Source organism: Phlebotomus papatasi, chromosome 2, assembly GCF_024763615.1.
Source record: "Phlebotomus papatasi isolate M1 chromosome 2, Ppap_2.1, whole genome shotgun sequence".
Lineage (NCBI taxonomy): Eukaryota > Metazoa > Arthropoda > Insecta > Diptera > Psychodidae > Phlebotomus > Phlebotomus papatasi.
This window is the reverse complement of record NC_077223.1, coordinates 3,722,140-3,866,318: the sequence shown is the minus strand read 5'-3', so window position 1 is coordinate 3,866,318 and position 144,179 is coordinate 3,722,140. Positions and strand designations below refer to the sequence as shown.

The following is a 144,179-nucleotide window of genomic DNA, read 5'->3' as shown; positions in this document are numbered from 1 at the left end:
TAAAATTTCAGCCCAATCGAAAAAGTTTTAGGTTTTGACGGTTACTCAAAATGGCGGACAGAAACGTCAAATCAAGATGGCGGCCACGTCATCTTGTAGATCTCTTGCATCTTGCCCTTAGATGTGAAAATCTTCATCGTCGTTTATTATCAAAAATTATTGATTTTTTAGTATTTATTAAGAAGTGCAAAACTCGCACCTTATTCAAAATGCAAGCCTTTTTGCTTGATATTTTTTTAACATAGTAAAATTCTACAAAATAAATGCTAGTGGCACAAAATCCATTCACCAACAACTAAATACAAATAATTTTACCCATTCACCCCCTCTTTTCATTTTAACAACCCACTTTCAGAGGTAAAGTTGAAAAATAGCGAAAAAAGTGCAAAGTCACCTGCAAAAACGGTAGTAGGACTATCTGTAGTTAGTCAATGGTGTTATGAAAATTGTTTTTTCGACTATGGCACCAATAACATTGGCCCTACGAAGTTCAAATGTTCGAAGTGTAAAATTGTAGCGCTTTGCGAGAGTTATGATTTGCGTCCTTATTCATCAAATTCGGTCAAATAAAACCAGAAATACAGCGGTTTGAATATCGTGAACTTTTTATAAACCTCATAGCCTACACTACAACACTCTAAAATTTAATCAAAATGCACAATATTGTTTTTGAGAAAAATGAGTTTGAATTTTGACGCTATCACAGCGCCGTCTGTGGTGACTTTTTGAACTTCCATTTAAAAGTGCTCAACGAAAACGACACATCAAAATTTAGTCAAAATGTTTATTAGAACCGGAGATAGAGGCCGGTCAATTTTCAAACTTTGACCCCTTTATAGCTCGAGTCAGGGGTTATCGATCGACTTAAGTTCTTTTTGTTTGATAGGTATAATGTGCGACTCTCTATTAAATTTGAAAAATTTAGTAAAAAGCCTTCTCATTAATTTCCATTGAAAAACACCCAGCTATCCCTTATTTGGAAAGCAACATGCAAAATAATCTCGAGTTTGCATCGCAAATTCTGAAAATTCCAATTATTTTGTTTGCTTGTTTATTTTGCAAATTAACCAAAACCAACAAAACAGATGAGATTAAAATTGAGGTTTTACACCATTATCACCTGACGTTCCCCATCTTGAGTGACAACAGACAAATTGAATGAACTAAATTTCACTATATTTCACTCTATATCCTGCCAAAGTAATTCTTCCGAAACGACTAAAAGATAAATCCTTAATGTCTTTGCGATCTTCTTTTAGCTTTTTCCCCCAAATGCGGTAAATGTAAAAGGAAGGTTGTGGGTGATAGAAAACAGTTTTCTGGATCACAAGATTGGCTTTGAAGAGAAAATTTTCTCCAAGGCTTTTCCTCACATCATTTTGCCTTTTCTTCTATCTATAAGCACTTTGTCAAACAAGACTTTTATCGCTTTACCATCCCCCATTCTTATTCCTCAAAGTTCCCCCCTTTGAAAATTGTTTCCTTCATTTTCACTTAAGAATTTTATACTCTGGTCTTTAAGTAGATTGATACAGAACGATATGTGCACTATACCGATGATGGAAAAATGTGGAAATGGAACTAGACAAACAACTCTTTTTAAATAAAGTCTCCTGATATTTTATTTAGAGGCATGATCTATATATTTATTTATTTACAGTCACGTGTGCTAATCCGGGCGCTTCGCTATCTGGATCGTTTATGACTAATCTACGTAAAATAATATTTATATTTTTATTTCCGTAATACAGTCACTACAGTAACATAATATAATTATTCAACTTTGAGAAAAAGAAAAATAATATTTTTATCCATTAAATAAGTGAGTGTAATCGACTCATTTCAATCTTGTGCCAGCTGGATTCTTCACTAAAAAATTTCTAGCAGTGATATTTTCGCTAATGACAGCTAGTTGATTGAAAACATTTATTGTTTTTTCCTTGTGAAAAAAGTATTTTAAATCCAAAGGTTTAATTAAAAGTGAATTAGCGAAAAGGCGACCCAGTTAGTGCATGCTGACTTATTTCAGTATTATCATTATTTTATACATTTTCTTTAATATTTTTGATAATTTTTTTTATATTATGTTTCTGAATGAAACAGTGAATAATTTTATGGATTTAGGAGAAGTAAAAACGAATTTCATCAGTCCAAAAACAAGCGTTTAAGTAGCACTCTTCGGAAAACGACCCAGTTACCCAACTTTACTATAAATGAAAAATTGCCTTTGAAACTGTGTGGCTAAAACTTTTATGGCTTTTACACACTACAGAATTGTATGTCCATATTTCACAATTTTTCCAACACAAACGTAGGTAATTTGCTTTAATATGAACATTATTTTATTTAGTGTGCAGAGGCCTTTAAACGCAAAAAAATAGGATAGCTATGCGAAACGGTTGAAAATGAAAGGAACATGACTATTGACTACATGAAATTACAATGCTATTTCGCGCGATTTTTTTTTCTGGAATGGAAGAAGCATCCATACTACGGGAAAGTGCTTTTGAGGGTCTACAATGGATTTCGCAGATTCTTCCAATACGAGAATTGACATTTTAAAAATGATTACTTTGTAATATAATATCTCTATACAATTAATAATAATATTCTGTATTACGTAGGAATTATGCTTTATAGGAATTTTTCAAGGTCAAATGTCAAAAGGCTCTAGAAAAAGTATTTCGCAACCGAATACTATCATGCTTTGGGTTTGTTGGAAAGGTCTTGGAACTTCTGACAAGCCTGAAGCAATTTCAATCGAGAATGATCCGAAATGTGAATCCATAAATAATTTTTATCCGAAAAATATTATCATTAGGGGGACTGGGGCAAAATTTGTCAAAACAAAAATTTCAATATTCACTATTTTCTAAAATAAAAGAGACTGAGGCTTGAAATTTTTCTTATAGATAGCCTTCATGAACCTTCTTAAACTTACAAAGTTTCAAGGGATTCGAGGAAGGACTATGTAAAATAAAAAATAACGAAATTTTGAGCCCCATTTTTAGAACATTTGGCTTACAGAAAATATCAATACTGATTAGCTCAATTTAGGCACATTAAATAATTAGGAATTAAATATGCATTGTGACAAGTTTTACCCTAGTCTCCCCTACTCCTAAGCCATTTTGAGCGATGTGTTGAGTGATTTTTGAATCGGTTCAAATCGGTTAAAAATCGGTAAATGGTAAATGATATGAAAACACTTTTCAGGTATAGCATTTAAGTTATGAGTTCGAGCATTCCACAAAGCATGATGCTTTGCCAGCCCATTCGATGAATAAAAACAAGACTTACAAGATATTACAAGAATCTATGGTAACGGCAAACAAAAATCTTGTTACTTTGCCATGTTGGGCAACAAGATTTTGCAAGACTTTTGCGAAAGATATTTTTTGAGAAAATGCACACTTTCAATGTACCCGGTATACTCTATTTTACGGGGATCTCGGTGGCGCAATAGGCAAGACCGTTGACTCTTGGGCGGATCGATCCCCGATTTGACTCACAGTCTTGTGAGTTCGAGTCCCGCCCGATGCAAAGATCTGAATGTCTAGAAAAATACATTTTTACCCCTATTGTCACTTTGGCCAAAACCTTATTTGAGAACTTGTTAATTCAAGAAACGTTATTCAACTTTTGAAGAATCAGACATTATGAAATACGTTTAATTCTAGGATAAAGTGATATTAATTTGGAATTAGTGTTACAAGTTGGACAATTCGCTGGTACAAGTTGGACATGGCTTTTTTCTTGATAAATACAGTACAAAATTTGTTTTTAAGCACTAGGAACCAAATTATAAAACTAAAGCATTAAAAATATACAAATAAAAATGAAGTATACTAAATTTATCAAGACAAAAAGCCCTGTCCAAATTGTACCATTGTCCAACTTGCACCACTTTACCCTAAATTATTATTAGAGAGTCAGAGTTAAATTAGACAATGGAATGTTATAATTTGCCTTACTGAACTTGTCTTACTGAAAAATGTAACTCAGAATTGAACAAAGATGGTTTTTTTATCACAGGCCTAAATAGAGGCCTGTAGGAGAATTCTATAAAAATATGACAATGTCATATGACAAATTTGTGTGCTAAATTCGGGAACAGGACAACATTAAAGTCGAGTGAGCATCGAATGATCGTTGCAAGGATTTCTATGAAGCTCTTCATCTACTATGAATCTAATTTTCGATTAATTTTTACTACTATACCACATAAAAATTTGTAGATTAGTCATATGACATTGTCATACTGTTCTAGAATTCACTATAGAACGATACTGAGGGGTAGTTATCATTGAATCGCACTTGCACAAAGGTCAATGAAGCTTTCAGTAATTAACATGAATGGTATTTTCGAATTCTTTTCCTGATTCTACCATAAAAAAAAAATTAAATTTGTCATATGACATTGTCATACTCTTACAGAATCCACTTACTGGATACATACAATTTTATGGCGTGTTTTTTTTTCATTATTTTAATGTGAAAGTCCTAGAATTACTTGAAATTGCTGAGTAACTAGCCTTTCCCATATAAAATATGTCTTTGCGGTAGCTCTTCAACGTTATTTTTCGAACAAAATAGTTACATCATCGATGTTATTGAAGAAAAAGGTTTATTTCTGATTCAGAAGGCTTTAAAAAATACAATCATAACACTTATAAGCTTTTAAATCTCATCTTGAGCTTTTCTTATCAATAAAAAAAAACCATGAAGAGAAAATATCCATTGGCATCTCTTGGGCATTTGTGATTTATGTCCATTGATACAGAAGATGGTCTAAAGAAAAAAAAACTGTCAAGTTGATCAACAATAATGTGTCTTGTATAATATGTACAAATATTTGAGAAATGTGAGAAAAGACGATATAATAGAAAAAAAATTTCTCGAAATTCACACCTTCGATAGCAATTTGCCACAAAAAAAAATTATAAGAAAACTTTGAGGGGTGTTTATTTAATGTGTGGCAAATTGAACAGTTTTACGGCAATTTTCCACAGAATGACAAAGCTGAAAAGGAAATTGAATGAGAGGCCATGGTGATGAGAAAAGCCCAATTGAATTTGTCCAAGAGATAGAATTCAATATTTGTCCTAACAGAGACTGAGATGGAATAGGATTAAAGAGGTGGTATCGTAAAAAAGACCACATGAACAAATGATCCTCAGTGCGTGTGTTTTATTAAAGCTCCTGCCTTTTCTTCATGCAATTTTTTCTCGTTCAAATTTTCCCTTTTTTTCATGCTAAACTTTCTTTTTTTTTCTCTTTTGAGCAAATATTGAGATAGAAAAAAATATTGCGTTGAGGAAAAAAATATAAATATTGTTCTCTCTAAAGCTCACATCTGTCATTCCATACACACAATGTGTATTCATGGCGTAACAGTGAGCCAGGAAAAGGGGTTCTCTTTGGGGGGAAATATAAGTTCAACTGAGCTGTGAATATGCAGAGTTGAATAATTCAGATGTTCACCTGTTGAAATTGTAGGTTATAGCGTAATAAGGATACAAAGAATGGGAGAAAAAACTCTGACAAGGTCATACAAACTTTGCAAAATGTTTAAACTCGGAAATTCGATTATGTGTTCTAAGATTCGATTGAAAGGCCTTTCAAACCAAGCCAAACTTCTCTAAATTGGTTAAGAAATATACTTCTAAGAACTGTTTGAGATTTGACCTTGAAAGACCTTAAAGAACTAAATCAAGGATATTGACATTGACGTATATGGACGCATAGTTCACCCGAACAACCTGTAAAACTTCTGGATAATCTTATAAAACTTGTAAAATATTCTGAATAAGAACTTTTCTCTTACAGAATATTTACACAGGAAGCGAATACACTGGATCTCAATGAGAGCTATCTAAAATGCTGCTCTTCACTGCTATTCTGTCCTTACTAATTTAGCAATTTATTGATAAAAATGTTCTCTTTAGTTAATTGTTTAAGGTTTTCTCTCCCGAAGTATACGTTTAAGTGTCAATCTCTTCGTAAGGATCGAATTGATGAAACTTTGTAAGCATCATTGGATGAAACACTTTACTTATGTATCGTAGAAGTGATACTTTAAAGCAGAGGTGAGCAAGAACCGTTTGAAACCGAATAAACATCAAAATAAGTTTGCCAAAGCAGTATTTTGACTATTGATGTACAATTTTCATTACATGCTTTAATTACAAAAATCCTTTTAGGCCATGATCGTCTTGCAAGAATCTATGGTGAACCCTTTCTGTATGGGTGTGTTTATAATGGATTAAGTAAGTGCTAAAACCAATAACACCGGAGGTAGCATACACAGTATACTTCAGCTACTTTACCATGATCTATTATTATTTGATCAAATTATTATTTGAATTATTGAAATATACAAAAATTTTTTTTTTTTTAAATATAGTCAGTGACAGAATGTATATTCTAATGACATTAAATAAACATTTATCTATTTATCTATCTTCATTGTAAATTTTACATAAAGATGTAATCGTGTGTACTGATACACATTTGTGTAATTTGTACACATTTCTGTAATTTGCACACATTTTGTCTGGAAACTGTGTAATTTTACACGAAATATGTAAGAAAATGTACACAACTGGGTAATCATTCACAGTTGGTTACAAAGTTTACCATTACATCAAATTTAAATTACACATTATCAGATTATGCGTTTTGCTGAAATGCATATTTGAGCAACTTTACAAGAATAATCGTGGTAAAAGGCAAACCAACGATTATTCATGTAATTTTTTTTATTGTGTAGACACCGAACTATCATCGCATATCGTTCAAGCTTCTGCAATAATGAAGGAGATTGGAAGAAGCGTGGATGAGGAAGGTCGAGCTTAGTCGTTCAGCTAAATTATCGGTTTCCAAAGCTGTGTTTATTCCTATTCTCACATATTGCCGGCTTCAGACTGGAGGTTTAGCCCAGTTCCCGAAGGTCTCAAAAATCTTAATAACAAGCAATTTTATTGATTTTTAAAAATCTGATAAATCATTTGCCCTTTAATATTCAATCCTAAAAACAACAATTTCCTAAAAAAAAAAAATATGCTTGATGAGGAATTAGAGGAGTTAAGCCAGATAGCTAAGCCTTAGGTCGGAACCCAAATCTCATGACTCATGAGATTTAAGTATTGACCGAAAGTGCAAGATCGCGAGTAGGTACAATCTGCCGAGATGAGGTACATCCGGACGGTTTAAGGAATCACGCGTCGAGATCGAATGAGGAACGTAGCCATTAGTGGGGACCTAAGAGTCGAGGAGTTGCTTCTTCGAGTTGATAAATCACAACTTTGATGGTATGGGCATGTTTAGCGCATAAATAGAAAAATTTCTCTGAAAAGTCATGCAAGCCATTGTGTGGAGAACTCGACCTCGAGGAGGACCTAAGACAACATTGGTAAAAATAAAAGGATCAAATTGATCAAAATTTCAATTATAGAATTCAAACGAGAAGCGTCACGTAATTAATTATTTTTATGAACATGGGTCTCAGTTATCTCCTCAATAACATAAAGGTTTTATCCCATTCCTTTCAAAGGGATCAGAAGAATATGCAAAAATTTAAACTGCCCCGTCGTTAAACTGCCCCACCCTCCCCTAACACGATTGTTTGGACCCGAAAATCGGTGACATCAAATTTTCTATTCGTTTTATCCTGGAGGTTGAAAGCGTCCCTAAGGCGGAGATGATCGTGTAAAGGAAAGTAGGATCACAGGGTTCATAAGAGTAGGGGAGACTGGGGCAAAAAGTCACAAATCGAAAAATTCAAAATTAGGTAAAAAAGATAGCGGCTCAAATTTTTTCTATAGATAGTCTCCACAGACCTTCAATGTCGTAAGTTTCTTAGAATTTGAACAAGGAATTTAGAAAATAAAAAATATCGAAATTTTTAGCCCTATTTTTGAAATATTTTCCTTGCAGAAGATAACAATTATTGCCTATTTATTTTATAAAATTGATGCACTGGTGAATATTTTCTAAATAATTTGGATTCTTCGAATACGAATCCGCTATCTATTTTAGAATTTCACAAAAGTTCTTTTGTCCAGAAATCCCTTTATTAAAAATGGCCACTAGGGCAAAAAGTAACAAAATTTATAGAGCAAAAAGTAATAAAAAGCGAAGCAATTTCTGATGTCTCACGGCAAAAAGAAACGTCATTACCATATCGTCGGTTGCGTCTACTTCTGTCGTATCTGCATTTATTTTGTGTCAGCATTTCACGCAAGAGGGAATGTCTGTATTGTAGCTTGCACTAAATGCAGATGCAATACAAATGCAGATACGACAGAGGTAGACGCAACCGAAGATATCTCGCCGCTTGTTGTTTGCATTGATCAAACGATTTGCAGTCTTTTGTGTGTGTGTGTGTTTTTTTTTCTAAAATAGCTTGAAAAGCGCTTTTCTCATTTTCTCACTTTTCTCGCAGAGAAAACGGTGTTTTACAAAGGTGTAGATAAATCAATTTTCTTTGAAAATATGTTCTCTAGGTATTTTTTTTTTAATTTTACGGAAGCCCATAATGAAGCGAATCAAAATATGATAATACGCAATGTCTGTTACTATTTGCCCCAGCATTTTTGAGAATAGTCACAAAATTACCTTTTAGAAATCGGCTCGATAAACGTATTTCCTTACAAAATAGAGGAAAATAAAAAAAATAAAAAATAAAATATCCGTTTTGTGACTTTTTGCCCCAGTCTCCCCTACTCAAACCCAATTAACAAGAACTCGAGCATTTGGTATTGGAAAATTTTCCTTTCCTACTCTGTATTGGTTAAATAAAGAAAATGAATATATTTTTTCTAAGAATCTTCGGCCCTTATTGAAAGATAATACAACGGTCATAAAGTCTTCTATTGCAGAGTATAAGTAATTATTTATTTGAGCGTGGCTCTTGTTCCATGAGTCCCTTCACTAATATCGTATTATTACTTTGAAAAGTGCGTGATATCTAGACAAAAATTTACCCATGGCATTTCCTCAACTCTGTTTACCCAGTTGGGGCATCCTCCATTGTGTACAACCACTCTACTATGGCACTTTTTTTTTGGATGGGTAAGGGGGGCGAGTCGGGGGTGGGTGATTTCCCGTGAGGGGATGCAAAAGTGGAAAAACTACTGCGCCATCAACTAGTTGGTGACTTTCCGGTGGATGGATGGTCGAATTGATATAGGAGTGCGAATGAAGACCTCTCTTCCGATGTAATTTGACGGGGAATGTGAAAGCCAAACGAGGACTTGGCAGTATACTTATAGGCTATCCCAACCCAGGAAAAAGAGATGTTAAGAGTCTCAGAAGAATTAAAGCTGCGGCACTCGTGGCTTTTATTACTTTCCCTATACACGCATTCACATTTTCTGGGATAAAAATATGGTGAAACTTTCTATAGTCATCCCTCCCAAAAGAAAGCTCAATGCCACAAAATGGGAATTTTGCTCTCCCTTTCTCCCCATGTATCTAAAAGAAGAAGATACATCAAATATTCATCCTACAAGATGAGGGTTATTCAGTAAATTTGCTAAGAATAAAATAAATATTATATAATTCTGAGAAGAATACAGAATGTAGAGTGTAATATAGGGTGAAAAAGTCAAAGACACCAAAAATCGATTTTGAATTTGATTGAAAATTAATCTGATATTTTCTCTTCATGTATCCCAACGGGCAAAATATCAAACATCTTCATAGAGAGTTCATCAAAATGTACACAAATGTAACAAGCTCGTTTGAATTTTGATGAGCATATTTTGCAAATTACACAATTTTCCCACTTTTCCAATGACTTTTGGCATCCATCCACCCTCCACCAGAAATTTGGATGAATTTGGAATTTCTTAGATGTTAATGAAATATATGATACATGAGGTTATTTTCACTTTGGGTATCACCTTTGATCCCAAATCAACCTAATTAGGGAACTAACCCAACTTTTGCATCAAATTTGTTAAAGTTACCACCTGAAAAGGGGTAATTCACCTACGTAGAATTCTCTACCTTAACGTATGATGAATGATTTTCTACCTAAACTCAACTCTTTCCATCTAATGAATATTTCCTGGAGTGTGGGAGAGATACAAAAGGCTAAAGAGCTTCAAGGAATAGAAGAGATATTAATGAGGTGTTATTTTTCCCTCACAAACTCACATATTTGTCTTTCAGACAAAACTTCAGCAATGTTCATCATGTGAACAATTTCCGTACATTCATTAATTCATTTTAAATTATTATAATTGTTTTAATTACTGTCTCAAACAGAGAGGAAATTAATTACAAATAATGCAAATTCACTAAATATCTCGTGTGAGGAGAACTTCTTGAAGTGTTAATACAAACAGGATTTTAATAATAAATTTATATACAAAAACATTTTCAACTGATTTTCATCAAATTTATTTCGAGGATTATAGGGGGAAAACACTGAGATAGGGTACTTAATGGATTTACAAATATTAAAGCTTCCATCCTACAGCACAAAAACGAGTAATATTTTCATAAGGTAATTCGGAATAATTTCTAATGCGGAATTTTGAAATTTCTTTACTCTTTTCTGTAATGAGCTGGACACACCTACGGTTTAAGCCGGGAGACGGATTAACGTAAATATAATCAAAATTAGACTACATTGCTATCGGTTTCCCACTAAACCGTTTCTCGGCTTAAACCGTAATGCCTTAGACACACTTACGACTTAAGCCGAGACTTAGTGGAAAATGATGGAAATGGAGTTTAATCATTATTTCTAATATAATTACGCTAAGCCGTTTCTCGGCTAATCCTCAGGTCTGTCAAGGCTCCAAGTCTATCTAGGGCATAAGGGCTCAAATAGACTTAGGCTGATCCTCGAGAATATTAAAGTTCCAAAATTTGGCAGTAAAGGTAAAGGGACTTTACGCAAAGAACCTCTAATTGATAATACTAAAGACTTAGTATATAACAGTTTGGGACAAATATTTACTGCCAAGTTTTACAAGCTAAATATTCTCGAGGATCATCTTGAATCTAATGGGGCTCTAATGCCCCAGACACACTTACGACTTAAGCTGAGAGACTACTTAGTGGAAAATGATGGAAATGTAGTTTAATCATTATTTCTAATATAATTACGCTAAACTGTTTCTTGGCAAATCCTCAGGTCTGTCAAGGCTCCAAGTCTATCTAGGGCATAAGGGCTCAAATAGACTTAACCTGATCCTCGAGAATATTTAGGTTCCAAAATTAGGCAGTAAAGGTATAAAGGGAATTTCCGCAAAGGACCACTAATTGATAATCCTAAAAATTCAGTATTTGACAGTTTGGGACAAATCTTTACTGCCAAGTTTTACAAGCTAAATATTCTCGAGGATCATCCTGAATCTAATGGGGCCCTAATGCCCTATACACACTTACGACTTAACCCAAGAGACGGATTAGTTAGAATCGATGGAAAAATAAGCCATCTCTCGGCTTAAGTCGTAAGTGTGTCTAGGGCATAAAGGTCAACATAGGCTCTTCTTCAGTTGGATCTTCGAAGGTCGGCTGTCATACAAAATGCCATACGAGAATACTCAAAGGCACTGTTTAAATTCATCCGGACCGTCTAATAGAAGATGACACCTGCATTGGACCGAGGTTATCCACACAGTAAAAAAAAATAACACTATTTATAGCAGGGGGGTGACATTAGCTATGAAAATTGCAACCGGTTTTAGTGTATTTTTTCGCTGTTTTCGTACATATTTCACGAGATATCTTCAAAACTACGTAAGTTGCCAATTTAGGGTTTTCGGTTGCCTCTTCGTTATTAAATTGGCTTTTATTTTGTATTAGTATTTTTTGCTAATTCATTCTACAATGACAGAAAACAGCTAATAAACTCAAAAGTTTTTTCGGCTCACTAGAAACATATGGGAAACATAGGAAATGTCAGTGTGCAGTGTAATCGTTCACACCACTTTTATAGTGTTAAATTTGGAAAAAATGTGTAATTTTAAAGTGTTTAATTTAAAGTTGTTAAATGTCAAGTTGTTGAATTTGGAGTTGTTGAATTTCTGTGCGTAAACTCAAAAATTGTTGAATTTTCATTTCGTTTATTTTAGTTATTTTTTTGCCTTTTTAGACATTTGTAGTAATGTTTTTTCCTGTACTGGGGATCCTCCCTAATGCGAGATAATTACATCTGATGCTCGAATCTTCACGATATACTTATTATGCATATAAATATTTGATGTTCTATATGACTTTTGCCCAATGAAAAGCATCTCGGCTGAAGTATATGTCTTAAATGGAAATACAAAAATTTTTACCCAACTTTTGTTTAAAAATTCAACAACTTTGGTTGAAATACACAAGGCTTCACACTATAATAGTGTGAAAAATTATGATCAAACTATAATAGTGTTAATTTTTGATCATGTGACAAAAAAATACTATAAAGTTGTGTATTTTTTCAGTTTGAGTATTGTTTATCATTATATTATTATTTATCATTATATTTTATTATTTATTATTTATTTTTATTTATTTATCGTCTCTCTCATAGGTCATAGTGATTTATAATAATATGTGAATACAAAAACAAGATTGAAGAATCAATTGGCCAGACCATGTGCGAGTAATCTAATCTAATCTAACCATACTTCAAAGAAAATTCTAATTTATACTGACTGATAAATTTTACTACCTGGTTGTCCTGGATGAAAAACTAACCGATAACGACCATGGCGTCATTCGCGATCTTGAAATCAGTACCGTAGATGCGGGTGACATAGTCCTCCGCGGATGACTTTGCCCCCTACTGTTCATAAAATTTTCTTGAATTCTATCATGGTAGATCGGATCGATAAATACCATCTTAAGAGCTAAAATTAAAGAAAAGCTTACGAACAGGAGGGGGTCAAAGTCATCCACAGAAAAAGTCACCCGCATCTACGGTAATTTAGACAGGAAAGAGTTTAATTTTGATTTAATATTAAAAAAAAAAAATAAAAACTAAAGGAAATGATGCAGGATGGATGGTGGACTCTTCTGTTAAAGCCAGTGGATTTCAAGTCACCTCACTGAAAAATACACTTCTTAAATCTTGTATAGAGCTTTCGTTCCCGGTTCTGGACCTTGTTCAGTGGTCGACTAAACCGAAAGCTCTGGGCAAGATTGAAGAAGTGTTTTTCTCTGTGAGGTGACTTTAAATCCACTGATCATCACCAGAGAGTCCCCAGTCTATACGTATTACGCCAGTCCTTCGTCCAATTGATACAGAAATCGGAAGGGGGGTCTCGAAGACCCCAAATCACTATCTCAAACCGTTCAACCTGTAGATCTCATAACTTGCTGACGAGTAGGACAACATTATGATTTTTTGCCAGATAGGGATGCAAGAGACACTATTGGTAACATATAGTAAAGTTCAAGCAATAACAATATTCAACAGCACTAAACAACGTTAAAATTAAAATGTTAAGACAAAGAAGATAGTAAATTTTCTACATAAAATGCAAATTTATTTCTCTTAGTGCATTATACACGATTTAATGTGAAATTTTAACAACACCCATAAAACCATAAACCCACATTTCCAACCCCATCAGAAGGCATGATAATTCTCATTGCAGAGGCACTCAGAGATGCCTGAAAGGTGAATAAAAGCAAGTGTGGTTGCGGCAAAAGTGGCCACTCCAATGAAAAACCACAGGAGAAATTTTGTTGAAGCAGGACCATCCTTACCGTCCTGACTACTATGCCCACTATGCCCACCGACACTAGCTGCGAACATTCCTTTATAATCATTCTCATTGATCTCTATACATTGCTCATCTGTGATACAGGGATTAGATCCAAATCTTGTCATACATGTACAAAGGACAGGTCCATTACGTGCTAGTTGCCAAAATTCCAAAGGTACCAGGGAATTAATCATTTTTGTAGCCCGACGTACTATTTCGAAATCAAGCTCAATCCCACTTCTTCTCAGCAACCAAATACCCTCGGAAACTGAGCCATTTTTATAATCGAAACAATTCCAAAGAATAAGAATTTTGTCAAAATCCGGAGTCATGATGTACAATGAAGTAAAAGAAGCTACGCAATTAGACGGCCACGTAGTGATTTCTGCAGTGAAGATACTATTAAATACTGCACTCTGTTTCTTAATAAGAAACTGTTCCATCCAACAAGCCTCGTCATTTGAACAATTAACAGGTAAAATATTTAAAAGTGAATGTTCATCAAACATTTCAAAATGAAATTCTATGCAATTCAAAATCAAATATGGGGACGAATGAAAGATATTAAAACGTGGATTTGTCAATTGAAAATGTCGAATTGGAATCCAAGTGGTCCCATTCAATGTCTCCGGACTGATCATATCACTCGACGTATTTTCAGAAATTAAATCTGTGCATGTTCCACTAAAAATACTACTGGCACGTATGAATGGAGAATAAATTAAGAAAAGCATTCCTAAATATTTCCACATCATATCTTCAACCAGAGCGAAATTTCAAAGTTCCACCGGAAATTCAATCCTAGAACGTAACCAGGAAACAATGTACTTTTAGACTAATACCTTACAACACTATCCATTGAGCTTTTATATTGAATTCCACTTTAATCGAAACTTCTCTATCCGCAATTTTGTCTCTTTCATTGAAGATATTCTATAACATTATTAATTTTTCCTTTCAACATTATAACTATATCCTTTTCCTATATTGTTTCCTCTCTCTTAACCACATTAAATGTAATTTATATTGACAATGAAAACCACCAACAATAGCTCCTAATGGACAATGAGAAGTTCAATTATTGATTGTCAGTATAAATTTGTGGTGTTGAAAACTATAGTAAAATTGTCACTGCAATAAACCAACAACAATTCAACATACTAGTAGTGTTATACCGAACTTTTATCTTTAATACAGAAGTGATCGGAAACGGAGTGAAAAAAATGTGATAAAAAGTATGGTTAAACTTTAAAAATCCATGTGCCGTCAAAATATGGGAAAGATTTCAAAGTATATCTCACGGTGATCCCATGTCCTTGCTGTCTATTATAATCTCCACAATTGTGTCTAGGCTAAAATTGAAAGCCTAGTGGGCGCAAACACATGTAGAATTTGATTTTCCAATAGTGTCATGGATAAAAGGTAAATGGAATTCTATTTGCACAAAAAGTCGTTGATGTTCGAAAAATTCAAACTCAGTTTCGAATTTTTATTGTAAATTTTCGCACAAGATCGGGAATTTTCGCAAAAGAGTTGCTTTTATCATGGAGTGATTAAATAATGGAACAGAACGTCGTCACTTTGTGTTTTTACTCACAACAAAGTGTAGAACAGCACATTTTGACACTTGAGGACTTTGAAATTCGAACAAAATGTACCTCAGCCACCTTGCGGAATTATCAAGAAGTAAGAATGTCTCTTTTTTTTGGCTTTTCAAATAGATCTTCGAATTTTTCGAACTTTTCTTGTGAATGGCAAGAATTATCAATCGAAAGTAAGCAAATTTGAGCAAGGGTAAAGTATGGTGAATTTTTAAATGCGAACTGGACATTTTACATCGAAATATCCTCGTTTAAATGCAGCCTAAAAATGACTATCATCAAAAACCTACATAATCAGTTTACTTTGTTCAGTCTACTAATCAGGCAGTGAGTGATATCAACGACAGAACTGTAATAATCCTTTGCAGTATTAGAGAAAATTAATAATAATCATGTCTGAAAAACACGCAATTATCAAACTTAGTAGCGTCTAAAGCTTTTCAAGCATCATCAAATGTCAAAAAGAACTCTCATATATTATCCATCTCTTAAAAACACTAAAATTTACGACACATCTGCAACAGAGAATAGTCCCTGTGAAAATACATTGCGCCAGTTCATCATCATTGATTACATTTGCAAAAAAAAATCATGGAAATCATGCTACTGATGGGTAGTAAGGGACACCCGCCAATCAATAAATATGCAAATTCATCACCCACAATTCTCTTTAAATCCTTGTGCTCTGCGTCACCTGTGTCACAAGCGTAATTGACTTCATGAATTTCTGTCTCATTTGGTATAATTGTTTTGACCATAAAATCAGTTAATGCACGAATATTCGTACATTTCAGACAACTTCGCAAATTAGCTAAAAAGGGAGGATCCATAATAAACTATACACGACGTATTGTAAATGCCAAACGGTGTAAGAGATATAAATTTCCGGTCTTGAATGGCTACCTATCGACGTACCATAGACTGTTTCAGATATAAGCAAGGCGAATGTTTTGTTAAAACGTCCCTATGACTGAAAACTCGACTTTTCGGAAGTTTCAAGGTCAAAGTTCAAGGTCAAGTGCAGTCAATCGGTCAAGAGGTAGAGTACTCGATCTTTAGCAAAGTGTCCCGGGTTCAAATACCATTTAGGTCAGTAGGAACTTTTCTGTCACTAAGGGGTTTGAATTGCATCGAGTGAGCTTCACTGCACTTGATTCCACAGGGCATACAATTAAACAATGCCATTCCTGCATAATGGCCTCTACACACTAGAGAAAATTATGTCCATATTGAAGCAAATTCTCTACGCTTGTGTAGGGAAAACTCTTTAATATGGACATAAATTTCTGTAGTATGTAGAGGCCATAAAATATAATAATAATGGACATCCCAAAAATCTTACTTGAGAGAATACCTAGTTCCTCTACATAGAAAAAAAATATTATGAAAAGCTCGTAAATTTTATAACACATAAAAAAGTTCGTAAAAGTTTAAACTTTTTGCAAAAACATTGTTCAAACGATCACTTAACGAGCATTCTTCGTTCATTTACAAACAATTATTCATACATTTTGTTTATTTGGCAAAACTTAACGAGCAAATGACAAAATTTTACGAACATTTAGCTTTTTGTTTATGAACATTTAAGCACAAATGGCTTCAAATATGAGACCAAGATCGAAATTTGAAACTGTCAAAAATTTATCATAATGTGTCTCGGCTAAAAATCAAAAATCAAGATCATCCACACTTAGCGATACATCGGTCGCGTCGTCCCTGTCAAAACATTTGTTGATTTTTGTGATCTCGTCATTTGTATCATCAAAGAAAGCAAGAAAATTGATTATTCTGAGGGATTTCTAAAATTAAGTTAACGAATAATCAATTATGGAAAATCGGGCTGAGAAGAAAAAGGGTAGGAAAGGAGGAAGATTGATAAAAAAAAAACGGTCCTAAGAGCCCTAACCCCACATTTTGGAATACATTTCAAGTCCAACCGGAGAAGACAGAAAGAAAATACGTGACTCCAACGTAAATTTAAGACAAAGGACCAGTTACGTAGACTTTTGCACTAACAAGAGATCAACAATGAAGCCTAGTGCTTCTGACTTCGAAACTAAGTGGACAGGACTTCGAAATTTGCTCAATTAAGCAGGTCCCTCTCAAAAATCTGTTGACAAATAAAGTACAAACTTTTACGATCATGTTTGTCGGTATAAGATTTACGAACATTTCGCGAGTCGCTAGTGGGATTTTTTCTAAATATTTCTTCTGTGTATGGAACGTTGTGCCACCATTATTATTAACGTCGTAGTTCAGTCACTATAAAGGCTTTATTTTCCAACTGATTTGGTGAAGGACTAGAGAGTGTAAAGTATACTAAAATTTTCCCTTTTCGTATTTGGGATACAATCAAAAAAAATAATGGCATAGAAAAACTCATGTTAGTTTGAGCACAAAGCTATGGGGGAAAGTTGGGCACCTTTGAATTAGGGTACCTTTAAAATCGGGCTTTTTCCCTATTTTTAAAGGAATTGAGGCTTATCACAATGTAATTTAGTTTTACAATATGCTTTATCGAGCTTAATTTTATCAAGATAAAGTTACCGCTTAAAGCAGTTTGCTATCTCTTTTAGAATGTTTTCAAAACATCCATTTAGAATTATCACAAAATAAAAATAAGTTTCCGTCGGAAGTTAATAAGGAGCTACATCTACAAAATTTAAAAACTCATAAAACACCTAAGTAATAGCAATTGGAAAAGTTAAATTTTTCTTTTATAAAATACCATCTTTCGACGGAATAAATAAATTGACAAGATATAGGTATATAAGATACTTTTTCATTCATTTCTGAAATGAAAATCAGTAGGGTGAAAGTAATCTTTAGATACTTTAAAAAAATTCAATACAAATTCATTTAATATCACAAGGGCACAACTTCTATGGCATAAGATATTGACTAAAAAGCGCAATTTAATCTTGAATAAATCATATTAGGGAGTGGTCATATCAAGGATAAGTCCTACAAGGGACTTTTCAACCTTATTCATCAGAATAAATTAAATGACCAAGAGAAGTAATATCTTTCACGAAGAACCCAACCTTGTCATCTCGCAACCTCAAGCAAGAACAGAAAAAAAAATGAAACCAGAAAGTGTTTGAAAAATGCCAAGAATCATAATCAAATTCATCTTCAAAGCCATGATTTTATCCTCACCACACCGTCTATATAAATTATCTCCACGGAAAAATTAAACCAAAAAGTACCCTCCTATTGCTCTTTTCTTTTTCTCTTTCCACACCACTCAACACGAATATTTGAAATGCTTATAAAAGAATCGAGAATAGCACTTAGGTTTCATCTTCAGAAATTTTCATCATATTTATTTTAGCGGAAAAATTGTATTTTCCAACTTTTACCTCTATTATATACTTCTCATATAGTATTTTATATGACAATTTTAAATCCATTTTCTTCTCATATACTTTGCATTTTTCAATTTCATTGACTTTCAAAAAATTCGCACAAGTATCCACCTGCGTATGGGAGAGTGGGACAGATCAGACACCTGAAAGGTTTTTTAATATACATTTGCCCAATTTTTAATAACTTATCTAAGCCCAGATAGTTTTTCTTGGATGTTGGCTTATATATTTCACAAATTTCTATTTTCGAAAGTCATGCATCCCTGAAACTGTTCCATCCTCCCCTACTTCATACACCTTGCTAAATATTTTTAATATCTTAGAACCTCTACATATTTCAATTATAATTCTCTGCATAACAGCATAACCACTAAGAATAGTTGTTTGCATTATGTTCTTATAAAATTTAAAGCACCCCGAGGCGCATTCCTTCTCAGAATTTTCTACTAGATAATTTGTACTGGAATTTCTTAACAAAAAAAAAAAACAGAAGAAAAGTCAATAAAGTTAAAATCTTAAACAAATTTCCCCAAAAAAAAGTTCCCAATTAAATATCCCTTATTTCAAAACACAATTGAAAAAAAGCATTGAACTTTGAACACGTAAAAGCACAAAGATTGTGCGAAAAAAAGAATCTGGATTGTTTAAAAAGCATCAACTACAATCTCGTTGTTTACTTTTAATTCCAACAACCATATAACATGCTATAAAAATTCAATTTTCTCAAAATACCATTTACCATATATTTTATCAGATTACATATTCAAAAATAAATAAAAGCTCCCAAAATCTTTTTTTCTCGCACAGAGGGATTGAAAATGTAAATGGATTGTAACTTTGTGAAATCAATTTTTATACTCAAATTGAAAATTATTCAATAAGCGAAATTTGTGTGCATAAGCTATCACTGACTGAGAGAAATATGAATATTTATGTAATTACTTACTAAAAATGCTCTAATTAATTTTACTAGATCAAATTTGTGATAAAATATTAATTTTTGTGTGGAAGAGCGGGTCAACTTTAACCAGGAAGTCACATAAGACATAGGGGATCAATTTTAAAATAAAAATAAAAATATATTCGGTTTTGTTTTCAAAACCGAATATATACAAAAAAACATCTGACGCGAAACAGTTGCAATGTCCGAAATATTCGAACACAAACAAACAGAACTTTCGAAGAGAAATTTTATGATCTAAAGATAAGCAAAAATTCACCGGGCTAAACCTCACTGGATAAGTTTTATTTCGAAAAAGAAATTTCATTTCGAATCAAAGCCCTCCCATTTAGTTGCTCCCCAAGGAGTATTCTAAATATAAGGGTCAATTTCGAAATACATCTCACCACGCTGTGTACTGGTGAATCTAGGAAAATATCCCCTAATGGTTCGTTCCTGAGATAAATTTCCCCAAGTGTGCCTAGACTAAAATAGAATGCCTGGTAGTCTTGTTATTTAATTTCGAAACGTTTGAAGCTTTAGTCACTTGGTGCTTGAAATTTTTTTTTAATATTATATATTAGACTTTTTTGAATTCTTTTTTCAGGGGTATTGCATTTTCGTGAAATTTTGTTTAGCAAGCAGGGTCCTCTTCTGCTCTGTATCGGAAATGTATCTGAACCGTGATTGCATGACATTTCATACGACTTTATGGATCTTCTAAGTCCTTATAAAACGAAATTATCAAGAATTAGGAAAGAAATGAAAACTCAAAAAACAAAAGCTATTCATTTTAAATCGATTGGATGTCAAAATATTCGAACATAAACAACCGAAGCTTTCGAAAAGGGAAATTTTGTGCTCCGAAAGATCGATTTTTTGTGTTCGAGTAGTTACATTTAAAATTTTTAAAAATAATGAAGTTATAAAGATGAGACCTTGAGATTAAAATTCATCTTCTGTGTCCAATTGAACCTACCCTAGGATCTTTTGGCAGTAACTTTGGGAGCTACAAGTTTGAATTAATAATTATTTATCCTCAATGTCAAACTACAAAAAAAAAACTATAAGAATAATCCAGCTGTGTAGACTTCATGTATTGAATGTACTTCCTACAAACGTCAAAATCTTCAACTGAATTTGTGATGGGTTTCTTGGTGGATCTTTGTAACACATAATGCATAATTTTCACAAGTTTAAGAGGGGAATAATAACTTGACAATGCTATCGAATTTATAGTATCATTAAATCGAAATACGACAGATGAAATAAGTTTTGGTACTATGGAAGAGACAATATGGCTGTCGATAAAATATCTCCACCAAATACTAAAACTTCAGCTATCATATGAATTTCTCGTAATCGACAATCGATACTATCATTAAGAAGGAGCTTTTACAAAGGACATTCTCTATGCCGAAATATATAGAAAATTAAACAATGGCCAAAAAGTTCAATGAGGAATTGTTATTTCGAAAGATAGTTTTCGAAAATACCCATGTTTAAATGTTCCCTAAATTTAAGTTTGAACTGGAAAAAACAATATATTCTCATAACTTTCCCAATAACAGAAATACATAAAAACTTTCGAGGAATATTAAATAAAAATCACTAATTCATACACTTGATACATCAAGTTACTCCTTTATAGAATGCATTTGAAAAGAAATGGTTGAACTTTGTTACTTGCTTCAATCACTATCGCAATTGACTGCACTTGTCGACACAAAGTCATATACCATTTGATACATTTCTGCAATATTTCCCATTTTATATACCATCTTTCACTTTTTTGCTCTACCTTCTCCCTAAGGATGAAAAACAGTGAACTAAAAATTCCATTCGATATTAAAAATACTAAAAGAATATTTTCCTGGATATCGATCTTTGAATATACCAAGTTCCGTCCAAACAAGCAAAAAAAGCACCATGAACTATCAGTAAATTTAATTGATAGAGGAAAATTTAATTTTCTACCTTGAGAAGGGTTCTAAATTCAATTTTTCATCTCAGATAAATTCACTTCTACAGATAGATGGAGAAAGTTTTATCAAAATAGGTCAAAATAACCATCAGGTTGGAGATAAAAGAATGAATTTTCCGCACAGCATGATGTAAATTCATCCATTTGTCGGAAAGAAAATTGAAAAACATTACTAAGAACACCATACTAGATTCATTTACACAATATGTTGGAATGCACCAATCAAAAAATTTCAAAATTTGTGAAAGCATTACATTAAGCGATGTAAAATTATTATTTGTAATTGCGTAGAGTAAATTAAGCTAATTGAAAACCTGCTCCAAATGGAAATTTTTCGCTACTCCAAATGGAAACGTCATTGTTTTCACGATAAATACAGTACTAAATTATTATATTTATATATTTTCTATACCACAGTTTCATTATCTAGTTAATTTTGCTCCAAATAAAGTGAAAATCCATTCATATTCACAAATTTTAATATGTTAATTTCTCAGAAAAATTAAAAGTGTACCTTTTCACCATCGAATTTTTCATCGATCGACCATTTTTTCCAATGAAAAACACAATGAGGTGACTGTTGTTTATTCGTTTTGTTTAACATTTATGTAATATTTCTGGCTAATTTTAGTTAAATTAAGTGGTAATCTTTATTGAAAACGGTACGTGAAGTTTTCCAATGAAATAATTGCCTATTTCTTGAACAAAACGGGTTTTTTCTGAAGTGTCTGCAAATGCTTCAATAGGAAACCCCGGAAATATAATTTTTTTGAGAGATTTTCTTTTTGTTTTAGATGGGAAAGATGAAAAGACCAGGAATAAGAACAAATCCTGCACTCAGGAGTAACTCAACAAGGTTTTGGAAGCCTTTCGCGGTTTCACTTACACTGTTTGTCTCCAATTAGAAACTTTCCTTGTCTCCATTTGGATTAATATGTTTCCAATAGAAGTATTTTATGCTCGCGTATTTTCCTTGTATTTAAGAAGTTTTCAAATTATATCTAAAGAATTTTCACTAAACAGTAACATTCTAGAAGAGTCAAGGAGCAAATTTATGTAATTCTATTCAGAAAAAATATGAACATAATGTGTTGAATTTTCTGTCAAAGTTAAAGCGTCTGGAAATGGTTTTGAATTTGACTTTTACCCTATTTCTAAAAAAAAATAGAAGAATAAGGGGAAAATATGAAGTGTTCGAAGCCAAAGTTTTTGCGATGCCTGAAAGCCTTTTCAGAATAATTTTCTAATTTGTGAATCAAGTTAATACACTGAGAGAAATAAGAAAAAGTTAAAATAACATTCCGGAAATGTTGATTTTACCCTACAGTATTGATCCAAAATCTGTGTAAATATTACCCTTTTTAGGTGTATTATGGGTTAAAGTTACCCTTTTACATGTTAATTTTACACTTAAAAAGGTGTAAAATTAACATTAAAAAATGTTGATATATTTTTACACCTAAAAAGTGCTAAATTTATGAGGAAAGAATGTTAATCGCACCCTCTTTTTTTTCTCAGAGTAGGTAGGCAATCTGTACCCAAAAATCATGCGAAAAGATAATTCACAGAAAACTCTATCTCATGAATTTGAGCATTCAGCAACTTTGGACTCTTTGTCAACTAATAAACAATTTACTTTATCTATAGGGATCAAGTTCAACAGAAATTTGATACGAAGAGTTTACTCTTTAACGGTCTTTGATCTTTGGACTGGAAGTAATGAGGGTCAAAGTATAGGAAATTGGGGTACCACAGCTCAGGGGTAGTTCTGTACACTGCATTTCTGTCATCTAGAAAAGGATGCTGTAGAGAAAAATGATAGTACTTCTAAACAAAAACGCAAGTACAGGTATAAGGTAAAGTGCCCTCGAGTTGACCGGTTCCTCGACTCGACCGGTGGTCAATATTTGAATGTTTTAATGGTGAATTTCTATAAAATTGTCACTGATTCGTATTTATTTATGAAATAATTCACCTATTATTGTTAGATCGTACACCAAATATTAGTGCAAATATAAATAAATTGAATAAATAACTCTACCGGTCGACTTGAGGGCTCTTTACCTTATAGTATCGAAACTTGATCAAAGTTATGAAACTCTTTGTTGAAAACTTCAATATTTGTTCGTTTTTTTTATATTTTCCCAACACATTTCATAATGAACATTTAAAAAAAAAAATTATTTACAAACAATTTTAATCTGATACACCAAATTTCTCGACACAGTTTGGTTATTTCTCAATTTAAAAGGCTAAATGGGGTTGAAAGGGCTGAAGGTTGTGCACAAAAAAAATCAGTTATATTTTTAAGATGAGCAAGTCAAGTAGATGGAAAAAATGTTGTATACTTTCCATGAAAAGTACTTCATTATCCTTTATCCCCATACATCCCTCACTTCGTCCTCCAAAAGCATATTTCTAAAGCTCATGGGAATATATACGATTGAAAGAAAATAGCATAGAACACATTATAATGAGGAAAAAATGTTGGGTTTCAAAGCGCTCCAATTTCTAAGAATAAAACAGAAAGGTATGAAAATTCAAAGAAAAATCAGGAAAATTATGACGGAAATGCTTTAGAATTTCACATTCAAAAAAAAAAAAGAAAAAAAAAGAAAAACAAATCTCACAATATAATTGTCATCTCATTAAATTCACTGGCTTTATTTAGAAATTCATCTCATCAGATGTTTTTCTTTCTATCCATAAAAGACAAGTGCGAGAAAAAAAAGCATAGAACGAAAATCATCCAACTTGTTTACGTGTCTCTCTTTTTCTTCAAGGAAAAGTCTACCTGCAATCTAGGTCAAAGACAAAATGGGGTAAATTGGTAATTTTCACTCGTTATACTGCATGTCTCTCTGGTGTATTTCTCACCATGGAAATTCAACAGAGTATTTTGTGAAAATTGCAATCTTCACACTTTTTATAACCAACATAAAAGAAAATTAATAAGTCTTCTTATTATACCTTAATAGACCATCTTACAATATTATTCATATGACACCCCCATATATATTTACGTCCTACAGAAACTATTGATTTTCCCTTTATTCTTCTCTCACTACATATTCAACATATAGAGTACAAGTTAAAATTAATTCAATCACCGTTTTTATTAGTTCATCTTCTAAAAATTTATCATACAGAGTTCAACATATGTATAATAAAATTATATGGTAGATTCTCTTAACGAAGCTCAAAAGCTTTGTTAGCTTCTGACACAATACACTTCGGGGGAGAAGTAGTCAAATTAAAATTGAAATTGAGAATAAAATATGCTGAAATCTCTGAAATGAAATACTTAACCCTTTAAGGACGATTGGAACACCGGTGTCCCATAAAGAAAATAATTTTTCCTGACCACCTAAAGTTATTTTTTTCTTATGTCTGTACAGAATTGTAAAGTAGAAGGTTGAAGGAATCTATAATATTGTTGGATAATGAGCTGGCGTGATGGATATTCTGTGGGGACACTTCCGGTAATCGCCAGTGGAAATTTATTTCACCTCAAGAAGAAAACCAAATTTTCTGTCTTGCCCAGAGCTTTCGGTCCGGAAGAAGGTCCACATCCGGACCTCTGTCGGAGGACTGTTATCATTCGGTAAAGCCAGTGAAAAGTCTTTCCTTATTCAGCTCAAAAACCAACACTACGCATCCTTTGCAACACTCGATTCTGATGTGTTCCATAGTTATTAGTTCAAATATTGATAAAGATCTTGAATTTACGAAAAATTTCAACACACTTCCCCTCTACCCTTCATGCAAAGTTACAGAATAACTTTTCTAGCAGTCGTGATGGGAAGCTCGTGAACCTTTTACTAGTGAATCATGTGAAGCGTTCAGAGAGTTAGAGAATTCCTACCCAGGACATACTCTATTACTCGAAAACTAAAATTAGCCAGGATACATTTGGGAACCATTTGCATATCTAACGGCTTTATTACACTTGCACATTAAAATTTTATTGTGATTCACATTAATTGTCGCTTATGAGCGTTCAAATATGATTTGTGTTTTAGAGTGACTTAATATTTGGGGTTTTTCTATTTATTGATAAAGAAGTGGACTTGACCTGCAAAAATAAATTTAAATTTACCTAAATCATAAATATTTTTCACATTAAAAAATTAAAGAAAAAATCGCATTAATTTTTCGCATTAATGCTATAAATCAATTTATATCAAATTTTGCGGGACAAGTCTACCTTTTTATCAACAAACAGATAAAATTTTGAATATAAAATGATTCAAACACAAACACATAAATTACACATTTTGACTCTCACATGCAAGTGTGATATAACACAGTAAAGCTATGTAGGGCTGCTACACGAATTGTCGCAAAAGAACCTTTTGCACCGAATTGATATCTGAGATGAGAAATTTTGAAAAGAATAGTGACTGACAATGAAAAATGGGTCTATAAAAGAACAACGGTTAGAAAAATCGTAGTCCAAGTGTTATGAGCCGGTCCAAAAGATCGCCAAGCCCGGACTTATGTCCAAAAATGTGTTGCAGTGAATTTGGTGGGATTGAAAGGGAATCATCCACTATGAGCTGCTTCCAAATGGCCCAAAAGCACAATACAGATATCTATTGCCAACAACTGACCAGATTGGATCAGACGATCGATCAGAAGCGCTCAGAATTGACCAATAGGAAGGGTGTTCTGTTCCAGCAATACAACGCCAGGCCGCAGAAACAATTAACGACGCGCTAGAAGCTTGATAGCTTGGATCGAAGGGTCTATCGCACCTGCCGTATACAGGGAGTTCCGCTTTGACAGAAATTTTCAGGACCGAAAAAACGTCCGTGAATTCACTCCAATGACACAGAAAATTTGCATACTTACTGGAGATATATTTGTAATAAGATACGGAAACGCTGTAATGTAGGGTAAAGTGGTACAAGTTGGACAGTGGTACAAGTTGGACAATGGTACAATTTGGACAGAGCTTTTTGTCTTTATAAATTTAGTACTTCATTTTTATTTGTATATTTTTAATGCTTTAGTATTATAATTTGGTTCCTTGTGCTTAAAAACAAATTTCGTACTGTATTTATCAAGAAAAAAGCCATGTCCAACTTGTACCAGCGAATTGTCTAACTTGTAACACTAATTCTAAATTATATCACTTTACCCTATGGAAAATATTTTCGGATCCAATTTTTCGGCCTATTTTCAGCGCCAACAGTTCATAATAGCTCCAGCACACCTTTTAGATCGATCGAATTTCATGAAATCAAATTCGTGTCCCTTTCGTTTTTATAAAGTTTGTATAAATCTATCCCACTCTTTCGGTCTCAAATTTGGATTAAACTAAATTTAATTTGGTGTGATATTCAAAAGAATAAGAAGAGTGCGAAAGAGTAGGACAATCATATACAAAACTTTTAAGAAAGAAAGAGATGAGAATTTTGATTTTATGAAGTTTTCCTGATCTAAAAGGTGTATACCGGTGTGTATTTTTCACAAAACTTAAAATTCATAATAATTCTATGCCAAAGCATTACTTAGGGATTAAAGAGCAAGCGCAACTTAAATCTAGAAATTATATAAATAGATTTTTCTCAGCAGAATTCGAGCAATAAAAAATCAATCCATTACACATCGAAGAAATAATAAATATTTATTACCAATTGAACTTCACATTCTCTGAACCATATTATAATAAATTTTCAATGAGACTTTATATACCCTTATTTTTCCATTAAAAAATGTGCTCTTGGTATATATCAGAATTTCTCGGGGGATACTGCACAATAGGGGTTTTGTTTAAAATAAATTTGAAAAACAATGTATCAGACATTAAGTCAGTATGTTAATAATATCCTGAATTGTTTCTCATTTGAACACAAAGTTATTGTTCTGAACATTGTATTCAAGTTCAAATGGGAGGAAAACCAATATAATTGTAAGAGGATATCTTGTAAAATGTGAAATGTTCTCCTATTTTCCCACCAGCAAAACTCAATACAACCCCACAAAAGCAAAATCTCAAGTTAGTTCAAGTACTTTACATACAAAACACCAATGAAAAATCAATACACTCAATTTAGGTGTATTGTCCGTAAAGTTCACAAGTTCTCTAAATTATATTAATTTAATTTATATCATCATCCCAAAATATCTTCAAAATAAGTCCTTTTGCTTTGAGTTTGAAAACTGTCTGCGAATATCGATTACAAGGACTCTTTAAACATTCAAGAAACTTTACTTCTTGAAAAGTTGACCACAATGCATTTTAGATAATGTACAATAAATTAACCACTTAATATACAATAAATTGAACCATGTTGAAGAAGAAAGACTTCATCTTGTATATCGTTCATCGTTCGTTCATTTAAGATTTTATTATACGATTAATAAACAATATAAAACCTTTCAGTCAGCATCAGATTTTAAAGTCTCCCACGTAAAAACCTTCTGTGTTTGTCATTTGCACACACATAAATTTAATTCACGTAACTTAACATAACAATATCCTGAAATGTATATCAATTAATAGTGGATAAATTTAATTAAAGCGCTACTTGCAGTCACCACAATATATCCCATATAAAACAATTCAAACATTTTAATTAATCCTTGGTATATTCAATGCTTTTGTCATCGTCAGTCAAGTAATTCTGTGGCACAACTCTGTTACATATTTCTGGTTTATCAATTATTTCTGTGATAAACTCATACTTGGTGCTCCAATTTGTACAAGTTTCGCATGTAAATAACTTTATATTTTCAAATTACTCTCTTTTAAAGATCCGCTGATAAAATGCAATAGTTAGAATCAGTTGCATCGGGTAACACTAGTTTCCACTTAACCTTTATGCGGAGATAATAGTGTTGCTCTCATGAATTATAGATTTAACATTAAAACCCTATTTTTTCGAGTCAAAGACATATTACACTTTTAATAAATTATAAACATGATCCAAATAAAAAGAATCTTACCTAATTTTCCATTGAAATAAGCCCTAACTTATGAAATAATCTCTCATAGCTTTAAATTACAATTTTCTGGATTTGATCAAAGAAAGTGACACAAATATAAAAGCCCTACTTTTAAGCATTAAAAGAGAATTCAAAGAAATAAAATATTCAATGAAATTCTAACAAATACCGAATTTTTGCAGGGGTGATGGAGCAAAAGTCTTCTTCTCGTGCGGAAATTAAATTTTCATATCTTCACTCAAACCCAACAATTTCCAAATGCTACACAGCAGCATACATTCACATGCTTTCTATATAGTCCTACATTATAAACATTTTCTGTGTTGTCCATAGCAGCTAAATTGTACAAATAAAAATAACAATAAATTTGTGTATGGTGTGAGTGATAAAAGATATTGCATTTTCATGGTAAAAAAATATTGTAAAATATTCCACAACAAAATATTCGTTAAAATTATCATGAGAGATCTGAGGGAAAAACAAGCATTTTATTCACGATTTTTATGGATTCTTCGTGGGGGAAAAATCAATCAAAATATGTATATATAGTGTCCAAAAAGTAAATACAATTGCAATTGACAACACCAACAATACTGTGCAGTAATAACATTTAAATGAAAGTTACAACAACGTTCAAGTACAAGCAAATGTACTTAGAACAGTTACATTAACATATTTATCTTGACTTCTATAGGACCTGACATAGTTAACAAGTGCTGTGCCATTAAGCTTCAATGGTTCCACCAGCAATGGACTATATTCATCAATGAACCAGAAGTATTTCGGGGCTTCTGGGTCCCGTTTCAACGCTGAAGTATCAGATCATTAAAGTATTTTAAGTTTTTTTAAACAGTCTTTCTTTTATGTGGAAATCGTTCCTCATTGGAAGGTCAAGGTAGCTTCAAGAAATCTTATTAGGGGCGTGGTCAAAATTTTTATGCGCAAGACATTTGTAGCCACGCCCAAAATGGATTTATGTGATATGCTTGGACGATACTACACCATCCCATTATTACACTTTGAAAATTCAAAAGCTTTTAACCTTATCTTGTCAAAAATTTCAAAAGAGACGTTACTTAAAATTCATCTTTATAAAGTTACTCTTATGCATGAAGTTTAATAATTTATTCCTGCAAAATATATCATTAAAACAAAGTGTATTAAACCTTTGAATCCTTTGAATAGTCACGTTTTTAGACATATTGAGGTTATTTTTTCAGTTCTATATGTCTGAAAGAAGGTTCAAACAAATATGTCTGGTAAAGTTGAACGTTTGTCTCGCAGAAAATAATAATGGCAACATGTGTGGGTGATAGAAATATTGTCAAGGGAAAAAAAAAGAGGATGTTACCACAAATTATCTTCATTTCTTCCACATAATTCACCTGCTCAGTTGAATGTCTCCTGATTGTCCTTCCACTCCATTGAGAATTATTACTAAATATCTCACAGAGGGACAAAATAGGAGTACGTGTGAAGAGAAAAAAATTGTGAAAGATTGTGACATCTTTATTATTGAGACAATATATTAAGAAATGTTACTGAGAAGAAAAGAAAATACACAAAAAAATAGAAGTAAAATTTTTCCAGCTACTAACAATCCCAAGAGAAAATTATTTTCATCATCGCACTTAGAAAATTTTCATTTTGACCCATCAATTGTCATTCTGATCCTCACTATTTTCAAATACAATACCTCCAACTCTGATTTGCTGTCACAGTCACAATGAGCACATAAAGATACAGAATGATACAGAATCTGTCTCGCATTAAATACTTGCATAAATATTTAATCTTAAAGTGGAATTTTCGAGATATTTCAAGTACAGATACTTTGGTATTCAAGTGAAATGCTCTCTACAATTTACTAGGTTAATTTCCAACATTTGTGTACGTCAACTCTTTATCTACTATTATAACTACATATTATTCCACGAAATCTTTGGAAGAGAACAAAACATTATGTGCCAAAATATAGAAGCATATATTCAATTTCGAAATTATACAAATTCTCTACTAAAACCTCAATTAAATTCTGCTGAAATTTGCCAAATTATTTTAAATCAGTTGTATAAGGGCTTAGGGTAAGTGTGCCAAATTCCGGCCAGCTTGCAATTTCGGCCACCTTTTTTGTTCCTTGAATTTCCATGAATTTTTAGATTTTACGTAATCTAGATATTATACAATGCAAAAGAATAACAAAAAATCTAGCTTCGACAAACGAGACAAGGTGAAAAGGTTTTTGGACTAATTCCCGAATGACAAGGAACTATGAGAATGAAGGTGGCCGAAATAGGGCACCACAGCTGTGTTTATATTTTTATTAATTTTAAAATGTTTTAAGAATGATTTTAGAGTAAATAAAGACGGTAAACTCTGTACAAGGTTCCAAGCAACACTCTTTCAGAAGAAAGAATTAAAAAAATTAATTTGAATTTAAAATATTGCATTTCAAACTTAAGACTATGACGCTTGCATGCAACTATGCCGAAATTTGGCACACTTACCCTATGTATATACAATATACTGAACATAGTAGAAAATAATCCTTTAAAAACAACGCAAGCTTGTCAATAATTTAAAGTATCCTCTGAATTTAAATAATGTATCAATATATTTAGGGAAAAGTGGAACAGTTTCGGATACAAATTTATATTCTGTAACAATAATTACTCTTTAGAGTGGTAGGCAATTTCATCTGAATAACAGAATTGTCTAAAAGTAGGGGAAGACTTTCAGACTTCGCACACTCTGTGGCTTCCAACACTTCATAGTTTTCCCATATATCTTTAATGAATCTAAGAAAAATAAGTCACATTCATTAAAGGAATATGGGGAAAATATGAAGCATTCGAAGCCAGAGTGGTTCCGTTCAGTAATAACCTTTCGAAGAGACAAAGCCACTCCAAAGCCAAGCCAAACCTATTCGAAAATCTAACGGAATCCTAAAGTGCAAGTTCACGTACTCGCCGTTTTAGCGCTGATTATTCTGCCATTTCGAATTTCGATATTCTTGACTCTTCAATCGTCAACAATGCTAACAATAGTGTGTAAACTTTTGCTACAAAAAGTGAATTTTTGTGTAGTTTTGTGGTAATTCAGGATGGCAGAACATTTGAATTGCAATTTTATTAATATAAACGTTCTTTTCATGAACTTGCTTAATTTTTTGTAACTCGTCGGTTTAAACGTTCGAACTTCCAATAAGTTTTTAGGTAAGTTCTCTCTGATATACCTTCGAATCGGTAAAGGAAAAACCTCAACCGGAGAGAGCTCTCAAATCGGGAAGGTTATTGCTGAACGAGAGGAGTGTGTGCGAAGCCTGAAAGCCTTTCCCCACCCCATAGTGAATAAATTTCAGCCAAATATGGAGCAGCCTCCGAGAAAGACCATTTAACCTTTATTTCGAACTTCGAGTAAAAGAATGGTTTTACATTTTTTTTAAAGAATTTATATCACTTTAATACATAAAAGGGGTGACAAAGCGTCCCAAGCTTTGTGAAGTGCTCGAACTTAGACGCTATCTTATCATTCACAAGTAGATCTTGAAAAATTCGAAGATCGGAAAGTGTTCGGTCAGTTATACTTGATGGAAATTTAATAACGACGAAATACAATAACGACGATCATGGTGTTCACTTTCTCTGGGTTATGTGAAGTAGTAGCAAAAAATCCCTTTGACCCGATTTATCTCAAGTACCACCTCCGAATTCATAACCGCGATTGATATAAATAATTTTTTAATAAAAATTAGGTATAGGTTATGAACCGGTTCATTACCGGTTCAGAACCGATTGGAACCGGTACAGTCTTATCGGAAATCTTAAGATTATTCCAACGACCCCAAATATGATACATTCGGCTGATAAATGCACTCTCTAGAGCCTTTTTAACCTCTGACCTTGAAAACCCGTATTAGGAGTGATTCAGCCGTATTTTCGTATAAAGACGAAATGCACGCCTAGATAATCCCTAAAACATATCGTTGGTTGGATCAGCAACTGTGCTAACCGCTTGCTTTGTGTCTACATTTGTTTCAAACGCAGAGCAGCGGTGCGTCGTTTACAACGAATGCAGACATAACGCAAATGCAGTTAGCAAAGTTACTGATCCAACCGACAGTAGAAAAGCACGAAAGAAAAGACCGAGAAAAGCATGAAAGATGAAAACTGTTCCTTCCCGAAACTGCCCCACTCCCCCTAGTTTTTTAAACTCTTGAAATTTTCAATTTGCGCAATCCAGGGACTTGTTGTAGTGTTACGAATAATTACCAACAAATATGTTTTTTATTCGTACAATCTACAACTTAATTTTTATTATAAAAAAATGTGATGACTAAATAGATATTTCAAAGAAAAACATTCAATAACAAGTCGCATAAAAATGATAAGAATAATCAAAAATGGGAAGCGAAAGAAATAAAAACAGGAACTTATTAAGTCAGACAATTTTTAATTATATTTCTATCCTTGATAAATAAATTGGTATCGTTCTTTCGGCAAAATTGTTTACAAAGTATCAAATATTCAGCAGACATTGACAAAATATCCAAATATATTGAGAAATATAGTCACTTGAAACTTTTCCCCACTTTTCCCAATAACACAAAGTACTGCGCTTCACATTTTCTGAGGGCAACTTTAAACTTTATATCTTACATTTCCCTTGCAATATGCTAAAACTTCACTCTTTATTGACATTCTGAATTTGCCCTTTTGTCATATATATGAAATTGACAAGAAAATAGGGTGGATTTCCTACCACAATATATTATTTACCATTGAAAAAGAGCACAATAAAAAGATGTGGCTTTTCCCTAAGAAGGGCAATATTAATATTAGATTCTATCCAGGAAATATTCGTTTGAACTGAGATTTTATTTATTTTATTGTCAGATTAGATCTAATGTGTTACTGAACAAATAAAGCTTCTTTTTTTTCATATAATGCCCCAGGCACAACAACTTTTGTTTCGTAAACATGTTTTTGACATTTCAGTAATGCCAAGCGCACAATAATTTTTGTTTGTAAACATGTTTTCAAAATTTCCCATGAGAATGAGCGAGATGACTAGATCTAGATCTCACTCATTCTCATTGAAATGTCAAAAACATGTTTACTAAACAAAAGTTATTGTGCGTTGGGCATAATGCCCAAGGCACAATAATTTTTGTTTGTAAACATGTTTTTAAAATTTCCTATGAGAGAAAGCGAGATAACTAGATTTCTGTTTCATTCACTCTCATTGAAATGTCAAAAACATGTTTACAAAACAAAAGTTATTGTGCGTTGGGCATAAGAGAGAGTGAGATCTGCATCTTGTCATCTCGCTCGCTCGCTTGCGTAGGCAAATTCGAAAACATGTTTACAAACAAAATTTATTGTGCGTTGGGCATAATGCGGTACGTACAATTTGCTGTTATTAAAATGTTTTTCACTGTTCAGTTTTTGAGATTTCAGAGAAAGATGAACGAAAAGCAAATCTAGTCATCTCACTCACTCTTACAGATAGATGTTTCATTCTCAGCTAAAATTCGAAAATTCGACAATCGGTTTCGAAAATCAAAGGAAAATCTCATTTCGTCCTCAAGGTGATCTAAGTACTCCCTGTTCGAATTTCAAAGTGTCTCGGATGTCTCGGATATCAACGTATATCTTTTTCGCTTTATTGTTTGGAAAATCAAAAGCAATAAGTCTCATATCATTGTAATTTCCCTCATAATTATCATTAATAGGGTAAGTGTACCAAATTCCGGCCAGCTTGCAATTTCGGCCACTATATATTTGTTCCTCAAATTTCCATAAATTTTTAGATTTTGCATACTCTAGACATTATACAATGAAAAAAAAAATAACAAAAAATGTTGCTTCGACGAACTATATGATGTGAAAAAAGGGGATCTAAGTGGCGCAATAGGCAAGACTGTTGGCTCTTGGGCGGTGAGATCTCTGACACGAAGATATATAAATATAATAATTTAGTACTGTATTTATCGTGAAAACAATGACCTTTCCATTTGGAGTAGCGAAAAATCTCCACTTGGAGCAGATTTTGAATTAGCTTAATTTACCCTATTCAATTTTGAAAAAAGAAATTAAACATAAAAGCAAATGAATGTTCTTTGTAATATCGTAGAATAAAGCCTTTTCCTTTGAAAACAAGATTTGATATTTTAAAAAGAGTGAATGAGACCTAGGTCTAGTCATCTCGCTCACTCTCGTAGGTAATTTCGCAAACTTGTTTATAAACAAAAATTATTGTGAGCTGGGCATAAGTTTAATACGTAAATATGTATTCATAATTGCTTATAAGAGAGGGCAGGACAACTAAATTTCACACACTGTCGATAAACATGAGATTTGACATTTCAGTGACAGTATAAATGAAATGATTTATTCATCTCACTCACTCACATAGGTAATTTCGAAACATGTGTACAAAACAAGTTATTGCAAGTTGGGCATTATGTCTAATAACTTTTGTTTTGTGAACATGTTTTCGAGATCGCCTATAACATCCAACGCATCTTAAATCTTGTTTTGTAAACGTATTTTTGACAATTCAGTGAGAATAAAAGAGATCTTAATTTTGACATCTAGCTCACTCTCATAGGCAATTTCAATAAAATGTTTACAAAACAGAAGTCATCGTGCACTGGGCATTATGTTCGATGCACAATGACTTTTGTTTAGTAAACACGTTTTTGACATTTCAATGAAAGTGAATGAGATCTAGATCTAGTCATCTATCTCACTCTTCTAGAAAACTTCGAAAACATGTTTACAAATAAAAGTTATTATGCGTTGGCCATTATGACTAGCGCACAATAACTTTTACTTGTAAACATGTTTTCAAAATTTTCCATGAGAATGAGCGGGATGACTAGATTTAGATCACACTCACTCTCATTGAAATGTCAAAAACATGTTTACTAAACAAAAGTTATTGTGCGTTGGGCATTATGCTCAACGCACAATAACTTTTGTTTTGTAAATTACACACATTACACAGCATTACACATTACACAACGTTACACAGAATACTTTTGTTTTGTAAACAAGTTTTGGAAACAGAAGGAGTGAAAGAGACAACTAACAATTTTTCTCATTTTCCTGAAATACGAAAAAAAATTTACGAAACAAAATGCTTGTGCGCCGCCCGTTAATTCTAAAAACAATAAAGACAATTCTAAAAACAAGAGCTTGAATGTAATAAAATTCGTTTTTGTTTGTGTCTCGGCTATATCCATAGAAAAACCCCAGGAATCTTTGCTAATGCTCTCAAAACGATTTGTTATTGAAATCTAATCCTTCCGATACAATTTTATGCACATTGAATTACCATTGGTATTTCTTTTTGAAGATTTTCCTACACTCTTAAAAAAAATCGTTTACGTAATTTCTTTCCGAAAAAAAACAAAAAAGCCAAGAATTTTGCCTTGACTTTACACATCTGGGAAAAATCAATATAAAGAGGCAGAAGGCAGACACGAAAAATCCTCGACACTGAAACTCGCCTCAATTTCCCCCGAAAACCACCTTGGAAACCTTCGTTCATCCATTAAAATCAATTCTAATTACTTTTTGTCTGGGCAAGAATAAAAACGGCACAAAAGACTATCTCCAGAGTGGTAAGGTATTATATTGTCTGCATTTGATGTTGCATGATGGTACAAATAAATTATTTATCCATTTGGAATATTTAATGTTACTTCATGTTATTTAATGTTGGAAAAAAAACTTAATGTAAAAATGAAAATGTATCGAGAGTGAAAAATTGTGCAAAGATTTTCAACCTGTTACATTTTTTCTCTCTCTCTGTCTCATGGAAAAATCCATTAAAAATTCATTGAAACCATTTTCATGTCAGCTAACGTACAAGTGAAAAATTCCACAGAGACAATATATATTTTTACCACCAAGCTGCCCCCCCCCCTCAACTTTCTGAAAATGGGGTAAAAATGTAAATTAGCCAGAAAGGCATTTAGAACGAGATCGATTGTGTCTGTCGCCAGTATTTCCCTTATTTGTCAATGTTACTGTTGAAATTCCCTTTAATTTTCAATATTATTTGCCAAATAGGGTGTGAATACACATTTTCACGTACACATTCTCTTTACACAAGAATTTTTACACAAAACAAAAACCAACCCTTGCAAATATATATATTAAGAGAGAGAAAACATCAATTTGAGGATAAAACATTGCCGGGAAAACCTCTTCTCCAAATTAGTTCAATATCAACTCCATTCTCTCCTCATCATTCACATTCAATCACATCAGAAAACAGAGACTCTCTGTGTACGTGTTGGAAAATTAAAGAGTTTTCCTTTTTCTCATCCAATCTCATTTTCACAGTAACATACACACCCCAAAAACACCCAAAGTGAAAAGTGAAAAATTCCACAGAAACTTATAAACCTATATACACAAACAGTGAATTTATTATTGGTGTTGAGTTTAACATCGATAGTGACTGTTTTGTAAATAAAACACTTTGGTATTTTGGGTGGAAGGAGGGAAAATCGCGGAAAATTGAGTGGAAATAAAAAAGAAAAGGGGTCGGTCAACTCAAGAAAATTTGCACAATTTCAAAATTTTAGAAAAACATCATTTTGCTTATAATTATCCAATACAATAAACAATATCACAGACACAAACCTAAAATTCTCCTTTTATGGTTTAGACGAGTTTTTGTCAGTAATATAGGGTAAATTAAGCTAATTCAAAACCTTCTCCAAATGGAAATTTTTCGCTACTCCAAATGGAAACGTCATTGTTTTCACGATAAATACAGTACTAAATTATTATAGGGGAAACTGGGGCACCACAAAACAGGGGTTACCACCAAACACTAATTTTTATTTCTAAACTACTTGGACTATCTCGATCATTCCTTCAGTGGACAAGCATCCCTATAATGCCTATAAATTCCTATCGGTCTTATTCTCTGATACCCAATATCCGATTAAAAAATCGCAGTGTTTGGTGGTGCCCCAGTTTCCCCTATTTATATATTTTCTATACCACATTTTAATTATTTAGTTAATTTTGCTCCAAATAAAGCGAAAATCCATTCATATTCACAAATTTTAATTTGTTAATTTCTTAATTAAGTGTACCTTTTCACCATCGAATTTTTCATAGATCGACCATGTTTTCCAATGCAAAACACAATGAGACAGTTGTTTATTCGTTTTGTTTATTATTTATGCCATATTTCTGGCTAATTTTAGTTAAATTAAGTGCTAATCTTTATTGTTGACGGTACGTGAAGTTTCGAAATGAAACAATTACCTATTTCGTGAACAAAGTTTTTCTGAAGTGTCTGCAAATGCTTCAATAGGAAACCCCGGAAATATGATTTTTTGGAGAGATTTCTTTTATTGTTTTAGATGTGAAAGGTGAAAAGACCAGGAATAAGAACAAATCCTGCACTCAGGAGCAACTCAACAAGGTTTTGGAAGCCTTTCGTCGCGGTTTCAGTTAATCCAGAGCTCCGAACAACAAAATCAGAAGTGGGATTGTTTCGTGTCTAACGGTCATGCTTTTTCGAGATCTGGCGGACAAATTTTTGGTCAAGATCTAGCGGACAAGGGCATAGTTCGAGATCTGGCGGACAGGGATTTGTTCCCGATCTGGCGAACAAGAACATCGTTTGAGATCTCACGAAAAAGGATATCGTTCGAGATCTGGCGGACAGGGATTTGTTCAAGATCTGATGGACAAGGATATCATTTGAGATCTGACGGACATAGTTGTTCGAGATCTGGAGATATGATCGTTTGAAATCTCTATCCATAAATGTGATTATAGCACCTCATATCTGAACCAAAGGTAATCCATAAAGATAGGCAGGGTTTAAATATGATACCCAAGAGCCAAAAATAAGGAAAATTAATCACTTTACTGTTCTCAAATGCTTTTGCATAATCGACTTTCCTTTGTGTTGGTTCCTATGTCGACTATTTAATGGTTTTAGAACACGGTGAAGACTGAGGCAAACAGTCGAGACAAGAACCAACACAAAGAAAAGTCGATAACACAGAAGGACTTAAGTAACATTCTAAGAAAAGCATGTTCATTTTTCATTGGAATAGCACCATAATTCAATATAAAACTTTGAGTACTCCTCTTTTATCATTATTACCCCCCAAGAAGTGATTTAAAATTTTCTAATGACATTAACAAAGTCGCTTAACCTTGTAGTATTCTTTGGGGAACATTTCTTTTTTCTAGAAAACTTCCAATTTAATTATGAAAATCTACATCAACTTTGAAAAAACACAAAAAAAATCCGCAATAATCTGACTTTCATAGCAATTGCTAACAACTAAAAGTTAACGCTTTCAGCACGATTTGACCGGTGATAATGTGATCCAAATGGAAAAGATTTTTTCTAATGATCCATTAATTAAGAAAGTTTAAGATTTTGTCGGGAAAATGTTGGAAAATAAAGGGAAAAATCTATTTTTAATTTTCAGTTCAAAAGAGCTCTGAATAGTAAACTAATTGTTTAAGAATGATAAAAGTACGAAAGTCAATCATTTTAATTTTCTTAGTTTTTGAATTTAATCATTTGGAAATAGTAGTTTTATTTCTGTTGTAAATTTAATTAAAATATTGGGAAAAAAAACTGATCATTGTTTTGTTTAATTGGTTAATAAATTGTACAAAATCCTTCCAAACAATATTTTTTTATATTGCAAACATATTTTCTATAAATGTGAGCGAGATGTCTATCACGTTTTTTCAAAACACAATTATTAAGTGAACGGTATAAATTATGAAATAAATTAAAAAAAAAAATAAAATTCAATTAGAATTATAACAAAAAATACATTAAATGTAATTATGACACAAATTTTAGTAAAGACAACATCTCAACTAAAAACGTAATGGGTTAAATCTCTTGTATTGGAATCAAACACCCTGAAGGCGGCTAGAAATTTAGTGGCAATAAAATTTGACGTAAGTTTCTTGGAAACTCATAATCATCAAATTCAGAAAAAAACTGAAGAAACTTTGTCATACACTCGAAGAATCATTAAATATGGAACGTATCCTGCTCCAAGTGCTAAATTTTTCTTCGTGAAAAAAAATCAAGGGTTGAAAAAATGACAGACGATGTATGCGTGATTTATGATTAATTAAGATTAAGATTTAAGGAGTCATACTTCGTAGAATTATGGAAAACTTAAGTTTCGTGTTTTTGACGTCACGCTGTTTGTCCGTCGGTCCGTCTATCCGGCCGTTATCACGGCTAGGGGCCAAACAGCTGCAGATAGAGACATGGGACATTCGGGCGACCCCCTCATTTACTTCACATGATTACATTCATGATTACCTAGGCGGACATATGCGAAAATACCGTTGAATCATTCCTAAGAACGGGTTTTTCAGGTCAAAATTCAAATGACTACAAAGTGTATTTCTCAATCGAATAGGGTAATTTTTAGCCTCGTTGTTAATTTTACACCTTTTTAAGGGTAAAATTAACATGAAAAAGGGTAACTTTAACCCCCAATACACCTAAAAAGGGTAATATTTACACCGATTTTGGATCAATACTGCAGGGTAAAATTAACATTTCCGGAATGTTATTTGAACTTTTTCGGATTTCTCTCACTGTTGGAATCTTGTAGATAGTTTATTGTCTTTATTTTCTCTAAAATAATTCTTAATACATTTTAAAATGAATAAAAATATAGACATAGCTCTAGTGTCATATTTCGGACACCTTGTTTCTCATAGTTCCTTGCCCTTCCGGATTTTTTCCAAACCAAAGTATTTTTTTTTCACAGCGATATTCTTTTGATATCTTTTACATTGTATAACCTCTAGAATATGCAAAAACTTAAAGTTCATGGAAATTTGAAGAACAAAAAAAGTGGCCGAAATTTCAAAATGACCGAAATTCGGTACACTTGTCCAATGTGCATTATTTTACATGAATTCCGTTAATTTTTAAAAATATTCACATTTGAGGAGTGACAAATGTCATTTAGGTAACTTGGGCACCACCGGCCGATTTTTTAATTAGTTGTTAGACTTCAGAAGACCAGTAGAGGAATTCCGTAATATCGGAGAGATCAGTATATAATACACAATGGCTTTTGCTATGATACTTGATACCATGTTTTTAACATTTCATGTACAAAACACAGAGAACTCTCGCTTATGCATGAGAGCGGGGCCGAAATGTCACATGGCTCACATGGATTAAGAGATTGATGAACATCAAATCTTTTGAAATCCAACAATTTTTTTTGTTTACTTAGTAAATTTGCGAAGTTAATCCTGACCTGACTGATGCGATATTATCCCTGAATATGTATACGTTCCTAAAAAATCATAGTGAGCAAGAATCATAGTACGTTAGAACACATTTGCTTTAACTAAACTATCCAAAACGTGACACTTGTCAAGAAAATTTTGAAAATTCAATGTTTCACGGATGTTTTGAATATTTCACGGATTCTTTTATGTCATCCGGATAAAGAGTCCACGGATAAGCGAGTTTACCCTTAATCGCACATATTTCAAATCTAACTATGTTACAGTGCCTAATCTCTAGTCTAATCTAATAGGCACTCAATGGGTCAAGTGGTACAGCACTCGCTCTATGATAGTGTCCCGGGTTCGAATCCCTATTAGGTCACCAGAAATTTTTCTGGCGTTAAAGGTGTTCGGATTGCATCCAGTGAGCTTCAGTGCACTTGATTCCACGGGCATGGGACTGACAATCTCATCCCGTACAAGAAAAAATAATAATGCATGTCTAGAAATCCCCTTGTGGGAAGGCCTAGTTCCTTCATGGAATGTTGTGCCAGCATTATTATTATTAATATAAATCTCTAATCCGGATCGCCGTAATCCGGAAGAGTTATCGACGGTTATATTTAAAATTATTAGGAGGCCATGTATGCATGTGTGTTCAGCAATGAAAATGAACTACAGTTGACTCTCGCTAATTCGGCTCTTTTAAGATCAGTATACTCTTTAATTCTGGCAGCAGTTACCTATATTTGAAAAAAAGTTTGTTGACATTTTTCAAGTCTGATCTTGGTTATCGAATGAAGGAAATATGCTTAAATTTGCATTTGTTTGCCTTACTTTTACGAAGTGATTTTGCATTATTAAGGGATTTTTATGATATTTGCAACAAATATGAGTCTGTAAGTGTAAACTTAATGAGTGTGCAGATAAATAAAAAAAATCGTTGCATTTCAAAAATATTGTAGCCCGAATTTCTCACTAATTCGGGTGACAATTCGGTCCCAAATGCCCGAATTTGTGAGAGTCTACTGTATCCTGTGAAGTTTTTGTTTAATAACTGATATATAATAGCATAAAATTCTCTAATTATGTCTTTTTAAGCTTCTTTAAAACTTTTATTCTAATTCTAGAAATAAATCTTGTATTATATTTTCGAGACGTTGAACAAATTCAAAAAATCCATCCGGATTACGAAGTGGACGTCTGTCATAATGTCTCACAATCATCCGGATAACGAAGCGGGCGCTGTATTTGAAAACCTCTCCCGATTATTCCCGAAGGTACCCGATTTATGACATCTGTCACATTAATATACAAATTCCGTCACAACAATTTTCATCATGTGACTCCCTCTATCCCCTCTTTCTCAACCTAATCTTATATTTTCAATATTGTGAATGAAATTGCGTCGATGGCTTTATCAGTAATTCACCAAACTGAAGCGAATGATTGCGGAGTGGCTTGAAGAAAACCATGAAAAAAGCCCGATAAGAGAAATTTTTGCAGGGGAAAAAAACGTCTGATAAATTCGCATATTGGATGTGTAATGGTAAAATGCTGTGTTTTTTTGTGGAATTTCAGGAATAGGTTCTCTGGCATTTAGAATAATTAGCCCCTAGGACAAAGAGGTCATCTAGGATTGAAGAGTTCGCACTTCCTGATTACGCTGAAGTGGGAGTATGTCGCCCTGCAATTGCGTCGCTTTCCGCCCTGACAATTGCCCCATCGTGAGGTCAAATGGTTAATGCTCGAGGAGGCATCCACAGGGTCAAGAGGTTGGATAGAAATTACAAGAGGAAAATGATTGGTACTTACTTGAGTGGAGAGGGAAGTCCAGTCACAGTTGAACAATTAATAACTTCACAATATTGTTCACTAGTCACCTTTCTGATGGTTATAATCTTTAGTATCTCTCTCACACACACGATGGAAAATCTAATGAGGGGGCTTCAGCAAAAAAGACGTCTCCGGAAAGATAAACTTTCAGTGTCTCCACCACAAAAATTTGATCAAGTAAAAAAAATCACCGCACTCTCCACGACGTAGCTTTTTCAATTGCAAATATTTCTGCAATGTCCACAGATGTGACCAATTCTACACGGTAAATGGATGATGCTCCACTTGGGGCAACTGTCGATGCAGCAATGTGAAGCGCAATGATTGATTTTCCTGAGGAAAATCGCAGAGAAAAATCGTCGAGGCACCACACAAGAGAAAATAATCTGAATTCACCACTTCGGAGGGCTTTCCACCACTGTCACAGCATCGGATTGACCGAAAAAGCACGAACACACCCGAATACACAAGAGACATCTACCGGAAAAGTGGTGGAAATGCAAATCAAAATAGAAATTGAGACAGAGGAGAAGAGCTCGGCAAAGTGCTTGAATTTTGTTTCAGTGATTGCTATTTTGGGAAAAAATCCTAGTTTATTGTATCTCTGAAAATGTTACTCAAATGGTTTCATTCATTGTTGCAAAAAACATGGTAGGTGTTGTTTGGTGTATTTAGTGAAAAATATTTGTAGGGGAAAGTACTCTAAGTTGGACCAGAAAAATGACATTCAAACATTAACATTTTTCCTCGGAAAATTGACAATGAATATTTATTTTCTCTGCACCGACAAAATCTCCAGTTCTTCAAGATCCCACGCTTACCTCATTTAGGATTCAAACGTTCTTAGTTTCTTCTTAAAAAGAAAATAAAAATATTATGTCGATTTGGTCCAATGCATGGCGCAATTTTTGCCTTCGAATGCGACGGTACATGCCTTTGAATCTTAAATTTTCCTGAAAAATTTTGCTGATGAAACAGTAAACGAGCTATTATGGACTAGCTGGAGGTCTAAATCAGAGGTGTGCAAGAAACCGTTGAAACCGAATTAACGTCAAAATAAGTTTGTTATAGTAGCGTTTTGACCATTGACGTACATGTTTCATTTGACGTTAATTCGGTTTCAACGGTTTCTTGCACACCTCTGGTCTAAATCATTCACTGAAACTACGTGAAAAACGCTAACAAAAAGAATCTTTTTCATTTTTTTCTGAACTACTGCTTTTTTCTTTCCAAAAATTGATTGAAACGCCATATTAATGATATGACATGATTGAAAAAGAGCCGATCGAGCGAGAGTCTACTGTAAAATAAAAGAAAAATTTTGAAAATCGTGTCTAATTATGTAATATACAGTAGACTCTCTCAAATTCGGGCATTTGAGACTAAAATGTCACCCGAATTAGAGAGAAATTCGGGCGGCAAGCTTTCTGAAATGCAGCGAATTTTTATTCCTGCTTACACATATTGAGTTTACATGCTCAATTATATTGTAAATATCATGAAAGTCCCTTAATAATGCAAAATCATATCAAAACTATGACAAATCATGCCAAATTTGAGCACATTTGCTCGATTTTATAATCATAATCAAACTTGAATAACGTCATTTTTTTTCCTTTTCGAAATTTAACTGCTGTCCGAATTAAAAAGTAGCCCGATATTAAGAGCCGAGAGAAAGTCTAGTCCTACTGTATCACCAATCAAGTGTGCTGTCTATTCCTTATACTGGAAGATATCATGGTGAGCAATGAAATAACTCTAAATACACACTGATTTAAATATTTTTAAATATTCAAGAAATGATCATGATTACATAAGAAATGATCATGAAGCTGCAAAATTTGGTATTATTGCCACGATACATGAATAGTTCAACCTTCAATTAATTATATGATGCATTAAGTAACTGGCTATGACGAATTTATGTGCTTTTTATCCTGTGATTAAACTATTCGGAAATGTTAAGGTGACGATAGAGGATACTTTACCAAACCGTGCGGGTTACGAACGAATCTTCATCAGAAATTTCTTGCAGTACCAGGCTTATAAGTGGCTAATTATAATGTGGAGTGAATATTTGCGTTAATCGAATGTAAATGTAAAGTTTGAGAATAAAAAAGCATACTTTTATGCCTATGCCTTCCCAAAAATCATCTTGCACTTGTTATCCTAGCTATCTTCTCTGCCCACTAATTATCCGGAATCATCCGGCCTTATCAGACAGCATGAATAGATGCTAACTTCATTTTGTCTTTCAGGCTTCATCTTGGAAGATTCAAGCAAATATTCTGCAAGATCATTTTCCTTTTCCATTTCAAAGAATTGTTTTGTTACAATTATATTGTTGATATCGTGATGTTTTAGCCGTGTCATCAGTGTGAGAGTCTTGTTGTCTCCCATTTCATCCTCGGTCCCCTTACATTTGGGTAAGACTGTCGCAAGACGGTCTTCACAAAAATCACATGTACAGCAACAATAAAGAGGTATTATTTATTTAAAAGTGCTATAGTGTCTTCGGTAATAGTCTTACAAACATCTCTTGAAAGTTTGAACTCGCATTTTGACTCTTCGTTTAGTTGCTATCTCCAGTTTTGTATGACAGGACAGAGAACAAGCAAAAAAAAATATTTGTGTAAACTCATTTCCAATTTCCATAAAAATACCGATTTACAGTTATCTAACTAAAATAAATTCATTTTTTGCTGAAAGATACGTCGTTCTACTTTGTGTATTTTATTTTAAAAAAAATGAAAAAATAAAAATGTGAATTTTAGGAGCAAAAAGAGTTTCAAAAAAATTTTATGTTTTCTCACCTAGCGACTAAACTAAAAGAGATAATAAAGAGTGGATGGTATTTTTGACTTTATTGGATCATAATTATCCTAAAAAACACTTCCTTACAACTTTTTTTTCGCGTATTAAAGAAAACACTGTTAGAAGGTTAAAAACTCTTACCACACATAAAGCAAAACAAACTAAACTGTGAGGTTTCGAATAATCATATGAATATGGCATATCAAATGGCGGTATGAACATTCGAAGGCATGTAATTTTAAAATTCGAAGCTTGCGTATGGGTGGCTTTGTAAATTTTCCACCACCCACGCATATAGGTTCCTTCTTGAGGAAAACTATCTGAACGATGTATACAATATTTCTGAGACAGAAATAATTTTAAATTGGGAAAAACATATAGGGGAAAGTACTCTCCCTTCGAACGTTCATACCTTTGAATAATGTGAATTTTCTTTAAGTTTTTCTAAGATACTTAAACATTTCTATTAAATATTAGTTAGCTTATTATCAATTATTGATTATTATGTAACGATCATGTGGAAATCTCTTAGGAAAAGTAAAAGAAATTTACTTTATTCGAAGGCATGAACGTTCGAAGGGAGAGTAGTAATCCGTGGTTGAGTCCATTTTTAATATTTCTTTAAAAAAAAGCATAAAAACGAATCACTGGGCCCTCAATTTGTGGAGGGAACTAGTCATTTATAATGATCTAACTAATATTTAATAGAATTAAAAAAAAAAGTCAAAGAAATTCACAATATTCGAAGGCATGCACATTCGAAGGGAGAGTACTTTCCCCTAATTCTTTTTTAGAAAATAGTATTTTCTAAAAAAGAATTACAAATATTTTTATATAATCGATTTATTCCTATTTTTTCTCTTATTTCTAGACTAGAATTAATAGGCAGAAGCACATGAGCGATGTATGACAATGCCACAAAAGGAAAGCTTCATGAAATTATTCCCTCTTGATTGATTACAATAGCAATTCTTCCCAATAACAACGCAGCGAGCTACGTGAAGTGTCATTTGTTTAGTGAATATCCTGTAATTTTTTCTTCATTTTCCACCCAGGGAAATCCCTTTTTTAAACTTTGATGATTGTATCTCGATTGTGGGGATATTACTCCTTGAATCCTGAACTTCCTGACCACAAGAGGCACTGAATTTCGCTGAGGTAATATTAAATAAAAATTGTGACGTGTTTTTGTTGATTTTTCATGTTTTCTTTAATCCCCAGGACTCTCCGGATCTCCAGGAAGATCAGCAATCTCAGTTAACCAGGAGCAATGGATGAATTTGTAATTTCCGAGTATATTGTGCAGCCAGAGGCACAAACTAGCGAGAGAGAAAGCATTGCTGAGTATCCGGATGAATTCCTCTGGCCAGGTTCTTCTGAACATCTCAATGGTGAGTATCCCGTTGACGAGGCTGATCTGGAACCCGAAAATTCTGAAGAAGAATTGCTCACGGGCAACACTGGCGACGATGATCAAGATGTGGAGTTTCCGGAACGCACCAATTCGGACGAGGAAATGGTCACAGAGATCACAGGCGACACCGGAGATGATGATCAAGATCTCCTGACACCTTCGCACGAGATCCAGGCCTCCGAATACTACAATCAGGATCCTCAGTCTAAATCCAGTGCCCCGCGAGAGAAGCGACAGAGAGTTAAAACTGGCATAATCTACGAGTGTGACGTCTGCGAGAAGAAGTTCCAGTACGAATCCAGTCTTCAGATTCACAAAAGATTCCACTCAGGCGAGAAGCTGTCCCAATGCAATGAATGTGGGAAGCGCTTTGCCACTCAATATGCCCTGAAACGTCACTCCCGGACTCACGCACAGACTCAGGCAAGTGTCTGTGAGTCCTGCAATGCCTCCTTCATGGACCCAGGAGATTTTGCCAGGCATACTCGGTTCCACGAAACCGGAGAGGCACCGTACACGTGCAAAAACTGCGGAGACACCTTCGACACGTACAGTGCCATCAAGGCTCATCGGTCCAGGAAACACAGATCCCAGTGGCAATGCAAACACTGCTGGGAATCCTTCCCCACCGAGAAACTCTACCGTGAACATCGAGTGACGCATGAGACTTACAGCTGCAGCCAGTGCAACATGAAGTTCATGACGCAGGAGATGCTAGAGATGCACGAGGAGGAGGCCGGAGAACACAGACCACCGCCCAATCTTCTTCAGGTTAGTTCAAGCTCAAAGTACCAAAAACTAACTTTCCAGATTGAATTATTTCACTTTTTCTGGAACATTTTTTTTGTATGTCCACCGTCGTCTTAACTTTATAAAGCCCTCTGATAGAAGAAGAGGATCTTTTCTATGAATCAGAGTAGATCGAGTTCCCGGTTCTCCGAAATATTAAACGGATTCTCCGGATTCCTTTAAAAAAAATGTATGGGTTCCCTAAAAAAATGTATAGGTTCCTCAGGTTCCTTAAAAAATATATAGGTTCCTCAGGTTCCTTAAAAAATATGTGGGTTTCCTGAATTCACCATGAAGTCCCTGAGAAAATATATAGGTTCCTCAGGTTCTGTAAAAAATGTATGGGTTCCCTGGGTTTCTTAAAAAATCTATAAGTTCCCTAAAAAGTGTATAGATTCTCCAGGTTCCTTAAAAAATGTGTGGGTTTCCTAGATTCACCATGAGGTCCCTGAAAAAATGTATAGGTTCCCTAAAAAGGGTATGGGTTCTCCAGGTTTCTTAAAAAATGTATGGGTTTCCTGGATTCACCACGAAGTCCCTGAAAAAATGTATAGGTTCCCTAAAAAGTGTATGGGTTCTCCAGGTTCCTTAAAAATGTGTGGAATTCCTGGATTCACCATGAGGTCCCTGAAAAAACGTATGGATTCCCTGGGTTTCATAAAAGAAATGTATGGGTTCCCGGGGTTCCCTAAAAAGTGTATAGTTCTCCAGGTTCCTTAAAAAATGTGTGATTTTCCTGGATTCACCATGAGACCCCTAAAAGTGTTCGGGATGCCTAGGTCCTTTTTAAAAAATGTGTGGGTTTCCTGTATTCACATCGAAGACCTTGAAAAAAATGCATAGGTTCCTCAGGTTCCCTAAAAATGTATCGGTTTCCTGGCTTTCTTAAAAATTGTGTGGCTTTCCTGGATTAACCTCGAAGTCCTTGAAAAAATGTATAAGTTCCTCAGCTTCCGTAAAACTGTATCGGTTTCCTGGCTTTCTTAAAAATTGTGTAGGTTCCCTGGATTCCCTAAAAAGTGTATGATTCCGCAGGTTTACTAAAACAATGTATTCCTTTTCTAGGTTCCCTGGATTTCTTAAAAAATGTATAGATTCCCTAAAAAGTGTATAGGTTATCCAGGTTCCTTAAAAAATGTGAGAATTTTCTGGATTCACCATGAGATTCTTGAAACTGTTCGGGATCCTCAGGTTCCTTAAAAAAAATGTGTGGGTTTCCTGGATTCACCATGAGGTCCCTGAAAAAAATGTATAGGTTCCCCAGGTTCCACAAAAAATATATGGATTCCCTGGGTTTCTTAAAAATTGTAAGGGTACCCTGGATTCCCTAAAAAGTGTATGGGTTCTCCAGGTTCCTTAAAAAAATGTGAAGGTTTCTTGGATTCACCATGATGTCCCTGATAAAATATATAGGTTCCCCAGGTTCCCTAAAAAATATAAGTCTTTTCTGGGTGCTCCAAGTTTCTTAAAAAATGTTTGGATTCCCTGGGTTCCATAAAAGTGTTTAGATTCTTCAGGTTCCTTAAAAAATGTATGGATTTCCTGGATTCACCATGAGGTCTGTGAAAGTGTTTGGGGTACCCAGATTCCTTAAAAAATGTATGGGTTTCCTGGATTGATCATGAGGTTCCTGAAAAAAATATAGCTTCCCCAGGGTTCTTAAAAATTGTGAGGATTCCCTGGGTTCCCTAAAAAATGTGTGGGTTCCTTGGGTTTTTCAAACCGTGTTTGAGGTCCCCGGGTTCGACTTCTCAATTGACCCTAGCCTTAGCTTCAGTTTCAGCAGTAACTGCCAGTTCCTCACTAACTCTCCAGCTTCGTTTGGTTCATTATTCATGCCATTTTGTAGATGTTATTTGTTTAATAGTTTTGTGTATTGTAGAAAGTCAGTCTTTCGAATGAATTTCATTACACACGCCTGCCTTAATTTTGGTAGATCAATATTAATACAGCCGCTACTAATTGTTCTACATTTTGTGCTCAGTCTTGAGATGTTTGTTTAAATAGATCAATTGTTTTGAGTATTTTGAGTCATAAATGTCGCATTGGAAATTGAAATCGAAGCTGCATATAACTTCCACCACGTTTTTTCCGATGAGGAATATTACGAACGTTGAAAACGAAGAAAGCTCTGGTCATCCATAAATCTGTACACACGACGGTTTTCTGTGCGAATAAACCGCTCTTTTGTGATACTTTTCCTCATCTGTGGAGATACTCCAAAAGGAAACTCGATATTGTTAAATGCGGTCTTTGCTCCTGCCACGGCTGGCGATCATTTTCGTTACCTGCAATGCCGTGTGTTGACTTGCGTACCGAGATACTGAAAACATTAAACTCCTTCAAAAATTTGATTCTCATGAACTAGATCCTGAACTGCACGCGTCTTCTTTGTTGAAACCATATATTTTGTTTTTTCGGAGTTCACCTTTAAACCTAGTTCAACTGCCGAGTTCTCCATAGTTTCGAAGGTTGACAGGAGTTCTCTGGAACTTCTCGCTATGATGTCCACATCATCCGCGAATGCAAGGCATCATTTTCGTTATCTGCAATGCCGTAGTCCTGAGACACCCTATGTAAACCGTTCTCAGGGTTCTCACAATTAAGTCAGACCGTTTCTAACATTTTCCGACATCCGAACAACAGCGAACGAAGGCCAACAGTTGTTTTGTAACACAAAGTAAAAGCAGCTCTGCTGCCAGAGAATAGGCAGGTTTCGGACCCTAATCAATCAGGATTATCAATATACCGGCCGAATAACTCTGACCCATCATGTCCGAGCTATGGACTGTGGTTAGGTTAAAGGCAAAGCTATCAATTCAGGATCTAATCTAGCTCATTCAGGATCTTGCCTGGGATCGTCTTAAAATTGACCCTGAACATCTTCCTGAAGTGGCGGAGGATCGGCAAACATAGGTTGCTAACCTGAGTGTCCTAGTCTTGTAACAGATGAAATACATTGTAAACGTCCTGTTGCAGGGTTTGTTCATATTGAATGAAGTTTAGAAGATAAAGGGATGGAAAAGCGTTCTACGACTCTTTAACGCTCCCTTTCACTATACGGTTTTCTACAAGTCAATTAGTAACTATAAGATGACGGTGGACACAAAATTATATTGCCTTTATAATCCTGTATTACTTTCTCCATAAATTTAACTGCAAAATTTTTGAAGAAAAGTCAATTAGCTGATAACTGACATGTCTCTGTATAGGTACAGTCGAACAGCGCAGTAGATGCTGCGATGCTTGAATGCGATCTCTGCTCTAAGAGCTTTACTCGCCGAGATTCTCTTCTCGAGCATCGACGTTTGCACACGGGAGTGGGCCTGGTCTCTTGTGATCATTGCCCTATGAAATTCACCTCCCACGCTAGACTCAGAAAGCACATGGCAAGGCACAGTTTACAGAGGAACTTTCAGTGTTCTCAGTGTGAAAAAGCTTTTGCCACTGAGCGCTATTTGAAAATCCACCAGCTAACGCATACCGGAGATCAATTGCCGTTCAAGTGTGAGATGTGTGGGAAGGAATTTCTGCGGAGCAATGCCCTTCGGAATCATATGTTCAGTCATTTGAAGAGATTCCCTTGTGGCAAATGTCAGCTGATTTTTCCTTCTGACAGACAACTTAAGAAACACCGGAAAACGCATAAGTTGATCTGTAGTAGATGTGGAATGAATTTTGAGACACTTGAACTGTTGCAAATGCATTATATTGAGTATCATCCGAACTGTCCGGAAGCTATGGGAGAAGTCCCTGGGGAGGAGAAGCAGCATGAATTAGATCCACTTTATGGGGAACCGTCAGATTTTGAAAAGAAGTACGAAGGATTATTGCTGTATCGATGTGAGATCTGTGACAAGACCTTCATGGAAAATAGATACCTTAGGGATCATATGTTCAGTCATATGAAGAGATTCCCATGTAATCGCTGCAATGAAGTCTTTTCTTCAGAACGGCTACTTAAAAAGCATCGGAAAACGCATAAATTTATCTGTCGAGAATGTAAGGTTAGGTGCGAGAGCGCTGAGGGCTTCAGACAGCACTATCGAGACCTCCATCCGGACTGTGAGGTTCCGGAAGTGGAACAGACGGTGGAGAAGAAAGATCTTAACACTTCAGTAGAAGAGAATCCTGACTACGAGGGTTCAGAAGTGGAAGAGACAGTAGAAAGGAAAGTTAAAACAGAGTACACCTCAGTAGAACAGACGCCAGTAGACGAGAATCCACTTGATATAAAGGCTCTGGTATTCAAGGAGCCAAAAGAGCCAAGAATCTTAAGATGTGAAACTTGTGGCAAGGAATTTTCACGCTTAAGTTACCTCAAAATGCATATAAATACTCATACTAAAAGTTTCCCCTGCTCGAAATGCTTCATGGTCTTTACTTCAGAGAGACGCCTTAAAAGGCATCGAAAAAGTCATATACTTTTTTGCAAAATTTGCAATACGAGATTTGATTCAGGAGAACTCCTCCATGAACACTACAAGGAAGAACATCCAGATCGAAAATTGCCAAAAATTCCAAAGGTTGAGGTTGAGGAACCCGTTGAACAAGTCAAGGAATCCTTTCCGTGTCAATATTGCGATGAACAGTTTCCCGAAAGAAGTTTACGGGATAATCATGTGGAAGCTCATCTAGCCAATAAATTCCGTTGCTCAATGTGTCCGGAATTCTTCGATAAGGAGAAACAACTGCGGAAGCACATTAAGGCACACAGAAAGACATGTAGGTTCTGTACTAGAAAATTCAAGACGCCAGAACGTCTTCAGGATCACTACAAAGAACTTCATTCAGATCAACTTCATTTACTAGAAGTTAATCCCAATTCCCAAGAAACTCAACATAATGCCGTGGAAGTTCAGACAAATGCGCCCATAGAGGAAGTGTTTACGCAAGAACCACAAATTGAGGAACGTTATCCCATTGAAGAGATTTTTACAGTTGAGGATTCATTGGATGGAGTTATCCCAGAAGTTGTAATATTGGAAGATGATTGAATCATAAAAAAAAAAAATTTACTACCGATATTCACTGTTAAAAAAAAAAACTTCAACCAATAGAAATAAAGTTATCAATATGCCGAAGCTCTCTCGTATGCTATTGGTTGATATGTTAATGTCCTCCTCCTTTTACTAATTGACAGCATGCAGAATATTTCAATTTTATTTCGCATTGAATGTAGCCAAAATAGGATAGTAAATTGACAAAAACGCATCTCTTTTGCCTATTCATTTAAATATAATGTCAAGACAATTGTAATGAGTTTAAATATGTGAAATAAACATTAATATATGAAATACAAAGTGTCTACATTTCTGGATTTTACCTGCTCCGCCATCTTCAGCACTGAACTGTATCTGCGTAAAATTTGTCCATTACATGCTAGCGAAAGGACCAAAAAATGATAAGGCTACTTCTGATAGAATTCAACTTCATCTTCAACACAAACTTAACTAAAGAACAAAAAGAATTGCTGGTGAATTTTATAATGAAAATAGGAAGACGAACACTTCCTCCGGTTGCGTCAGGGTTGTTTATCTTCTCAGGACAAGAACAAGCGTCGAAAGCTTTGGCAACTACGTGTTTTTCTTGTCCTGAGAAGATAAACAACCCTGACGCAACCGGAGGAAGTGTTCGTCTTCCTATTTTCATTACCATTTCTCACGTCAGTACCTATACAATTGGTGAATTTTATTACTAAAACTGCAAAGTTCTTGTGAATACTTTTCACAATGTGAGCGTCAATATGGCTACTAACGTGAAGTTAGTTGCGCTTCACTCGTGAGCTTTTCGCCGCGTCAAAAAGAGAAGTTCGCCGTCATAAAAGCGCCAAAATAAAACGTTCCCTCTAATAACTCAAAAATTTAAAATGTACTTTGAATTTTAAACCTTTCTTGAATATATTATTCGTGCTAAATCAACATAAACTTTAAATTTTTCGCTTCGATTTTCAATTAATAACGACAGCGATTCATGGCATTACACCCCAATGGCCCGAATCAACATTAAATCGCAGAGTTGGGATATGCTACCACCTAGCCTCTGGCGAAGTGTTTTTTTTATATGGGGCTGTTTGAAGACAACTCACAAATTTATCAAAAACTCAACTTACACTTCTCAGATCGCATTTAAACAGATGTATTGTATTATTTATCCGTCTTTACAAAGCCCAGAGTCTTGTACAGTCTCAAGACCTGACCCCTTCCACCCCTTCTGATTATCACTTGTTCCGATCGATGGTGCATAGCGTGCATAGCCTTCATAGCACTCTTGAGGTACACTTGGTCAATTTCGAAAAAGTCCGAAGTTGCGAAAATGGTTTCGGTCCAAAGACACTTTATTTTATCGATATGGTGTCCATGTATTACCAGAGAGACAACAAAAATGCATGGCTAGCGATAGCCGATGGTTTGAATAAACCATTTTTTGTATTTCTCTAGAACAAAAATAATTAATAAATTACTTGAGGGCCTAGTAAAATACTGAATGGTATATTGTGATCTCGAAATACATTAAATAATTTGTCATTAGGGGAGACTGGGGCAAAAAGTCACAAAATGGATATTTTATTTTTTTACAAGCTACTCGAGCGCTTCAAAAATTTCTAATTAGCGCAGTTTTATAGGAAATTTATTGCACTACAACTTTTTGAAAGTAATTTTCCTCTATTTTGTAAGGAAATACGTTTATTGAGCCGATTTCTGAAAGGTAATTTTGTGAACATTCTCAAAAATGCTGGGGCAAATAGTACCAGATATTGGGTATTGTCATACTTTGATTCGCTTCATTACAGGCTTCCGTAAATTTGAAAAAATAGCGAGAGGACATATTTCCATAGAAAATTTATTCACCTTTGTAAAACACCGTTTTCTCTGCAAGAAAAATGAGAAAACGAGAAAAGCGCTTTTCAAGCTATTTAAAAAAAAACACAAAAAAAGACTGCAAATCGTTTGACCAATGCAAACAACAAGCGGCGAGATATGGTAATGACGTTTCTTTTCGCCGTAAAACATCAGAAATTGCTTCGCTTTTTTGTTACTTTTTGCTCTATACTCTATCTATACCTTTTGTTACTTTTTACCCCAAGTGGCCATTTTTAATAAAAGGATTTCTGGAGAAAAGTACCTTTGTGAAATTATAAAATAGATAGCGGATTCGTATTCAAAGAATATCCAAATTATTTAGTTTAGAAGATATTCACCAGTGCATCAATTTTGGAAAATAAGTAGGTATTAAATTTTATCTTCTGCAAGGAAAATATTTCAAAAATAGGGCTAAAGTTTTCAATATTTTTTATTTTCTAAATTCCTTGTTCGAATTCTAAGAAACTTACGACATTGAAGAAGATCTATGGAGGCTATTTATAGAAAAAAATTTGAGCCGCTATCTTTTTTACCTTGGAAGATATTGAATTTTGAATTTTTCGATTTGTGACTTTTCCCAAGCCTTTTGACTCTATCCCAAGCAAATCTAAATTGAAATTCTTGTGACATATACAAGAAAAACAAGAAGACGAGTGCGAAAGAGGGGTATAAGGAATGTGCAATAAGTTTGAGAGGGAAAGAGATAAAAATGTTGATTTCACGAATTTTTCTTGATCCAGAAAGGTGTCGGGGCTATAAACTTTAATTTAAATTAAGATCTTTATGCCTTCGCCATGGCTTTAAGATAAGGAAAATTTCTTGAAATCGAAATTTTCATTTATTTCTTTTCTCTCACTTTTTCGAAGGTTTCTTCTTTGGAATATCACATAAGATCAATTAAACACATAAAGAAATATTTTGTAAAATTGTTCGTTTCGTAAAAGTTTGTGAATTCCTACTGTGAACTTACGAAATGCTCGTAAACCATATAACCCAGTAAAATATGTTTGTGAGTGTTTGTATATTTTTCACAGATATTGTTCGTAACGTGATCACTCAACGAGCAGTTTTTGTTCTTTTACAAACATTTCTTCGTAAATATTCGTTTACACACAAAAAATGTTCGTAAAAATTTGTCATTTATTTGTAAATTTTTGTCACATAAACTATTGTTGATCTTTTTACAAAGTTTGTGAAAAATTACAAACTTTTTCGAACTTTTTAGTAGGTTATATGATTTACAAGCATTTCGTATTCCCAATAGAAATTCATAAACATTTACGAACAATTTCACGAAATATTTTTTTCTGTGTAATTTATGAAGGAATAAGTGATGTGACTTTTGATTCCATAAATTTTTCTTCATCTAAATGTCAGAATTAAAACAAATTGCCCCTGTCTGCCAATATTTCCCTCAGCATTGTAGAGAAGTCACACAAAGTTAGGGGGAAGTGGGCACCCTTGAGCTGAGCTGGGGCAGTTTTGAAATTGGGATATCTCACCTATTTTTAAGTAAAATTGAGCCTTATCAAGATTTAACCCTTTAAGGCCTTTAAGGACGATAGGGACACAGGTGTCCAAAAAACAAAATTTTTCCTACGGCCTTCTACGGTTGTGTTTTGCTTTAGGAAGTCAGAAAGAGAGATTTTTTCTAACCCCCGATTTTTGACCTCGTCCTTAAAGGGTTAAATGTAGCTGAATTTAAATTCTGAAATAAAGGTCCGCAACGAATAATAAAAATACTACGTGACAGTTTATAGATTAGGGTTTTTAAAAAATCCATCACTAAATGCCAGACCAACGCGTTTTTGTTCTTAAAAAATATTTAAAAAATAAAAAAATAATTTGGTTCGAGAATTGGTCAGAAAATTGATTTAACTTCGTCAACTACACTGAGAAAAAAAGAGGGTGCGATCCCCATGGTATCTATGAATCCTATGAATGCTTATGGGTTTTATCCACTGGAGTCTTAAAATTAATGAAAAAAATCACAGTGTTTACAACTACCCCAGTTTACTACTGCCCCAGTTCCCCCTACCCTATTTTAAAGCCATCTCACTTCAAAGGTGTCCTATTTGTCGCTAATTTTGAAAAAAAAAAATCAAAAACTGTATTTTGATTCGAGATTAGAGGAAAATCAAGAAAATGTTATTTGGAAAAGTTCTAGAATTGTGGATTTTCTACAAGAAATCCTTTTTTGTTACATTGTGTCTATTTTTCAAAAGAAAAATTAGCATAATGAAAGCGCCAGCGTTGTTGAAAGTCACTTAATTTTGGAGATGTTTATATTCCCTTCATGATGACTTGTAAGATGAAATTAAAACCGGTTCATATTAAGATTGGAGGCAAATCTTCAAAAATTAAAAATTGACGTCAGTGTGAGCATAATTCCCAATCAAATCGGTCGTTATTCTGTGCGTAGCCGGATCTTGCTGAAAATGAACAATAATGCTGTGGAAATGGAAGATCATCGGAAGATCAATAGGCATCAGCGAGAAGATGCTGAAAGGTTTTTGGAGGATTTCAGTTATTTGTTTAAGTGGAATAGTGGGGAATCCTTCATTGATCTCGGATGTGGTCCTGGTGATGTGACTCTCGACATAATTTGGCCACTTCTTCCGCGGGAAAGCCATCGACTGGTTTGCCTAGACATCTGTCCGGATCAACTTGATCGATGTCGAGAGGAAATGGCGGGAAAAGAAGTCAGCTTTGCCCAAGTTGATCTGGGAAAGCGACAGGATCTCAGTGAATTGGGAAAGTTTGATCATGCAATTTCTCTAATGTGTTTGCACTGGATCCGTGATCAGAGGATCGCGTTGGAAAATATCCATGATCTTTTGCGATCTCAAGGGGATTTCTTCTTCAGCTTCGTGGCTGATTGCCCGAATAGGAAGATCGACGCTGTTCTGGTTGAGAGTGAAAAGTGGAAAGGACTTTTCAATGGAATTCCTTGTTTTTGTGACATGTACTGGCGATCGGAAGATCCTGGGGAATTGTTCAAGGACCTTTTGAGTGAAATTGGATTCGGGGAAATTGTTGTAGAAACGCGAAAAGTTGTCTATCAATGGAAGACTTCGGAGGAATTCATCAGTTACTACAGAACATTCAGCAGGCTCCTGAAGTTTGTCCCTTCGCATCTAATTCCTGAATTCCTCAGTGATCAAGTAGATCTAGCAACAAAGTACAATCTCCTGGCATCACAACGCAATCCCGAAGATCCTGTCGATCCGTACGTCATTGTCGTAGGTTTTGCAAGAAAAATTTAATAAAAAAACACCTTGGTAAAAGCCTTCAAAAATCTTTTATTCAGTTATTTTCAAATAGTTTTCCTTTTAATTACTTATAAAGTTTTTTTTTTATTAATTTTACATTCAATGTTTGATGGTTTTGTCCTGCTAAAAAATAAATGCCTCGCAAATTGGAAAAAACAGAGAATTTTCAACGGAAGTGCATGCGTATTTTTCCAGCGAATTTTCTTCAATTTGTGCATTTTATTCACAAAACATCCTGAGCCACAAAAGCATCTTCTTTCTATTTTAGTGTTCTTTTTGTCAAAAATCATTCTCACAGTTTTATTTTTTATTTTTAATTTATTTTGTTTTGGCAAAGCACAAAATGGGAATGAGTATCTTCAAAAATTCTCAACTATTTTCATCAAAAGTTGTTTGTTTAAAAAAAAACACAGTTGTTCCCCAGAATTGTTTTCCCATATGTTTTTTTTTGTCTATTTCTATTTATTCTTGAAATATCTTTTTTTATGAAAATGTTCGATAAAGAATACTTATTATATCTTGTGGGATTAAAATTCCTTTGCTTTGTGTCATTTTTCTTCTAAGAGATCCATCGCGAACCGTTAAGAATTTTATGTAGAAAAAAAATTCTATCACAACATAAAAATGTCCACCTAAATGTCCGCCTCAAGTTGCCACAGATGAGTCTCAAGCCAGGAATATTGCATTTTTTTTAGTGTTGCTTCTTCGAGATGAAAAATTCTATAATTTACCACCGAAATTTATTTCTAACACATGCATCCACCTTCCGAATCGTGCTGATCGCCATTGCATGAGGGCTGCGTCTGAAGATCCACAGCTGTTTTTTTTTTGTTTTGGACACGCAGATACGCATTTTCCAGAATTAAGGAAAATTCTTTTGGTTAAAAGATCTAACGGGACTTATGGTTTCATTTTTTTGCGATCTTTCAAAAGCTACTTGAACGATCTTCTTTGGAACAGTCTGCTTGGATTTGTTGGGTTTGTCACTTGTTTGTTAAAAGTTTGTCAGTTGACTACAAATCTTTTCTTGCAAAGTGGACCACTACAAAGATTATCATTAAGTTCAACATCACAGTGCTTACGACCTTCAAAATAAGCTCCGCCCACAAAATTGATCTAGCCACGCCCTGTAGGGGGATTCTGTGACAGTATGACAAAGTCATAGTTAAATTCGGAAGAATTAATCCAAAATTCGATTCATATCAGTTACTAAGAGCTTCATAGAGCTTTTTCCAATGGCCATTCGATGCTTACTGGGCTTTAATGCTGTCCTAGAGGGAAATTCTTTAACGCTCTGGCAATGCTATATGACAAATTCGGTTCGAATCTTAGAAGAGCTTTTTCGAAAATGCGAGTCTGTACCCGTGACAGTGCCATTTCAGCTCACGTGGCATTGTCAGAAGTCACATATTTGAGATTTCTGGGATTTCAAATGACAATGAATTTTGTTAAACAAATCAACCAACATAAAATCTTCAAGGGATTTCATTAAAAATTCAATGAATTGCATTTTCGAACTCACATGATACAACAAAAAAAGCTCGAATGGCATTGTCAGGTTTCGAACTCACGCGTGACGCCACGGAAATTACAGAATTCCCCTACAGGAGAGATTTTTCGAAAATCTGATTCTGTAGCTGTGACATTGCCATTCTAGTTCAGCCGTCATTGTCAAAAGTCACATATCTGAGATTACTGGAAATTCAGAGGATAATAAATTCTATTAAACAAATCAACCCAAACGGGACTGTATTTGCATAATATCATTAAATTGAAAAATTTCATTAAGAAAAAACAATGAATTGCATTTTCGAACTCATATGATATGAGAAAAAAAGCTCGATTGGCATTGTCAAGTTTCGAACTCCCGTCCCGTGTGACAATTGCATTGACATACAATTTTTATTTGACATTTTTTCGGTTTCAAACGGTTATTGCTCACCTCTGTCAAAAGGACAGAAAATTCTCATGACATTTTTTTTCAAAATCCACGAATTTCACTACTGAAAGAAAAAATGAGGAGCTCAGAGTAAAAAAACACTATTTTAATAGGGAAATGCATACGACTTACGAGTTTTTTTGCTCCGAGCGCCTCAAATAAGCTTCCCAGAACTTAAACGCAAGTTTTCTTCTAGCATTTTGTAGTAGACTCTCGCTTATCCGCGAGAGCGGGATCAAATCTGGATTATGACCCTTTTTGACCCATTCAGATTTTGGCTCTTACTTTGATACATTCAGGATTTTGACCCTTTCGGGATTTCGATCCATTCGAGTTTTTTGGCTTCTTGAAATTTTGATCTATTCCGGATGACGACCCCATTTGAGATTTCAACCCCTTCGGGATTGTGTATCAGAAGGCACTCAGAGCAATGTGATATAGAGCAGGTTTACCTCAGTGGGAGTTAAGATAGAACAGGAGAATGGGGAGTGCATAATGGGCCCAAATAAGTGGCCCGGGTGCAGCGGTTCCGAAAATCTTGATCCGTTCGAGATTTTATCCCTTTCGGGAGTTCTATCCATTCGGAATCTAGACCCCCTCGAGATCTTGGCTACTTGGGATTCGGACCCATTTGGTATTTAGGCTCCTCGAGACTTTCACCCATTCTGGATTATAAATCCTTTAGAGATTTCAACCTTTTCAAGATTTCGATGCATTCGGGATCTAGACCCATTCAAAATTATTGCTCCCCGGGTTTTTGACTCTTTAAGATTTTGACTCTGTGGTTACTGTAGTCCATTAAAGATTTTGGTTTTTCAGGATTCGGACCTATTCGAGTTTTGCGATCCTGGAGACTCTAACCAATTCTGGATTATGACCCTTTTGATATTTAGACCTTTTCGGATTTTGATTCTCACAACGGAATTCGGTTTTTCCGACTTCGACCCATTCGGAATTTTGCATCTTTTAGGATTTAAGCTATTCGGGATTGTGGCTCCCCAATTCCTTGATCTATTCTGGATTATGACCCTTCTGAGATTTATACCTTTTCGAGGTCTAGGTCCTTTGGGTCCTTCGGGTTCTTGACCCTTTCCAGACTACGACTCATATTTTCCGCCTCTCGCTTCAAGCAAGGCCTTGTAACGGCGGCTTAGTTCTGTTATCCACCGTGTGGGGGATTAACTGACAGGAGACACTGTCAGTCAGTCGGTAACATGGCCTGGAAGAGTTCGGACGGGGGCACAGAGCTAGGTCACTGCTGGGCAATTGGACACGATAAGTCTTGGTCTCTCTAAGGAATCTTTCAGGGCGAAAAGCCCGGCTGCACCAGAAAATTTGGCTTTTCGGCCTTCTAGTATTCCGAATTATGGTTTTCGGTCTTTCGACTTTCGAAAGTTTGGTTAGAGATATAGTGTGCCCACATAGCTAGGGGAGATTATTTGCCGAGCTTTCTGAAACCGTTTTCCGAAAGCTCCGGAAACCATTTTTGAAAGCTTCGATAACCAAAAAATTGCTATCTGGACACAAACCATATTCAGCACAAGTGGTGAAGAAAAATTAGTATATATATTATATTATATATATATTATGTCTGTGCTTTTTCGAAATAGAATTAATCAGCTGATGTCTCTGCCAGTGCACATAAACTTAATTTGCAGGCTTTGGGACAAAGGAATGTTCATGGACGTCATGTCCACTGTAATTTGGAATTGTGGTATTGTGCACTAATGCTTGTATTTTATCAACAAGCATTATGGCTATAGAACTCCTTTAATATTTCGTGGAACAGTTCAATACAGATCAGAACAACGAAAGTGTTATAAAGTTTATCTTTTTTCGATTCTTCGGAGTTAAAGTTTTTTAAGCTGAAATAAAACCCAAGTGTTACTCGCATGAATTATAGCCTAAATTGTAAATTACACATAATACACTATCTATGTCAGTTAGGTTCGCAACTCTGACCTGAAATTTTTAAGGTTGATGGTTTTTTCCGTTCTATTGATGGACCAAAACGATTACGCAAGTAAAAGACCCCACTAAGTTCATGTTTTCACCACAGCAGTGCTAAAATCGAAAAATTGGTTTTCGAAATTTCGATTTTGCGTTAACCAGAAAAACTTGTGGGCGTGGCTTATTTCATGGGGCCATAAAAAGAAAACAAAATGAAATATGTCGCTCAAAATGAACCCATAAGTCACTCTATTTACTCGATAAATACTCCAAGGAAAATTTAACGAAAAATTTTAATTCAATTTAAAAAAAAAAGGTTTCTTTTTCACATTTAGCAGAATTTGCGGAACAGTCTGTACTTAATAAATAATTTCAGTTTGCTTCAAAGAAAAGTCTTAAGGGGACATTAAAAAATATAAATAACATATTCACCGTGCAAACTTAAACAATTTACTTCCAAAAAAAAAAAATCATTGAAAAAAATGCTCACTGGAAAATAAAAAAAAGAACTGGAGCTACATTATTTTTTATCTTAAATTATTGCAAGATTAACTTAATTTAAAAAAAGGGTGAGGAAATGTGTAAAATTTGGAAGTGAACTTAAATTAAGAAAATATTTATAATACATTTTGTTTTAAATTATAAATAATTTAATTAGCTGTTTAGTGTTACCGTTTTTTTTTGTGCTGAATTTTCAATATAAATTAAAAATACAGGATTTTTTTTTCTAAACAATGAAGAAATTATCTTATTTCGCGTTCGCTTAGTAAGTAAATAGACTTTTTTTTAATAATAAAATATTTCTCCTTCGTGGTAAATCGTTTCCGTAATTTTCTTTTGATTTACAACAAATATAAAAAATATATAATATATATATAGAAAAGAAAGGCACTCAACAGGCGCAGCCACCCTCTGGATCTTTTTGTTCATTTGGTGAATCCTTGAGAACGACTTCTTGCACTGTTTTTGTTTTCGATGTTGTAACAAAAGAAAAGGTTAAAAAGAATAAAGTTAAGGAAAATATTGCAACTCAAAAGAAAAATAAAATAAAATATTCAAAAAACTTAGGAAAAAAGCACGAAAGATCCCTGAAAAGAGAAAAAAAATTGTGTTTTGCCTTTTTTTTGGGCTAAAAGGATACTGTCTTCTGGTGGTCTGTTCTCGGTGGAGTCCATTCCGGGCAGAGCAGCAGCTACTCGCCGGAAGAGCTGCTTGACATTGTAGCCCGCTTTGGCGCTCGTTTCGATGAACATCACGTTGAGTTCCTTCGCCTTGCGATCACCTTCCTCCGTGGACACTTGCCTCTTATCCGACAAATCCGTCTTGTTACCTACCAACATGATTATGACGTCACTACCACGCTCCGTTCGCACGTCATCAATCCATTTTGAAGTCTGGTGAAAGGAGTTTGCATCTGCAACGGAGACGGCAAATCCAATCTTTACATTTCAGGGGACTTGCGTTTGATCCTTGACTGAATTTCATCCAGTCAAAAAACTTTCTATACAAAACTTTAAAAAAAAATATTGCTACAATTCTGGAGATTGGATAGAAGCTACTATCTCTTTGCAACCACCCAGGTCCAAAAAAAAACACCAGAATTCCTTTTGTAAACTTTTATTTAACTTTACTAAATTTTACTTTAAATCCCAGAGGGCCAGAAAAATCCCGGGGATCGGATGAGCCACTTTAGATACCCCACGAGATCGCATACGGACATACCGGGGCAGACCACCCATAAAACTCTTATGGTTTCAATTGTATATGCGTTGCTCGCAAGAATTATAACACAAAAGCGAAAAATCTCTTTCTTGCAGAAAATCGCAATAATAATCAAGAAAAAAAAATATAGCAAAAATACCAATATAGAAAGGTGAAACTATAAAGTAATATTAATATTAATAAGTTCGACGGAAAGAAAAATTATTACAATATTTTGGCTTTTTGAAATTTTGTATGAGTTGCCAGAAATGTGGGCACATAGCATTCGATTGTTGCAAAGACCACGAATGGATGCGTCATGTGAATACACGCACAAAGCAAATGCAGTTAGTACAGTTGCTGCTCCAACCAACGATAAATATCTTTTTAAGAGAAAAATTGTTATTTTATCACCAAGAAAAGATGATAATCCGACAGAGCAATGTCAGTATTTTTACACTATTAAAGCATCCCAACCAAATTTCCGAAGCTTCTGATGGATTATCAAAATTCTGTGTGGTTTGCGTTATCATGATGGAACATAATTCCCTTCCTATTGGCTAATTCTAACCGCTTCTGGTCGGCAACTTCCCCTAAGGGTCTAGATCTAGATGGAGGGTACCCTAGATAATTTCCTTCCAATCCCATCAAAACCCTATCTAAATATTCCTATCCTTCCTATACACAAATTCTGAGGTCAAATTCTCGAACGTAATCAGTCAAAACTGGTTACTGTTTACTGTCTATTTCGTTTGTCAATTGCCTGGTTAATCGGAAATTTAGCCATGGCCAAAACCAATTATCTCATACAACACCCCATTTTATATTAACCCGAGACACTCTCTTTCCGTGCAGAAGTAAATCTTGAAAAATCCGAAAATCTATTTGAAGATCCAAACAAGAGACTTTCTTACTTCTTAATACTTTCGCAAGGTGACTGAGGTACATCCTGTTCGATTTTCGAAGTATCAAAATTTGTCGGTCTTCACATTGTTATGAGGAAAAAAACGGAACAACGACGTTTACTATTCTGGCCCCAGTGTTTAATCACTCCATGGTAACTGAGTAACTCTTTTGCCAGCTTTTTAGTGTGATATTTGGTAAATTTTCCCTACCTTGTTCGAAAATTTAGTATGAAAATTCGAAATTGAATTTGAATTCTTCGAACTTCAACGACTTTTTGTGCAAAGATTTTCATTTACCTTTTATCCAAGACACTATTGGAGAATCAAAATCTACTTCTGTTTGGGCTTAATATGGGGAAATTTATGAAGCATCACACTAGCAAAAGGCTTACTTTCAGTGATTATGGAGTGATTAAATAATGTGACAGCAGCAGTAAACATATTGTTGCTTTGTGTTTTCTTCTCAGAACAAAGTGAAGACCAACACATATTGACTACTAATTATCAATAAGTAAAAATGGCCTTAAACAGAAGTAGATTTTGATTCTCCAATAGTGTCTTGGATAAAAGGTAAATGAAACTCTATTTACACAAAAAGTCGTTGATGTTCGAAGAATTCAAATTCAATTTCAAATTTTCATACTAAATTTTCGAGCAAGGTGGGAGAAATTTATCTATTATTACACTAAAAAGTTTGCAAAAAAGTTACTCAGTGATTATGGAGTGATTAAATAATGAGACAGAAACAATAAATGTTGTTGCTTTGTGTTTCTCCTCACAAATATATGACGACTTGTTGAATATGAGTTGAAAATTTTCTAACAAATTTGTTGAGAAATTTCTCAATGAAAATGGCAAATAAATCTGGAATTTTACATATTTTTTCACGGTGTTTAAAATTTTTAGATATTAACTCTATCTGAGTCGTAATGTAGTAGTTCTGATGGCTGAAAAAGAAAATCTTTTATCTAAATATCTTTTTAGCACTTTACTGTTCTCAGGTGTTCCTACACTATCGACTGTTTTTATGTTGGTTATTACTATTATTACTCGTATCGAGATATTGTATTACAATGTAAACATTTGCGCCACTGCGATCCCCTGTGCTGGTTCCTGTCTCAACTGTTTTCCGCAGTCATTATCATATTTCAAAACTTGAGCTGAAATGTTGTGTTTCTAGCTTCATAAAAATTTGTCTCAATTGTTTAAGATCTCAATTGATTTTTTAATAGTTTACTGGTATTTTGCAATTATTGTTGAGTTTATTTAAATTATTTGACTTGAAATAAAGTAGAGCAATAAAGCTCATAATACTCTGCTATCATAATTGCTAAATGAGCTTAATTGCAGAATTATACAATCTCCCAGTAATAAATTAGAGAAAGATAAAGCAAAAACCATTCGAAAGAAATGGAGAACAATGATAAAAATACATTTGTTAAGTATCTTAATATACTTTTTGGAAATTTTTGATTTTTATGTCGTTTTAAATTGACATAATTTTTCTATGGGGCCATTTCATTCGTGGCTTTGGACTAATATTCGATTGTAGCAAATTTTAGTGTAGGTCAAGAATAGTACTTTTAACTTTTTAATAACAATGTACAACAATGTACAATAATAAGCTTCTGTATAAAAATAAACACAAATTACGATTGCAGCAATCCTCAAATGATTCTTCAAACTTTTTCAAGTTTCTGGGGAAAAGTTGCGGAAGTCCAGTCGAATTTCGAATTCAATGAGTAAGATTAACATGTCTTTAAGTTCGAAATAATTAAGATTATCCCTATTCACATATTTGTGCGAAAATTGTCCAGTGTTTATAAAAAAAAGCGAAAATGCTAGTCAGAAAAAAAACGTGAATAGGAAATTAATTTAGCTGAAATCTGTTAAAAGCTTGAAAATTCGAAATTGAGAACAGTTAATAGCGACCTCTTGCGGGAAAAAATGTCTCCACAGCAAAAAATTTTGCTAGTGGACCCTTTTCACTGAGAAAAATTTCAGACTTTTTCTCAATTCACACAAAAGCTCATAAAAAGCCCAAACAAAAAGAATAGGTGTGATTATGAAGGAATCACACCTAAAAAAAAGCTTTGTAAAATCACTGCTAAAGGATATCTTCAATCTTTGGTATGCAAATTGAAGCAGGGAAAGAGATAATGAGAAGAAATTGTAACTATTATGGGCCATTTCCATTGAGAAAAATTTCAGATTTTTGTAATTCTCAATTCACACAAAAGCTCGCAATAAAGCCCAGTTTTAAATCCGCACATTTCGTTGACATTTGGTGGTTTTGATTCAGCTTCTTGCTAAAAATGAGTGGAAATAACCGAAACCTTCATGAAATCCCTGCTAAAGGATATCTTTAGTCGATTGTTTAAAACTCGATAGATGGCACTATATTCTCAATGGGAACAGCATGGAAAACTGTTCCCAATTTTTATTTTTAAGCTTTTATACGAAAAAGTTCAACCAAATTGAACTTTTTCTCATAAAAACACTCATTTTAACCGCTCGAACTCCGCGAGAGAGCAGTTTTTTTTTCATATGGAGTTGAAAATTTTCTAACAAATTTGTTGAGAAATTGCTCAATGAAAATGGTCCATTTACTACTTTAAAACAGCAACGATACTTTTTTGACGTACTTCTGACACTGTGTCCGTTTTAACCGTAAATCAAAGTTCAGGGCATACACACAGGGATATTTTCTCACTGAAAACACTATTTTTCCCACCAAGGAACCCACAATTTCTTGAATTTAATCTAAAAACACCTTCATTGTAAAATGAAAACAAGTTTTTTATGGGAATTCGTTCAGTTGACAACTCAACTGGCATTCAAATGTCATAAGAAAACTCGTAGGATGGTGCTCTACACGGTAGGAACAGTGTGGAAAACTGTTCCCAATTTTCATTATTAATCTTTTATTCGAAAAAGTTCAGCCAAAATTGAACTTTTTCCCATAAAAGCACCTTTCTTCATATGGAGTTGAAAATTTTCCAACAATTTTGTTGAGAAATTTCTTTATGGAAATGGCCTATAATGGAAAATATTTAGCAATTTTTTGTCAATATTTTGTTAATCCTAAAATAATGGTTTTGACCAAACTAACGGATAATGGACCTATTCCAATGAAAAATGAACTTTTTAGCATTTTACTGTTCTCAAGTGTTTCTGTATTATCGACTTTTCTTCGTGTTGGTTCCTGTCTGGAGTTTTTTTTCTCTAGTTCGCGCAGTGTTTTAAAACCACCAAACAGTCAAGACATGCAGAAGCACTTGAGAACAGTAATGTTCTATTAAAAAAAGCATGTTCTTATTGGAATAGCACCATAATTCAATCAATAACATTGAGTACTCCACTTTTATCATTATCACTTCCAAGAAATCATTTAAAATTTTCTAATGTTATTATCAAAATCGCTTCATCTTGTAGCATTCTTCTGCCACTCCAATGAAAAATGGACATGCTTGTTTTTAGCACAACTGTTCTCAAGTGATTCTGCATTATCGACTTTTCTTCGTGTTGGTTCCCGTCTCGACTGTTTTCTCAAGTTCTCGCAGTGTTTTAAAACCATCCAATGGTGTCTTAAGACCACTAAACAGTCGAGACAGGAACCATTACAATGAAAAGTCGATAATGCAGACGCACTTGAGAACAGTAAAGCTCTAAAAAAAACATGTTCAGTTTTCATTGGAATAGCACCATTACCCTTGCATCTGTAAAGAATTTCACCGATAATCTAGCTAGCTTGAACCTCAAAATTTAAACTCATCCACAACTTCTGAGATATTTTCTCCGTGAGAATAATAAACATTTTTACGATTTAAACATCTGCTCAAAATTTTTCAAATGAACCTTGGCATTGTCCTTTTTACGCTCCAACAGAATTTACGATAGAATTCTATGTAAATTTTTTTCAATGACTGCCAATCTACAAACCAATTTCATTTCAACAGCACAAAAAAAATCTCATTGGAGATAAAAGTGTAATAAAAGTTTTGTACTTTCTCGAATTTTCAGTGGGAGATTTTCTCCCTGCCGCCCCCTCCCACACTGTAAAAATTTTTATAGAGAGCAAAGTGCATTTTTTGAACTTACTTGTAATATCATAAACGACGACAGCGACTGTTGAGTCTCGAATGTATGATGGGATTAGAGATCTAAATCTTTCCTGTCCAGCAGTATCCCAAAGCTGAAGTCTCACAGTTCGATCCTCTAAGTACATTGTCTTGGACAGAAAGTCAATTCCAATTGTTGCCTGGGAATTGAGAGGAAAAGAAGATTTTTCACTGAAATTTCTTCATGCACTTTTGACCCATTTTTTGAAGTAGCAAAAGCTCCTTTCCATCGTAAAAATTGTCTCTCCAACAACTAAATTTACGATGCAACCTCCATCATCTCGACACGAAAAAGGATGCCTTCACAGAGATGAAATTGAATTATTGAAGAATCACGAGGGAAAAAAATCAATAGGAGGCCGTGTCTTTCTCATGATTCTTAGTACTTTCTTTAGTTAATTCAATAAATAGGAAGTCTTTTCCTATTTAATTTCCTTATAACTCCAGTTTATATGCTAAAGAATATTCTAGATTTCTATTTAAAATGAAATACAAAGAGAAAATTTGATTCAAATATGGCCGAAAGTCTCACATCGGAATCCCTGTTCTTAGCTGCGACTGTTCCCATTTTCGCCGAAACTGTTTCCAATTTCGCCGCAACTGTTCTTATTTTCGCCGCTGAATGGGATCGTAGCACTACACTGACATAAATTCTTTTTGAAATTGTTGTCAATATCGCGGATATCTAATCTTTCTTATTAATAAGTAAATTATGTTCAAAAAATAAGTTCTGAAAGGCTTGTGCTTACAAGGATCATTTACAAATAACCTCCGAAGTGCGAGAAAATTGAATTGCATTGAATGTTGAGGACAAAATATACGTCCAACAATTACAATAACGTAAAACAAAATAAATAAAATTAGTTAGCAATTGAAAAGATTAAAATATTACTATCATTTTTCTGGAGAATACTAACATTTTTGGGGCAGAAGAAAAAATCGGTTTTTCCCAAAGTTTTCGGCTCTTGCTCCAAGCCTTCCTCAGTGACTCGAACTGGAATGACCACGCTTTATTCTTAAAATTTTCATTAATAAGTGTTACTCAAATTTATTGGAAATTATTGTAAATGACTCAAAGAATAGAAATTGCTTTTACCCACCCCAACCACTGAGAAAGGCTTGGAGCGAGAGCCGAAAGCTTGAGAAAAAACCGATTTTTTCTTAACTGCCCCCTTCCCCGATCCTTGCCACAATTGATAATATACTTAAATTACTCGTCGAAAAACTCCAGCAATAGATCATTTGGCATAGAAACGTATTTAGAATCATTAGAAACGTTTCTAAAAATCCGCAAAAACGGTTTAAAAAAAACGGAAGCGCTTTTAAGAACGCAAGAACCTCGTCTTTGAAACCAAGAAATAGTTCTGAAAGTGCGCATAAACCTGAATATAGAATCGCAAGAAAAAGTTAGAAGTAGAAACGGTAAAAGTATCCATATTCATCTTTGAACAGAATCTGTTATTAATTTTTCCTCGTACGAATTATACCTCTCATTTCCATTTGTATTTTGGAGATGAAAAGGTTGTGCAAAATAAAGATTAGTCAATTATCTCGTGAATAAAGAAGTGATATCAGGAAAACGGCTCCTTTTTCGCCGGATAAAGATTAATTCTCAGTCTTTACATTCAGGTATCTGGTTTGGATATTCTCTGGAAAGTATCACAGGACGCTTTAATTAACATAGATTAATTCTAAACAGGTAATTCATAACCATCGACTGTTCCCATTTTCGCCGAAACTGTTTCCAATTTCGCCGCAATTGTTCCTCTTTTTGACGCAGAATGCTATCATAATGTCACACTGACATAAATTACCTTATTTACTGCTCGAACTCCACGGAGAGAGCAGAATAATTCCTTGATTTTTTCACCCCACTCCCTACCCCAAAATTTCCACCTTCGACCCCCCCCCACCCAGCCCACGGAGACCACTTTTCTAACAAATCTTTGCGTTTCAGACGATTTTTGAGAAATGTCGTCACGCTGTTTGTCAGCCTGCCCGTCCGGCTGTCGCTAACTGTAGATGCCAAACGGTAAGAGATAGCGACTTGGAACCTTCGGGGACACAACCATAAATCGACCCAAGGATTGTTAACATGCCCCTCATTTTTCCCCCACCTGTCCCCTTCCCCTCCAAAACCATGATTGTTTAGATTGCTTGAGAACGCGTCGTGGGATTTCTTTCATTTTTAAATATGTTTTAGAGAATACCCAGGCAGACAATTGGCCATGTGTGAAAATTGCGTTGAATCATTCCTAATAACGGTTTTTCAAGGTCAAAGATTGAAAAAGACACTAGAGAGCGCATTTATCAGGCGAATGGGGTCATGTTTGGGCTCGTTGGAAAGGTCTTGGAATATCCGAGAAAACTAAACCCGTTCCAATCGGTTTTAAATCGGTAATGAACCTGTTCATAATCGATAACTAATTTTATAACCGATAGTTATGAAACCAAAAGTAATTTTGTGTCCGAAAATCAATTTTATTATTCTTAAAATTATTTTGTGGGATTTCTCCAGTGATTTATAAATCGGTTTAAATCGGTTGAGAACCGGTAAACGGTAAAAATGATGCGAAAATATTTTAGAAGGATAGCATCTAAGTCACGAGTTCGAGCACATTGCAAGGCCTGGGACGTTTTGCCTTCCCTTTTTTAGAGAAATAGATGTCAAAAATTGACCTGCTGATCTTTATTTTTCTTTGTTTTCTATGTAGTGTAGACAACGTAGAGTTCAGAATTCTTAACCCATTCAGTCAATGTACCAGAAATACTTGAGATATAATGTTCATATTTTGGGATTAGTTTCCTATAGATTAATAGATGATTTTTTTTAAAAGAAATTTTTTTTATCTATTATGGGGGCGCGGGGAACCCCCGTCAAACACACGTCTTAACGGTCACTGAATTTAAATTCTGTGCATTAATTCATTACAAACTCTATTGATTTAGATAGAGTAACTATCTAAGAACACAAATTGGCACCTAGAATTCAAATCAGGAAAGAGAAAAGAGGCCAATTTTAACAAATTCGACCGGATGTCGAATTTTTCGTCCGCCATTTTGAGCAAAAATTTTGCATGACCTTGCGCGAAGCAAGAAAACAATAACAAAATGTGTTTTTATTTCTGCCGGACTATTTTTCTCAAGTAATTGAAGAACTAAAGTTACTAAAAATCCATTTCCGACAGTAATTCTGATAAAAATTGTCCAGGAATAAATAATCTAAAATCATTCAATTTGCGTATGATGTATAAAACCATGGTAAGGAATGAGTTAATATAACTTAAACTGTAGCTCTTAAAAAAATTTTTTTGTTTTTGTTCAGAAAGAAAAATCCGAAATATCTTTCCTAAACTCTGAAGGAGTCATGTTTGGACTATTTGGATGTAATTTTGCGAATTTCACGTTTTCCGAAAATTTCGTAATATTGTTGATTCGTTTGACCATTTTTTGCGGGATAATAGCCAACTTTCAAGCTCGTCGACACATTGAGAACAATTTCCGTTAAAAAAAACGATTTTTTGACAGAATTTTGACGTTTGCTCCTGCAGCACTGACAATAATTTCTATTTTAGCGTAGACAATTTCTTCTAATGAGTTAGAGGCCTTTGGATATAATATATAACAACGTAAGGTTGTCAAAAAACGACCATTGAATAGGTAATTTTGTTTTTATTCCGTCCACTTCATTCTTTTAGCTGAGATTTTTCATTTTCAAATATATTTTTGCTGAAAATAAGGCCGGATTTTTCGTCTAAACACGTGTTATCCTTAAAAAAAAACCTTTGAAGGAATTCAAATGGTTTTTTTTTTAAAGACAAATACTAAAAAGTCTCCGGAGGGTTCAAGTTTTAATGGATTTGGATAGAAATGGATTCATTTGAAAGGTCTTCGAATCCTGAATAATTTGTATTTCATACCAACGGGTTGGGAACTCGTAAATTGAGACAATTCACAGCAAACCAATTTTTTTTATGAATGTAAGAATAACATTAAAGCTGACTAAAAATTGTCTGGCTATGTTTTCCTTGAATTTTCTATTTTATTGTAATTTCAAAAGTAAGAATAATTATTTTCTTATTATTTTTCTTATGGATTACCGGTTTAGTCGAACTAAAAGGGTTAAATTTTCGTAACTATGTTCCCTTATTATAATGGAAACAGTTTGAATTAAATTTATTTTGAGAACAGTTTTATTTTGAGATTATTGAGCGTATAAACGGGCACATATTCTTGGGCATTTTTTACCGAATTTAAAACAATTTGTAGCAGCGAAAAAAAAAAAGGATTTTAGTTAATAATTAATGAGTTTGTTTTGAGTGTTTACTCACCTGATACGTGTTATCGAAACTGTCGTACATGAATCGTGTAATTAGAGACGTTTTTCCAACTGAAAGAAAAGCGAGAAAATAAGGTAATTTTCCGCGGGGACAGCCAGTGACTTCAAACACCCGGAAACCACCTTCCGTGGGTGTGAATTGTGGAATTTAGAGCATAATTGCGGGGGCGCTCATGAGGCCGCGACCTCAGCAACAATTTCCCATTCAACTTTTCCCATCAATTCTATGCCAAATTCCAAGAAACCCCCTCGGTTTTATGGGTATTTCTGCATGTTGGGGCTGAGGGGCAGGTGGAGGTGTAGGAAAGGCCTCCGGAGAAAGCCATCGGGAGTGTGGGAATGAGGTGTTTGACATGAAAGACAACACGTCACTAGAATCTATTCAACAGTGTAGAAAATCAGCCGGTTTTGGCCACTCCCCGGTTTTTGTGCTGACCACCCACCAAAGCTCCTCATCCCCAACAGTTTTTTCCACCCAGATATTGCCCAAAACTCACCGCTCTGCTCGCCCAGGAAGACCAATTTGAACTTCCTCAGCGGATTCCCAAAGTCGCCGGATGTTGTCATTGTAGCAATCTAGCGTGAAAGTTTTGATTGTAAATGCACTTGAAAAGGGTATTTGAGGTGATGGGGATTAACAATGCACTGTCCCAATTGATTCTGGATAACTTCTAAGCCACTTGCGGGGGTTAAAATGCACTTTTTACCGAGTCAAAATACCAAGAGACACCAATTTTTTGCGTGAATCACCGCAGACACATCAATGGCGAATTTTGACACGCGAACGTCCGGCAGAGCCACCTCGCAGAAAAATAACTAAACTGCAACCCAGTGGACCAACCACACCTGGCAATATCCATTTCAAGTCTAATAAGAAAAGAATTAACCCATTCAGTCAATGTACCAGAAATACTTGAGATTGAATGTTCATATTTTGGGAATAATTTCCTACATATTACATTAATAGATGAATTTTTTGAAAGAAAATCTTTTTATCTATTGTGGGGGCGCGGGGAGCTCTTGTTAAACACACGTCTTAACGGTCACTGTATTTAAATTCTTTGCATTAATTCATGACAAATTCTATTACCTTTTTAGATAAAGTATAGGGGAAACTGGGGTACCACCAAACACTTTTGAAAGATGCGATTTTGACTGAATTTCCCAAGAAAACTGTGAATTTTAGAAAAATATTGCTTACCCCATGTTATAGTCTTAGGTATAGGCTGCATATTAATGTATGCAAGGATGATGTGAAGCACTTCAATTTTCCGTAAAAAAGAAAATTGTATCTCCATGCATTTTTCGCTTTTTTCCAACCACCCGGGGTACCAATAAACACTTTCTGGGGCACCAAAAAACATCTCATTTTCTCACCTATTGAAGTTATTTTGGGGGTTCACCACAACTCTTAACTATAAAGAAGGTATTGAAAATTTAAACAATTCTCAAAAAAGCACTGCAAAATTTAGAATGAGTGACCAAAATAGCAAAAAACTAAAGAACTGCACACCGAACATATTTTTCAATGGATTTTTCATCATTTTGACAACATTCGACTTCTGACTGGAAAGCAGCGCCACTAAAATCGTGGCAAACATTTTACCTAAAGTTCAAATTTTACGCGCTCTTCTGATTACTTGTGATAAAATCGAGAAATAATTCGTCAATCCTTGATTAAAATCATTTAAGAATCATTTAATGCAAAATTGTGTTCTTGAAACTATATTTCTCTTGCATCTTGAATGAAAATCCCATGAATGGATATAAATTTCAGAAATCGAACAAAGAGGGAGATGAAGAGTAAGAAAGATAAGAAGAAAAATTTTGCTATTCAAGCTACGCTCGCGACATCTGCAATTGTGAGAAATTTGCCTATTTGTTGGTGCCCCAAACTCTGTTTTGTGATGGGTTTTATATTCTTTTAAAATAATGTGAACATTAATTTCTTTAGTAGGTACATAAATATTATCACAAAACATGTAGGAAAGTACTGGTGTAGTGAAATTTTACTTAAATTGTTTTATTTTCATTTTCCATGTAGATATACAAATGACTAAAATTATTAAAATCTCACAATTTTACGAAAAAATATTTTTATTTCTAAAGTATGTGAACTATGTTTAAAATTCTTTTGCTGGACAAGCATCCCTATAGTATCTATGGTTTCATATAGGTCTTGACCTCTGAGGTGTAATATCTATTTAAAAAATTGCAGTGTTTGGTGGTACGCCTGTTTGGTGGTGCCCCAGTTTCCCCTAACTATCCAAGAAAAGAAATTGGTAACTAGAATTCAAATCAGGAAAAAGGAAAGAGGCCAATTTTAACAAATTCGAAAGCAAAACAAATTGAGCAAAAATTTTGCATGACCTTCCGCGAAGGAAGAAAGCAATAACAAAATGTATTTTCATCTCTGTCAGACTATTTTTCCAAGTAATTGAAGAACTAAAGTTACTAAAAATCCTTTTCCGACAGCAATTCGGACATAAAATTGCCCAGGAATAAATCATCTAAAATCACTCAATTTGCCTATAATGTATAATACCATGGTAAGGAATGGATTAAGTAAACTGATTGGTATTTTGTTTATCATTTCGACAGTTAAATCAGCATTTGATGTGACTTCATTTTCGCAATTTTAAGATATTATATACAGTAGACTTTCTTAAATTCGGGCATTTGGGACCGAAATGTCACCCGAATTTGAGAGAAATTCGGGCATCAAATTGTTTGAAATACAACGATTTTTTGTTTACCTGCATACTCATATTAAGCTTACATGCTCATATTAATTGTAAATTTTATGAAAACCCCTTAATAATGAAAAATCACACCACAACTGAGACAAAGCATGGCAAATTTGAGCATATTTGCTTCATTCGATACAGTAGACTCTTCGATATCCAGCACTTCGATATCCGGGTGACAGCTGCCAAACACTGGCGGTTGATATATTCAAAATTATTTTCACTAAACATGAAGTTTGTCCAGAGTGAATTAAAGTATTATTAACATTGTATCGAAGTTTTTAATACATAATTGTGATAAAAAATGAAACATAAGCACACCATGAAGAAAATTCTCTTTTTCTTTGTCAGACAGAAAATAAATTCACACTGCACAAAATAGAAAAACCGTTGATCATTCAAAAAACCTAAATGTCATTTTGTCCCCCAGTCAGCCGGATATCGAAGAGTCTACTGTAATCATGCGGAACTTGAAAAATGTCAACAAACTTTTTTCAAAATTAACTGCTGCCCGAATTAAAAAGTAGCCCGATCTTAAAAGAGTCGAATAAGCGAGAGTCTACTGTACAGTAGAGTCTTCCAAATTCTAACGCTTGGGAGGTATTTTTTTGAGAATTCTCCCAAATTCGAGCGATGCATTCAAAACTAACGGAATTTGTGTGATATTAAATTGTACTTTGAATAAAATGCCCGTATTTTCTCATGAGCTTTCGTCGTTATGAACTTCCTTTTCTCTTTGTTCTCTCATAATGTATATGTAAATATTCAGGAAGCAGCACATAAATATGATTTTAATTCATCCAGAGCACGATTTTTTTTTAAAACATAACCCCAATAACCCCCCCCCCCCCAATTGCCATTTTGAATTCAACCGTTATTAGAATTTGAGAGATTCACCTTATCCCTTTTGGGATCGCGGGCTTATGACATCTAGGTTAGCAGCCCATGGCTGTCAGTTCTCCGCCTCTTCAGAAAGATGTTCGAGTGTTCGATCCCAAGGCACTCCAAGGCAAGATCTTGAATTTGATTCAGCCACCTTGTTCCTAGGCTTCCTAGGTCTTCCCAGAGGTCAACGCCACCTCACAATGGCTTGCATAACTTTTCTGGGCTATCTTTACTAATCTTTCGATCTGTCTAAGATCTAATTGGATAGGAAAATGCATTAAAAATATGGCAAATGAAACCTTAGATGATAAGAGATCTCGCATATTATTCAATCTAAGTCTATAGAAAAGGGGATTTAAACAATAAGTCCACAAAAACATTATTTTAAAACAATTCAATAAATAATTCTACAGTAGAGTTCCTCAAATTTGAACATTTGGGGTGCATAGATGATATTTCTCACTCCTAAAATTTGAACAATATTAGGTGAGATTCTTAACAATCTCACCTACTATAATCCTAACAAAATATAATCCTCCGATCGCGCACAAACTTGGCCAAAATGTGTTTCGCCACTGATCACGAATATTTTCAAACACGTAACGGAATTCTTGTAAAATTCGTGTTTCATTACATTAAGGAAAATAAAAATAACTTTAGAGAATTTTATCAATTTAATTTGTTGTTAAATAGGCGGACTTTTTTAAGGAAATTAATATAATACGACAATATTGAGGAAACACCAGAGAAAAATTGTTCTAATTCTAATTCAGCCTCCATGCAAAAATTTCTTTTACATAACTTTATATTTTACATTTTGAATGTAAACGTCGCGTCATTCAAATTTGAGGAACTCGACTGTATTATTATTGTATTATTGAATGGATTGAATCGATTGAATCATAAGGATTCAAATGCGAATACTTAAGCCTTACATGTCATTGGTATTAGTTTCAGTACCGGTCATTTTTCAGTAAGCACAGTAAGTTGTAGAATGACCACCGGGATATTTGTTTTTATTGACAGCGGGAATATAGGATTTTCGTAAAAAATTTTCAAATTGCATTTCCTATTCTATTAGCTTGTGATTTAGTTGTGTGACCACGTAAGACTGTTCAGGAAGCTATGGCGGATGACATCAAACCAAAGGAAGATGAGAGAAAAGAAGAGAAGTCGGAGAAATCTGCTGAAGAAGAAGAGCCTCCTCTGGATTTAGTTAGTGCCAAGGAAGAGTACTTTGGATTGCTGAGAACTTGGGTTAATCAGGCCAATCAGAGTCACAATGCCATGACTTACTTCCCCTACTACCTCATGTCCAACTACCCGCAGCTGTTTCAGGCACAGACGTCTCCAGCTGCTTCCCAGGGTCCCAATAGGAATCTTTTTGGAGGCAATCCGGACTTCTATGACAGTCCAGCGAGGAATGAGGAGAGAATTAATCAAACTGGGGGATATGAATTTATTATAGCGCCCCTGTGGAAGAGATTCTGTGCAGAAGTTGTGGATTTCATGATTGTACTTCTGATAAAATTGCTCATCACCTTTGGGATTGTTGATCTCCTGGACATTGACCTGTAGGAATCTTATTGGTAAGTTCTCAGTCAAATATTGAGAGTGTCTTTCCGAATTCCAGGAAGATCGACTTTGACTTTGACACTATCCGGAACTCCATTGAGGACGACTATTCGCAGCTGCTTTCCTTCACGTCTGAACTGGTTTTCCTGGAGATCATCACGAAGCTGGCTGTGTGCATTTACGAGGCTGCCTGGACGGCTCAAGGGCATGGAATTCTTGGAGGAGCAACCCCGGGGAAGATTATCTTTGGCCTGAGAATCCTTCATGTTGACGCAGTTGTTCCCCTTGAAGCTCTCCCGCAGCCAGGTCCAGGTCTCAATTACGGCAATCCCATGAAGGCTCTGCTCTACCCAGCCACAAATCCGGGCTTCAAGCGTGCCCTGTTCCGTGCTGTTGCCAAGAATGCCATGATGGCTCTGCTCTTTCCAATGTGCTTCATCATGTTCTTCTTCAGGAACAATCGCACCGGCTACGATGTCCTCACCAAGACCATTGTCGTGGAGGAGAATCCGACACCGGTATTCCGGAGACGCTAACCCCATTCAGCCACTTTCGCAACTCCCGTGATTGATGATCCTCTATTAATCTGCAATTTTCCCACTTTTTTTTTTTTAAAACCACCCGCATTTGAGGCACTTTCTCCCGGGCTCGCACCTTTCACGGGAGCGAATTGCAGATGGTTGGTTTTTTTGTGATTGCAGAGGAAATGCCACAGTCTCTGCACAAATTGTCCAGTCACGTGAAATAAATTTGGTTTATCCGTAAAATAATTTTGTTTTAATTTAAAAAAATTAATTAGGAAAATTTTAATTGCATTTGAACTTAAGATGGGGATTCTCTTAATTAAAGATTTTACTAATTTTAATTTAAGATGAAGAGTTTAAAAGTAAGAGATGCTTAAGATTTGTTCAAAGAGAATACCCAAGAAGCATTACCGATTAATTTACAAAAGAATATATTACTTGTGTAACATTATTCTTAAAAAAATATACACGTTCTAAAATAATTACAAGGTCGTACCCAAGTAGCAACGAACAATTAGAGGCACGACATTAGGTCATAAAAACGTTGTTTGAACGTCTTAGTTGCTACGTCAGCAGAATGACTAAAATTTAACTAGTTTAACTGCATTCAAAATAAATGATATAAACACAAATCATATTCAAAATTCAACGGTTTTAGTGTTAAAATCTTCCAAAAAGAACAAATATTTAGATATAATTCATTATTCATCAAATATTGGAATAAAAATCCATAATTTTAATCAATTTATTTTTAGTGTCCAAATTTAGAAATTGTCCAAAATTATGAGCCTTTCCCCTAATGTATAATAGTAAGTTTATTGCAGGAGTGCCAACGTCACGGCGACCATTCATAAAATTATTGACAAACATCAATTGAATGGGCATGGAAATTTGATTCCTGAATAGACGGACGGCTTTCAAGCTTTGCACACACTCTGGCTTCGAACATTTAATATTTTTCCATAGGGTGGAGTCTACACTTGTGGATGTTACACACTTATGGACAGCTCGTAGACTCTATTTTTTACATAAAATAAATGCTGGAAAATTACAATATTAACATTATTTTATGGCTTATCTTCAAATACAACTTGAAAACTAATTTCCTTTAATATTTAACCACAATTCTAATTGTTATAAGAAAAATATTTTGCTGATGCGATAATTGATTAAAAATACATGAAATTGTTAAGATATTTGCTAACGCACTTGCAAATTTTAATGTCAAAATTTCATATATTTTATCGAAAATATTTAATGTTATGCTTCTGATACTCTTTCATTAGTTACTAATTTTCCTTTTATTATTTTATATTTATATATTTTGGTATAGAAATATTAAATTAGGAGATGTCCATAAGCGTAAATTTATTTGAGGAGATTATACACTTATGGACGTGATATTTTACGAGTGGCGCCCTCACAAAACTTTATGATTGGAGCATTGTCAATCGTTGTGATAAGTTTTTTCCATGGAGTTGAAGAGGATTTCTGGCAAACAATATCAAGTAAAATTTAAGGTAAATGTTTGATATCAAGTGGAAAAGTGTTGTGTATAATCCTATTTAAAGATTTTCTGAAAATTGTAGATTTTAAACTCAATGTTTGTATATTCTTCTACATAACCTAACTTTTGACTTCAAGAACAATGACACCTCCTAAAAGTGCAAAGAAAACAACAAAAAACAGCAGCTATATTCCTGCCAGAGCGTTACGAAGACCTTAAAGGTCATTATTGAAAATGGAATGAACTTGACGAAGGATTCTCAGCACATTTCTGTACCACACTACACAGAAAGTCTCCGGAAAGTCTCCGAATAAGGTATCTGGTCATGGAGGATATTATAGTGTTTTGAAAAAGAAAACGCGAGCGGAAATTGTGAGGTGGATTTTCTATTCTGCTAAGTGTAGCTTTCCCATAACTAAAGATGATACTAGCCACAGTAGACAAAATCATTTCAGTGACGCAATTCCAAATAGGATTTTAAGAACGCAACACCATCAAATCAGTCGTTCTACAGATTTTATAGGAGGCATCGGGAAGTTGTTCAAAGATCAAACAAGTGAGACAAGAAAATTGAGGAAGATGAAATAGACAGAAGACGAATAAATGAAGAAAAGTAGATCAAGAAAGAAGAAAACTTAAAAAAAAATAAGAAGATAAAAAGAAAAGAGGTGCAAAAGAAAATTAACTGTTCAAAAAAATTTAAAGAAAAAAATGAATAAAAGTTGATGAACTTGCTTAAAATTATAGTACTTTACTTACATTCCCTTTCACTAAATTTTTTATTATCTATTTGGAATTCTAACACTTTTTAACTTGTGTCCATAAGTGTATACATGAGCATCCATAAGTGTGTAAAAGTGTCCACAAGTGGAGAATTTGATATGATCAGAAGATCCAAATTATTTTGGGGGATTGGGGGAATATTTTAATTAATTCGCTGGAGGTTATCGAAAGGAGCTATATTAAAGAACTTGCACTTAAAATTTCATTTTATTTAGTCAAAAAGAAAACGAATTACAAACCGTTATACCCTTAATCTGTCCATATGTGTAGACTCGACCCTATATATTTTTTTTCCATTTTATTTCCATCTCGATTGCAAACGAAAAACCGTTCAGACATTTCAATAGCCTTTTCTATTTATCCAAAATTATCTCAATCGATAGAGAAACACACTCTACCAGGGCTTTTTAACATTTGACCTTCAAAAATTGTTAAAAAGGGATTATTCAAGGGCATTGACGATGAACTAAATGTTCGAATGGATAACTTTTAAAAACCAAAAACGTATTTTTCTTTGGGCTTTTTTAGTTAATTCCCAAAGAATCAAAACCTCCAGGAATTGAGATATCTTTCAAGCAAATTTTAAAAGCAACTCTTTGTTTACTGCTTTATGGAAAACACAGGAAAAGCAAAACTTTTCATAATTATTTTTATGAGATGCGGGTGCGAACCCCAATTACATTTCCCACATATTTTGTAAAAATGAGTAAAATCCCGCGATTTGCAGTCATTTTCTTCGCGATCATCCCACAAAATGCAGTTCAAATTGAAAGTTCTCGTAGTCTCTTCCCTTTTTGTGCTGGCACTTGGTCAGGAAGTGAGATCTCGTGCTGATTATTCCAAAGACATTAAACTGGATAATCCTGTGGGTTTCAGTGAAAAGGCGGGAAAAGCTCAAAGAGCTCGTCAGGGACGATTCTTTGGCCTCCTGAGTCTCTTGGCGGGACTTTCTCTTTCTGACGAATTCCTCTTTGACTCCGACACATGGGCAGATCATCACAAAGGAGGAGTGAATATCAATACGAAACTCCAGACATCTCCATATGGATTTGGTGAGGGAGATTTTAATGCCTCAGACTGGTTTAGTTTGAATTTTTCAATACATTTTCGCATGCGAATTATTTTCAGGATGGCCATATGGACCGAGATATGTTCCTGTCTTGATTCCTGCTTCGTATTTGAGCTCTCTGAAGTATAGTCCTGACCAGAAGCTTCCAGAAAGCTCAAATCAACAAATAGTGAACATCGATTCCCCGGTGAAGAAAGAGAGTTATAAAGAAGTGACTTCAGGACAGATTTCTGGGCAGAAAAATAGTGCAAGTGCTGAGAGATTTACAAGAGAAGCTGCAGAACTTCAGAACAGAACAGATATGGATGCTAGTGGAATGGAAACTAATGCAACAGTTGAGGAAATTCTTGAGAAGGTAATTCTTGGAAAAAGTGGATTCAGCGATAAATTCATCATCAACTACTTTCTTCCTTACAGCCCATGAATCAGTCAGAGAACCTTGTGATGGAGAATGAGGGAATGACGGAAAATGAGGGAATGATGGAAATTGGGGGAATGATGGAAAATGTAACCCAACCCATTCCCACAGAATCCACAGGAATGTCCCAGAGTCACGAACAGACGACTCCAGTGAGTTTTGAGGTGGGAATGATGCCAGAAATTGAGCACCTTGCTGAAAATCTCACGATCAACGAACTGGAAAAGCCATCTAGTTGGATCCCATCGGGAAATTCATCTTACTACAGGAAGTACCCAACATCTATCAATATCGATGATATCCGCTTTACGACTTTGTACCCACCTCTGGGAACTCCACCTCCAGATCATGAAGATTTCCAAGCCAGTCCTGAAGATGAAAGTCATTTTCGGAGAGCACCTGATACATTCCAGCCAGTTATTCAGGTGCCCATCTTTTGGAGAAGTCGTTGATGAAGTTGTATTTTAAGAAGAGTTTAAAATAAACGAAATAAACGAGAAAAATTCAAGAAATTATAAAGCATTTCAAAGGCTGTTCTGTGATTAAGCTTATCTCTAAATTTTCTCTAGAGGTCGGATTAGAAGGCTAAGACGGCGGAGGACTCAAAAAAATGGGAATATCGTATTAGCCTTTTTGAAGGGGAAAGTGCTGTACTTTCAAACAACGAGGCTTCGGGAAACTCAATTTTTTCAAGTTCCTAATAAATTTGAGCCATGGCCCTTTTCAAGAAATTTGAGGAATATAACCAACTAATAAAATATATATTTCTAGAGCGTACGGTCTATTTGACACATGTTAACCCAGTTAAAGGCCGTAACCCACCAATCCTAATCCTTTATTCCTTTGACACGCCCAATTCCTTCCATCCTTATGGGTGCTGAAAGGTTGCTTTGGGGCTCTCAATGTTAGGTTCTCCTCAGTCTTCAGAGAGTGAGAATCAGTCGCCATGGACGGTTCATTTTATTGAAGTGAAAAATGGACGGCACCTTCAGTTCTCCAATTTCCCTCTGTCTTAATTTTATTTAGGCGAGCCACATCAGAGCTTTACAAAGTCCCAAAAGCCAAAATCCTGAATAGGCCGAAATCCCGAGAGCCAAAAACTCGAATTCTTAAAATTATGGGAAAGTACTCACCCTTCGAACGTTCATGCCTTCGAATAATGTGAATTTTCTTTTAGTTTTCTTAAGAGACTTACACATTTCTATTAAATATTAGTTACCTTATCATCAGTTGTTGATAATTCCGTGATAATTTAGTGTAAATCTTTTACGAAAAACAAAAGAAATTCAGATTATTCGAAGGCATGAACGTTCGAAGGGGGAGCACTTTCCCTTATCATATGCTACTCCCATGATTGCACCCGCGCTTGCTGGAGGCAAAGAGAAATTTTCTGTGTCTTGGGAAATTATTCTGCACATTAAAACGTGTCCACGATAAAAATGTTCCAAATGATTTGATATTTTTATGACAGATGTCACTAGTTTCGTATTTTCGTTGTATGTAAACATTGTAATACGTGTTTTTACCTTTCTTTTGGTGAAACTCTCATCAAATTGTATTCATTTTTCACTCCGATACGAAATAATAATAGAAAAGATAAGGGAACTGATCGTACACGTGTCTAAAAAATCCTGGAATCAATTACGCGGACCTTGAAAAACTCACAAACACCTCACGCCAAACCGTCCGGAGGGTGATTTTTCGATTCCTCGACAGAAAAACCACTGCCCAGAAACCTACGTTATGTACCCAAGAAGATGAATCCGCCAAATACTCCAAATCTCCCTCCAGTTGAATAACATATTGGGCTATTATCAAATACGATCTGAAGAAGAAGGCTAAACGCGTCGAGAACATCGAGGACTTGAAGAAAAAATGAAAAGAAACAACCAAGAACCGCGGTGATGATCTTGTACAGACCTTGATGGGGGGACTAAAGAACCAGATTCGAGATTTCGCCAATCAAATACTTAAATAAAAAACTAATATATCTAATAAATCTACAATGAATTAAAGCTTCAAAAAATATTTTCCTTTTTTTTTAATATTATGTAGACTCCATTGTAAAGCATTATTCTTGGGAAAAATTTTATCGTGGACACGCTTTATCCTCAATATAATTTCATCCCTTTCAGGACTTTGGATGCCTCCATAAGACACACATAAGAAAATGACTTGTCCGAAGCTTCCGTTATCGCGAGATACTGCACATTTTATTAATTATTAATTATTTTATTGTAAATTGGACTTCCAGGAAAGTACATCCACAAGGAAAACTTTCCAAATTTCCTATAAGTTGTCTAATTTTTTTTAGGAAACTTATAAGTTACAAACTTAAACTTACAATTTTCCATGTTCTCAGGTACGTAGCCAAATTTTTGAAAAGGACTAAATAAAGTTGATAATCTTTGGCTTATTATTCTTTTCGTCAAGATTATAAAATTGGGAGACAAAGTGTATTGAAGTCAGTGAATTGTTTGTATTTTTAAATTAGCTTGCATTTTATATTAATTTTTTAAATCTAAATTGTGAGGAAATTCAGACAAATATTTTTTTTCTTGAGATAGAATTTAAAAACAAAGAAACATGGAACAAAATGTTAAATTTACCATGACTGTGCTTGAATCGTTTTGATAAAACTGTTTCATTTACTTCAAAATTTTATGAGTGAGGTCTGATTTGCATTTTATTTTTTCTTGTTTTTTTTACAATAAAAGTTAATGATATGGAACAGTTACCTTGCAGTCATTGATCCAAAATCGGTGTAAATATTACCCTTTTGGTGTATTTGGGATTAAAAGTATCATTTTTCATGTTAATTTTACCCATAAAAATGTGTAAAATTAACATTAAAAAATGTTGATATATTTTTACACCGAAAAAGTGTTAAAGTTCTTAGGAAAAAAAAATGTTAATCGCACCCTCTTTTTTTCTAAGTGTAAGGAAAATCTGCAAAGCCTGACTGTGTTATCATACTTGCACATTAAAATTTTAATATGATTCACATTAATTGTCGCTGGTAAGAGTCCAAATGTGTAATTTGTGTGTTTGAATCATTTTATATTCAAAATTTGATCTATTTGTTGATAAAAAGGTAGACTTGGCCCGCAAAATTTGATATAAATTGATTTATAGCATTAATGCGAAAAATTAGTGCGATTTTCCCTTTAATTTTTTAATGTGAAAAATATTTATGCTTTAGGTAAATTTAAACTTATTTTTGCAGACCAAGTCCACTTCTTTATCAATAAATAGAAAAACCCCAAATATTCAGTGACTCAAAGACACAAATAACATATTTGGACGCTCACAAGTGACAATTAATGTGAATCACATTAAAATTTTAATGTGCATGTGTGATAACGCCCTGAAGCTATGGTTGTCTAATGAGAGTTATCCGGGAGCAACCCCCTGGCAAGTTGCCTGAAATTTGAAGCCACTTTCTTATACTTCGATTTAATTTATATGGGATTTTTTTTTGCACTCGCTACCGTTATGCTAAATATTTAAAAAGTGAGAAGTTTTTCTGTATTACAAGATACCTTTCCGTATGGAGAGATAAATATACCAAATTTTTGTTTAAATAAATTTTTTCCTCTGAGCACTGTGAGCTGAGTCCGAGATCAATTTAGGAATTGGCTTCAAATAGCTCCATATAAAAAGGCCAACGTGCCAGGGGGTTGTCCGGGAGACTATCCTGCGCCCTTCATCTCTCTTCTGTGGCATGGATTCAGATGACAAGAACTAGACCATGCCGCCGTCTCTCACCGTTTAGCCTAATGCAGAAGGTTGATGGGCCAAACATTTCAAAATATTTTCCCAACAAAATTTCTCGCACTTTCTCGTGTTTTCCTCATTCTTTTCTTGCGTAGGTGGAGGAAATGACGATGAAGATGACTCTTCGTCAAATGGATCATCATTTGAATTCCCTTCTTCGTCACTCTTCAGTGGCACCAGGAAAAAAATCATCAACTAAGATGAATATTACATGGTGGAAAAAAATTAAAATTTATTTATATACCGTGAGTGTGGAAATAATTCTTGTCTTAAAGACGCAGCAAAAAAATAAAGAGAGTGGCGTTTAGACACTTCAGGGATTTTCTCAGAGTGGTGAAGCATTTTTGGGAGCTCCTCTCCGATGCGAGGTAAAGGAAAAAAAAAGGGGAGACAGCTGCCACGAAACGCCCCCAATTTTTCTGCGATTTCAGAAGAAAATCAAGAACCAGAGATTCTCCGTAAAAGTGCGACGATTGAGGGAAAAGTTAAATGACACTGTGATCTATTTTGGGCTTGGGATGGTACAAAAAAAAATTAGAATGAAGTATGGCCTAAAGGAATAAAACACTCAAGAGACATATTTTTTCCTATTTTTAATAATTTCTTTATTTTCTTTCCTTTCTTTTCTCCCACATCCATCCCTCTTGGTTCGGGAATCATATTACAAATTCTCTTTCTCTCTTACTATTCTGGATTATTTCTTATCAATAGGATTTTTTTTTAATATTTCATAGTTTTCTAAAAATTTTATTCTGTTTTTTTTTCTCTTTTGAAATATATATATATATATTAAGTAACTATCGAGTTCTAACGTCTCTTCAATACAGAGATTTCTTCTCAATCTTAAATGATATGATTGTTTTTTTTTATTTGCCTTCTTTCTATTAAATAAATTATTAACTTAACAAATTATAATATCTCTAGAGAATATTTTATCATTGTTTATTGTAATTTTTTTTCTTAGACTGTTTTACTCTTCATGCATCTCCCTTAATTTCTCACTTAAGACTAAATTTGTCTCAATATTTCTGCAACAAATTGTACGATCCTCTTTTCTCCAATTACTCTTTTTTTTTTTAAATTTAAGTACAGAAAAAAAAATCAAAAAGAGGTCCTTGTCTTCCATCAGGACGGATAATATTGTCCGGAAACTTTTATTTTTTTGCAATTCTCTCAAAATGTCTCTGAAGAATTTACATACTGAAAAAAATATTATTTAAAAATAGTAAAAAGAAGTGTTAGAAATTGTCTCTCAAGATCAGTCATTGCCTTGTACACTGATCAGCAAAAATTGAGCATTGCATCAGTGCCAAGTGGAGGAAAAAGTAGGATTTTCTTTTCATACAAATAAATAATCTAGAAAGACGTTTGACTAGATTTACAAAAAAAAACTAAGGATTGAAAAATTAATTTAAAGATGTTCACTGTGATAATTTGCAATTGAGAACCTCACTAAAAGCTCTTGTTTAAAATTCTCAAAGATGAATTCTGTTTTTGGGATTCGCATAATTCTGATTTAAAAAACTTTGATTTTTTTTAAAATTAAATGATACTTGAAACATCAATGAAACATTGCGCTGCAATTGAGTGATTAGAAAATTATCCAAAGGAAATTTTTATATTTGACTGAATTATTCATTAACAATTGGGATAAATTGTTCGTTCCCAGACGAATATAAAATGAAATACCAATAAAAATTCAAGATATCATAAATAAATTGAAAAATAAAAAAATGTTTCATGTTTCAACTATTTTTTTAAAATATTCGGAATATTTCTTTACGTTGGTGATATTCAGAATATAAAGTATTTGCAAAATATTCGCGGTATTCGAAATTATTGCAAAATATTTTTAGTAATTTCCTATTGTTCGTGAATTATTCGCAATATCTCCAAATCATTTCTACTAGAGGAAAGTACTCTACTTTCGAACGTTCATGCTTTCAAATAATGTGAATTTTTTCTATTTTTCCAAAGAGACTTACACATTTTTATTAAATATTAGTTAGCTTATCGTGAATTATTGATAAATTACGTGATAATTATGTATAACTCTCTTAGGGAAAATAAGATAATCACATTATTCGAAGGCATGAACGTTCAAAAGTAGAATACTTTCCTCTAGTAGAAATGATTTGGAGATATTGCGAATCATACACGAACAATGGGAAATTAATAAAAATATTTTGCAATAATTTCGAATATCGTGAATATTTTGCAAATACTTTATATTCTGAATATCTCCAATTCTGAATTCCCCTACTCGAACAAAATATTCGTAATATTTGCAAACTTTACAAAATTATTAAGAATATTCGCTGTATTTTAAATATTCTGAATATATTTTCAAATCATTCGCGAAATTCATGGTAGGGGGAAATGGGGCACTTTCGAATTGATGCAGCTTAAACTAGAGCATTTTGCTCCTATTTTTTTTAATGAAACTAAACCTTAACGTGATATAATTTAGCTCCAAAAATCAATTTCGAAGCTAAATTACCTCATGAAAAGGCTCAATTCCATTTAGAAGTATGTGAAGAAGACCCAATTTAAGAGGCGCCCCATTTCAAAAGTGTCCCACAATACCCTATTAGCAGTATTCGAAAATATTCCTAACCATTCCGATAATTACAAATCATTTGTAATATTCGTGAAATTAGAAAGATTCCCGAAATTCCGAAAATATTCGCAATATTTGCAAAATATTAAGAATAAATTTAATATTCAATATTAGAATATTCAAATATTATTTGCAATAATCGAAAATTATTAGCTATATTCACAATATTCGCTAAATTTCAGATATTTGCATTATTCTGAAATCATTCAAAATATTTTCAAAATTATTCCAAAATTTTCGTGATACATCTAATATTCCCAAAGTTCCCAAATGTTTTGAGATATTCACATAGGGAGGAGTGGGGCATCTTTAAATTGGGGCAGCTTTGAAATTGGGCTTTTTTCTCCTATTTTCAAATGAAACTGAGCCTTATCATTATGCAATTTAGCTTCGCAATTGGTTTGTTGAGCTAAATTATATCATAATAAGGTCTAGTTCCATTTGAAAATAGGAGAAAAAAGCTCAATTTCAAAGCTGCCCCAATTCAAAGGTGCCCCACTTCCCCCTAATATTCAAGAAATTAGAAAAATCTGAAAAATACTTCTGAAATTCGCTTAATTTATTCCGGATATACCAATAAATTTTTTTTAAATAAAAATTCAAAGCGAAGTCGCACATTTCAGAAATTGGATTGCTTCGTTATTAACACTAAACCTACCAAGACCCGATCAAATTGACCGGTTTAAAATTAACACATATTTAAACGGTAAAAATTCCCTATCAACTTCATGAATTTCTTAAAATATGCATGTAATATATTTTCCAGTGTCTAAATTTTAATTATTTGCTATTTTCCAAGACAAATTTGTTGAGTATCCCATCCTACCGCAAATTGACCGAAAAACGACCACAAAAGCTCGGTAGGTTTAGTGTTAACTTCTATTCGGAGAATTTTTAAAAGTCTGTTTAATTCTTAGAATTCTTTTTAGCAATTTCAAAATAATTGTTTTAGGAACATGACGGAAACTACCCATAAAACACAAAAATAAAAACTTTAAGAAACTGGTTTGGCCATAATAAAAAGAAAAGGCGAATAATAAAATTGATTTTAAAAAGAAAAAGTCGAAATCACGCAATTAGGACTTTAGGGCAAGATGGGGTAATTCGGAAAATCATGTCTATTTTGGAATTTTTAGATTTTCTCACTGTTTCGGATAATCAAAGAGAAAAAGAAAACCAAGAAGTAGTACAAGGCTTTTCATTCAAGAGTACTTTTTCGTTGTTTTTCCTTTTGGCATCTAAAACTGTAAGGATATCTCAAAGTTCCAAATTAGACATTATTCCAAATTACCCCATCTTACCTTACGTGATAATTTTGTATATATTAAAAAAAGGATTAGAAACGATTTTACAGAGAAAACCCCCCATGTTGGGTCCTTAAAAAATCTCTCATTTTGTTTTTAGAATTTTTTTTGGTAAATCATTTAACTTTTGGCCATCAAAATATTCCATTTTATGTAAATAAATAATTTTAAATTAATCAAAAGTAATTTAAAACTTATTCTTGCAATCCCAAGATGGTTTATAACCTTTTAATTTCGAATTTACTTCGAATAGGGTAAGTGTACCAAATTTCGACCAGCTTGCAATTTCGGCCACTGCTTTTGTTCCTCAAATTTCCATCTATTTTTAATTTTTGCATATTCTAGAGATTATACAATGCTAAAAATGACAAAAAATGTCGCTTCGACGAACGAGATGATGTGAAAAAGACTTTGGAAGGGTTCTGGAAGGGCAATGAACTAAGACAATCAAGCTGTCCGAAATAAGCCACCAAAGTTATGTCTACATTTTTATTCATTTTAAAATGTATTAAGAATTATTTAGAGAAAATAAAGACGATAAACTATCTACAAGATTCCAAGGAACACTTCTTAAAAAGAAGTAACTAACAAATGCAATTTGTATTAAAAATATTACATTTCAAACTTTACATTTTGGCGCTTGCATAAAACTATTCCAAAATTTGGTACACTTACGCCAATTCACTTTTTTTATATGTTAAAAATTTGTTAATTCCTCTAGAAAATTAAATGAGTGTATTTGGTAAATGTTTTAATCCCATTGCGTCTCTTTATTGGCTGGAGCTTTTGATTTTCCCTCAAAGCTTCAGCCAATCAGAGAACGCGCTGGACTGCAAATATTTTACGGGATTAAATATTTAATTACACGTGGATAATGCTTAAGTGTCAAATTTAAATATGAAATTTACTCTGAAAAGAATTTGTCAAACGGAAAAATGAACCTTGTTCAAAATTTGTAGAAAATAATATTATTTACCAATTTGACAAAACGTTTTCATATTCATCTAGAAGAACAACCTTTTGACAAACTTTTCTTGTTAATATGACAAGACCTTTTTCAGAGTAGATACTCTGACAAAAATATCTTGTTAAACGGACAAATGGATCTTGTTCACAATTTGTCAAAAGGATGTTATTTACTAATTTGACAAAACATTTTCTCACATTTTATATGGGAAACATCCTTTTGACAAACTTTTAACAAAATCCAGTTAGACGCTCCATATTCCGTATGGAAAAACATTCTTTTGACAAACTTTTAACAAAATCCAGTTAGACGCTCCATATTCCGTATGGAAAAACATCCTTTTGACAAACTTTTAACAAAATTCAGTTAGACGCTCCATATTCCGTATGGAAAAACATCCTTTTGACAAACTTTTATTGTTACTTTGACAAGACTTTTTTCAGAGTAAATACTCTGATAAAAATATCTTGTTAAATGAACAAATAGATTTTGTAAAAAATTTGCCAAAATGTTATTTATTGATTTAACAAAACATTTTCTCACATTTTATATGGGAAACATCCTTTTGACAAACTTGTTTTGTTAATTTGACGAAACTTATTTTTCAGAGTAGCCATAATTTCGAAGTTTGGTAAGTCAATTTTGACACAGTTAACGTGAAGTTTGCTGCATATCTCCTTTAAGTTTAAAAAAAAACCGGATTGGAAACGGAAGGGATCTTAAAAATTTTCTCACAGAATCCAGGGGAAATCTTTGATTTTTCACATTTTTGAAAGTATCAGACATTTGAGAAAAAATTCAGAGCCATTAGAGCTTCATGATTTCCTGAAAATTAAAAAAAAAATAATCCAGAAAATATTATTTACTCAATTACAAAAAAAATCACAGTGATCACCTCAAAGGTGTGCCTGCAAAAGTTACTTACTTTCTCATTTTGGTTGGTTTCTTTTGGGAAAGATTTTCTTTAAAGAACCAATGTCAAAAAAAATCTGCAAACAAATAACGTAAAAAAGTTCCTTTAAAAAAAAAAACATCTTATAAAAAGTCGTTCTCATTCTGGATCTCTTTCGAGTCATTTTTGCAAAATAAATCTTGTGTGTCTTTGAAAAAAAAATATGATAGAATTTCTATATCACTAACAATTATTTTTTTTTTGTGTTATTCACCTTCATCTCTTCTCATTCCCTATCGCCTAAGATTTTTTTTATTCTTTATCATGGTATGTTCCTTAAAATCTAAAGAGAGAGAATTAAACTAAGAAGATTCTCTTGGTAATAAATTACATGTTTCTCTTTACTAATTTAAAATAGTAACTAAAAATATTTTATAGCATTATTATTTGTTTTTTTTTTTGTTTTTCTTTTAAAAATCTTCAATATTCCTCTATTCTTGCTTTTTCTCCCTTTTTTCTCTTTTCAAAATATAGTTTTATTATTTTTTTGTTTTAATTGTTGGCAGAGTCTGCATGAGTCACCGAACCCTCCCACAAAGGTCAGAGGGTGACCCATCTTCAAGTGCTTTTTTGGTAAATTTCATTATTATTGAGCGGCGCCAAGAGTTTTGGGGCCAGAAATCATTGAAGTCGTGCCTCCTGCAGGGACGTCTGCCCGGCTCCCTGATACGGCGCCAATCCTGGGAATCCACCAGCGGCTGCGGCGGCTGCAGCCGCTCCAGATTGTGGCAATGTGGCATAAGTGTAGGGCATATACCCAGCAGCAGCTGCATTAGCTACAAAAAAACACACCACCATCAGCATCCAATTGAACTCCCCCCAAACGCAATCCCTTCCTCATCATCTTACCTGCTGCAGCTCCAGAGTACGGATATGTCTCAAATCCCGTGTACTGACTCGGATAGGGTGCAGCGGCAGCAGCAGCAACCGCATTCTTCATTTGTAAAAAAATAAAAAAAAGAACAAGAAAAAAAAACAATAATTCATAGAATATAAATTATTAATAGAATATTTTCAGTGAATTTTAAGGTCACAATTTCCTCTTCTACAGCAATCAGAACAGCTCTATATATTTTTTTGTTGTTAAATGTTGACGACACAATCTCAACTTTTTAAACTTTCGAAGAAATTTAAATAAATTATTCATTTGACTGAGTTTTCCACATGTATCAAAATGTTTAAAGTGGTGCTCAAGTCGCAATATAATAAATAGCTTTTGCCACCTTTCTCAAAATAACTTCAAGTCTTTTTTTTTTAGGTGCTACACGGAAGATTTTCTTCCCCCGAAAATAAATATTATAATTCACTAAGAATTTGGACAACACATTCCTTCAGTATTATTTGGAACGGGTTGACAAAATTAGAAAAGAAAATATTGCTCAAATATTTATGCTATCTGCTTTATCTTGATACGCGCATATCTGTTTTTTTTTCTAACATTATTGTTACACAATAGAACTGCTTTCATTTTAATGTTAAAAGAAGAAGAAAAGCAAGATTAAACTAAAAGATTCCTAACGTTCAGAAACAATCGTTCGAATTTTCGAAGAAATTTGAATATGGAAGTTGAAAATTCATCCAAAAAGGACAATGAGCAACATGTATCATTGTATAGGTAGGGGAGACTGGGGTAAAAAGTCACAAATTGAAAATTTGAAAATTCAATATCTTCCAAAAAGAGATAGCGGCTTAAAATTTTTTCCACAGATGGCCTCCATAGACCTACTTCAAAGTCGTAAGTTTCTTAGAATTCGAACAAAAAAAAAAAAACCTTGGTATTGTTGTTAAAAACCTTGGTATTGTTTTTAACAACACTTTATCTTGGTCTGATCATGCAACCTCAATTTGTCGAAAAATCAATTACTCCCTATACACCCTCCGACGTTACCGGGACATCACACCCTATGACACACGCCTACTCCTCTCACGAGCGCTACTTTTACCCATATTTTCTTATGGAGCTGAGCTCTTTTTCCTTGCAGATAGTGATACGATCAACAGGTTAAAAGTTGCTTTCAACAACTGCGTAAGGTATATCTGCTCGCTTGGTCCCCGTGATCACATTACTCCTCATAGGGACGTGTTTGTTGGTTGCGATTTACCGTCCTTCCTTCAAATGCGTGCCCTTCTCTTTCTGCATCGCCTGGTGACAACTGGATCACCTGGTTACCTGGCTTCCCTCTTGACGAGGGGGGGTTCTGCTAGGGTTCAGGGATATTTGGTACCTAGGGCGGAGCAAGATCTTTTTTACCGCACTCTTTTTGTAAAAGGAGTTGCATTATATAACTCCCTTCCCCGTGAGGCACGTAGCTCTCAACGGGCGATTCAGAAACATTTCCAAACTGGGCTTAACTGATTAATTTATATTCTTTTTTTGCTTTCTTTTTTCTCTTTTTCATATTATTTATTGTTTTCTTTCCTTTTTCCTTTTTTCTGTTTCTTTTCATTTTTCAAATTCTTTTTTCTCGCCACGCAATTGTAAGAGGGTTGTACCCTATTTGTTGTGGATTTTTTGAAATAAATTAAAAAATTAAATTAAAAATAAATTAAACAAGGAATAATAAAAAATATTGAAATTTTTAGCCCTATTTTTGAAATGTTTTCCTTGCAACAGATATGAATTTTTATCTACTTATTTTCCAAAATTGATGCACTGGTAAGTATTATCTAAATGATTTGGACTCTTTGAATACGAAACCACTATCTATTTTAGACTTTTACAAAGGTTCTTTTCTCCAGAAATCCTTTTATTAAAAATGACCACTTGGGGTAAAAAGTAACAAAAGGTATGGAGCAAAAAGTAACAAAGACAAACATTTGCATTGGTCAAACGATTAGCAGTCTCTTGTGTGTTTTTTTCTAAAATAGCTTGAAAAGCGCTTTTCTCGTTCATATAGAGAAAACTGTGTTTTAAAAAGGTGGAGAGGAATAAATTTCCTATGAAAATCACCTAGCTATTTTTTTTAAATTTATGGTACTATTTCCCCAAGCATTTTTGAGAATGGTCACAAAATTACCTTTTAGAAAACAGTTCGATAAATGTATTTCCTTACAAAATGGAGGAATATGACTTTCACAAAGTTGTAGAGCAGTAAATTTCCTATAAAACTGCACTAATTAGAAATTTTTGGGGCGCTAGGGTAGCTTGTAAAAAAATAAAATATCCGTTTTGTTACTTTTTGCCCCAGTCTCCCCTATTTGTAAAGGTAACAAAGTTTGCTGCGAAGCGAAGTTCTAAAGCATGTGGAAAAGTTCGAAAGCATAAAAACTAATTTTCGTAGAAGAAAAATTATCTCTTATAATTTCTCAAAAAATATCCTCTACAATTCTCACAAGTTCTCCAGAAAAAACAAGATGAGAGTTTTTTCAGAGAAATAAGGAAAAATCAGGTAACATACAGTTGTCATAAAATCAAACAGGAATCCGTCAATGAGTTCAAAACTAAAAGTTGTAAGAGAATCTGCTCGTCTGAGGAATTTGATGATCATAATTGCAATATTTAGAATAAAAAAAAAACAAAGAAATGTAGATGGCAAATAAGAAGAAAATACTTTAAATAATTGATTGACACTACTGTACAAATAAAATTGATATTAATTTTTAAGTGTGAAAAAAAATTAAATATTTTTATTTCTATTAGAAATATTTTTAATCTAGTACTTAAAATTAATTAACGTGCTCCAATAATGCAAATTATGCGAGAAAAAAATGCGTCCCAAACATCCTCTTTTGTGTCCCATACTGCCCCACATCGGGAAGGTTTGGGACAAAGCGTCAAGTTAAATGTTTTATCTTCTCCAAGAAAACTAATTTGTTTTCCAAGTTCTATCGAGTACTTTTTATAAAGTCAATACCCATAAGTATCCTATAGACCGCATAAAATTGTAATACACTATCGTGATTTTTTGGAATACTGTCTCAAAGTCAAAACATGAAAGTGTCCCAAACCTCCCCCGTCTCCCCTATTATATTGACTGCATATTCTCGAAATGGACATAAAAGCATATGACTTTACAATGCATAACATACGTATGAGGACATTGAAACATTATGGCTCAAAGTCAAAACTTTAAACCTTATATCTCACTCAGAGATTTATCAACTAAATTTAAGTAAGCTCTCGAAAAATCCTAAAAAATGGCGATATAGATTGGTTCACAAGTCGAACGTAAGGGGCACTCCAGGTCAGCAGAGTTTCGAAATAATAAGACAAGTGTTAATTTTAGAAACTATTCAACCGATTTTAATGGTCTTAGATTCGCGAATGGCGTGTACTGGACAAACCGCGAACTTTCGTTGCTGGAAGAATATGTACCGTAGATGCGGATGACTTTGTCCTCCGTGGGTTACTTTGACCCTTTCCTGTTCGTAAGTCTTTCTTTAATTCTAACACTTAATGCTGGTCTTTATCGATCCGATCTACCATGTCTAATCGGTGAGGATAATTCTTAAACATTAGAATTAAAGAAAAGCTTGCGAACAGTACGAGGTCAAAGCAGGACAAAGTCACCTGCATCTGCAGTATGCATGTTCTCTGAGATCTTATAACTTCTTTTGAAGGCTAGAAGTTTTGTCAATAAGAAGTAGATATGAGCTAGGTTTTGTTTTTTAATCCCTGTATAGAGAGTTCCGCTTTAAAAGGAATTCTCGGGACGGAAAAAAGGACGTGAATTCACTCCAGTGACACAGAAAAATTACATACCCACAGGAGAGGTCTTTGGAATAAGTTAAGGAAACGCTGTGTTGTATGCAAATATTTTCGGCTCCGAGTTTTCAGCCTATTTCATATGAACGCCAACGATTCATATGAAATGTATTTCAAAAATAGTTTGCAAATAATTTAATTTAATTTCGAAAAATAATACGTATTTTTAATATTGAATTATTTACCGACTATTTCCCTGTAGGAAGAGTGAAGTTCCACTAAAATTTTACAGCTTGAAATTGACGTTTATTTGATGACAAACAAATTTCAATTAATAAGTTTAGAATTAACCCCCTATCAGGTAAAAAGCCATCCCGAAAATCAGATTTACTTCCAATACAGTAGACTCTCGCAAATTCGGCTCTTTTAAGATCGGGCTACTTTTTAATTCGGGCAGCAGTTACATTTGAAAAAAGTTTGTTGTCATTTTTCAAGTTTGATTATGATTATCAAATGAATCAAATATGCTCAAATTTGGCATGGTTTGTCTTAGTTTTGATGTGATTTTGCATTATTGAGGGATTTTCATGCAATTTACGATATATATCAGTGTGTAAACTCAATATCTATATGCACATGTCGCCCGAATTTCTGTCTAATTCGACTGACATTTCGGTCCCATATGCCCGAATTTGAGAGAGTCTACTGTACAAAGATTTTAAGTATTCAAAATTGTTTTATGCATTTATTAGATTTATTAAATTGAAAAGGTAAGTGAAAGGCATAGTTTTTTATGTTTCTTTTTGACATATCTACAAAAATCAGATTCGAAAAAAATGGCGTCACGCACTGTGTTCTTCCTTTTGACAGGTGTCAGAACAGTGAAACGGTTTCAGGCATTGACTTGAGCTCCCACTATTTACACTGAGTGAGAGAAATCCGAAAATATTAAAATAACATTCCGGAAATGTTTATTTTACCCTGCATTATGAATTAGAAATCGGTGTAAATATTATGCTTTTTAGTTGCATTATGGGTTAAAGTTACCCTTTTTCATGTTAATTTTACCCATAAAAAGGTGTAAAATTAACATTAAAAAATGTTGATATATTTTTACACCTAAAGTGTTAATTTTATGAGGACAAAAAGTTAATCGCCCCCCCCCCGTTTTTCCTCAGTGTAGGACAGCTTTTAGGCTATAAGTCACAGTGACCTTGAGTTATTTTTTTTAATAGTTTTTCATGATTAAACAGATTTTTAGAACTTATTCCTTGACCGATTTCGGAAAATTTGGATTCGTTGAAAAGGTCTTGGATCCCGGACAAGTTTAAAGTACTGAAAATAGAAGAAATGACTTTTATTTCATTACTTACTTGGTATTCGTAGAACTGACTAGTAGCTGCTGCAATTGCGGCCGCATGAGACAACTGTGTTGCCGGAAGTGGCATCAAGCCTGTTGTCGTGGCACTCGTTCCCAAATACGGTGTCCCATAGACATAGGATGGTGGAACCCTGTTGAAGAAATCGGGCAACATATTAGCACATCAATATCTAGGATTTAACCCTCATTTTGGCGCACATTGAGAGCAAAATTCTCAAAAAAAAATAGGATAAGAAAGAAAGAAAAAACAAAATTAATAAGACGATTAAAGACTCTGTCTTCTGTAATCATTTTTTTTAATTGTATTAAACTCCATTATCCACTCAAAAGATTTTTGGTAAGATATCAAAGAAAAAGAAGAAAAAATCCAAAAAAAGTGTCAATTAAAAACTTCTACGAAATCCACAAAAATCTCTCAAATGCCACGTTAATTGTCGTGTATGTTGTGTTACAAAAAGAAAAACTTTGAAAAACTATATGGAATAATCTTTTAATCTTTTTTTTTCTTTTGTAGGTGGGAAAATTAGGGTGAATTTTCATGGTGAAGAAATTTGTCATTTTCAATCGATTTTCGAATTATCTTCTTTTGCCGCGTGGACTCTCGCACCAAATGGAAAATGCGAGGAAAATTACTGACACGAAATTACTATTTTTTTTTTCATTTACTCTATATACGTGGCTTCGATTCACCGGCTGTAATTGCTGCAGGAAAAGGTGGTCAGAAAAACATTGATAATCAACAGGATGATCATGAAAAATATTGCACAAGAAAAAAAAGGTCAATTGCGTAACTTTTCAATAGGGGAATCGGATCAATTAGCTAATTCCCCATTAGAATCTCCATTTCACTATGATTAACCCTAGGATTTAATCATAAATTTATTAATTAGTTTTTAATGGTTAATATTGGGAAATATCACCCTGTAAAGTGGCATTTTTCGAATAGTTGCCGCATTGAACCATTTATTATTCATAGAGTAATGAAGCTCACGTTCTAGTGAACATTTTAGCACTTAGATTTCCAACTATGATAATTTCTTTGTCTCCTATCCATTTTTCATATTCAATCCACCCACACTCCGCCCATTCAATTGGGAAAATTGATTCGGAAGGCGGTATATTTACTGATAAACTAGTAAGATTTTTTTTTACGAAAGAAAAACCTGCCCTAGAGAAAATATCCCCGTCCAATTGCTTTTTAATGACATCCCATCATCGATAAATTAGGTCATTTTGTGTCAAAAAAAAAATTCATCATTTCCCGTCGTTCATTTAAATAATACCACAAATAAGTTAAAAAAAAATAGGCCGGCTATTGGGAAATACATAAAAGAGATAAACACCCAATTTGATGGACTTTGAGACTTGTGCGCACTTTTCCCCATTGCGTCATGGGATCATCAGGCAATTTGGACGTTTTCCAGGCGACACTTTTCGAAATCACGAGCTTTTTTCCCTCAATTATTGTATAGATTGTATAATTTCAGTTGACACTTATATTAATTAGTTTTGGGAGAATCGGCCAAAAGTATATAAATAGGATATAAATATAAATCTTACACTATGTGCTAAACAACAAATTTTGAAAGAATTTGATAAATTGTGTACTAAATTAGAAGCTAACCAACTGAAATTGAAAAAATATATAGTTAGCCTAGACACATACCAGATGGTCGTAAAAATCGCTATAAGTTTAGTTTAGAGCGCTGTTGTTCATCGATGTTTTCTTTTATTAATTCATTAAAGAAAAAATATTGGGAGCAATTTTCGCCAAAGAAAAGCCGTCCGAGGTAATGTCCACTTATAGGGGGGTCATCGAAAACCGGAAGTTGATATCTCTTAGCGTTTGACCTCTAGCTCGGGAACAAACTTAAGGTCAAGTGAAAAATATAATTTCCGAAAATAAATATTGAAAAATCGGTACTTAACCGATTCATTACCGATGAAGACCGATGCAGCCGGGTTCAAAATTTCAATACTTTTCCAAAAAATCCAAATTAATCAAATCGGTTAAAAAATGAACCCTACAAGATGATTGACCTTTGATCATCAATATTTCGAAATGGCGAATTTTCCGGTCATAGGTAAGTTTGGACGAAATGTTCGCCTGGACTAGCTCTAAAACATATCCGAATATCATTGAAAAAACTTGGTCCAATTTTGAGAAAAACAAAAATTAACATGTTTCTCGAGCGGATTGATAACGGGGTGGGGGGAAAAGAAAAAATGTCTGGAGATTTTGTTTTTTTATTGGGGGTCACCGAAGACCGCAAGTTGATATCTTTTACCGTTTAAGCTTCAGAGCGGTAACAAGTTAGAAAAACGCTCTTTGAGTTCAAGCAGTAAAATGGCTTTTTGAAGGAAATTGTCTGTAATGCTATAAATAGAAACGTCAAAATTCTGTCAAAAATGCAATTTTTCACGAAGATTGCTCCCATAGTGTAGAGACCTGGAGGAGAATTCTGTAACGCTCTGGCAATGCCTATGACAAATTGGGTTTGAATCTTAGGAGAGCTTTTTCGAAAATGCGATTCTGCAGCCGTGGTATTGCCATTTCAGCTCATGTGGCATTGTCAGAAGTCACATATTTGAGATTTCTGACAATTCAAATGACAATGAATTTTGTTAAACCAGTCAACGAAGACGTATTGTATTTTCATCAAATCATCAAGTAAAGAGATTTCATTAAAAATCCAAAGAATTGCATTTTCGACCTCACATGATATGACAAAAAAAAAGCTCGAATGGCATTGTCAGGTTTCGAACTCACGCGTGACAATGCCACGAAAATTACAGAATTCCCCTACTGAAGTCATTTATTATGAATTGTATTACTCCAAAAGATCATTTTTTTAATAAGACAGTACACTGAAGAGAAATTCGAAAAAGTCAAAATAACATTCCGGAAATGTTAATTTTACCCTGCAGTATTGATCCGAAATCGGTGTAAATATTACCCTTTTTTAGGTGTATTATGGGTTAAAGTTAACCTTTTTCATGCTGATTTTACCCTGAAAAGGTGTAAAATTAACATTAAAAAATGTTGATTTATTTTTACACCCGAAAAGTGTTAAAGTTATGACGAAAAAAGTTAATCGTAGTCTCTTTTTTTCTCAGTGTAGCACAGATCGCTGACTTTTCTGGTATTATGTCTTAGCTGATCTTCAAAATTTTATCACAGTTTTTTTCATGATTTCAAAATTTTATTTTTTTTCGTACTTAACAACGCCACTTATTTTAATATCTTTCTTTTCTTAAGGTGGGTTCGCATATCTAGCATATTAACTGGTTTATACTAACAAAAACAGAGGCTAGAATGCTTTTTTAATCTTCTTGAATTTTAGTACATGGTTTAATTTTTATCAATTTTATTTTATTTTGACACAAAATTTCTCAATATTGACATAAAAATTTTGTTTTCTACAATTTGACAAAGTAATATCATCTCTTTAGCGATTTTAGTGCATGATGTCGAAGAGGAGAGTTGAAAAGATAAATTTACTGGAAGAATTTATCCATTCATGAATAATTCTGTGATCATTTAATTCTGTAATCATTCATGACCTAAATTCTGTACTAAAAGTCAGACATCTCAACAATAAAAACCGTCAGAAGATTGAACGGCAGATTTATATAAATTTGTATTATTTTCTAATTTTTTAATTGATGGTAAAATTAAATTAAGAGTAGTTAGTGTCCTAAGAAATTAGGTTATCGGTATCAGAACGATTGTAATTGTTATTAAACATTTAGTTTCCTAAAACACTTAAATCTCATCAAGTTTTCCGATTGAACAAAGAGCTTTTCTGGACCGTTCTCGTTCTAACCAATCGGAGACAATTGATGCGACTGTATTATTTTATGAGGATAAATATTTAAGGTAAAGTGCCCTCGAGTCGACCGGTTCCTCGACTCGACCAGTAGTGGGTCAATTTTTAAAGGTTTGGAATAATTGACCTATAAATGTTATATCATACGCCAAATGTTAGTGCAAATATAAATAAATTGAATAAATAACTCTACCGGTCGAATAGAAGAACCGGGCGAATTGAGGAACCGGTCGACCTGAGGGCACTTTTCCTTAATTATGATGAATTATGGTGCTATTCTAATGAAAAATACAGGAGAACTCTTTCTCCTAAACATTTCTTTAGCTCATGACTGTTCTCAAGTGCTTCTGCATTATCGACTTTTCTGTCGACCTGTTTCGACTATTTCTTTCAGTTCTCGTTGTGTTCTAAAACCATCAAACAGTCGTAATGAGAAGCAATAAAAAGGAAAGTCGATAATGCAGAGGCACTCGAGAACAGTAAAGTGCTAGAAAACGTTTACTTTTCATTGGAATACCACCAATAAGTATATTATCCCTAAACAATATTTCATAGGTGAGTAAGAATCGTTTCAAACCGAACAAACGTCAAATGAAAATTGTACGTCAATGGTTAAAACGCACCTGGACAAAATTATTTTGACGTTTATTCGGTTTAGAACGGTTCTTGCTCACCTCTGAAATATTTTAACCCCATTATGTTCCCTGATTGGCTAATGCTTTAGAAGCTTTGAAAGCTTTTAAGCTCTAGCCAATCAGAGGGCAAGATAAACCGAACTTTAAATCTTTTGCTTTCTTTTTCAATAGGTCCCAGTTTTAAGCAAAAACTATTAAATTTATTTAAATCAGCAGCTGTTTCGGACATTATTAACTTAATGTCTTGGGAGCGAATCATCAATTCAAATATTTAAATTCCTGGTACATCATCACGTCTCCTCTAAAGAGATTTTAATTCCAAACACCTGTTTTAAATGTTAATAATCTATGCTCTGTTTAATAACCAAGAGACATGTACTAAATCACAAAAGGTCACAGTGTATAAAATAAAATGCAAAATTTAAAATAATTTTCATTGAAATATTTCATGATCAAAGAAAAAGTTATTTAACTCTCTTGGAAGTTTGTGCAGGAATTGCACGTGCTTTTTGGGGATGTTTTGGTGTGAGAAGCCCTTCACGTGGTCCAACTGAGCGCCAATCGCTAAAAGTGCCCTGAGATTTGCTCCAATCGCAAAAATTCTGCGGGAAAGCGCATGTCCGGAAGGGAGGAGCACTTGTGACCACTCAGAAAGCTCTCTGTGGATATTAAGTATATATTTGCACAGAGAGTGGAGCTTTTTTTTCTCTTCTGCCAAACTACGTCTTAAGGCAGAATATAATTTTGTTCTTAACCAAAAATACAGAGAGCAAGTGCAAAAAGATTATTTTTCTGCCTCGATGGCTTTATGCCATCGAATTCAGAGTATCTTTTGCGGTGAATTTGTGGTGTCTCACACACGATCAGGCATCGAGACGACGATTTTGGCGCTAATTTTAGCTTCTTGGCGACCGCATTGAAGAGAGAAAATCTAATTTGGGCGACACGACATCCACTTTTTCTCGTCACATCGTGCCTCTTCACAATTTCCCTCCCATTTTAAATGATTTTTCTTCCTCAACCGAGAGAAATTAGTCAACACAGAGGAATTATAGCAGAGATTTCTTTAATGAAAATATTAAAAAAAAAATATTGTGCTTATAAAATTGCTACTTGGCTTTTTCATAAATTGACCAATCAATCAATAAATTATCCATCCATGTTTTTCTTTTTTTTTTACCGAGGACACTAATGAATTATTAATTCATTGCACAGAGGGAAAATGTAATGAATGGCTTTCCTCAAATGTTTGTCCACACGTCGATTTGTGACAGCAAAATTTCATTGTACCGAAAGCTAAATAAGTATATTCTTTTATATGAATTTGTATAACTAAGAGTGCAAGGAACTTATCACAGGTAGTCCTATTTATGAAAAATCTATCTAATCTTATGAAAAGCTCTAAGAATAATTTTATTATCGAAATTTGTAAGGATAATTTCGAATTTTCGCATTTATCAATCGTTTTGGTTTTTTGGAAACCTTAAATTAAAAAAGGAAAAACTTTAAAATTAATTTAGTACAAATTTTAGCCAGCTATTCAGAACAACAAAGAGATAATCTAGTGATCTTAAACTTTTTAGAACATTGGGGGTTCGTGAAACGAACCGATTTTAAAAATTCGATTAAATTCGATAAAAAACGATTTTTAAAATACTGTTTTTCGCGTTTTTTCAATCTTTTGACCCATATAAAAGTTCAAACGGTAAGAGATATAAACTTCCGGTCTTCGATGACCCCAACTCAAATGACATTATCTCAAAGCTAATCTCTTGGTTCTCCCCCTATGCCTTTCTCATCCACCAAAAATAGATCAAAAATGAGGTTTTTCTAATTTTGCAAAAAAATTTGCATATGTTTTGGAGGTAGTCCAGCTGAATATTTCGTCCTTCGACACCGATCACCGGAAAAATCACCATCTTGAATTATTGAAGGTCAAAAGGTCTAATTTTCAATCGATTTGGTCAATTATTTAATTAAAGGGTTATTGAGTTTTTAAAAACATCTTGAACAATTTTCAACTTCAAAATGGTTTTATGGTAATTTATAGACAAACCAATCGAAATTAATCTTATATAAGGGGAAGTGGAAATTCAGCTGAAAATACAAATATTTTCAGCTAAATTGAAATCAGTTAGCAATTGATGCTCGCTGGATATATCTGACTTTTTAAATATTTTTAAAAATAAATGAAAATTAATACAGGGGTTTTTCAAGACCAATTTTTCATCTGGATAAAAGATGTAAAATAAAGTCTGATTTTCGAAAGGAAAATATAGAAAGACATTCTGAACGGTAACAACTGGGCTTTCTCCAAAAGAAAAGACATTCGATGATCGGTTTCAAAAATCAAAGTAAAGGCATTTTTACTTCTCGTTTGGTCTGCATGGTGGTTGAATTACTTTCTGTTCGAATTACGAATTTTATATGTTTGAATTTCGAAGTTTCTCTGGTGTCAACATGTGCCAGTCTTCATTTTATTGCGAGCAAAATCAAAAGAACGATGCTCTTAATATTTATGTTCTATTAAATCCATTTAAAATCACTGATCAATAGCTTCTTATCGTGGTTTTTTTCATAAATTTGTTACAAAATTCAAAATTGAATTTGAATTTTCTGAGCATCATCGACATTTTGTGTAAATAAAATTCCATTTACTTTTTAGATATTATATTATAATATATAAAATTTAAGAGAATCAAAACTCCAACTGTGACTGAATGAACTGACTGAGCTCAAACAGAAGTAGATTTTGATTCTCCAATTGGGTCTTGGATAAAAGGTAAATGGAACTTTATTTGCACAAAAAGTCGTTGAAGTTCGAACAACTAAATTTTCGAGCAAGGTGGGGAAAATTTATCAAATATCACACTAAAAAGCTGGCAAAAGAGTTACTCAGTGATTATGGAATGATTAAATATTGGGGCAAGAACAGTAAACGTCGTTGTTTTGTTTTTTTTCCTCACAACAATGTGAAGACCGCCACATTTTGACACTTGAGCACTTAGAAATTCGAACAGGATGTACCTCAGCCACCTTGCGGAATTATAAAGAAGTAAGAAAGTTTCTTTTTTGGATCTTCAAATAAATTTTCTAATTCTTCAAGATCTACTTCTGAACGGAAGGACTAATTCTTTTAACAACTTCTTTGTGTGACACTCTATAAATTTGTCCAATAGGTCGAATCTAAGAGGGAATTTAGTTTGAAATTCGAGATTGAGTTTCAATTTTTCTAACATGAATGACAGCTATTAATCCTTTAAACCTTTAACGACGAGGCACTTTTTACGGACTGAAAATCAACAATAAAAATTGAACTGAGAAACATAATCAATGATAAGTGTTACATCTAACCTTGGAAAGTCCAAAAGAGTCTGATTCGGTCTATTTTGTGCTTCTATGAACGATAGGGACAAAAATAGCCCAAAAATTTAAGTAATTTTTCTGACAATACCAATGAATAATATTTTTCGCTTTAATGAAAAATATTACGTATGAGTATTGTAGTTTTTATTGCCAAATGGGGTTTGCTAAAAAAATTAGAAGTATAAAAAATAAATAAAATCAATAATGAATTTAAGAATTTAAAAATTCGCCATTTTTCAGCTTAAATATTTACTATATAGCAAATAGCTAGAGGCTTGCAAAAAATATTCTAGATTCCTTCAACCTTCTACTTTACTATTATGTACAGACATAAGAAAAAAAATAACTTTAGGTAGTCAGAAAAAAAAATTTCTTTATGGGACACCGGTGTTCCAATCGTCCTTAAAGGGTTAATCGAGATACTTTTGGATAATTGAACTCAGACTGTGTGCACACACACCAGTTAAGTGTGCTCACAGCTGGAGATTGATTCTCTAAAAGTGTCTCAACCAAGCCCCCTCGTAAACAAGAATAAAATGGAACATTTTTTGATATCGCTGTCTCCCAAACAAACCGATTTCGGACGTACTTGGGAGAAATAAAATAAGCCAATCACAGCGCGAGTTCTCTGTCCACATTCACCTAATTTGACCCTGGAGTTATAATTCTCTCAGAGAGACCCCCGACTCGAATGAGTTATAATAAAACTTACTGTTTTCCGAAATAACACCTCAACCATATTTTCACTAATGCTAAAACTAATTAGTAACTATCACCTAATACACTGTTTATGGAAAATAATTTGTCCGAACACATTGAAAATCGACTGAGAATTGGAGCTCTCTCTTTCGAGAAAATTCTTTTTGCGAGAGAGCCCTATAAATAATGTCACTTGACATGTCGGAAAAACATCCTAGGACAAATCCTTCGTCTTACCAGACTATTGCTATATTTTCGTGGGAATTAAATATTTCATACTAATATGAAAATGGCACTATTTTGGGCAACTTACAATTTGGAGCACTGACAAGGGAGGTTCTCACTCGATATCGAGTTCATTCATGAAACTTTGCATATTACCTAATTTGGGCATGCCAAATTCAATGGTGATAGTCAAAAACTTCGATAGGCCTCGATACCCTCGCTACAGGGGGTGGGGTTGGGGTACAAAATTCATAATTTTGGCTCTAGCCGCCAGAGGGTTGGAAATAGCGACTTCGGGTCTTCGGGTGACCCCCCCATAAGTTAACCTTGGGAATCTAAATATGACCTTCATTTTCCCCCCACCCCTCCCCTTCTCTTAAAAAAACGTGTTTTTTTTGGATATTTCGAAAACTAATGATCCGATAGTTTTCATTGTCGGATATGTTTTAGATGTTGTCCAGATGGATATTTCGTCCATACATACCAATGACCTTGAAACATTCCTTCATATCATTTTTCAAAGTCAAATGTATTACGCTTTAAATATTCATTTTTTTTCAATCAATTTTATCAAAGTATGATTTTTTATTAACGCTTATTTATTTAATAATGAATATAAACCTATTTAAACCGCTTTAATGCCATTGACATGTTTTTGACATTTATATGTACTTCAATTACAAATATCATTTTAAAAATACTCCATGTCTACCAAATTCTAATTTTGGGCATTGACTTTTTTCCTAAATTAAGACATTAAGGTAATGAAATTTTCATTAAATTTGTGAAATTTATGAAATTTTATGAAAGTTATGAACATTTTCTGGATTATGTTTTAACGATTGCTGATTATTAATTTAAAATTTATATTAAAGATTATAATATGTGAATGAAATGAAATGGCACATATCATCCAATACGACAATAATGTATTGAATTTCAAGTATATAAAGACCTACATGCAATCATTAACACAAAATGCTATTTTCTGATAGGCTTAACTTTTAAAAATAAGTATTTTGAACTCATACTAGACATCTTAAGAAAATCTACACAGATCAATCACAAAACCGGGAAAAAGTATATTTAAAACATGTACAGTTCAAGCATAAAACGACTAACCCCGTCCTACAAATAGATAAAATATAAAATTAAACGGTAAGTGTACTTAAAATCATGCACAGCTGAATCATAAAACGGTAAATGCGCTTAAAATCACACACAGTTCAATTTAAAAACGATTAACCCTTTAAGGACGATTGGAACACCGTTTTCCCATAAAGAAAATAATTTTTTCTGACCACCTAAAGTTATTTATCCTTATGTTTGTACGTAATTGCAAAGTAGAAGGTTGAAGGAATCTAGGATATTTTTTGGAAGTCTCCAGGTATTTCCTACATATGAAATTTTTAAGCTAAAAATTGACGAATTTTTATACTTCCAATTTTTTTTAAACAAAACCGTTCTGGGAAAAAAAACTACAAGACTCAAACATAATATTTTTCATTAAATTGAAAATTTTATCATTCATTAGTATTGACAGAAAAAATACTTGAATTTTTTGGCTATTTATGTCCCTATCGTTCGTAAAGGCAAGAAATTAATCAAATCCCACTCTGTTGGCATTTCGAAGTCAAGATATAAGACCTTTTACTGCCTTTGGTCGGTGGTTTTATTCATATTGCTGATTTTCGGTCCGCGCAAACTGTCTCGTCGTTAAAGAGTTAAGATTGCGCTTAAAATCACGCACAGATGAATCATAAAACGAAAAATCCGCTTAAAAACACGCACAGTGTGACGATAAAACGATTAACAATTCAATCATAAAACGGTAAGAACGCTTAAAATCACGCACTTTCCAGTCATAAAACGGAAAATGTGACTAAAATCACGCACAGATGAATCATAAAACGGAAAATGCGCTTAAAATCACGCACAGCTGAATCATAAAAAGGTAAATGTTGCTAAAATCACGCACAGTTCAATCATTAAACTGCAAATGCGCTAAAAATCACGCACAGCTGAATCATAAAACCATTAAGAATCCGCTTAAAACCACGCACAATTCAATCATAAAACGATAAATGTGCTTAAAATCACGCACATCTGAATCATAAAACGGTAAATGCGCTTAAAATTACGCACATCAGAATCATAAAACAGTAAATTCGCTAAAATTACGTACATCTGAATCATAAAACGGTAAATTCGCTTAAAATCGCGCACAACTGAATCATAAGACGGTAAATGACCTTAAAATCACGCACAGCAGAATCATAAAACGGCAAATGCGATTAAAATCAAGCACAGCTGAATCATAAAACGGTATGTGCGCTTAAAATCACGCACAATTCAATCATAAAACGGTAAATGCGCTTAAAATCACGCACAGATGAATCATAAAACGGTAAATGCGCTTAAAATCACGCACAGTTCAATCATAAAACGGTAAATGCGCTTAAAATCACGCACAGTTTAATGATAAAAAGATTAAGATATCGCTTAAATTCACGCACAATTCAATCATAAAACGACAAGTATACTTACAATCACGCACAGATGAATCACAAAACGGTAAATGCGCTTAAAATCAAGCACAGTTCAATCATAAAACGGAAAATGCGCTTAAAATCACGCACAGCTGAATCATAAAACGGTATATGCGCTTAAATTCACGCACAATTCAATCAGAAGACGGTAAATGCGCATAAAATCATTCACAGCTGAATCATAAAACAGTAAATGCAGGCCTAAGCGTTTTATGATTCAGCTGTGCGTGATTTTAAGCGCATTTACCGTTTTATGATTCAGCTGTGCATGATTGTAAGCATACTTGTAGTTTTATGATTAAATTGTGCGTGAATTTAAGCGATATCTTAATCGTTTTATCATTAAACTGTGCGTGATTTTAAGCACATTTACCGTTTTATCATTAAACTGTGCGTGATTTTAAGCGCATTTACCGTTTTATGATTCAGCTGTGCGTGATTTTAAGCGCATTTACCGTTTCGTGATTGAATTGTGCGTGATTTTAAGCGCATTTACCGTTTTATGATTCAGCTGTGCGTGATTTTAAGCGCATTTACCGTTTTATGATTCAAGTGTGCGTGATTTTAAGCGCATTTACCGTTTTATGATTCAGCTGTGCGTGATTTTAAGCGCACATACCGTTTTATGATTCAACTGTGCGTGATTTTAAGCGCATTTACTGTTTTATGATTCATCTGTGCGTCATTTTAAGCGCATTTTCCGTTTTATGATTCATCTGTGCGTGATTTTAGTCACATTTTCCGTTTTATGACTGGAAAGTGCGTGATTTTAAGCGTTCTTACCGTTTTATTATTGAATTGTTAATCGTTTTATCATCACACTTTGCGTGTTTTTAAGCGGATTTTCCGTTTTATGATTCATCTGTGCGTTATTTTAAGCGCAATCTTAACCCTTTAACGACAAGACAGTTTGCGCGGACCGAAAATCAGCAATATGAATAAAACCACCGACCAAAGGCAGTAAAAGGTCTTATATCTTGACTTCGAAATGCCAACAGAGTGGGATTTGATTAATTTCTTGCCTTTACGAACGATAGGGACATAAATAGCCAAAAAATTCAAGTATTTTTTCTGTCAATACTAATGAATGATAAAATTTTCAATTTAATGAAAAATATTATGTTTGAGTCTTGTATTTTTTTTCCCAGAACGGTTTTGTTTAAAAAAAATTGGAAGTATAAAAATTCGTCAATTTTTAGCTTAAAAATTTCCTATGTAGGAAATACCTGGAAACTTCCAAAAAATATCCTAGATTCCTTCAACCTTCTACTTTGCAATTACGTACAAATATAAGGAAAAATAACTTTAGGTGGTCAGAAAAAATTATTTTCTTTATGGGAAAACGGTATTACAATCGTCCTTAAAAGGTTAATCGTTTTTAAATTGAACTGTGTGTGATTTTAAGCGCATTTACCGTTTAATGAATGATCTGTGCGTGAATTTAGGCGCATAATTAACCGTTTTATGATTCAGCTGTGCATGATTTTAAGTACACTTACCGTTTAATTTTATATTTTATCTATTTGTAGGACGGGGTTAGTCGTTTTATGCTTGAACTGTACATGTTTTAAATATACTTTTGATTGATCTGTGTAGATTTTCTTAAGATGTCTAGTATGAGTTCAAAATACTTATTTTTAAAAGTTAAGCCTATCAGAAAATAGCATTTTGTGTTAATGATTGCATGTAGGTCTTTATATACTTGAAATTCAATACATTATTGTCGTATTGGATGATATGTGCCATTTCATTTCATTCACATATTATAATCCTTAATATAAATTTTAAATTAATAATCAGCAATCGTTAAAACATAATCCAGAAAATGTTCATAACTTTCATAAAATTTCATAAATTTCACAAATTTAATGAAAATTTCATTACCTTAATGTCTTAATTTAGGAAAAAAGTCAATGCCCAATATTAGAATTTGGTAGACATGGAGTATTTTTAAAATGATATTTGTAATTGAAGTACATATAAATGTCAAAAACATGTCAATGGCATTAAAGCGGTTTAAATAGGTTTATATTCATTATTAAATAAATAAGCGTTAATAAAAAATCATACTTTGATAAAATTGATTGAAAAAAAAATGAATATTTAAAGCGTAATACATTTGACTTTGAAAAATGATATGAAGGAATGTTTCAAGGTCATTGGTATGTATGGACGAAATATCCATCTGGACAACATCTAAAACATATCCGACAATGAAAACTATCGGATCATTAGTTTTCGAAATATCCAAAAAAAAACACGTTTTTTTAAGAGAAGGGGAGGGGTGGGGGGAAAATGAAGGTCATATTTAGATTCCCAAGGTTAACTTATGGGGGGGGGGGTCACCCGAAGACCCGAAGTCGCTATTTCCAACCCTCTGGCGGCTAGAGACAAAATTATGAATTTTGTACCCCAACCCCACCCCCTGTAGCGGGGGTATCGAGGCCTATCGAAGTTTTTGACTATCACCATTGAATTTGGCATGCCCAAATAAGGTAATATGCAAAGTTTCATGAATGAACTCGATATCGAGTGAGAACCTCCCTTGTGAGTTTATCCATTTTTATCTCGCCTTACTTCTTCATATTGCTATTTATTTTATTCAACAATATTATATCATTTAGTTCTTTTTAGTTTTTAGACACATTTCACAAAATAATTTGGTATTTCAATAGATTTTATAACGTGTTGGGTGCGAATAAGACATGTCTTTAAAATTCAGTGGACATGTCCTATGAAAATCCTAACTGCAGAACTGTTGTTATGGGGGAGTCAAATTGAGAAAATTGAGAGATTCGCGAGAGAATTTTTGCACTCTCTTTGATTTTTTAATTTATTTTAAGAAATAACACCTCAACCAAATTAACACAATAGATCTAAAATTGCATTAACTTTGACCTGAGTTAATTTTCCAGTAATAATTTTGAGCGAATCACATATTTCCCGTGAAGGTCTCTCCCCCACCCACTTTCTCTCTTTCGACTCTCTTGAAATGTCATTTCGGGCATTATTTACAGATTGGTTTTTTCGTTTTTACACGATTATCTTTCTTTTCTCATCATATCTTTTCAATGAAATATGATCTTTACCCTATTTAAACAAAAGTTGCCCGAGTACATTTGATTTTAAGTTGCATTAGAGTCCGAAAATCAAGATTCTTTCTTCCATCGAAAATTGCTATTGTTTGTCTCACTCCCTCATTTGCTATTCTTTTCCAAACAAATGAGTGAGAGGTATATAGAAAATTGAGGTTCCATTTCTAAAGCATTGGAAGTATAGGAAACCGACCCCCCCTGGTCTCAACTAGGAGGTAAATGCAGTACTCTATTTGCACAAAATGTCATTCATGTTCGAAAAAATGAAACTCAATTTAGAATTTTCAAACTAAATATTCGCACAGGGTTGAAAATGTATGAAAATAAATGAAAAGTGTTAAAAGAGTTACTCAGATATTAAGAGGGGAATTGCGGCAGAAATATTATATGCGTTGTTGCTTTGTTTCTTTTCGTAAAAATTGAGAACGAAATTTTAACACTGGTGACATTTCGAAATTCGAACAGGAAATACTTCAACCCCCACGTGGACGAAACGAGAAACAAAAACATCTTTTATGTTTGTTTACCAACTGTGAGCGTTAGAATTAGCTGAGGTTGCTGTGAATTATACCAAATAATAGAACTGTTCCAAAACTATTCTAAAAATTTTTCTAGGGCTCAAAATTTCTCAAAATTTCAAGTTTTCTGTTTAGAAAATTAACGTTTTTTAGGTTTTTATTTTAATACCCAGCGAATTACCCAGAGAATTCTGTTATCCTTAAAACGACACTCGAGAGGAAGTGCCATTTCCATATATTTGATTAGCACTTTTTGTTTGAGAACTGCTGTCTAGTCAGGATATTTTTCTTGATTAATGCAGCAAAAACTGTGCTCGCTGGGTGATTTCATAACGTTTCGATGTAAAATAGAAAATCTGCCATATTTTCTCTTTAAGCTAGGACACACCCAGGTGGATTATAACAGCCGCAAAAGATTATATTCCAGAAATTAATCAATAAAAACACAGCGTATTTCCGGAATTTGTGAAATCATGTTCATCTTATTTACGATTAATTGTTTTAATTTCATTTTATTTCGCAATATTTTGAAATAAAATGGATAATCTGTTAAGGTTTCTATTTTAGTCGAGACACATTTGGGATGAATATAACAGGCAGCCAGGGAGATTTTATCTGAAGAATAAACCACCGGAGGATTTCCCAAGACACACCATTGCGAAACACATTCTTTCCGTACAGAAGTAGATCTTGAAAAATTTGAAAATCTATTTCAAGATCCAAAAAAGAGACTTTCTTACTTTTTAATACTTTCGCAAGATGGTGGATGTTACATCCTGTTCGAATTTCGAAGTGCTTAAGTGTCAAAATCTGATAATCTTCACATTGTTGTGAGGAAAAAAACAGAACAACGATGCATACTGTTCTTGTCCCATTATCTTATCACTCCATAATCACTGAATAACTCTTTTGAGAGATTTTTAGTGTGATATTTGATAAATTTTCCCCACCTTGTTCGAAAATATAGTAAGAAAATTCGAAATTGAATTTGAATTCTTCGAACTACAACGACTTTTTGTGAAAATAGAGTTCAATTTACCTTTTATCCAAGACACTATTGGAGAATCAAAATCTACTTCTGTTTGGGCTCATTTATTTTTAGTTACCCACATTGAAACGTGCCTTTAAACCTTTAAAGGGTATAATGGGGCGAAAAGTGTCCTGTTAAGTGAATTAAGGTCATAGAGACCACTCAAATCAATTGCTAATAACTTTTTTCCAATTGTGATGGAAATTAACGAGCTAATTGAGGATTTAGGTGGATAAAGCAGCAAAAAAAAAGAGTCGGTGTAGTAAATTATGAAGCCACATTTACTTCCCATTTCCATTGGAGCATATAATGTCACTTCTTTAGTTTATTTTTCCACAACAAAATAATAGAACAACAACCTGTCCTTCTTCCGGTGGGACATTTTATATTATATATTTTTGTATTTTATTGTTTAGAACTCTTCACCATTCGGGCCGTTATCGTTTTTAATCCATTTAAAACATTGAGGTGTGAATACACAAAAAAAAACAGATGAAAAGAGAAATAAAACAAAAAGATTTGTACACGTAAAAAAATGCAGTAGGTGGAAAAAAAAGAGAAATTGAGAAAATAAATTAGCAATGATGTCCCATCACCAGCTGATATTTTTAATGAATTTATTTCTGTTGGCTATGTAAAAAAAAATTGTAAGAAAAAAATCGACAAGGAAAACTTCACACAAATTTCTTCAAAAATTTGATTGCTTTCTAGGGCACACGGAGCTTTTTCTGATTGATATGGCAGATGTAATTAATTATTTTATCACATAAAATATTTTAGTTTGACCGCGTTCTCTGATTGGCTAAAGCTTTATACGTTTTAAAGCTCCAGCCAATCAGAGAATGCAATGAAACTTAAATATTTTATGACATCAATTGATTACACGTAAATAATTCTTTATGCAAAAATTCTAGCAAACTGCACGAATTTTTACGACGTAAAACTTTCTGTCTCATTTACTTCTGAGCAAATTAAATATATTAAATATTCATTAACTGCAATGTCTAAAGGCGTCTACACATTGGAAGCAATTTTCGTCAAAAATTGCGTTTTTGACAGAAATTTGACGTTTCCCCCTACAACGCTGCAGGGAATTTCCTTCAAAAAAGCAATTTTTGACAAAAATGTCTCCCAATGTGTAGAGGCCATAACTTTGAAAAAAACTCCGTGCAGAGCCCATAAAACTGCTGGAAAAATAATAAAAAAAAATTGGAAAATTTTATATATGGTCCCCCCTTAGTTAGTTTTTAATTTTTTAATTTTAAATATTACAAATTTAACAGTCAGAGTAATATTATTTTATTGCTACTCTTACCACCACAACACTAAACAAAATATTATAATCAACATCAAGTAAGAAAAAATACTACAACGAAAATGTTATTGTTGGCAAAAAAAAAAACTAAAACACATTTCCTTATGTGTTAAAAGTGATTTAAATATTTATTTTTATAAATTACCAATTAGACCATAGTTTTTCTTTGATTTTCTTCTTCACCAAAAGAAAGGGGGGATCAATTTTTGTTTTTTTTTTAATTCCAAAAGAAATTATTAAAGGTCTTTCTGCTGTTGCATTTTTTACACATTGAAAAGATGTCAAAGAATTCAAAGAAAAAAAAAATAAAGAAAACCTCAATGAAACACGCAACACACCACTAAAGAAAAACAATCAAATTTCTCAAGAAAAAAACACTGCTGTTTATGTCAAAAAAGATAAAAAAAAGGAAAACTGTAATAAAACGACAAACGTGTGAATTTAGCACCCAATCTCTTAAAGAAAATCTCTCTATTAAAAAAATCTCAAGATTTTTTTCACTCACTTCTTTCACGTAGAAAGATTTCGGTATTTGTTTTTTTCATTTTATAATTTTTTGTGTGAAATTATTTTGAGGATTCCGTAGATCGCAACTGATAAGAAAAAAAAGAAGAAGGATAATAGAAAGATATAAATATATATTTTTTTAAATAATTTTCAATTTGTTTGTTGAAGATTTCTCTTGTGAAAAGTAAATTTAGATAAGAATCAAATGATATCAATTTCACTCTAATATTTTGTTTTAACCCTAGAAAACCCAAATTCAGAAAGTTAAAAGATAAATTGTCGTTTGTATTTGGTCAATTGCTTCTAAAATTCAACTTGCTTCCAATTTTCCATGGATTTATTTTCGAATTTTTTATGATTTTTAAAAATTTGTTCTTAATTTCTAAAGCTTCTTTAAAAAAAAAATCCGCTTAAAAAGGATTCATGAAATCAAAATTCACATCCCTTTCTTTCTTGAACGTTTTGCACATGTCCATCTCATTCTTTCGCACTCCAAATTCGATTGAGCTGAATTTAATTTGTTATGATATTTCAAAGAAGAAGAAGAAGAGTGCGAAAGAGTGAGATAGAAATATGCAATAGGTTTGAGAAAGAAAGAGATGAGAATTTCGACTTCACGAAATTTTTCTGATCTAAAAGGTGTCCAGGAGTAATATTCTCAAATTTATTTGAAAATTTATTAATAATTTTCAAATAATAAGTATTAGCATTATTACTATAATATTAATTATTTAGTATCAGCATTAAAAATTTTGTTTTTAGTGCTGTGGAAGTTGACCTGGCAGGTTTTTCATCCATATATCGTAATAATACACCCCATTTGCTTGCTCTATGATGCTCTAAAAAAAAAATATTTTATTTGACAAGACAATAAATTTAGTATAATGTTTAAAGTTTGAACCATCAATTGATTTTTTTATCGGATCAATACGCATTTAACCCTTTAAGGATGATTGGAACACCGGTGTCCCATAAAGAAAATAATTTTTCCTAACTACCTAAAGTCATTTTTTATTTATGTTTGTACGTAATTGCAAAATAGAAGGTTGAATGATCTAGGATATTTTTTGGAAGTCTCCAGCTATTTGCTATATAGTAAATTTGTAAGCTCAAAAATGACGAATTTTTAAATTCTTATAGGGTAAGTGTGCCAAATTTCGGCGTAGTTGCATGGAAGCGTCAAAGTCTCAAGTTTGAAATGTAATATTTTAAATACAAATTGATTTTTTTTATTCTTTCTTCTGAAAGAGTGTTGCTGGGAACCTTGTAAAGAGTTTTCCGTCTTTATTTACTCTAAAATCATTCTTAATACATTTTAAAATTAATAAAAATGTAGACATAGCTTTGGTACCCTATTTCGGCCACCCTCATTCTCATAGTTCCTTGCCCTTACGGGATTCTTCCAATATCTTTTTCACGTCATCTCGTTTGTCGAAGCTACATTTTTGGCTATTCTTTTGCATTGTATAATCTCTAGAGTATGTAAAAACTAAAAATTTATGGAAATTCAAGGAACAAAAAAGGTGGCCGAAATTGCAAACTGGCCGGAATTTGGCACACTTACCCTAATGAAAATTATTTTAAAAAATTTTTTACTTCCAATTTTTTTTAAGCAAAACCCTTTTGAGAAAAGAAACTAAATACAATACTTAAACATAATATTATTCATTAGATTGAAAATTATCATTCATTGGTATTGTCAGAAAAATTACTTAAATTTTTTGGATATTTTTGTCCCTATCGTTCATAGAGACAAAAAATACACCAAAACAGACTGTTGGCTTTTCGAAAGCCAGATATAAGACCTTTTACTGGTTTTGTTCATTGGTTTCATTTTTATTTGCTGATTTTCGGTCCGCAAAAACTGTCTCGTCGTTAAAGGGTTAAACCCATTTATTACAACAACGGCTAAGGAAAATTCTAGGATTTTTCAAAAAGAAAAGCACAAAGGATAGTAGAAAATGAAAAAATATTTTAGAAAAATAATACAGGCTGCAGATCTAAGGTTAAACCAAATGTTTAAAAGGATGGGACGCAGCCATTACAAGAGTGTAATGCCATAGACAGCCTATAACAACGTCTTAAGCCCAGAGACGGCTCAGTCGGAAATTGATGGGAAATCTCGTCATTATTTTGATCATAATTACGTTAAGCCCGTTAAGCTGTCGCTTGGGTTATGTTGTCGGTGTGTCCAGCACCAAAGGTTCTAACTATTTTTTTTTTAATTTGAAAGATTATTAAAAAAAAAAAAGAATTATTGCATTTTCGAAAATCATTGAACTTACTCTAAATGTTCAAAATTCAGAAAAAAAACCCGAGTATTTAGTTAAATCATTGCTTTGAAGCACATTTAAAATGTTCTTTAGATAAAAGGTTTATTTTAAAGCAGATTTAAACCAGAAGCTCTTTAAGAAATTTCAAAATACAAGAAATTTTGGTGTTTTTTTGTAAAGAAATTAGGGAAGTTTAAGCAATTTGAATAAATCTTGATCTAAAGATCGTTTAAGACTTTGTTAAACTTCACTTATCTTCATTGAACTTCAGAAAATTTAAAAATTAAGTCAACTGTGTTAACAAGTTACTAACTATGCATCTTATTTAGAATATTAGACCCCTAAAACTGAGAAAACCCTATCAAAGTGTTTCAAATTTTTCAAAAATAGAAACCATTTTGGAAGCGCCGCCTACCTTTCGTTATTCTTAACGAAAAAGTTTCTAATTGCAACAAAATTTGACAAACTTGTAGTAAACATTGTTATAAATGTTTCAAAATTATTTCCAAAATGTCAGATATAATTTTAAACGATTAAGACTTCAAGGTTTGGTAGCAAGTTGAATGTTTAGGTAAGGAAATTCACCTGGGCATCCAAGGGTTAAACATTATTTTTCTCACATTTAAAGTTATGTATAATAAATGAAGCCAAATACTATCAATACTTTAAAGTTAAAATCACACAGCAAATAAAGACACATAATATATAAAAAAAAATAGTCTCAAAAGTTACTTTACCTTCTACTTTTGCCCATTACAAATTTAGCGGCAAAAGACAATTTTCTGCTCATAAATTTTTGATACTGTCTTTCATAGAATTTTGCTCAATTTCCCTCTCAAAAAAAAATTAACCAATTGCTGTGAACTGGGAAGAATATACCCAAAAGAAAAGAGAGAAAACCGTCTCAGAGATTGCGACTGAATTTTTGTGGTAAAAGAGTGAAATTGTCGATTTGAAAGTGTTTCGCCAATTAACGATTTTTTTATTTAAATTCTGATTTCTTCATGTCTACGCATTTGATTCTTTCTTTTGTTACTTTTTTTTATGTTCAGCACGAAATAAAATAGTCAAAAAAAAAGAAAAATAGAAAATATTGACAGAAATATAATCCAAAATTGATCAATTCGTCTTGCAAAATTTTGTGCCAATTTACCTTATGTATAAGTTTTAAAATCTAAGAAATTTCCGTGTGTGATTAAAGGTGTGAAAACACGTGATAATTGGCCAAAGAAACACTTACCCAAATTGATTTGGTAGCACCGGATATCCTGTCCGAAGTCCTGCAGCAAAGGGGAATCCTGAGGAGAGAATGTGGAAAAAAGCCACAAATATAGAATTACCCTGCGTGTTTATTTCGATTTTGAATAACACAAACAGAATCAATATAGAACAAATTGCAGACACAGCGGTGAGAACAATTCTTAGCACAAATATTCAAAATATTAAAGACGTCAAAGAGTCTTCTATACATTTTAAAATATATCTTTTCTATTGCATAAAATTAAAAAAAAAATAGATAATAATTTTCGCCCCGTATGGAACTTTAGAATTTTTAAATATTGTAAAATAAATATTGCCATAGTTCAGCTTTAAAATTAAGAACATTTTGAAGCTCCTCAAACTCGAAAATCAAACGTTTTAAAATTATTAGGCTTCAAGATTACAAAAAGTTCAAAGCTCTTGAGCTTCGAAAGTAAAGACGTTTTGAAGCTCTTTAAGCTCTTTAAAGGACGAATGGAACACCGGTGTCCCAAAAATAAAAACTAATTTTCGGACTATTTAGATGACAAAATAATTTCTATAGTCAAGAAATTTGTTTTTGTTTTTAGGACACCGGTGTCCCACTCGTACTTAAAGGGTTAGAAGATTCAAATTAAATGTGTTTTAAAGTTCTAAAATACACAAAACAAATCAAAAATATTTTGAAACTTCTGAATTTCAAAATAAAAAAGTACAAAGCTTTTGAGCTTCCAAAACAAAAACGTTTCCACGCTTGAAAATTAAGAACTGATTCAAGTTTTGGAGAATCAAGATTAAAGACATTTTAAGACCTTTGAGCTTCGAAATTAAGGACGTTTTAAAGGTTTTAATTTCGGAAACTAAAGAAATTTTGAAGCTTTAGAGCTTTTAAATTAACAATTAATAATCGACTAGAATTAAGAACAATTTCAAGCTTTGGAGAATCAAAATTAAAGACGTTTTGAAACCTTTAAACTTTGCAATTAAAGACGTTTTAAAGGTTTTAATTTTGGAAGCTTCAAAATTTTGAAGTCTTACAGCTTTTAAATTAACAATTAACAATCGATTGTTAATTTAAAAGCTCTAAAGCTTCAAAATTTCTTTAGTTTCCGAAATTAAAACCTTTAAAACATCTTTAATTGAAAAGCTCAAAGGTTTCAAAACGTCTTTAATTTTGATTCTCCAAAGCTTGAAATTGTTCTTAATTTTCAAGTTTGAAAACGCTTTTGTTTTGGAAGCCCAAATTAACCTTTGAACTTAAAAATTAAAAATGTTTTGCGGGTTTTAAGTTTCCAAATTAAACAGCTTCAAAACCTTTAAAAATAAGAGCTTTAAAATTAAAAACGTTAGAAAGCTTTTGAGGTTTAATATAAAGACCTTTTGAAGTTTTATGACCTAAAAATTAAAGAAATTCAATTCTCTTAAGCTTCCAAATCAAATACGTTTCGAAATTTTAAAATTAGAAACAGTTTAAAAGGCATTGGAGCATAAAAATTAAAGGCATTCTAAAGCTTTTGAACCTTGAAATTAAAGACGTTTTAAAGGTTTTGAGATTCAAAATCAAAGAGCCTTCGAAACATGTAAGCTTATAAATTAACAACGTTACAAAACCTTTGAGCTTTAAAATTTAAAACGTTTTGAAATTTTTGGGCTTCAAAATTGAAGAAACATTTTACAGATTTTTAGCTTTAAAATTAAAAAAAGATCAAAGCCTTTGAACTTTAAAAACAAAGATGTATTAAAGTTCTTTAGCTTTAAAATTAAAAACATTTTCAAGCATATTTTTTTATTTCCGAAGCTAATGAAGTTCCAAATTCCGAAGTCTTTGAGCTTTAAAATGAAAAACGTTTTGCAGGTTTTGAATTTCCAAATTAAAGAGCTTCAATGCCTTGAACATTAAAGACGTTACAAAGCTTTTGACGTTTAAAGACGTGTTAAAAACGTTACAAAGCTTTTGAAGTTTAAAGACGTTTTAAGGCTTTTGAGTTCCAAAATTAAATAGAAGATTAAAAGTCTTTGATTTTCCAACCAATTCAAAAACATTTTCATTTGGAACATCTAAATTAAATACATTTTAGAGTTTCTAAGTTCAAAAATCAAATCAAAGACGCTGTTCAGATTTTAAGATTGAAAATTAAAAACGTTTTTCAAAGCGTTTGGGCCTCACAATTAAAAATCTTTAAAAATTTTGAAATACTTCTTGCTTCTTGAACAATTTAAGATTTTTTAATGCTTTCAAGCTTACAAATCAAAAACATTCTAAAACTTTTGAACTTCAAAATTGAATACGTTTTTAAGCTTCAAATCTTTAAAATTTAAGACTGTTCAAAGCTTTTGAACTTCAAAAAATTGGAAACATTTTAGAACCTAATCAGGGGTGAGAAAGAACCATTTTAAACCGTACAATTGTAGGAGAATTCTGTAAAGATATGACAATGTCATATGACAAATTTTCATGGAAAATTAGTTAGCAGAGCAGCATTAAAACCCCAAGAATATCGAATAGCCATTGGTAGGAGCTCCACGAAACTCTTAGTAACTGATGTGAATCTGATTTTCGATTAGTCAATCCGTATTTATCACATAAAAATTTTGAATATGTCATATGACAATGTCATACTGTTATAGAATTCCCCTACTGGACAAACTTATTTTGAAATTAATTCGTTTTCAAATGGTTCTTGTTTACTCCTGCTTTGCATTTTAAAATTAATAACAAAATTAATGAACTTTTAGGTCCGTAAAATTTCATGAAATCAAAATTCGTGTTCCTTTCCCTCTCTCTTCTTCTTCCTTAGAACATCACACTAAATTAAATTTAGGTCAGTCCAATTTTGAATCCGAAAGAGTGAGATAGACTTATGCAAATCTTTTTTTTAAAAAAGAACTGGACGCGAATTTTGATTTCATGAAATTTTACCGATCTAAAAGATGTGCTGGAGGCATAGTTTTTTTTAGCTTTGTGCTTTAAAATTAAAATCGCTTTTAAACAGGGCAGAGCATTCTCACACATTTTCCGTACAAAAATGTGGTATATTTTTTCTTAAGTGTTTTTTAGTTTTGATATAAAACCAAATGAATTGAATTTGAATTTCAAAATTTTTACCAAATGAAAGAGTATCTAATGTTATGTTATTAGCACAAAATTTATAATTATTGCACGAGGATAATAGTTCCTAAAACCTCTAGGAAAGACGTAAAATTCGCAATTTTTTTTGAATTTTTCTGAAATGTTTTCTATCTTAAACATCAGTAAAATTTTAAATTCAATAAAAATTTATTCTCTGTATACGTGGCTACCATTTCGAGTTATATTTATTTTTGTGAGATCTAAAGCATAAAAATTATAAAGAATTTGAGAAAAATATACTATTTGTAAATTAAAATGCTCCATCCATTAGTTAATCATCCTAGCTTTTAAACAAATTTGATATTTCAGTTTCAGCTTCAAAAAGTGGAACTTTATAATTACTATTTATTTATTAATTGACTACAATTATTATTTATCTAAGAAAACAGATCAGCTTTATTTTTACCTAGATTTACTTGAGGTTAAGTTAATTTTCATTTTTTTTAGTTGCTGAATAAATGATGTAGAGCGCTGAATTTGCATAACTGTCATTTATTTTGTGTTTGAATGTTTTTATGTCACCTGAGCCAATTCCAAGGCAATCATTTGCTACTTTATAAAGACCTTCGATACTTCTTTGAAGTTTTTTTTCCAAATGAATTCTTTATTTCTTTGTCGCATTCTATCAAATACAAATTCAGCGTTGCTGTTGCCATATGATATCTGCTGAATTTTGGCGGTCTTTTAATCAAAATGACTTCAACCGAATTTCGCACAGCAATTTCGATTATAGATTTAGACTTTGATTTAAAAATAATCTGCGAAAAGGGCTTTGGCTCTTAGAATTGTTCACACCACTGTAACTGCTGGTTAATTCTTTGTGAGGCACTGAAAGTGTTGGAAAATTGGATTTTAGTACGAAAATTAATAGATTAGCGTCACAATGGACAAAGACAGAGACGAAATAGAGAGCAATTTGTGTATGATTTCAGAAATTTTCAGCCACAATTTGCTGTGTGGAAAGTCACAAAGACCATTACAATGGAGACACTCAATTGTGGCAAATTTTCCAAATGGCTAGAACACAAACTATTATAAAATTGATAATATGAACTCAAATCGTGTCACTTTTTTTCCAACTGTAGGCTCCACAACCACCTGCCCCAATCTTTGGTGTCATGAAAAGAGGTGCTGCTGTTCTTTTTTTTTATTCCTTCTCTCCGCGTGGTATGAAAAATTCTTTTGTGAAATTCTCTGTGTCAGAACGAATTAATCGGACAAAATAAAAGATATGTCGCTCTATATTGTGCGATGATTTCCGACCGGAAATGTTCACGGAAACATTTACAATGGTATGGTAAATTGTGTTCAACTGAGGAGTGATGCTCCAGCGACATTTTATGTATTTGTAACTTCCACATTTGCATTTTTTTGTTTGTTTACTTTATTTCATATTTTTTTTATATGATGATTTTCTAGCACGCAATGAATTTTCTTCGAATCTCCCTTGGCCAATTTGGCGGGGAAATTATGTGGAAGAGGGCTCGACGACAGCAGGAAAAGAAATAGGGATAAGAAAGTGAAAAGCGACACAACACGCACGATGACCTTTTTTGTTGTTTTTCTTACCTCCGTATGATGAAGTGGACAACTCACCTGGAGCTAGATTGCCACGTGGTTTGGCACCCAGGATGGCCAAGTTCACGTTGGCCTTGCGCCCATCAATGATGGGATTTGGATCTTTGCACGCCCTCTCAGCACTCCCTCGATCACCCATTATCACCTGCAAAGACAAAGGAATAAAAACCAATTTTAGTTTAATGCAAACTGTTGAATACGAATTCAAAATTCTTAAGAAATTGGCACTAATCCCGCACGCCATCTAACACCAAATAAGGAAAATACAAGAAACTTGCATAAAAATCTTGAAAATTTTCTAATTTTAAACTTTTTGTATAATTTTTATCATAAATTTGTTTATAAATATTTTGGATTTAGATCATTTTTTGCAAGTTTTGTTTTCATTGAAATTGAAATATCCGAAATATCTAAAGAAAAAATTAAATTGAAGTGAAGACCTTTAAATTTCATTTTTCAATTCACAAAAAATGTCTATATTCAATTCAATTAATAAAAAAACATAAAAATACTAATCTTAATAATAAAATCAATAAAATATTCAGGTAAAATATTTTAAGATATTGTAAGCTATATGAATTGACAATTACTGTGTTCGCCATTTGTTAATCCTTTAAGGACGATTGGAACACCGGTGTCCCATAAAGAAAATAATTTTTCCTGAGTACCTAAAGTTATATTTTTCTTATGTTTATACGTAATTGCAAAGTAGAAGGTTTAAGGAATCTAGAATATTTTTTGCGAGTCTTCACCTATTTGCTATGTAGTAAATATTTAAGCTCAAAAATTACGAATTTTAAATTCTCATATTGAAAATTGATTTTAATTATTTTTTATACTTCTAGTTTTTTTAAGCAAAACCGTTTTGAAAAAGGAAACTACAATACACAAACATAATAGTTTTCGATAGAGTGAAAATTGTGAGTCATTAATATCGTCAGAAAAATTACTAAAATTTTTAGGCTATTTTTGCCCCTATCGTTCATAGAGACAAAAAAAATACACGAAATCAGACTCTGTTGGCTTTTCGAAGGTTAGATGTAAAACGTTTTACAAGTTTTGTTTAACGGTTTTATTTTTATTGCTAATTTTCGGTCAGCGAAAACTGTCTCGTCGTTAAAGGGTTAATGAAACACGTAAAGATCTTTGAAAAAAAAAAATATAAATTTCAAATATTAAGGGAACAAGTGTCCAAAGAAGTTTATAGTAATTATTAAATAATAATTATTATTGAAATTGTCTTTCCAGTTGCAACAAATATACTCAACTTCCTGACATCCGGATCACTGATATCCGGTTGACAGCTGTCAAACACTAGAATAATTTAAAAAAAAACCTGCTACCTTCATATAATTTTCTCTGTCAGTTTCATCCCAAATCATCCGAATATCGGAGAAATATCGGAAATATTGGTTCCGTTTAGTAATAAGCTTTCGACGAGACGAAGCCACTCCAAAGCCAAACGAAACCTATTCGAAAATGTACTGAAAGCTTAAAGTGCAAGTTCACGTACTCGCCGCTTTAGCGCTGATTGTTTTGCCATTTCGAATTTTCTGTATTTTCTTAACACTTGAATCGTCAACAATGTCAACAACAGTGTTACAAACGTGTTCTGCAAAAAGTGATTTTTTGTGTAGTTTTGTGGAATTTCAGGATGGCAGAATGTTTGAATCTCAATTTTATTAAAATAAATGCCTTTTTGATGAACTTGCTCTCTTTTGTGTAATTCGTCAGTTTAAACGTTCGAACTTCCAACAAGTTTTTAGGTAAGTTCTCTCTGATATACCTTCGAATCGGTACAGAAGAAACTTCAACCGGAAAAAGCTCTCAAATCGAGAAGGCTATTACTGAACGAGAGGAATTTGTCTACTGAAAATAAATTTGTCTACTGAAATAAATGTAAATTTTCGGACCTGTATCAAAATCTTCAATATAATAACATTTTCAATAAATTCATTAACAATGTAGTTTCTCTTTTATTCTTTTTTTTTCGAATTTTAAATTGAAAAATAACCCAAACCCAATTTTGTGAATTTTTCAAATCTATATAGGATAACCCTCGGGTTTTAATATATTTCTAGATATTGTAACTTCTAGCAGAGGATGCTGTATATCCATTTTTCATTAATTTAATAAAAAATGAAAATCAGCTTCAAAATTAATTGGAGTTCCAGTAAACAAAATTAACCAATCGGTAATTTTTCTACCCGATTGACTTATATATCGGTAATATGGAAAGAAATGTGCCTGAAAGTTCTACTATTGTTAATGTACTTTAAATACTTTTTATCTACTTTACGTCTCTTTATGCAAAAACAGAAACAGCAAGAATATCAAGTAAGATAACTAATTATGGTCCTTACGGTCGCTACTGGAAAAATTTCCCTATCGGTAAAATTCCCCCTTCAATATGTTTCATCGCAATAATTTTCCCTCTCTTTTGTTTCGCGGTTATTTTCAAACTTGTCAATAGCAACAAACTTTTTAACAGCTATCTGAAAGTTCCACATTGAAATTGACTAATCGGTAATTTATTCCCGATAATTCTTTATCAGTAATTTGTTATTTGCATTATTACTAATTTTCCGTAGGGTAAGATGGGGTAATTTGGAAACATACACTGAGAAAAACAGGGGGTGCGATTAACTTTCTTTCCTCGTAACTTTAACATTTTTTAGTTGCAAAAATATATCAACATTTTTTTATGTTAATTTTACACCTCTTTAAGTGTAAAATTAACATGAAAAAGGGTAACTTTAATCCATAATACACCTGAAAAGCTTAATATTTACACCGATTTCGGATCAATAATTCAGGGTAAAACTAACATTTCCGGAATGCTATTTTAACTTTTTCGGATTTCTCTCAAAAAAGGCAACGAAGAAGTACTCTCGAATGTAAAGAAATTCCAAAATAGACATTGTTCCGAATTACCCCATCTTACCCTAGATCGTATCAAGGCATATGTTGGAGCCTTTTCTGAGGTTAAGTTCACTTCTGTACATTGTATCCCTAAATGTGCCTTTCATTCCTCAAAATCAAATTAATTTTCAGCAAAAGCGTATCCCTTTCCCCTTCTGCCAGTCCAAGAAAGTTATAAAATCCATCCGAAAATTGCATTGTTATGCCGAGAATACAGAGAGCAAAATTTAAGCATTCACTTCGTCTGCTTGGGATGCAGTTTGGAGGGAAAAAAAACTTTGCCTATGAGGGGTTCCTCCCTCGGAAGAAGGGATAAAAAACACCCTCGAGTTATGGGTATTTTGTCTATGTATGTGTCTCAACCCCAAAAAATATATATTTCACAGTATACCGTCAATGGTTTGAAATTATCATGAGAGACGTACGCAACACAAAATCACGAAGGGTGGGCCCTTTAGAGCCCACAAAATTCTCTCCCCTTGATTTCACGGCTGCAAAAACACCCTCTTTCTGGCACACTGTACACGATTTTGTTGCCAACAAAGACACATCCTTGTACTAGAGACACTTAATTAATCTCCTAATAGAGACAATTTTAGCATCTTTCTTTTTGTCTTTTTTAGTCTCAATAATTAAATTTTACGAAGGAAGAAAAAACACAAAATTTTAAGTGTTGGAAATGTGTTGAAATTTATTGTATTTGACATAAAAAACTCAATCTGCATCGCATTATGTCTACCTGGTAGTTATTGATGGATATTTAACAAGAACTTAAATGCTAATTGCTTTTTGGCACGGATGTAAAATTTTACTGAGTGAACAACAATCACATTAAAAAGTATTTTTAAATCTGTCCCCTTCTGTCTATTACTGAAAGGTTTTTAAGTGACGTAGAAGCAAAATAATCAAAATTCAGTTAAAAGATATAATTCCAAATAATTTTATTCTTATTCTTTGGAAGAATGAAAACATTTCAAGAAAGATTTTCTCGCAAAACGCAATAAACAATTTTTTATTAGATTCAGTAAAAAAATAAGAAATAGGCGAGATAGGACAATTGCTAATTCAGACGACGAAATTTGTTTAGGGATGAACAATTTTGGAATTTTACTTTTGAACATTGTGTTATAGAATTTACTAATTTGCATTTCTCTATTCGCCATAGTTTACCGAAGAACAAAGTACTGTGCTTTATTTAAGAAAAAATAGTCGGTTGCATCACCACATAACGTAGCTAAATTTTTGATCAGCTTAATATATTCTCTATCGTATCACATAATCAAAACAGAATAACTTGGATTGCAATAATTGAAAATGTATTTTGCTATTACTAAAAATAGTATTTAGAGGGAAGTGGGGCACCTTTGAATTGGGGCAGCTTTGAAATTGGGCTTTTTTCTCCTGTTTTCAAATGAAATTGAGCCTTATCATGATGCAATATAGCTTCGCAATTGGTTTGTTGAGCTAAATTATATCATAATAAGGTCTAGTTCCATTTAAAAATAGGAGAAAAAAGCTCAATTTCAAAGCTGCCCCAATTCAAAGGTGACCCACTTTCCCCTAAGGAAAAAATATGTAATGAATTACAAAAAAAAAGATCTTGACGAATTCAAGAATCAATTTTTTTTTCAAATCTTCAAGCTAAAAATTAGTAGCAATTACTTAATTGTAAAAAATTGGGATCTGGTTGCAATATCCGAAGTATCATGTTTTTTTTTCGATCTAAAAGGTATAATGGAGCCATAAGGCGCATCTTTTAGATCAGGAAAATTTCATTAAATCAAAATTCACTTCCTATTCATCCTCAAACGTTTTGCGCATGACTGTCAGACTCTTCTTCTTTCAAGCATCGTAACAAATAAAATTTAAATTGTTTGGAAAAAAGCAGGGTAGACATAAACAAAACTTTTGAGAAGCAAAAAAAATGAATTTCAATTTCATGAAGCCTATAAAGGTGTTCCGGAATCCTATCGGCTCTGACACACCTTTTTGAGCAGGAAAATTACATAAAATCAAAATTCACTTCTCTTTTCTTATCAAAGGATTTACAAAAGTCTATCCGACTCTTTCGGCCTCAAAATTGAACTTAACTAAATTTAATTTGGTATGATGTTCAAAAGAAGAAGAAGAGTGCGAAAAAGTAGAATAGACATAGGAGAAATCACGCTACCTTCGGACGATTTATGCTTCGCACAAATAATTTTTTTCAATGTGTTATAAATTAATTTGAAAGAGCTAAGAGTGCAATCCAAAAGGAACATAGAGAAAAACTGAATTGTGCGAAGCTTAAGTCGTCCGAAGGTAGCGCGCTTTTCCAAACCTCTTAAGAAAGAAAGGGATGTGATTTTTGGCTCTATGAACTTTTCCTGATCTAAAAGCTGTGACGAAGGCATAAAAAATAATTTGTTCAATTAGAAATATGAAAGTTTAGAGATCAACTTAAAAATTTTATTAAAAAGTTATTAAAGAAAAATTAATTTCAAAAGTTTTTAAAATATGCCTCAGAGATTTTTCGATCATAAATTATGTTCCATTGACTCATTTTTAATTCTTCACAAAATTTTGAAATTTAATTCTGCGATGTTTTTTAAATTTATCCTATTCAATAATATAAATAACGTAATTTATAAACCAATATAAATCTTAAGAACATTTTTAAATTTAATTAGGTATGTCTTAGCCACACCTTTTATTATTTATTATTTATTATTAAATTTCACGAGATCAAAATTCACGTCCTTTTCTTTCTCAAAAGAGTTGCATAAGTCTATCCCACTCTTTCGATCTCAAAATTGGACTGGACTACATTTAATTTATTGTGACGTTCAAAAGAAGAAGAAGAGTACGAAAGAGTAGAATAGACATGTGCAAATCTTTTAAGAAAGAAAAGGATGTCAAATTGACTTTATGAAATTTTCCTGATCTAAAAGGTGTATCGGAACCATTATAAAATAAAATAAATAAGGAACACGAATGTTTAATAAAAATTTAAAAACTTTTTGAATATTTCATGACTTTCGAACATCAAAAACATTTTCTTGATCTGAAGGATCTTGATCTAGAGCTGTTTTAGAACATTTACAAGATATCATAATACGAAAAACAGAAAAAAATTATTCTTAAGAAAAGTTTGACCTGTTTTGTACTAAATTTTGAAAAACAAAAAAAGGTAAACGTGGATATAATAATGAAATAATAAATCTGTATCTATAATTTGAAATATCTGATACGATATTTGTATATTATGCGACGCTTAATTAATTTGAAGAATTGATACATTTTCTATTTACAATTTCCGACATAAACAATTGCAAATAGAAAATTTAGATATTACTAAGCATCATCTGAAAGTCTGTTAAAATCTGATACGACGTCGAGTGATATAAACAATGACGTACGGAAGCGGAGCTATTAAGTCGCATGTTTTTCCACATCCGGTTTCTTTTTACAAAATAAAAAAAAAACAAAAGTTAGACTACTGGTTAGACTTGAAATCTATCTCTTTAATTTATTTAATTGCTGAGTATTTTAAAATATCCACTTTAGGGTAAGATGAGGTAATTTGGAATCATCATGTCTAATTTGGAACTTTGAGATTTTCTAATAGTTTTAGATGGCAAAAGGGAAAAGACAACGAAGAAGTACTTTCGAATGTAAAGTCCTGTACTTCTTCGTGGTTTTCTCTTCCGCTTTGACCATCTGAAATAGTGAGAAAATCTCAAAATTCCAAAATAGACATGATTCAGAATTACCCCATTTTACCCTAGTCCTTAAATAAAAAAAAAAACCTTATCTCTGGAAGGTCAAGTATTTCGAAGTTTTCAATTATTTTTTAGCAATTTTTAAGACTAGAAAATCGATTTAGTAAGTAACATTGAAGTTAGATTTTATAAAATTTGAATTATTTTACGTAAAAAAAGAGAAGAATTTATATGCTTTGTAAAAAAAAGAGTATTAAGAAAGTCTTCCGCTCTTTAAAAAAAACACAATTCTCTATTTCGTCAGTTAAATCAGCATTTGTCGTAACTTCCTTTTGACAACTTTTCAGGATACGACATTTACAGTTCAGCTTTATTTTCCTTAACCCTTTAAGGACGATTGTGTCACCGGTGACCCAAAAATGAAGTTTTTTCTACGGCCTTCTAAAGTTGTATTTTGCTCTAAAAAGTTAGAAAAATGATTTTTTCTAACCTTCAATTTCTTACCTTCTCGTCCTTAAAGGGTTAAAAAAGAGTCCCGAATGCGATACTTTTGAGTCAAAATAATAAAAGTGGCACTCATAAACTGTAAGTTTTACTCGAAAAAATCTTTATAAAATGATTTAAAAGCTGAGATATTGAGATAGGGTAAATTAAGCTAATTCAAAACCTGCTCCAAATGGAAATTTTTCACTACTCCAAATGGAAACGGCATTGTTTTCATGATAAAAACAGTATTAATTTATTATATTTATATATTTTCTTTACCTCAGTTTCATTATTTAGCTAATGTTGCTCCAAATAAAGCGAAAATTCATTCATATTCACAAATTTTAATTTGTTAACTTCTTAGAAAAATTAAAAGTGTACCTTTTCACCATCGAATTTTACAGCATTCGACCATGTTTTCCAATTAAAAACACAATGAGGTGACTCTTGTTTATTCATTTTGTTCAACATTTATGTCATATTTCTGGATAATTTTAGTTAAATTAAGTGTTAATCTTTATTGTTAACGGTAAGTGAAGTTTTCCAATGAAATAATTACCTATTTCGTGAACAAAAAGTGTTTTTCTGAAGTGTTTGCAAATGCTTCAATAGGAAACCCCGGAAATATATTTTTTTTGGAGAGATTTTCTTATTGTTTTAGATGGAAAAGGAGAAAAGACCAGAAATAAGAACAAATCCTGCACTCAAGAGCGACTCAGCAAGGTTTTTGAAGCCTTTCGTCGCGGTTTCACTTACACTGTTTGTCTCCAATTAGAAACTGTCCCTTGTCTCCATTTAAATTTATTATGTTTCCAATAGAAGCATTTTACACTCGCGTATTTTTCTTGTATTTAAGAAGTTTTCAAATCATATCTAAAGAATTTTCACTAAACAGTAACATTCTAGAAGAGTCAAAAAGCAAATTTATGTAATTCTATTCAGAAAAAATATGAACTTAATATGTTGAATCATCTGTCAAAGTTAAATCGTCTGGAAATGGTTTTGAATTAAGACATTTACCCTAAAAATTTATTTTTCCCAAATATGATTCCAAATATGTAATATCTCAAAATCGCAAAAATGAAGTTACGACAAATGCTTATTTAACTGACGATTATCTTAATTATTTCATCACTTTTATCCAAATTATTAAAAAAAAACTGATTTGACCCCTAACAAGAAGATAGCTGAATTGAGCTACTAACCCATTAAAATTGTTTTATATATTTTTTAAATTTCATAAAGTTTTTAATTAATATCATTATTATTATCCTTTTCCAAAAATTACAATGTTTATATATATTTTTTTAAATTTTATTTAGAAGTTTATTTTGCTTTTTTAAAGTCTATTTTTAGATTTATAACAATAATTTTGATATTACGATAAAGTAAGATACACGAGGTCCCGGAATTACGCACTTACAATTATGCATGTCGCAGTACAAATGCAATTAGCCAAGCGCCTGGCAAGTTGGCCTTTTTATATGGAGCTATTTGAAGCCAATTTCTTAAATTGATCTCGGACTCAGCTCACAGTGTTCCGAGGAAAAACGTATTTAAACAAAAATTTAGTATATTTATCCCTCCATACGGTAAGGTATCTTATAATGCGAAAAAGCTTCTAACCTTTTAGATATTTTGCGTAACGGTTGCGAGTGCAAAAAAAACCATATAAATTTAAATCGAAGTATGAGAAAGTGGCTTCAAATTTCAGGCAACTTGCCAGGGGCTTGCAATTAGGACATTTGCTGATCCAACCGACGAAGTTTACTTAGCATTGGGATCTAGTTTTTAATTCTTGAAATACCCCTGAATGTATGCAAATATTATTACGCAGTAAAACTGAAATGCATTTCTTATAAACCGTTGGCACTGAATATAAGGCGAAAAATTGGTATCAAGTACAATTTGCATACATCATGGCGTTTTCGTACCGTTAGTTAGTTAAGTTACTTAGATATACTGGCTCTACATTCGTTAAAACAAAAGTCCTACAATACAAAGCGGGAGTACATAAAAAACCGATTTTTGTTAACAATTCAAAAATAACCACTTCGTCGCCACTTTTTACCACTTTTCGCCAGTTCTGTAACCACTTCTCGCCACCCACTTGGAAAGGTTCAAACTCGATTATTTTCGGCAATGTTATGAAAAATACATATTCAGCATTTCTTTTTCCTCATGATCACGTTATTATTATTCACATTAAATGATTTTTCTTCACTTTTATTTAAGAAATCAAATTATTAGACTATTGCAGAAAGTAAACAAAGCAGATTTGACAACTGAGAATCTATGAAGTGAAGTTACCGTCGCCTATTGAAAAGCAATGGCGACAGGTGGTGAATCAATTTTATTATATTACCACTTTCCGCCATGGCTCATTTTTACATAAAAATAATATAAAATGAAACATTAACTAACTAAATACAAATTTTATGTATCTGCCGAATGTAATTAATTGTTCAATAGATAAATTATTTATTCAAAATCGTAAATTTTGTTCGATAAAAATTTCATGATGCTTACTATATTTGGTAAGAAATATTGGATTCGATGCACTTGCTTAAAATATTCCTCTAAAAAATGTTCAAACATTTAAATTCAAAACAAAAAATTAGTGTTTTTCGACTCTATAAATAACAACAGTAGAGATACAAATAATTTTACGGCTAATTTATTTCACAAATAATGGAAAAATTGCGATTTCAATATAATTGGCGAAAAGAGGGGCACTGGCGAGAAGTGGTGATTCCACCCTATATGCAAATTTTCTAGGGGCATAATGCCATTTCGCGCGGTTTTCCTCGGTCCTGAATATGTGCATAACCCCGGGACTGAGTGTAATTCTGAAGAACTTTTCAGAATATAAATAATTCATATGATCTCCGATAGGGGCGGAGAAAAACCGTTTTCGAGAGACAAAAGGGTTTCAAATAAATTTAAAATTAACAGAAATTGGTGAAGAAAGGTAGAAAGGGTGAAAAAATAATTACTATATTTAAAAGAAGTAGTACTTACAAATCCATAGCCTCTGCTTTTGTTTGTTTGTCTGTCCGTGATCACGACCGCTTCCTCAATTTCTCCGTACACGGAAAAGTGTTCCCGCAGGCTCTTATCCGTGGTGTGATAGGGCAGGCCACCGACAAAAAGTTTCGTCCATGTGGTATCCTTCTGTTGGACACTGGGCGCCGATAGGGCAGCTGCAGCTGCTGCTACAGCAGACCCAGGTGGTGCCAGACCCGTACCCCCAGGGGCAGTTGAGGCCACAAGAGCAGCCGCCTGTGAATTGGCCGCCAGGGCAGCCAGTGTAGCAGCGTCAGCCTCTGGGGCCCCGGGCATCAGCATTCTGGGATGAATGGCTGCAATTTTGATCACTTCTCACTCCAGACTCCCGCCCCACGCTGAAGAGAAAGATCCACAGAGGGAATACCTATCAATTCCTTATTCCGGGGGAAAACAAAGAGCCCAGAAAGACTCTTGGGATTCAGATGGAGATGGACAAAGAGATGTGAGAGAGACTTTTTTGGGGTGAAAAGTATTATGGTGCATGTATTTGTTTCAAAAAAAAGCACTATGATGACTATGATTTACGCGTCCATTTCCGAAACACACACTAAAGCGCGCCAAAAATTAGGGAGACTCCTTTTTTAAGGGTAAGTGCATAAAGAGAAAAAGTTTGTTGAATCAACAAAAGATTTGTTGCAGATTCTCCTTAGATAGTAATCAAATGTAATTCAACGAAACCTGTCAAATACTTTGATTTGAATTTACGCTTTCAAAAGGAAGCCTTAACAGCATTTAAAGATAGACATTGGAGGTACATTTTTAATTGAAAACAAACCCTGTACAATCCAAACGGGAAGTGAAAAGGAAACACACTGAACATGAACTAGAAAAACACAAGTTCGATGAACTTTCCTATCTTTGGTACGGGGCATAAAGGCGCAGCAAAAACATAAAAGAGCTCAACGAAAGAGGTTAAAACACCCCTGAAAATTTACTTTACATTACTTTTCCCCTTCATGACTGGGATATGACTCAAAATGAGATTCACAGACACTAGCGCATGATAAATGCAATGAGTTGAGGTACGTTTATGAAAAATAAAAGGAGGGTGAAACTGAATCAAATTCATCCATATGTGCGTTCCTAATTTCTCTCCTTCGTTCCATCTACCCTCCATATCGAAATATTTCTAAGTCCTCTTGGTATTTACCAATGGCCAAAGGCACCAATTTTTGGGGTCCTTCGGCAATACATGAACACAGAACCATCGCCCTCCCTGTCGCACCACCGCAGTCAAGATGGAACAGGGAAAAGGGATCAGACAGCACACCAGGCAACCAGTCAACCAGAGACCATTGTATATTTTTAACGTGGGGTAGTTTCTCAATGCTGATCCTCTTTGGGTTCTCTTTTTCTCTGCCACCAAAACCATGTTTCACCATTCAACACACAAACACAGCCCAATGCTATTGAACATCACAAAATGTGAATATTTGTTGGGTTCGGGAAAAGAAAAAGGGGAAGTGTCTGTGCGTGTACTTTTATCTTCAAACACGAATCTCCTGACAAAGTGTATTTGGGGTCGGTTCCCCCAATTACCTTTACGGATCTCTTGTTCTTATGGGTAAATTTTACCGGTTTTGGGACATGAGATTAACACGGATTAGACAAACGATAGAGGAGTCACTTATCTTACTTCATAATTACTTTCAGAATACTCCATAAAAGTGCAGATGGTGTAGATATAGAATAGATTATCAAGTGAACCTACCACACCGTTATAGATAGTTCCGTACAGGGGCATAACGTTTCCTATGTTTCCCATATGTTTCTAAGCTTGCCAAAAAAGTTTTGAGTTTATTAGCTGTTTTAGACAGCCAAAAACCCCAAATTGGCAACCTAAGTAGTTTTGGAGATATAGTGTCAAAATATCACACCTTACGAGGCCCCTAAAGCTTAATGGTGGCGAAAAGTACTGACTGTACCCTAAGTAGAGCATTCTATGCTATTATACTTCATTTATTAAACAAAAACATCACAGGATAATTCATTTTAATTGGTGAAGACACATGCATGCATGATCGCAAAATTATTTTAAATGTAACCGTCGATAATTCGTCCGGATTGTGCCGATCCGGATTAGAGAGCGGGCACTGTATGTCGTGAAATGTGTACGAAAACAGGGAAAAATTTACACTAAAACCGGTCACATTTTTCAGAGCTAATGTCACCTCCCTAATTCCGTACTTGATTCTAGTAAATTTATGAAAAAGGATTAACAAACAATAGGGTAGGGAATTAAGTATTTTGGTATAAATTTATTTAAAGAACCTTAAAATCAATGGATAGGCCTTGATCAGGTGTTAGGATTAACACAACTGAACAAACTATACTGTTCCTAGTTCATACTTGATAGTAGTAGGCATATTAGGTCTAAATCAACACTGAGAGAAATCCGAAAAAGTTAAAATAACATTCTGGAAATGTTTATCTGTTTACCCTGCAGTATTAATCCGAAATTGGTGTAAATATTATGCTTTTTAGGTGTATTAGGGGTTAAAGTTACACTTTTTCATGTTAATTTTACCCTTAAAAGGTGTAATATTAACATTAAAAATGCTGATATATTTTTACACCTAAAAATGTTAAAGTTATGAGGGAAAAAAGTTAATCGTACCTCCGTTTTTTTCTCAGTGAAGAGATTCACAGGGGCTAGATCGGCTAGATAACGTTAATTACACTCAACTTTTCGTTATCTGGAACTTAGATATCCGGATGGCAGCTGCCAAACACTCTCACTTGATGTATTCAAAACGTTTTTTTTTTAAAGAAACATGCAGTTTGTTAAGAATGAATTAATGTGTTATTTTCATTTCATCAAAGGTTTTGATACACAATCGTGATACAAAATGAAACGAAAACATACCACGAAGAAAATTCTGTTGTTTTTCGACAGAAAACAAATTCACCCAGCACAGTTGACTAGATTCAAAAAACCTAAATGTAATTTTGTCCCCACGTCAGCCGGATAACGAATAACCGAGTGTACGAACCTTAGCAAATATTTTCCTATTTTTATAAATAATTTCAAGATCCTGAAAGTTGATGGATGAGCATAAACCAGATAGGTTAAACACTACTGAACTAATCATTACTATTTCTAGTTACCACTTGATAGTACAGTAGACCCTCTCATATTCTTTGTTCGATTTTTTGTTCATCTGCATGTACATATTAATTTTACAAAAGGTCGAATGAACACTTCTTCGACAGGGAACCCTTATTGGCACTTTTGTCAAAATGTTGAAATATATTTAATGTATCAAATAAAGGCGTTTTTTCATTAATCAACGTTATCCTTAACCTTATCTACGATAAGTGTGCAAATTTTGTATTATAAATGATACAGAGTAGGGTGTCAATAGGTCCTGGTACGAGTTCTTAAAGTGTCAATAGACGTTCCTTTCACCAAACTCATATTTATCGTAAATTGCATGAAAACCCCTTGATAATGCAAAATCACATGATAACTGAGACAAAACAAGGCAAATTTAAGGATATTGCCTCATTCGATAATTAGGATAATCATAAACAAACTTGAAACATGTCAACAGATTTTTTTCGAATTTAACTTCCGCCTGAATTAAAAAAAATGCACGATCTTAAAAGAGCCGAATTAGCAAGAGTCTACTGTATTAGGAAGGCCTACATCAAGAGATTCGCAGGGGCTAGACAATTACGTTAGTTACGAAACTAAGGATTTATTTTCTTATTCTTACAAATAATTTCAAGATCCTTAGGGCCCTAATAGATCCAGGCTGATCCTCGAGAATATTTAGCCTGTAAAATTTTGCAGTAAAGATTTTTCTCAAATGGTCTTACACTGCGGGCTTAGGATCATCGATTAGAGATACTTTGCATAAATTTTCTTCACCTAATCCATTACTGTCCAATTTTTTAAGCTAAATATTCTGGAGGATCAGCCTGAGTCTATTAGGGCCCTTTAAGTTGCTGGATAGGTCTAAACCAGATAGGTTAACGAGGTTGACCCTTTAAGGACAAATGTCCTTAAAGGGCTATTTATTAAAGGGCTATTTATAATCAATTTAAGATACCTAAAAATCTGCCAAATGCAGACTTTATACAGCATTGGGCAATTTGCTAAATTTCTCTCATTCTAACCTGATTTTAATGGGTCTGTGAGTAGTTATTAAGATGAGATAAATTGGTTCTTAATTGGTTTTACACGATAGTCAAAAAACGTCGTTCTAAACGTCAGAGTTATGGCCTCTACTAACTTTAGGAAAAGCAATTCATTAGGACTAGGAAATTAATCACTTTTTGTAGCAATAAAATAAAGAGTACTTCTAAAAGAGTTAGAATAATTCCTCACAAATGTTAATATTCAATTTTATCAATGTGCGTAAGCAATCTGAACGTATTTGATGATTTACTACTTCTTGGAATTTAAGTGGCAATGAACAAAAAATATGTTATTTACGTCAATAAAGTGTCACTCGCACGAAAAATTATTTCATAAAGTAATACTTTTAAAATAAATAAATGTCTAATTCTTATATTAAATAAAAAAAAAAATAACTAAATAATAATAATCCTACAAGCCATATTTCATGGCTGCTATTGTAAGTCTAGAAACTCAGGAGTATTTTTAAAAGAAGTGTTTATTTTTCGGTTGATCCATTAACCTCAACTTTCACATGATACGAAATCCTTTAAATCCGTAAGTTTCTTGGTGGCTCAAATGCGTACTTCAATCTACCATTTTTTTTCTTAAGGAATCGATATACTATGCTTAAATTCTACTGCTTTGTCTTTTTGAACTTAGAATGGTAGGAATGCTGCTTCAGTACAACCATGGTCAATGGAATGAAAGCTCAGGAATCAGAGATCAAGAGAAGGGTCAACTTATCCCAATCATTTCCGGGTATAATAAGAACAGGGGCCCATCAAGCCTAATAAAAAGTGTAGCTATTTTTCACTTTTCCTTGTAAAAAATTTGAAGATATTGCACTGCTACTTAAACAAATTTGTTCCTAGTTCTTACATTATTTCGGCGAACATTTTGAAATATGTATTTTTAGATAGCTTTTAATGCACGATTTCGAAATATATCACACTGATAAGTCAATTCCTTTTAGGAAAAAACTTGCCAATAGTCTTCAGTGCCTCTATGCAAAAACGTATGGAAAAATGAAATGTCGAGAGGCCCCTGATAAGAATGTGTTTCTCTTGATGCAAAGGTTCATTATCATTTGCTTTGACACTTTAAAAATCTTAAGACAATCTTGATCTTATGCCCTAGACACACTTACGACTTAAGCCGAGAGACGACTTAGTGGAAAATGATGGAAATGCACTTTAACCATTATTTCTAGTCTAATTACGCTAAGCCGTCTCTCGGCTAATTCTCATGTCTGATCAATCTTTTGTCCATAGAACGTTCATGAACTTAGTTCTCTTTTAGCAAAGATTATTATAGAATTTGAGGTTATGATAGGCCTAACCTTGAAAAGAAGGTTAACTTTCACCTCGATAGAGAATTAAAAAGTTTAACATGCTTTAACCTCAAAAATTTAACACATATTTTGTGTATTAGTCTACCAATCAGTCCCAAACAACAAAATTTAACTAAAAGGTCTTCAAAATTTCTATAATAATTCTATCCTATTCTAAAAAGAGCCATTTGAAAATATTTCTAACCTTCTTTTCAGTTCTGGAAAGAGTTTGCAATTTTTTAAATAATTTGACTTTATTTTTTGATAATAATAATAATAATAATAATGGTGACACAACGTTCCATAGAGGAACTAGGCCTTCCCACAAGGGGAATTCGGAACATCCATTATATTACTTTTCTTATACAGGGATGGGATTGTCTGTTGTCAGTCCCATGCCACGTTTAACCCTTTAACGACGAGACAGTTTTCGCTGACCGAAAATCATCAATAAAAATGAAACCGATAAACAAAATCAATAAAAGGTATTACATCTAACCTTCGAAAAACCAACAGATTCTGATTCAGTGTATTTCTTGCCTCTATGAACGATAGGGACAAAAATAGCCAAAAAATTAAGTAATTTTTCTGACAATACCAATGACTGATAAATTTTCACTCTAATGAAGAATATTATGTTTGAGTATTGTAGTTTCTTGTTCCAAAACGGTTTTGCTTAAAAAAAATTGGAAGTATACAAAATAATTAAAATCAATTTTAAATATGAAAATTTAAAAATTTGTGATTTTTTAGCTTAAAAATGTACTAGGGTAAGTGTGCCAAATTCCGGCTAGCTTGCAATTTCGGCCACATTTTTTGTTCCTCGAATTTCCATGAATTTTTAGTTTTTGGATACTCTTGAGATTGTACAATGCAAAAAATAACAAAAAATGTCGCTTCGAAGAGCAAGATAATCTGAAAAAGACATTGAAATAATTCTGGAAGGGCAAGGAACTATGAGAATGACGGTGGCCGAAATAAGCCACTAATGCTATGTCTACATTTTTATTCATTTTAAAATGTATTAAGAATGATTTTAGAGAAAATAAAGATGATAAACTGTCTGCAAGGTTCCAAGCAACACTCCTTATAAAAAGTAACAAAAATATTCAATTTATATTAAAAATATTACATTTCAAACTTGAGACTTTGTCGCTTGCATGCAACTATGCCGAAATTTGGCACACTTACCCTATATAGCAAATAGCTGGAGACTTGCAAAAAATATCCTAAATTCCTTCAACCTTCTACTTTGCAATTACGTACAAACATAAGGAAAAAATAACTTTAGGTAGTCAGGAAAAATTATTTTCTTTGTGGGACACCGGTGTTCCAATCGTCCTTAAAGGGTTAATCAAGTGCAGTGAAACTCACTGGATACAATTCCCATTTCTTATTATTCCAAAGGTTTAAATTTAGATGACAAAGAGGATAAAGTGTCCTAATCATTTATTCTTAAAGTTTTTTTTTTACGATTTAAGAGACAATTCAATCGTTTTAGCATGATTGTAGATTCAAAACTGTATGAAACTTTTAAAAACTAAAAATTCTAACCCCAAAAACTTTTGAGGTTAGAAGAGGAGTCTTTCTTTGAAACCGGACGTAGTTTCTAGGCATTCATAGTCAGGAAGGAGAGTGTTAGGAAGTAAAAAAGTAGAATGTGAGTAGTAAACCTCAGGCATACGAACGACAAAGTTCTCCTACTAGATCAGAGGCGTGCAAGAACCGTTGAAACCGAATAAACGTCAAATGAAACATGTACGTCAATGGTCAAAACGCTACCAGAACAAACTTATTTTGACGTTTATTCGGTTTTTAACGGTTCTTGCACACCTCTGTACTAGATTGTCCTTAAAATTACTAAAATTTTAAGGTTAGATTCAACATAACCACAACTTCCATTATAACCTATCTTTACCAAATAAGAAAATCAAGCCCAATTAGGGGGAATAAGAGGATATGGAACCTCAAGAAAAATATTTTTAAGTCCTAAATAGAGGCTACCTTTGGATTTAGTAAAACCAAAGCCCAGCAAAGGTGGTGCTTCCCCAAAGCAATAAAAACCATTTGGAAGACCGACCGTTTCCTTGATGATTTCAATTGTTTTCGCAGCAATAAAAAAGTCAACTGCAAGAGCATAAGTAATAATAAAATGTGCCATCTGGTATCAAATTCAAGGCTGATGAAATCTCTGGGTATTTGTGCACAATTGTTCGGCGCTGCGTGTTTGCCGGAGCCCAAGAAGGTCCGTGGATTTGTATGGGGTGACTATTTTGTGGAAAGATGCTGCAAATGGGAGTGCAGGGAATCCCCCCACGGAGCTAAGACAATTTTTTTTTCTGTCGAATCGTTTTGGGGGGGCAAGACCGCAATAGAGACATCGAAACAGCACAATTAACGAGCAATACGGAGGCTCTGGATGGAGTTTTATAACAAATATTTAGCCTCACGGCCTCTCAACACAGAAACATCTGTTCATCTCGCGGGAGCAACGAGACTGTAGGGTGGGACAGGGCATTTCCGGATATTTGCAATTGAAATGGCCACGAAGTCAGAAGGCTCCACGGTGAAAAATAAAAACAGAAAAGGTGATCATATGACGAAATATACCTCAAATGTTTTTCCAATTGCCTGGACTTTTTTTTCGTAAGAGATTATGTGGAAAAAGAGAGTCACTGTGTCACTTTTTTTTTAAACTTTGTATATAATTCTCTCACACACCAATCTCTTTCTTCACAAAATGCTCCGCGTTCTGATGATCACACAAATTTTTGTTGTTCTCTCTCACAACATTTGATATCTTCTCTACACACAAAGCAGATGACTTGAAAAAAAAATACCTTGTTTCCCAATTATTTCTCAGCTTCGAGAAAAACTTTAGTTTTTTCCTTTGGGATCGACCAAAATCACTTCTTTCTTCCTGGTATCACCAAATATACAACAAAAAAAAAACTATGAGGATAACTTTGTGCGTCTCTGGAATTACGAACGTCGTTCCTTTCTTTCACAACGGACACACTCATACAGACATCCAAGGTCTGTTCCAACAATAACTAGGAGAGTCACCCTCGTTTAAACTTCGAGTAATCTTCACAGCGTGATGCCAACGGATCGACGGTCAAAATACAACTGAACACACCATTCAGTTTTCCGAGCACATTCGGGCTGCTCTTGTTCCCCTGGTATGCCTCCGTTCCCCTGGCCCAGTCCAAGTGTCGCCCGATGTTGGTGCTCTCGGGTGACGACACGCATGAAAACTGCCCGCGAAGTGCTCCCAGTGCGATACCGCCAAAAATTGCCAACGGAGAAAACAACGACAAACACACACTGACGTGGCTTTTCCACGCTTTTCATTATACTTTACGAGCGTAGGCCGGTAGCACAATGCAGAAGCATACGTGTGATGAACAAGTTATTTGATAAGTTCACTACCTAAAAATTATAAGCTCAAAGTTTTGTAAATTCAACAAAACTTTGATCTTTGATCGCGTTTAGGAAAAATAAAAATTTATGTCCAATAGAAGAGGATACACTGAAAAAAATATATTGAAAGTACTCCCATATTGCAATATCCGAAAGAAAAATCCGTAATATGATAATTCTCATTATAGTAATCCTACACTCAGAAAAATAAACGAGTAAAACTTACTCAAATCCATGTTAAATTAACTCTTTTTCGTTGTGATTTTCGATTAACTATATTTTAGACTTAATTTTACTTCTATTTAGGTGTAAATATTCAAAAGAGTTGTTTTAACTTTTTTAGTCCGACAAAAGAGTAAAAGTAACACTTTTTGAGAGTAAAAAAACAACTCGTTTTATGAGTTAAAAGTTAAAATAATTCGTAGGGTCAGTGTGCCAAATTTCGGCAAGATTTATATTTCGGCCACTTTGAGTGTAATTTCGGCCAAGCAATTAAATGAATTACAATTTATGGATTTAATCTTCGAATAGTCAATGATTTTACTTTGCATTTAACCCTTTAACGACGAGACACTTTTTACGGATTGAAAATCAACAATAAAAATTAAACTGAGAAACATAGGCTGCTATTCTGCCATCTTTATAATTTTGTAGCTCAGCAAGATCCAAGAAATTTCGTATTCTCATAGAAAAAATATAAAGTTCTGAAATAAATATTAATAATTCTCCAAATATTTTAGACCTTGTTATAAAGTCTTCAACAAAATTTTCAAATTACCATATTTTACATCCAAGAATTTTTCAATTCATCCAAAAATTCTTTGACAGTTTCATACATTTTCTTGTACGATCCAAGAAAAATTTAGAGGTCCTTTTAAATTTTGCAAAGTGAAACTTTTGTCAAGGTTGAATTGAATATAATTACCTTTAAAGATATTTTAATGCTTTTTTGGTGAAAAATAACAGATCACTGTAAACACATAGTGTCAAATAATTCCGAAGATAATGCTGCACGACAAGTCTCCAAATTTTTTATATCTTGTTCGATTTTTGCTATAAAATTTCTTGGCGGCAGAATTACTCAACCTTGGATTAACTCTAACAAGAATTCCAAATTCCGCAAAATCTTACAAAATTATAAAGATGGCAGAATAGCAGCCATAATCAATGATAAATTTTACATCCAACCTTGG

The 144,179-nt window shown here is 33.4% G+C and overlaps 7 protein-coding genes across 17 annotated transcripts in view; 4 read left to right on the top strand and 3 right to left on the bottom strand.

Moving 5' to 3' along the window:
- LOC129802186 (beta-arrestin-1) overlaps window positions 1-43,099 on the bottom strand; it is a 76,764-nt gene extending 33,665 nt beyond the window's left edge. For all 6 annotated transcript variants that reach the window (XM_055847815.1, XM_055847814.1, XM_055847818.1 and 3 more), the window contains exon 1: window positions 42,659-43,099. The gene's annotated coding sequence lies outside the window, so the exon portion shown is untranslated. The remainder of the gene's footprint in view (window positions 1-42,658) is intronic.
- A 3,274-nt stretch (window positions 43,100-46,373) lies between these two features.
- LOC129802180 (zinc finger protein 14-like) lies at window positions 46,374-52,993 on the top strand. Its single transcript, XM_055847803.1, has 3 exons — window positions 46,374-46,651; window positions 46,715-47,678; window positions 50,909-52,993. The coding sequence occupies exons 2-3, from the start codon at window positions 46,764-46,766 to the stop codon at window positions 52,691-52,693; spliced, it is 2,700 nt and encodes an 899-aa protein (XP_055703778.1). The 5' UTR covers window positions 46,374-46,651; window positions 46,715-46,763; the 3' UTR covers window positions 52,694-52,993.
- Window positions 52,994-56,835: 3,842 nt separating this feature from the next.
- On the top strand, window positions 56,836-57,848 carry LOC129802203 (juvenile hormone acid O-methyltransferase-like). The gene has a single exon (XM_055847843.1). It carries the CDS (start codon window positions 56,998-57,000, stop codon window positions 57,823-57,825), a length of 828 nt encoding a protein of 275 aa, XP_055703818.1. The 5' UTR covers window positions 56,836-56,997; the 3' UTR covers window positions 57,826-57,848.
- LOC129802206 (ras-related protein Rab6) lies at window positions 57,838-73,599 on the bottom strand. 3 transcript variants are annotated; one of them, XM_055847847.1, is made up of 5 exons: window positions 73,284-73,599; window positions 72,779-72,837; window positions 68,428-68,587; window positions 62,862-63,134; window positions 57,838-58,648 (listed from the first exon to the last, which is right to left on the bottom strand). In XM_055847847.1, the coding sequence occupies exons 1-5, from the start codon at window positions 73,351-73,353 to the stop codon at window positions 58,578-58,580; spliced, it is 633 nt and encodes a 210-aa protein (XP_055703822.1). In that variant the 5' UTR covers window positions 73,354-73,599; the 3' UTR covers window positions 57,838-58,577. The 3 variants fall into 3 exon arrangements, with proteins under 3 accessions (XP_055703822.1, XP_055703823.1, XP_055703821.1); XM_055847848.1 differs by lacking the exon at window positions 57,838-58,648 and adding an exon at window positions 61,999-62,680; XM_055847846.1 differs by lacking the exon at window positions 57,838-58,648 and having other exon boundaries at window positions 61,999-63,134.
- Window positions 73,600-77,397: 3,798 nt separating this feature from the next.
- Window positions 77,398-78,760, top strand: LOC129802198 (protein FAM8A1). Its single transcript, XM_055847834.1, has 2 exons — window positions 77,398-77,992; window positions 78,052-78,760. Exons 1-2 carry the CDS (start codon window positions 77,544-77,546, stop codon window positions 78,527-78,529), a joined length of 927 nt encoding a protein of 308 aa, XP_055703809.1. The 5' UTR covers window positions 77,398-77,543; the 3' UTR covers window positions 78,530-78,760.
- Window positions 78,761-81,561: 2,801 nt separating this feature from the next.
- On the top strand, window positions 81,562-82,746 carry LOC129805017 (uncharacterized). Its single transcript, XM_055852819.1, has 3 exons — window positions 81,562-81,859; window positions 81,936-82,231; window positions 82,294-82,746. Exons 1-3 carry the CDS (start codon window positions 81,562-81,564, stop codon window positions 82,744-82,746), a joined length of 1,047 nt encoding a protein of 348 aa, XP_055708794.1.
- A 9,619-nt stretch (window positions 82,747-92,365) lies between these two features.
- Window positions 92,366-142,821, bottom strand: LOC129802199 (RNA-binding protein 24-like). Of its 4 annotated transcripts, none has more exons than XM_055847836.1 (7): window positions 142,404-142,821; window positions 134,060-134,442; window positions 123,921-124,074; window positions 119,223-119,280; window positions 97,933-98,071; window positions 92,764-92,848; window positions 92,366-92,690 (listed from the first exon to the last, which is right to left on the bottom strand). In XM_055847836.1, the coding sequence occupies exons 2-7, from the start codon at window positions 134,384-134,386 to the stop codon at window positions 92,536-92,538; spliced, it is 918 nt and encodes a 305-aa protein (XP_055703811.1). In that variant the 5' UTR covers window positions 134,387-134,442; window positions 142,404-142,821; the 3' UTR covers window positions 92,366-92,535. The 4 variants fall into 4 exon arrangements, with proteins under 4 accessions (XP_055703811.1, XP_055703812.1, XP_055703813.1 ...); XM_055847837.1 differs by having other exon boundaries at window positions 123,948-124,074; window positions 142,174-142,709; XM_055847838.1 differs by having other exon boundaries at window positions 123,948-124,074; window positions 142,404-142,709.
- Between the last annotated feature and the right edge of the window lie 1,358 nt (window positions 142,822-144,179).

Excerpts from the sequence above, each read along its gene's own strand:
- LOC129802203 (XM_055847843.1), top strand. The coding sequence starts at position 56,998 with ATGAACAATAATGCTGTGGAAATGGAAGATCATCGGAAGATCAATAGG.
- LOC129802206 (XM_055847846.1), bottom strand. The coding sequence starts at position 73,353 with ATGACAACATCCGGCGACTTTGGGAATCCGCTGAGGAAGTTCAAATTG. Across the intron at positions 68,588-72,778 it reads GTTTCGATAACACGTATCAG|GCAACAATTGGAATTGACTT; the intron begins GTGAGTAAACAC and ends CTCAATTCCCAG. Across the intron at positions 63,135-68,427 it reads CGTCGTTTATGATATTACAA|ATGCAAACTCCTTTCACCAG; the intron begins GTAAGTTCAAAA and ends TCTCCGTTGCAG.
- LOC129805017 (XM_055852819.1), top strand. The coding sequence starts at position 81,562 with ATGCAGTTCAAATTGAAAGTTCTCGTAGTCTCTTCCCTTTTTGTGCTG. Across the intron at positions 81,860-81,935 it reads GACATCTCCATATGGATTTG|GATGGCCATATGGACCGAGA; the intron begins GTGAGGGAGATT and ends AATTATTTTCAG. Across the intron at positions 82,232-82,293 it reads TTGAGGAAATTCTTGAGAAG|CCCATGAATCAGTCAGAGAA; the intron begins GTAATTCTTGGA and ends TCTTCCTTACAG.
- LOC129802199 (XM_055847836.1), bottom strand. The coding sequence starts at position 134,386 with ATGCTGATGCCCGGGGCCCCAGAGGCTGACGCTGCTACACTGGCTGCC. Across the intron at positions 124,075-134,059 it reads AAAGCAGAGGCTATGGATTT|GTGATAATGGGTGATCGAGG; the intron begins GTAAGTACTACT and ends TTGTCTTTGCAG. Across the intron at positions 98,072-119,222 it reads GTGCTACCAAATCAATTTGG|GGTTCCACCATCCTATGTCT; the intron begins GTAAGTGTTTCT and ends TTTCTTCAACAG.
- LOC129802180 (XM_055847803.1), top strand. The coding sequence starts at position 46,764 with ATGGATGAATTTGTAATTTCCGAGTATATTGTGCAGCCAGAGGCACAA. Across the intron at positions 47,679-50,908 it reads CACCGCCCAATCTTCTTCAG|GTACAGTCGAACAGCGCAGT; the intron begins GTTAGTTCAAGC and ends GTCTCTGTATAG.
- LOC129802198 (XM_055847834.1), top strand. The coding sequence starts at position 77,544 with ATGGCGGATGACATCAAACCAAAGGAAGATGAGAGAAAAGAAGAGAAG. Across the intron at positions 77,993-78,051 it reads GATCTCCTGGACATTGACCT|GAAGATCGACTTTGACTTTG; the intron begins GTAGGAATCTTA and ends TCCGAATTCCAG.